This window comes from Molossus molossus, unplaced genomic scaffold (genome assembly GCF_014108415.1).
Source record: "Molossus molossus isolate mMolMol1 unplaced genomic scaffold, mMolMol1.p scaffold_m16_p_6, whole genome shotgun sequence".
In the NCBI taxonomy this organism is placed as follows: domain Eukaryota; kingdom Metazoa; phylum Chordata; class Mammalia; order Chiroptera; family Molossidae; genus Molossus; species Molossus molossus.
The window spans coordinates 56,016,098-56,160,276 of record NW_023425399.1 but is presented as its reverse complement, the minus strand read 5'-3'; positions in this window follow the sequence as shown (position 1 = coordinate 56,160,276).

Below are 144,179 nucleotides of genomic sequence, written 5' to 3'. Positions count from 1 at the left end.
TCTCTTGGCCATTTGTATGTCCTGTGTAGAGAGGTGTCTAGTTAGGTCCTCTGCCCATTTTATTATTGGATTCTTTGTCTTCATTTTGTCGAGTTATATGAGTACACTATATATTTTGGACATTAACCCCTTATCTGATATATCATTGGCAATTATGCTCTCCCATATAATGTGTTTCATTTCCATTTTAATGCTTATTTCTTTTGCCATACAGAAGCTTTTTAGTTTGATGTAGTACCATGTGTTAATTTTTTCTTTCTTTCTCTTGCTTTGGGCCTTGTATCAGTGAAAATTCTGCTGCGTGTGATGTCTGAAATTTTATTGTTGATATTTTCTTCTGGGAATTTTATAGATTCACAAGTCACATTTAAGTCTTTTATCCATTTTGAGTTTATTTTTGTGTATAGTTTAAGTTGGTGGTCTGGATTTATTTATTTATTTCATGTAGCTGTCCAATTTTTTCAACACCATTTATTAAAGAGGCTGTCTTTACTCCACTGTATGCTCTTGCCACCTTTGTCAAATATTAATTGGGCATAATGGTGGGTCAGTGTTTGGATTTTCTGTTCTGTTCCATTGATCTATATGCCTGTTCTTGGGCCAGTATCAGGCTGTTTTGTTTATGGTGGCTTTGAGGTGTAACTTGATATCGGGTATTTTGATCCCTCCTACTTTGTTCTTCTTTTTCATGATTGCTGTGGCTATTTGGGGTCTTTTTTGGTTCCATATAAACTTTTGGAGTATTTGTTCTAGTTCTGTGAAATATGTCATTGGCATTTTGATGGGGATTGCTTTGAATCTATAGCTTGCTTTGGGTAGTATGGACATTTTAATGATGTTAATTATTTTGATTCATGAACAAGGTATATGCTTTCATTTTTTATATCTTTCTCTATCTCTTCATAAAATGTCTTATAGTTTTCTGCAAACAGGTCCTTTACTTCTTTGGTTTAGTTGGTTAATTATTTTGCTGAAATGGTAAATGGGATTTTTTTTTTTTAGTTTTTCTTTCTGTGAATTTATCATTGGTGTATAAGAATGCTGTTGATTTCTTGCTGTTAATTTGGTATCCTGCTACTTTGCCAAATTTATTTATTAGCTGTAGTGGATTTTTGATGGAGTCTTTAGGGCTATTTACAGTGTCATGTTATCTGCAAATAATGACAGTTTCACTTCCTCTTCCCAACTTGAATCATGTTTAATTGCTGTGGTAAGACTTCCCGTACTACATTAAATTAAATGAGAGTGGTGAAAGTGGGCATCCCTTTAATAGGAACAAATTAAGAGTTGTTCCTATTCTTAAGGGAAATAGTTTTAGTTTTTTCCCATTGAGTATGATGTTGGCTGTAGGTTTTTCACATATGGCCTTTATTATGTCAAGATATGGTCCCTCTATTCCCACATTGCTGAGCGTTTTTATCAGAAATGGGTGCTGGTTTTTTTCAAATGCTTTCTGAGCAACTATTGATATGATCATATGTTTTTTTTATCTTTTATTTTGTTTATGTGGTATATCTCACTTATTGATTTGCAAATATTGTACCAATCTTGCATCCCTGGGATGAATTCCACTTAGTCATGATGAATAATTTTTTTGATGTATTGCTGAATCTGACTTGTTAATATTTCTCAGGATTGTGGCATGTATGTTCATCAGGGATATTGGCCTGGAGTCTTCATTCTTTGTAGTATCTTTATCTGGTTTTGAAATTAGAATTATGCTGGCCTCATAAAATGAGTTTGGAAGTCTCTTCCATCTTCTTTGATATTTTGGAATAGTTTGAGGAGAATGTGTATTAGCTCTTCTTTGAATGTTTGGTAAAACTCCCCCATGAAGCCGTGCGGGCCTGGGCTTTTATTTGCTGGGAGAGTCCTTAGCTGTTATTGGTCTGTTCAAGTTTTCTCTCTCTTCCTGGTTCAGTTTTGGCAGACTATGTGTTTCTAGAAATTTTTCCATTTTGCCCATATTGTCCAATTTGCTGACATATAATTTTTTGTAGTATGTTTTAGTGATTCTTTGTACTTCTGTGGTGTCAGTTGTTAGTTTTCCTTTTTTGTTTCTGATTTTGTTTATTTGGATCTACTCTTTTTGTTTGTTCATGATTCTGGCTAAAGGTCCATCAGTCTTATTTATCTTTTCAAAGTATAAGCTCTTTGTTTTATTGACTTTTGAATTGGTTTTTTAGTTTCTATGTCATTTATTTCTGCTGTGTCCTTTACTATTTTTTTCTTCTACTTGCTCTGTTTTTTTTTGTTGTTGTTGTTTTGTTGTTTATATTATAGTTCTTTAAGTTGTAGGGTTAGAAAATCAATTAGAAATTTTTATTGTTTCTTGATGTAGGACTGTAGTGCTATAAACTTCCCTCTCATGATGGCTTTTGCTGTGCCCCATAGATTTTGTGTTGTTGTGTGTTTATTTTCATTGGTTTTTTAGGCAGTTTTTAATTTCTTCCTTGATCTCCTTGGTAACCCATTCATTGATTAACAACATGCTATTTAGCATCCATGTGTTTGAATGTTTTTGTTGTAATTGATTTCTAGTTTCATGCCATTGTGATTTGAGAAGATGCTTGATATGATTTGAGTCTTCTTGAATTTGTAGAGACTTACTTTGTGTCCTAACATGTGGTCTGTTTTTGAGAATGCTCTTGTGCTCTTGAGAAGAATGTATATTCTGCAGCTTTTGGGTAAAATGTTATATAAATATCAATTAGGTCCAACTGATCTAGTTTGTCATTTAAGGACTCTGTGTCCTTGTTAATTTTTTGTCTAGAAGCTCTATCCAGTGGTGTCAGTGGGGTTTATAGTCACACACTATGACTGTATTACTACTGAGCTCTCTTTTGAAGTCCTCCAGAAGTTTTAAAATATATTTTGGTGCTCCTGTATTTGGTGTATATGTGTTTACTAGGATTATATCCTGTAGTTGGATTGATCCCTTTAATATTATTTAGTGACTTTCTTTGTCTCTTATTATGGCCCTCATTTTGAAGTCTATCTTATCAGATTTGAGTATTGCTATGCCAGGTTTTTTTAAAATTTCCATTTACCTGGAAATTTTTTTCCATCCCTTTCATCCTGTGTGAATGTTTTGTTGTGAGCTGGGTTGCTTATAGACAGCATATATATGGGTCATGTTTTTATGTCCAGTCAGCTACCCTATATTTTTTGATTGGAGCATTTTAGCCATTTACATTTAAGGTTATTATTGATATAGTTATTAGTTGCCATTTTAATTCTCTCTCTCTCTCTCTCTCTCTCTCTCTCTCTCTCTGACCTTTCTTCTTCTTCTTACAGCAGTCCCTTTAGCATTTCTTACAGTGCTGGTTTGGTGGTGTATAATTCCTTTGGGTTTTTCTTGTCTGTGAAACCCTTTATTTTACCTTCAATTTGAATGATAGCCTTGCTAGATAGAGTAGTCTTGGATTCAGACCCTTGTCTTTTATTAGTTTGTATACTTCATGCCACTCCTTTCTGGCCTGCAGTGTTTAATTGAGAAATCAGCTGACAGTGTAATGGGAGCTCCCTTGTAGGTAACTTTCTGTTTCTCTTTTGCTTCCTTTAAGAGTCTTTCTTGGTCTTTAATGTTTGCCATTTTAATTATGATGTGTCTAGCTGTGTGTCTTTTAGAGTTCATCTTGCTTGGGACTCTCTGTGTTTCATGGACTTGTGTGACTTTTTCCTTCACCATATTAGGGAAGTTTTCTGTCATTATTTCTTCAAGCAGGTTCTCTATTTTTTCTCTGATTCTTCTCCTTCTGGTAACCCTATGATGTGAATGTTGGTACGTTTTGTGTTGTCCTAAAGCTCCCTTAAACTCTCCTCTTGCTTTTTATTTTTTTCCCCATTTGCTACTCTATTTGGCTGTTTCATTTCTACCTTGTCTTCTAAGTTGCTGATTTGGTCTTCAATTTCTTCTTATCTACTATTGAATCCTTCTAAGGTATTTTTCATAAAAGCCATGTCATTCTTTATTTCCTCTTGATTTTTATTTATAACTTGTACATCTTTTTTCAAGCTGATGTAGTTCCCACTGAGCTCTTTATAATTCTCATTAAGTTGCTTGTAGTTCTCACTAAATTATTTGAGCACCCTTAAAATCATTGCTTTCAATTCTCTATCTGACAAATTGCTTTCTTGCATTTCATGTAGTTCCTTTTCTGGTGATTTCTCCTTTTATTTCCTTTGGGTATTGTTTCTTTTTCTCACCATTTAGCAGTCTCGTAGGTCTTGGCCCAGTGAAAGATGTTTGGATGTGTAGGCAGGTCAGTGTGTGTCCAATAAGAGTGCTATGCCTCCCAGACTATTTTGGTGTGTGGTGCCCCTTGCCTTCTGTGCATCCTGGGAGATTGACATCTGGCAACTGGTATTGTTCTGTTGTGGTAGGCAGTGCTGGGGTGTGTGGGTCCAGCTGGTGTGCTTCTGCCCGATCCTTGCTGCTGCTTGGGATGGGGCACTGCTCCTGATCACCCTTTGCTAATGCTGCTGGGTATGGGTCTCAGCTGCCCATCTGTGCTGCTGCTGCCTGGGGATGGATGTCAACTCTCCAGCCTCTGTTGCTAGGGATGTGTCTCAACTGCTGTTGGGGCTGGGGCTCCACTCCCTCCCAGTCATTACTAATGGGGGGGGGAGGTGCTGGGCTCCCAAGCTGGTGCTTCTGCTGCTGGCGGTTGTGCTCAGTTCTGATCAGGCTGCTGCTGTGGATGATGGTGCTCACCTCCTGGCTGGTTGCAGTTGCTGCTTCCTTGATCAGGTACCTTGACAGTGTTGCCACTGTGCATTGGTTCATGGTGACACAGTGGGGTCCACTGGTTCAACAGTTCAAGGTGCACTGGTAGATTCAGGTCACTCAGCCATAGCTGCTCCCAGCTTCCTCCTCCCAGAGAATACCAGGGATCTTCCAGAATGGCGGGACCTTCCAGCTAAGCAGGGAGAAGTGCCCTGAGAAGCTACTTACCATGGTAGGAACCCTCTGGCTCACATTTCTGCACTCCTTGAGGTTGCTTGTTCACTCACACTCTCTCTCATACTCACTCGTACACTCACACACCCACCCTTGCTCTCATACATATTATTGAGGTATAGCAGTAAATGCATGATTCTTATGTCAACAATTCCATGCATGTTTACATGGGTGTAATCACTACCTGGACCAATGTATAGATCGTTTCTTGCATCATAGAAGGTTCCTTTTAGTTCTGTACTCCTCAATGATAACCACTATTTTGACCTCTACCACCACATTTTGATTTACCTATTCTTGCACTTTGTGTATGTGGAAATGTTCAGTATGGTTTCCTTTTCTTTCCATCTTCTTCGGGTCTCCATTTTGTCTGTGAGATTTATTCTTGTATTGACCATTTTTTCTTTTTTATTGCTATGTAGAATTTTATTGTCTGAATATACCACCATTTATTGATCAAATATACATGGTGGACATTTAGGTTGTTTCTAGTTTTGGACTATTATGAATAAGGGTGTTATGAATATTTTTGTACATGTGTGTTTGTGTACATAAGTACTTGTTTCTGGTGAGTATTTACCCATAAATAAAATTGCTAAATGGCTTTCTCAAGTGGTTGTATCAATTTAGATTCCTTTAAATAGAGTATGAGAGTTCCAGTTACTCCACATCCTCACCATCATTTTATGCTGTCACTTGTTTAATTTTAAGTATTCTGGTAGAGATGCAGTGGATTTAATTCACACTTCCTTATGAACATTGAGGGTTGTACCTTTGCAAATGTTTATTGATCATATAGATATAGTCTTTTGTGAACTGTCAGTTCAATTCTTTTTTTTTTTTTTTTATTTGAAAAAGTTGGACTATCTTTTTTTTTTAATAATCAATTTGTAAGAGTTCTTTGCATATTTTGAACTGAGCCCCTTGTTGAAAATGTATAATACAATATACTTTCCCAGTCTGGGAACTTTCTCTTCACTCTCTTAATAATCTCTTTTGTTAAGTCCCATTTGTAAACTTTTTCTTGTACATTTAGTGCTTTTGGTTTTCTGTTGAGAATATCTTTGCCCATTCTGTGGTCGTAAAGATATTTTTCACTACCTACTACTTTCTTGTAGAACAATAATAATAAATAAAGCTTTACGTAGATATAATTTATACCATAAAATTCACACTTTTAAGGTGTACAGTCATCCTTTTCTTGATGATGTCCTTTGAAACACAAAAGTTTTAATTTTGATTAAGTTCAATTTGTCTATATTTTCCCTGGTTACTTGTATGTTTGGTGTCATATTGAAGAACTCATTGCCAAATTCAAAGTCACACCGTGGTTTAGCTTAAGAGTTTTCTTCTAAGAGTTTTTCAGTTTAGCTCTGAAATTTAGATTTTTGATCCATTTTGAGTTTGTTTTATATATGTTTGCAAAGTAGGAGTCCAACTTCTTTCTTATGTATATGTACGTACATCCACTTGTATCAGCACCATCTGTTGAAAAGACTGTTTTTTCCCCACTGTTTGGACTTGACAACCTTGTCAAAATCAATTGACTATAAATATAACAGTTTATTTCTGGGCTCTAAATTTTATTCCATTTCTTTATATGTCTATCCCTATATCAGTACCACAGTGTCTTTTTATAATTTTTTATTGAACTTATTGAGATGACATTGTTAATAAAATTATATAGATTTCAAGTGTACACTTCTATAATACATCATACACTGTCTTGATTACTGAGCTTTGTAGTAAGTTTTGAAATCAAGAAGTGTAAACCTCCAGTTTTGTTCTTTTTTCCTGACAGTTTGGGCTCCCTTGAGATTCTATATGATTTAAGTGCTGTATTTTTCTATTTCTGCAAAAGAAAAAAGGCAGCTGAGATTTCTATAGGGATTGCACTAATACTATATTTTAAGTTCTTGAGAAAAATCTTTCTCATTTAAGACTAGATCCATTGTGAATTAAATTTTGTATGAGGTATCACATAGCTATATCCATTTATTTAAAAAGATAATTATTTTCTCACTGAATTTCAGGAAGAATTTTGTCATTAAGCAGTTGACTATATAAGCAAAGGCTGTTTCTGAACTCTATTCAGTTCAGTTGATCTTTTGTTTCCTTGTGCCAATAACATTCTTTATTAATTATTATATCTTTAGAGTGGATATGATTATATTGTGTATTAGTTCTCCGGTTTTGTTCTGTTCAATATTATCTTGGCTCTCCTAGATTTTTTGCATCTCTCTATTAGTATTCAAATAAGTTGTCAGGTTAACATCTGTTTGGAGAGTACTGACATCAAAACATCTGTTAGTCTTCCAATCTAACTCCCTCTTCCTCTTTCTTCTCCCCATCTTTCTCTCTCTCTCTCTCTCTCTCTCTCTCTCTCTCTCTCTCTCTCTCTCTCTCTCACCAATGAAATGGTATTGCTTTTCATCATTTATTTATTTATTACTAGTATATAGAAATAAAATTAATTTTAATAAGTTGTGTAGTTCTCAGAAGAAAAAATGGCAGTGGAGTGGATGCAAGCTACACCGACCATCTCCCAGGACCAAACTGAAATTACAACTAAAATAAAGAAAAGTCATCTGAAATAACCAATTGAAGCCCAGCTGGAGAGAACCCTCATAACCAGGTATGGAAATAGAATCCCAAATCAAGTCTAGAAGGGATGTGGAGATGTGAGAGGGCTGATTGGCCTTTCACAGGGATCAGCAGAGAGCTATCTTAGCTGTGAAAAGTTCCCCATGAGAAGTCTGGGGTATAAACCCCAAGCTGAGCTCCCCAGCACAGAGTGGTGGAACAGGGAAATGTGCCCACATAACACTTGGCTGTGAAAAAAGAGCAGAGATTTTGACTGGCAGGGACAGGTGCTGGGGACACGAGCACCTGCCTGAAGGGCCACTTCACTAAATTTCAGCTACAGCCCCTCACCTTGGGCTCTGGCAGAGGAAGAGTTGACTGGCCTGGAGCTGTGTGAGGAGAGTCAGAGGTTCATGGTGCTTGGCAGAGAGCTGGGAAGGGACCCATCAGGGGCTCTATGCTGAGTCATTACCCCACTCTACAGAAACCATTTTTCTCTGGCAGACATTTTCCATTATAGTGGCTTTAGCCTGAAGGGGAAGCAATTGCCCCACGCATTGGAATTTTACCCTTCCTGCCAGAAGGAGCTTGTACCTAGCACAGAACTACAACCTAAGGCTCATTAACTGTCACACTACCAATCAGCCTGCAGTAAGAAACAGGTTTCTGAGTGCTTTGAGCATAGGGAATAGCTTGCAGTTGTTGGGTTTAATGATTCTGGGGACCAAGCTGTGAAGGTGGTTGCCTAGGTCTCTGTGCTGAATCATTAACCCACAGTGCAGAAACCATCTTTCTCAGGCAGAGTTTTCCTCTCAAAGCAGCTTTAACCCAGGAGAAGCAGTTGCCCCACCTACTAGAAATCCTTTCACCCTGCCCAGCAAGGGGAGCTTACATCCCGTTTCAGACTACAATCTGAGGCTCATTAAGTGATTGAGACTAACAGCTCAAAGTCAGACGCAGATTTCTGGAATATTTGAGTCTTTGCCTGGCCTGCGACTCTACCAGAAAAGTAAGACCAAGCATTGGTGTTCAGCTTGGTCCCTTCCATACATATCCAAACCCAGCAGAGGGAGCCACAATCTTTGGAACATTGATATTTTCAGAGAGATATTGGTAGGCTCCAAACCCTGCTGAGACAACCAAAATGTTGATACAAAGAAACAAGTCCCAAATGAAAGAACAAGAAAATTCTTCAGAAGAAGGGCTAAATTAAGTGGAGATAAGCAAGTTATTAGATATAGAGTTTAGAGTAATGATTATAAGAATGATCAACAACATGAGAAAAGATACAGAAACAATGAGAAAAAAAAACACAATCGGAAATCAAGAATGACATAGCAGAAATAAAGAACACATTGGAAGGAATACGTAGCAGATAAGAGGAAGCCAAGGATTGGATCAATGAATTAGAGACAGGGTAGAAAAAAAAATCACTCAATCAGAAAATCAAATTGAAAATAAAACAATTAAAAAACAGAAGGGCAGTTTAAGAGAGCTGTGGGACAACATGAAACATAACAGCATTCACATCATAGGAGTACCAGAAGAAGAAGAAAGTGAGCAAGAGTTAGAGAATCTGATTGAAGAAATAGTGGCAGAAAATTTCACCAACCTGGTGCAGGTAAAAGGCATACAAGTTCAGGAAGCACAGAGAGTCCCAAGCAAGAAGAACCCAAAGAGGCCCACACAAAGACACATCATCATTAAAATGCCAGAAATTAAAGACAAAGAGAAAATCTTAAAAACAGCAAGAGAAAAGCAACAGGTTATTTACAAAGGAGCTCCCATAAAGTTATCTGATTTCTCAACAGAAACAATACAAGCCAGAAGGGAATGGTATGAAGTATTCAAGGTAATGAAAAACAAGGATATGAATCCAAGACTACTCTATCCAGAGGGGCTATCATTCAAAATAGAAAGTGAAATAAAGAGTTTCCCAGATGAAAAAAATAAAGAAAGCTAAAAGAATATACATATTAACACCAAGCCAGCATTGAAAGAAATGATAAAAGGACTGTTGTAATAAGCAAAAGAAAGAGAGAGAAACATAGCTATAATAAAGAAAAGTGGCAATAAATAAATGCATATTAATAATAACCTTAAATGTAAATGGCTTAAATGCTCCAGAATCAGAGTAGCTGAATGCTAAGAAAGCATGACCCATATGTATGCTGTCTACCAGACACCCATCTCAGAACAAAAGACTCACACAGGATGAAAGTGAAGTGATGGAAAAAAATTTTCCAAACGAATGGAAACAGCAACAAAAAAAGCTGGGGTAGTAATACTCATATCTGATAAAATAGACTTCAAAGTGAAGGCCATAACAGTTGACAAAGAATGCCACTACCTAATATTAAAAGCATTGATTCGACAAGAAGATATAACCTTGGTAAACATATATACACTGAAAATAGTAGCAAAAACATATATTTTATAAACTACAAGAGGACTTCAAAGGAGAGATTGACAGCAATACAATCATAGTAGGAGACTTCAACACTCCACTAACATCACTGGAAAGACCCTCTAGACAAAAAATAGCAAGGAAACAGAGACCCTAAATGATTTACTAGATCAGACATATTTAATTGATATTTACAGAAAATTACAACCCCAAAACTACAGAATATACATTCTTCTCAAGTGCATATGGGACATTCTCAAAGATAGAGCACATGTTAGGACACAAACTAAGTCTCTACAAGTTCAAGAAGATTAAACCATATCAAGCATCTTCTCAAATCACAGTGGCATGAAACTAGAAATTAATTACAATGAAAACACTAAAAAACTTCAGATGGAGGCTAAATAGCATGTTATTAAACAATGAATGAGTTACCAAGGAAATCAAGGAAGAAATAAAAAATGTCATGGAAATTAATGAAAATGGACAAACAATAACACAAAATCTATGGGACACAATCTACAGTGAAAGCATCCTAAGAGGGAAGTTCATAGCATGATATGCCTACCTCAAGAAAAAAGAAACATTTCTAATAGACTATTTAACCCTACAACTTAAAGAACTAGAAAGTGAACAAAAAGAATAACCCAGAGTAAGTAGAAGGAAAGAAATAATAAAGGTCACAGCAGAAATAAATGACATAGGGAATATATATATATATATGATCAATGAAACCACGAGCTGGTTTTTTTAAAAGATAAACGAGATTGATGAACCATTAGCCAGACTCACCAAGAAACAAAGACAGAGGACCAACATAAACAAAATCAGAAACAAAAGAGGGGAAGTAAACAACTGACACCACAGAAATAAAAAGGACTGTAAGAAAACATTATGAATACATCATACAGCAGGTGCTGGTGAGGGTGTGGAGAAAAGGGAACTCTAGTACGCTGCTGGTGGGAATGCAGACTGGTGCAGCCACTATGGAAAACAACATGGTGTTTTCTCAGAAAATTAAAAATTGAACTGCCATTTGACCCAGTGATCCCATTTCTAGGAATATACCCTAAGAAACCTGAAACACCAATCAGAAAGAATATATGTACCTCCATGTTCATAGTGGCACTATTTACAATTGCTAAGCTCTGGAAACAGCCCAAGTGTCCATTAATAGATGGATGAATAAGAAGGCTGTGGTACATATAGACAATGGAATACTATGCAACTGTAAGAAAGAGAGATCTCATATCCTTTGAGATGACATGGAGGAACCTGGAGAGCATTATGCTAAGCAAAATAAGCCAATCAGAGAAAGACAAATACCACATGATCTCACTTATTTATGGAATATAATGAACAAAATAAGCTAATGAACAATATAAACCCAGAGACACAGAAAGGAGTTTGGTTTAGACTGACAGTCCTCAGGAGGGGGCTGGGGGAAAGGAATGAGATAAACCAAAGAACTTATATGCATGTATGTATAACCAATGGACATAGACAACAATGCTGCAAGGGTGAGGGGAGAGGGGATCAGGAGGAGGTGTCCAGTGGGGAAAAAGGAGAAAAAGGTGTAACAAAAATATATTAATAAAAATTGCAAAAAACAAGAAAATACTATGAACAGTTATACTCCAACATAATTGGATACCCTCAGTGAAATGGATAAATTCCTAGAATCGAGGAAAGAAAAATGGCGGCGGAGTGAATGGAGCTACACAGACCATCTCCCAGGACCAAATTGGATTCACAATGAAAATAAAGGCAAATCTTCAGGAAGGGGCAACCGAAAGACACCTTGGAGGACCACATAACCAGGGAAACCGACTCAATCCTGGTAGGCTTGCGAGGACGTGAGAGGGGGCTGGGAGCCCACGGTCCACAGCGGCTTGGGCGGGGACCAGGGGACTTAGCAGCGGGAAGTTGCTGCTAACGCCTCCGCTGCAACCCCGCCTGAGTCCTGTGAACTCTGCTGCCTGCCAAGCCCTCAGCTGGTGCTGCATGGACTCACTGGGACTAGGGGACTTGGTGGTGGGAAGTTGCTGCTTATGCTTCCGTTGCGACGCTGCCTGAGTCCTGCAAACTCTGCTGCCTACCAAGACCTCGGCTGGTGCCGCACGGACTTGCTGGGACCAGGGGACTCGGCAGCGGGAAGTTGCTGCTAACACCTTCGCTGCGACCCCGCCTGAGTCCTGCGAACTCTGCTGCCTGCCAAGCCCTCGGCTGGTGCCGCACAGACTCACGGGGACCAGGGGACTCTGCTGGAAGGTGCTGCCACCCCGGCAGTGTCCCGCTACCGTGGCTCAGTGCTGGGGCATCTGCTAAGTGCAAAACCCTCTGCTGGTGCCACAGCTGCGGCCGACCTAAGCTGGAAGCAGCGCTCTCAGGATAAAAGTCCCAGGTGGCTGCATGACGCAGAGTCTGGACAGAGGCTAAATTGGCAGCAGCCACTCACCTTGGGCTCCAGCAGAGGGAAGGCAGACTGGACTGGAACTATGTGGGGACACTCGGGTTTTGGAGGGTGCTAAGAGCTTTCACTGAGAGCAGCCACACAGGACTGTGGTCATTTTACTCCTTCCCAGGGCCAAGGGGAGAGGTGGAGGCCTCTCCCTCAGAGATTCAACCCCACCTGGTGGACATTGTAATGCTAATTGAGGCCCATTAACAACCAGCAACTGCCCCACCCTCAGGAAATCCTCTTACATGGAGCACCTGAGGGAGTTTTTCAGGCAACTCAGAAACCAAGGGTCTTCAGGTGACCTCTACTAATAGCCTCCAGGCAAAAAACAGAAAAAGCTAGAGGATAACAACCATTCCCTGGGCTAGCAACACTAACCAGAAAAGCTAAGACTTGAAGGTGGTGTTTAAAGTGGGTCCTCCCTGGCTCATCCAAACCCAGGAGAGGGAACCACAAGCAGCAGAACACCAACACCCACAGGGAAAATTTGGCAGACTCCAAAGCCCACTGTGGTAGCCAAAATGGTGAAAAACAGAAACGAAAGCCAAATGAAAGAACAAGAGACCTCTACGGAAGATGAGATGAATGAGGTGCAGTTAAGCAAGTTAACAGAACTAGAACTTAGAGCCATGATGTTGAGGAAGCTCAACAGCATGTGTAAGGATATGAGCACCATGAGTAAAGACATAAAAATGTTGGAAATCAATCAGTTGGAAATTAAAAACAAACAGGAAGAAATAAAGAATGACTTATCAGAAATGAAAAACACATTAGAAGGTCTAAAAAGCAGAGTAGGGGAAGCTGAGGACCAGATCAGTGAATTAGAAGACAGGCTTGAAAAAATCAACCAATCAGAAAACCAAAAGGAAAAAAACGATTAAAAAACAGGAAGACAGCTTAAGAGAACTGTGGGACAACTGGAAACGGAATAATATTCACATCATAAGAGTCCCTGAAGAAGAAGAAAACAGGCAAGGGTTAGAGAATATATTCAAAGAAATAGTGACATAAAACTTCCCTAATTTGGTGAAGGAAGGAGACATTCAAGTTCAAAAAGCACAGAGAGCCGCAAGTAAGAAGAACCCAAACAGGCCCACATCAAGACACTTAGTAATCAAACTGCCAAAAATGAAAGAAAAAGAGAGAATCCTAAAAGCAGCAAGAAATAAGCAACAGGTTACCTACAAAGGAAACCATATAAGGCTCACAGCTGACTTCTCATAAGAAACACTACAGGCCAGAAGGGAATGGCATGAAGTAATCAAGGTCATGAAAAATAAGGATCGGAATCCAAGACTACTCTACCCAGCAAGGCTATCATTCAAACTAGAAGGTCAAATAAAGAGTTTCCCAGAAAAAAAAAAAAGTCTAAGGGAATACATTAGCACGAAACCAGCACTGCAAGAACTGTTAAAAGGACTGCTGTAATTACCAGGAGAAATAGGAAGAAAAATAGAACCACACTAAACAAAAATGGCAATAAATAAGTACATATCAATAATCACCTTAAATGTAAATGGACTGAATGCTCCCATAAAAAGACACAGGGTAGCTGATTGGATAAGAAACCATGACTCATCTATAAGTTGTTTACAAGAGACCCACCTCACAATAAAAGACTCACATAGACTGAAAGTGAAGGGATGGAAAAAAATCTTCCAAGCAAACAAAAAACAAAAAAGCTGGGGTAGCAATACTCATATCTGATAAAATAGATTTCAGAATGAAGGTCATAATTAGAGACAAGGAAGGCCACTACATAATATTGAAAGGATCTATCCAACAGGAAGATATAACCTTGATAAACATATATGCACCCAATATAGGAGCACCAAAATATATAAAAAACACTTCTGGAGGACTTCAAAGGAGAAATAGATAGCAATAAAATTATAGCAGGGGACTTCAGTACCCCACTGAAATCGCTGGATAGATCCTCTAGACAATAAATTAGCAAGGAAAGAGACTCTAAATGAAGCACTAGACCAAATGGATTTAATAGATATCTACAGAAAACTACACCCCAAAACTACAGAATTCACATTCTTCTCAAGTGCACATGGGTCATTCTCAAAGGTAGACCACATGCTAGGGCACAAACTAAGTCTCTACAAGTTCAAGAAAACTGAAATTATATCAAGCATCTTCTCAGATCACAATGGCATGAAACTAGAAATCAATTGCAAGAAGAACATACAAAGACATTTGAACACATGGAAGCTAAATAGCATGCTATTAAACAGTGAATGGGTCACCAAGAAGATCAAGGAAGAAATAAAAAACCTCTTGGAAACCAATGAAAATGAAGACACAACAACACATAATCTATGGGATGCAGTGAAAGCAGTTCTGAGATGGAAGTTCATAGCACTACAGGCCTACCTCAAAAAAGAAAAAAAAATCTCTAATAGACTATCTAACCTCACAACTTAAAGAACTAGAGAGCATACAAAAAGAAAACCCCAGAGCAAGTAGAAGGAATGAAATAGTAAAGATCAGAGCAGAAATAAATGACATAGAGACCAAAAAAAAAAAATTTAAAGATCAATAAAACAAAGAGCTGGTTTTTCAAAAAGATAAATAAGATTGATGGACCCTCAGTGAGACTCACCAAGAAACAAAGGGAGAGAACCCAAATACACAAAATCAGAAATGAAAGAGGAGAGATAACAACTGACACCACAGAAATACAAAAGATCGTCAACAACTACTATGAACAATTATATGGCAACGAATTAGACAATCTAAGTGAAATGGACAAATTTCTAGAAACACAGTCTCCCAAAACTAGATCAGGAAGACATAGAAAACTTGAACAGACCAATAAACAGACGAAATTGAAGATGTAATCAAGAATCTCTCAGCAAACAAAAGCTCAGGCGTGGATGGCCTCATGGGGGAGTTGTACTGAACATTCAAAGAAGAACTAATACCCATTCTCCTCAAACTATTTCAAAAAATTCAAGAAGAAGGAAGACTTCCAAACTCGTTTTATGAAGCCAGCATAATTCTAATTGCAAAACCAGAAAAAGACACGACAAACAAAGAAACTACAGGCCAATATCCCTGATGAACATATATGCCAAAATCCTGAACAAAATACTAGCAAATTGGATCCAGCAGTACACCAAAAAAATTATCCACCATGACCAAGTGGGATTAATCCCAGGGATGCAAGGCTGGTACAATATTTGCAAATCCATAAATGTGATACACCACATAAATAAAATGAAGAATAAAAACCACATGATAATATCAATAGATGCTGAAAAAGCCTTCGATAAAATCCAGCATCCATTTCTGATAAAAACTCTCAGCAGTGTGGGAATAGAGGGATCATATCTAGACATAATAAAGGCCATATATGAAAGACCTACAGCCAACATAATACTCAATGGGCAAAACTAAAAGCATTTCCCTTAAGAACAGGAACAAGGCAAGGATGCCCACTTTCGCCACTCCTATTTAACATTGTACTGGAAGTCTTAGCCACAGCAATCAGACAGGAAGAAAAAATAAAAGGGATCCAAATTGGAAAGGAGGAAGTGAAATTGTCATTATTTGCAGATGACATGATACTGTACATAGAAAACCCCAAAGACTCCATCAAAAGTTTACTAAACTTAATAAATGAATTTGGCAAAGTAGCAGGATGCAAAATTAACGTCAAGAAATCCATGGCATTCTTATACACCACTGATGAATTCACAGAAAGTGAAACTAAGCCAACAATCCCATTTACCATTGCGGCAAAAGAATCAAGATACCTAGGAATAAACTTAACCAAAGTAATAAAGGACCTATTTGCAGAAAACTACAGGTCATTGAAAAAAGAAATAGAGGAAGATATAAAAAAGTGGAAGCACATACCCTGTTCATGGATTGGGAGAATTAACATAATTAAAATGTCCATATTACCCAAAGCAATCTATAGATTCAACGCAAGCCCCATTAAAATACCAACAGCATACTTCACAGATTTAGAACAATTATTTCAAAAGTTCATATGGAACCAAAAAAGGCCTTGAATAGCCACAGCAATTTTGAAAAGGAAGAACAAAGTTGGAAGGATCACAATACCAGATTCCAGGTTATACTACAAAGCTACTGTAATCACAACAGCCTGGTACTGGCACAAGAACAGGCATGTAGACCAGTGGAACAGAACAGAGAACCCAGAAGTGGACCCAAGGCAATATGCTCAATTAATATTTGACAAAGGTGGCAAGAGCATACAGTGGAGTAAGGACAGCCTCTTTAATAAATGGTGCTGGGAAAATTGGACAGCTACTTGCAGAAAAATGAAACTAGACCATCAACTTACACCCTACACGAGAATAAACTCAAAATGGATAAAAGACTTAAATGTAACTTATGAATCCATAAAAATGCTAGAAGAAATTGTAGGCAACAAAATTTCAGACCTCATACGCAGCAGAATTTTTACTGACACATCACCTAAGGCAATAGAAACAAAGGAGAAAATGAAGACATGGGACTACATCAAACTCAAAGGCTTCTGCACAGCGAAGATACAATCATCAAAATGGAATGGCTACCCACTGTATGGGAGAGCATAATTGCCAGTGATATATCAGATAAGGGGTTAATTTTCAATACATATAGAGTGATCATACAACTCCACAAAAGGACGACAAAGAATCAAATTTAAAAAATGGGCAGAGGAACTAAATAGATACCTCTCCAAACAGGACATACAAATGGCTAAGAGACATATGAAGAAATGCTCATCATCACTAATCATCAGAGAGATGCAAATTAAAACAACAATGAGGTATCACCTCACTCCTGTCAGAATGGCCGCCATCAACAAATCATCAAACAACAAGTGTTGGCGAGGATGTGGAGAAAAGGGGACTCTAGTGCACTGCTGGTGGGAATGCAGACTGGTACAGCCGCTATGGAAAACAATATGGTGTTACCTCAAAAAATTAAAAATTGGACTTCCATTTGACCCAGTGATCCCACTTCTAGGAATATACCCTAAGAAGCCTGAAACACCAATCAGAAAGAATATATGTACCCCCATGTTTGCAGCAGCACTATTTACAATTGCTAAGATCTGGAAACAGCCCAAGTGTATATCAGTAGACGAATGGATAAAGAAGCTGTGGTACATATACACAATGGAGTACTATGCAGTTGTAAGAAAGAAATATCTCTTATCCTTTGAGACTACATGGAGGGACCTGAAAAGTATCATCCTAAGTGATGCCAAGCCAAACAGAGAAAGACAAGTTTCATATGATCTCACTTATTTGTGGAATATAATGAACATAACAATCTGAGGAAGGGGTAGTCCCAGAGATGCGGAAGGGGAATACTGACTGACATTCCCTATATAGGGGGGTGGTGGGGGAGAGATATATGCATGTATGCATGAACAGTGGACATGGACAACAACCTGGGGAAAGAGCAGGGAGGGAGGGGCAGGGGGGAATCAGTTGGGGGAAAAGGAGAAACATCTGTAACAAAAAAAAAAATTTTCTAGAATCATACAGTCTTTAAAAACTCAACGAGGAAGAGTCAGAAAACCTCAACAGACCAATAACAACTAGGGATTTTGGCCTGTAATTTTCTTTCTTTTAGTGCCTTTATCTGGTTTTGGGATTAGGATTATGCTGGCCACATAAAAGAGCTTTGAAGTCTTCTTTCCTCTTGAAGTTTTTGGAATAGTTTGGGGAAAATAGGTGTGTGTTCTTCTTTGAATGTTCAGTAAAACCCCTGTACAGTCATCTGGACTTGGGCTTTTGTTTGCTGGGGGTTTATTGATTACTCTTCAATTTTCTTAGTTGTTATTGGTCTATTCAGGTTTTCTGACTCTTCCTGGTTGAAGTTTGGAAGACTGTATGAATCTAGGAATTTGTCCATTTTGCCTAGGTTGTTCATTTGTTGGCATATAATTGTTTATAGTATTTTTCCTCAAGTTTTTTCTTCCTTTTTTCTAAATATTGTTTGGTTATTTCAGTATCATGGAAATTTTACTTTTTCCTTTCCATTCAAAAATTGAATTAAAAACTTTTTTTTTTTTAATTTCTTGCCTTGTTGCACTGATTGGACCTCTAGTATAATTTAGAATAGAAATATTTATAGTAGATGCTCCTCTCTTAATTGTAGACGTAGAGGGAAATGATCAATACTTCACCATTAAATATGATGTTAGTTGTTTGTTTTTATAGATATTTTTTGTCAGATTTCTATGCCTAAATTGCTGAGTTTTTAACATGAGTATGTTTAGAATTTTGGCAAACATTTTTCTGAATCTATTGATGACCATGTGTTTATCACCTTTATTCATTACATTAATGTGGTGAATTGTAATTGTTTTTTGTAAGTCAAGATTATTGAGTTTTAATTTACAAATATTATAATTTCACCTTGTATTCAGTTCTGTGAGTGTGGGCAATTGCACACCATTATGTTACACTCTCCATGTGTATTATAAATTGCATTGTCATAATGGTGACATGAAGATGGCATCCTTATAACCTGAGATTATGTAGAAAAACTGAGACCCAAAGAGATAGCTTGTCATTTTTCCAGGGTTTTATATCTAGTTAATAAAAAGTGGAGACTCATAACCAAGTCTTCTGACTCCAAAACAGAGGTTTGTCACCACACTTGGTTGACAATAGTTGTATACCAGTTGAGACTCCTTCCAGGGCAAGGCCACAGACTCCACTCCTACCCTGGGGCCAATTTTTGCAAAAGAGCAGAGGAGATCCAGCCATTGAGTAGAATGGTAGGGGAAACTGAGAGTTCTTGGTGCTTCATGGGAAAGACACCTAGACTTGAGGAATCATGGAAGGCTTCCCAGAGGCAATGAGACCTGGGACTTAAAGAATAAGTAGGAGTTAGCAAGTAGAAGATGTTGGAAGGGGCAGAGGGAGAGAGGAACCAACCAGGAAAAGGAGACTGTGTGACTTTGTGCCAGGAGATGAGTGAATGAGAGGGACAAGCTGAGACTTGGGGGGGTAAGTGGGAACTATATCATTTAGGCATTGAAAGTAATTTTAAGGAGACTTGAACTTTATTCTGTGGACATTGTGAATGTATTGAAGGCTTTTATGCAGGGAAACATTGTGATCAGATTTGTGTTTTGGTAAGATGATTCTTGCTGCAGTATGAGGAATTTTGCAGAGTGAAGTAAGGCTGAAGGAAGGAAGAACAGATCCCAGCTGCTGTAGTAATCCAGGAGGTAGTTATTGTGACCTGAGCCAGAATGATGGATGGGAAATAAATAGGTATGGCTCTGGAAATATTTAGTAGTAAAAATCAGTAGCCTTTGTTGGGTGATTAGAAGGGGAATGAGAGGTAAAGACAAGAACCTTGAATGAAGATGGAGTTGCTATGGTTGAAATAGTGATGGAGGGCCCTCCTCACCACTTCTATGCTGTAGTAGCTCCTGGGGTACCTCCCAGAGAACATGATTTGAAAAACACCAACCTAAATTAGTAGCTTGTCAAGGGGGCTTCATCCTCTTGAACCCTTACTTGGTGCAAACATTGAGGACCCTTCTTCCCCCTAGCTTCTAAAATGCCTCTCATTGGGTTCTCTGCCACTCCTCTTCAGCCTCAACTTCCTCAGTTTCTTCTGCTAGGTCCTCTTCTCCTTCCCATCTTAAATGTTCAGCCCCCAGTCTTACATTCTCAGCCTCTTCTCTTTTCAGTCTTTGTGGTTTCCCATAAAAATGTTGTCTTCTCTCTGGGTTTCAGTTGTGCTTTCAAGCTCATAATGCCCTCACCTCTAGCCTGCATAACCTGTGGTCTACTTGATGTCTCCTCTGTAAGACTCATAGGTCTCTAAAATTCAGCAGTCAGTTTATTCTCTGCCATTCCATCCCCCTCCCCACTTTGCTGGAATTGAAAGCTTAGTCTTCCTTTACTGTCTAGGCTTGACTAATAGTTTTATTTATATATATATGTGTGTGTGTGTGTATACACATATATATACATATATATCATATATATATTTGTGTGTGTGCATAAATGTGTGTGTGTGTGTGTGTATTATTCATTTATTTTTCCTTGCTCAAAGCCCCTTTTTCCTAACTTTGCACCAACATAGTGATTGGCACAGAATAGGCCCAATAAAGTTTTGTTGAATTACTCTATCCTGTGGTTTCAGTGTTTAGCCCAGTACCTGACACTTCTGGGACCCTCAGGAAATGTTAATACTGATAATAACAATTTAACCTATTGAAGGTTTATTGTGTGCCTCTCACTATATTTGATGTCCCTTGGCTCAGAGATAGAGGAAAGAAAATGGCGCCTATGCAAAGAGTGTTTAGGGCTTTGCTCTAGAACCTGGGAATAGAGGAAGGGAACAGAGTCATTGAGCAACTGCTGCGTGCCAAGTGTCTGTCATCATCACTTCATTGAACCCCCACCCCACTGTTCTTTGTGTCTCCACTCACTTTTTCTTGATAGAGAAACATTCTTCTCATCCTGTAACCTCTGTTCATAAAAAAACAAACAAACAAACAAACAAAAAAAACTAATCATGGCCACTGTTTGCATTTGCATTTCTAGCTTCATCATCTCTTGTCTATTGGACTCATGGTCTTCTTACTCTCATGTCCCTCCCTTTTGCAGTCTACTTTTAACACTGCCACAAGACCGGCCTTAAAAGAGGCAATTTTGAGTATTAATGTCCCTCATTAAAACTCTTCAGCACCTCTCCATTACCTGGACCATTTTACTATAGCATTTGGGATCTTTGGGGCCTCGGTTGTGCCTGTCTCTTCTGACCCCATTCCCTCTGGGCTGCAGCTATGTGGCACCACTGCTGCTCACAGGATAGTTCTTTCACATGCCTGGCCCTGCTCATGTGCTATATGCTGTATACTTTACCAGCTTCTCTGCCACATGGGTTCTCAGTCTTGAGCTAAAAGAGTGTTACTTCCTCTGTGAAACTTCTGGACCCTTCTGGAGCAGAGTCAGAAGGCCTCTCCTCTGTAGATACTTCTGTGATAATATTTTAAGTGCTATGCTGCAGTTAGCTATTTGTTGGTTTCCCCATTTAAGTGGTAGACAGTAACCTTGTCTGGTTGATCTTAGTGCCCCTAACAACTCTTGCAGATCAAGGCCCAGGAGGACCCATTTCTGTCAACTGAGAACTCTCCAGGGCCATGCGCAGCCTGCCCTTGGACGGCCTCTAGTATGGTGGGAGATGTGCACGATTACTATTGCTTTGGCAGATGTGCTTTGTGTCCACGGAACTAAGAAGCTGATTCATGATTAGTAGGTAGACTTCAGACCCATGCTAAATCTCCATGAGAAAGGTAAGACTCTTACCTATCCTTAGGAAGTGAAAAATAAGCCAGCCCTAACCGGTTTGGCTCAGCAGTTAGAGCGCCAGCCTGTGGACCAGAGAGTTCCAAGTTCGGTTCCCACTAAGGGCACATACCTTGGTTGCAGTTAGTCCCCAGTTCTGGTTGGGGTCATGTGGGTGGCAACCAGTGGATGTGTTTCTCTCACGTCGATGTTCCTCTCTCTCTCTTCCTCCCTCTCTCCCTCCCACTTCATCTGAAGATAAATGCAAAAATGTCCTCGGGTGAGGATAAAGAAAAAAAGAAAAAATAAGCCATCTTTACTTCCTGACCCCTACCATTAACAAGGAGGAGAATGTGTGTGGTTTAACGTTCAGATAAGAAAATGCTGTTGATCTTATGTGAGTCTGTTACGTGCTTGCTGTAGGCTGTGAGAGACTCACTTTGTGGGTGTTGGAGTTGTCACTGTTTTAGGCTCTTCCTGCATAAAGGAATAAAAAGTATAATAAATTCTTTTCAAAGATATATAAAAACATGTAGCCAACAGGCATTAATTAAAGAAAAAAATAACATGATTATTGAGCTTTTATGATGTGCCAGGAGCTTTTCACATATGATTTTGTTAGTCTTCCCCATAGTACATAGAGAAACTGAGGCACTGAGGGGGGAGCTGACTTTCTCAGGGCCCTGTACATAGTCAAGTTCAGAGGTGGGATTCGAAAACAGGTATCTGGCTCAAAGTATCTAATGACACATTCAGTGTGTCTAATGGCTTATCATAGGCACTTGAGTAAACGTGTCTCTTCCTCTTGCTACCTTTTCTTGTTCTATGTTAGCCTTATCCGCCAACAGTGAGAGACCACACTTGAATGCCAGGGATTGTGTTGTTTGAGTAGTGGCAGAGACCCTTTGTGCAGGACCTCTACCCCGTCTCAACCATGTCCAAATTGAGCTAGTACTAATCATCTAGTAGCTGTTTTTGAATATTTGTGGAATGCACAATGAAAGCTGGCAGGACTCTTCCTGCAGTTTGTGCTGCCTCTTTCCTGCTGAAACATCCAAGACTCAGAGTTGTGAAGTCCTCAGTGCCTGCCTTAAAAGGAGGAGCTATAGTCTTTCTTGCCTTTGGCAAGATGAGGACACAAGATGCCTGGAGAGTCTTTGGCTTTTGGGATTGCTGCCATCCTCATATTCCAGCATGCTTCTTATTTTCTTTCTGCTGTGTGGCATCCTTAGGAACAGAATCCTGGTGGCCTGACCCAGTGAGGGAGGTGCTGGTGTAGGACCAGAATTGATCAGAGCCAGCTGAGTTAGGGCCACTACAATGCCTCTCAGAGGGGTGAGGGAACATGCAAGATGAGCCTTTACCCCAAGCAAGGTCTACTGATATTGGAGGGTGGCAGAGAATCTTTACATTAGCACCTTGCTCTCCTAGTCATCACTTTGAGTCCAACAGTTTATAGATCCAGCCTTCATATTGTGCTGGGAGCTCCTCCAATGGATTAAAAGTTTTGTGGAGCAAAGCACACAATGACACAGTTCCCATAGAGTGTACCAGGGTTTAATGGGAAGTAATTAATCCCCTCCATGTGTGCATTTACACATGCATGCATTCACACACATATGCACATGTGTTCTAGCTCTAAGCAGAGTCAAACTTCTGTGCTTACTCCTAGGACTTGCTAGTTAAGGAGCCACATGAGGGAAGTCAGTTTTCTCCTGGGGTTGGGGTAGACTCTCCACATTTTATGGCTGGGTCTGCCCCCTAGCAGGACAACTGGCCTCCTTCCTTGGCCCAGGTACAGAAACGTTCTAGCTCTTCCCAGAAATTTGATATCTTTCTGAAAGATGGAATATTTATCACTGTAAAAGATATTCATAAACATGTTAACTCTAAAAACTATTTGTAGACAATATTTTGAACAGCAGCAGATCTGGTAGAATAATTTACACAGTGCCTTGCCTATAGTATTTCTTTAATAAAGACCTATTGAGAAGCAGAGTGGGAAGGGAGTAAGAATGTGGGCTTCATAATAATGAAAACCTGTGTTCAAAGCCAAGCTCTACTGCCATCTAATAGCTGTGTGAGCTTGAGTTCAGGGTCCTCATCTGGCATCTACATCCAGCATGCCACTAATAGAGTCACAATAGTAACAATACATGTTTATTGGAGAATAAATATGTAACCTCCCCAAAAGATTCTTGAAGATTACAGCATTGTTATAGGTGGACTAATGGTAAGTACAAATTCACTTCAACATATATTTAAGTGTCTACCTACCACATACCATGCCAGACAAACAGAAGTGACTTGAGGTTTCTCTCATGAAGCTTCTATATTTGCAGTGGGATCAATAACGATAGATCAGTTAGTATAACAAAATAATTAAAAATATATATTTAAGTGCAATGGGAGTGCAGATGGGAGAAATAGTTCTGTTTAGATGGAGAGAGAAGGAAAAAATGTGTCAGTCAGGATTTTGATTGCAGCCATAGAAAACAGCCCTGGCTGTCATAAGCAAAGAAGGATTCACAGGAGGGATCTGGGGGGACTTGCTTGTGGATATGAGGCTGAAGGGCCAAATTTAAGGAATGGCCTGGAAGCAAGGGAGCTTCAGGGGGCCTAGGTTCTGAAGCCCTACCAGTTGAGTCCTCTTTGTACTGCTGTTCCTATTGCTATCTCTGTGGTCTCTGTCAGTCCCTCCATTCAGTGTCACTTACTCAGTATTTAAATTTATGGGACAGTGACTGTCAGGGCCCCAGCCAGGTGCCTTCCCCTTATGAGTCCAGGACAGAACAGATGCACACATCTGCCCCCATCTAGAAATAGTACAGCACCTCCCAATGCCCTCTAAGGCTCCAAGGTGGGATTTTAGAGGGTGCTAAAGAAAGGGTTGATTGGGGCCTGAACAAGTCAAAGCATGCTGGGGAACTCTTGAAGAATCTGTCAGGCTGCAGCCAGGGTATAGAAAAAGAGGTCTTTCTGGCAAAGAACAGTAGGAGTCAAAAGCGCATGCCATGGAAACTGGTATGTGAGGGAGAGTTGCAGTGTAGATGGGCAGTATTTTCTAGGTGGGTAAGTCTAGGTCTATGAAAAGTATACTTTCACGTATTCGTTATCCAAAGAGGCAGCACAGGTAGGCATTATATATGGACCCACAGAGTTGGACTAGACTTCTGAGTGGCTCCCAAGACCTCAAAAGCCATCAGAACGACTGCTGCCATATTCTGAAGGTCACCCTCTGGGAAGTACTGTGGGAGTTGACCTACAGCCCATTAATCCCATGCTGGCTCCAGGGCAGCGGTTCCATGTTCCTTTTTTGCCTTTTTTTTTTTTCTTTAATTAATTAATTTATTTTTGTTACAGTGTTTCTCCTTTTTCCTCCACTGATAACCCTCTTTCCCTCCTTCTCAACCCTGTCCCCAGCTTTGTTGTCCATGTCCATCGTTCATGCATGCATGCATATAAGTTCTGTGGTTTATCTCCCCCCCCATTCTGGGGATTGTCAGTCTGTATCCCACTTCCACGTCTCTGGGACTACCCCATTCCTCAGACTGTTATGTTCAGTATATTCCACAAATAAGTGAGATCATGTGATATTTGTCTTTCTCTGCTTGGCTTGTTTCGCTTAGGATAATACTCTCCAGGTCCCTCATGTCATCTCAAAGGATAAGGGATCTTTCTTTCTTACAGCTGCATAGTACTTCACTGTGTATACGTACCACAGCTTTTTTATCCATTTGTATACTGATGGACATTTGGGCTGTTCCCAGATCTTAGAGATTGTAAATAGTGCTGCTATGAACATGAGGGTACATAATTCTTTCTGACTGGTGTTTCAGGCTTCTTAGCGTATATTTCTAGAAATGGGATCACTGGGTCAAATGGCAGTTCAGTTTTTAATATTTTGAGGTGACACCATATTGTTTTCCATAGTAGCTGCACCAGTGTGGATTCCCACCAGCAGTGTATTAGACTCCCCTTTCTCCATACCCTCGCCAACACTTGTTGTTTGATGATTTGTTGATGGCAGCCATTCTGACAGGTGAGAGATGATACCTCATTATTGTTTTAATTTGCATCTCACTGGTGATTAGTGATGTTGAGCATTTCTTCATATGTCTCTTAGCCATTTGTATGTCCTGTTTGGAGAGGTGTCTATTTAGTTCCTCTGCCCATTTTTTAAAAATTTTTTTATTAATTAATATATTTTTCTTAGAGATGTTTCTCCTTTTACCCCACATATTCCTCCCTCCTCCTCCCTCCCCTCCCTGTTCCCAGCTTTGTTGTCTATGTCCATTGGTTATGCATACATGCATATACGTTTTGCAGTTTATCTCTCCCCCACCACCTCCTTTTCTGGGTATTGTCAGTCTGGACCCGACTTCTACGTCTTTGGTACCACCCATTCTTCAGACTGTTATGTTCATTATATTCCACAAATAAGTGAGATCATATGGTATTTGTCTTTTCCTACTTGGCTTGTTTCACTGAGGATAATATTTTCCAGGTCCCTCCATGTATGCTCTTGCCATCGTTGTCAAATATTAATTGAGCATATTGCCTTGGGTCCATTTCTGGGTTCTCAATTCTATTCCATTGGTCTATCTGCCTGTTCTTGTGCCAGTACCAGGCTGTTTTGATTACAGTGGCTTTGTAGTGTAACCTGATATTTGGAAATGTGACCCTCCAACTTTGTTCTTCTTTTTCAAGATTGCTGTGGCTATTTGGGGTCTTTTTTGATTCCATATGAACTTTTAAAGTATTTGTTCTAGTTCTGTGAAGTATGTTGTTGGTATTTTGATGGGGATGGCATTGAATCTATAGAGTGCTTTGGGTAGTATGGACTTTTTTATGATGTTAATTCTTCCAACCCATGAACAAGGTATGTTCTTACACTTTTTTATATCTTCCTCTATTTCTTTTTTCAATGACCTGTAGTTTCCAGCGAATAGGTCCTTTATTTGTTTGTTTGAATTTATTCCTAGGTATCTTAATTTTTTTGCCGCGATGGTAAATGGTATTATTTTTTAGTTTCTCTTTCTGTGAGTTCATCATCGGTGTATAAAAATGCGGTCAATTTATTTCCTTTAATTTTATATCCCGTGACTTTGCCAAGTTTATGTATTAAGTCTAGTAAATTTTTGATGGAATCCTTGGGGTTTTCTACATATTGTATCATATCATTGCAAATAATGACAGTTTCACTTCCTCCTTTCGAATTTGTATCCCTTTTATTTTTTCTTCCTGTCCGATTTCTGTGGCTAAGACTTCCAGTACTATGTTAAATAAGAGTGGCAAAAGTGGGCATCCTTGTCTTGTTCCTGTTCTTAAGGGAAATGCTTTTAGTTTTTGTCCATTGAGTATGATGTTGGCTGTAGGTCTTTCATTATGTCCAGATACTATCCCTCTATTCCCATATCGCAGAGCATTTTTATTCAGAAATGGGTGCTGGATTTTGTGGAATGCTTTTTCAGCATCTATTGATAAGATCATATGATTTTTATCTTTCATTTTGTTTATGTGGTGTATCACATTTATTGATTTGTGAATATTGTACCCGCCTTGGATCCCTGGGATGAACCCTACTTGGTCATGGTGAATAACTTTCTTGATGTATTGCTGGATTTGATTTGCTAGTATTTTGTTCAGAATTTTGGCATCTATGATCATCAGGAATATTGGTCTGTACTTTTCTTACGTTGTAGTGTTTTATTCTGGTTTTGGAATTGGAATTATGCTGGCCTCATAAAACAAGTTTGAAAATCTTCCTTCTTCTTGAATTTTTTGAAATAGTTTGAGGAGAATGTATATTAGTTCTTCGTTGAATGTTCAGTAACATTCCCCCGTAAAGCTGTCTGGGCCTGGGCTTTTGTTTGCTGAGAGAGTCTTGATTATATCTTCACTTTCTTTTGTTGTATTGATCTGTTTAAGTTTTCTATATTTTCCTGGTTCAGTTTAGGTAGACTATGTGTTTCTAGAAATTTGTCCATTTTGCTTAGATTGTCGAATTTGTTGCCATATAATTGTTCATAATATTTGTTCACAGTTCTTTGTATTTCTGTGGTGTCAGTTATTATTTTTTTCTCTTGCATTTCTGAATTTGTGTATTTTGGTTCTTTCTCATTGTTTCTGGGTGAGTCTAGCTAAGGGTCCATCAATCTTGCTTATCTTTTCAAAGAAGCAGCTCTTTGTTTCATTGATCCTTTGAATTGTTTTTTTTGGTCTCCATGTCATTTATTTCTGCTCTGATCTTTGCTATCTCCTTTCTTCTACTTGCTCTGGGGTTTTCTTTTTGTTTGCTCTCTAGTTCTTTAAGTTGTGAGGTTAGATAGTCTATTAGAAATTTTTTCTTGCTTCTTCAGATACACCTGTGGTGCTATGAACTACCCTTTCAGAACTGCTTTCACTGCATCCCATAGATTTTGTGTTGTTGTGTGTTCATTTTCATTGGTTTGCAGGAAGTTTTTAATTTCTTCCTTGATCTCCATGGTAACCCATTCATTGTTCAATAACATGCTATTTAGCCCTCATGTTTTCAAATGTCTTTGCATGTTCTTGTTGCAATTGATTTCTATTTTCATGCCATTGTGATCTGAGAAGATTCTTGATATGATTTCAGTTTTCTTGAACTTGTAGAGACTTAGTTTGTGCCCTAACATGTGGTCTATCTTTGAGAATGTCCCATGTGCACTTGAGAAGAATGTGAGTTCTGTTATTTTTGGGTGTAATTCTCTGTAGATATGTATTAAATCCATTTGGTCTAGTGCTTCATTTAGAGTCTGTGTTTCTTTGTTGATTTTTTTGTCTAGATGGTCCATCCAGTGATGTCAGCAGGGTATTGAAGTCCCCTGCTCTGATTGTATTGCTGTTGATTTCTCCTTTGAAGTCCTCCAGAATATTTTTAATATATGTTGGTGCTCTTGTATTGGGTGCATATATGTTTACCAAGGTTATATCTTCCCGTAGGATAGATCCTTTCAATATTATATAGTGGCCTTTTTTTGTCTCTAGTTATGGCCTTCATTTTGAAATCTACTTTATCAGATATGAGTATTGCTACCCCAGCTTTTTTTTTTTTTGCTTTCTGTTTGCTTGAGAGATTTTTTTTCATCCCATCACTTATAACCTATAGGAGTCTTTTGTTGTGAGTTGGGTTTCTGGTAAACAACATATATGTGAGTCATGCTTTCTTATCAAGTCAGCTACTCTGTTTTTTTTTTTTTTTTTTATTGGAGCATTCAAACCATTCACATTTAAGGTGACAATTGATATGTATTTATTTATTGCCATTTTTGTTTACTGTGGTTCTGTTTTTTTCTCTATTTCTTCTACTAATTACAGAAGTCCTTTTTGCATATCTTGCAGTGCTGGTTTGGTGTTAATATATTCCATTAGCCTTTTTTTTTTCATCTGGGAAGCTCTTTATTTGACCTTCTGTTTTGAATGATAGCCTTGCTGGATAAAGTAGTCTTGGATTCAGATCTTTGTTTTTCATGACCTTGATTACCTCATGCCAGTCCCTTCTGGCCTGTACTGTTTCTGTTGAGAAGTCAGCTGATAGCCTTATGGGGGTTCCTTTGTAAGTAACCTGTTGCTTATCTCTTGCTGCCTTTAGGATTCTCTCTTTGTCTTTAATTTTTGGCATTTTAATGACTATGTGTCTTGGTGTGCGCCTGTTTGGTTCTTCTTACTTTGGGCTCTCTGTGCTTCTTGAACTTGAATGCCTTCTTCCTTCACGAAGTTAGGAAAGTTTATTTTTTTCATTATTTCTTCAAATATATTTTCTAACCCTTGCCCGTTTTCTTTTTCTTCGGGGACTCCTACAATGTGAATGTTATTATGTTTCCTGTTGTCCCACAGTTCTCTTAACATGCGTTCCTGTTTTTTTCTTTTGGTTTTCTGATTGGTTTGTTTTTTCTACCCTGTCTTCTAATTCATTGATCTGGTCCCCAGCTTCCTCTTCTCTGCTGGTTAGTCCTTCCAATGCATTCTTTATTTCTGCTATGCCATTTTTTATTTCTACTTGGTTGGTTTTCAATGTTTCTCTATCTTTACTCATGGTGCTGATGTCCTTACTCATGCCGTTAAGCTTCCTCAAGATCATGGCTCTGAATTCCACCTCTGATAATTTGCTTAACTGCATGTCATTTATGCCATCTTTGAGAGAGTTCTCTTGTTGTTTATTGGGGGATTTGTTTTTTTTGTTTGTTTGTTTTACCATTTTGGCTATCTCAGTGGGGTTTGGAGCCTGCCAAATTTTTCCTGTGAATGTTGGTGTTCTGCTTTTTGTGGCTTTCTCTACTGGGTTCGGATGGGCCTGTGCAAGCCCATGTTAAACAACACTGTCAAGTCTTACTTTCCTGGGTAGATATGCAAGCCCAGGAAATGTTCAGTATTCTCTAGCTTTTTCCTGGAGGCTACTATTCTCAGTTACTCAGTGCCTTGGAATGTAGCCCTGGTGTTCTGCATAAGAGGATTCCCAGAGAGTGAGATAGATTCTGGTTGTTAATGAGCCTCAATTCATTTGTCTCACCTGGGAAAGACTGAATCTCCGGGTGAGGGGGGGGGGGTTTGTTGCTTTTCCCCACCACTCTGGGAAGGAGCACAGTGGATATCATTTTTTTGTGGCCGCAACTCAGCACAAACTCTGAGTGCCTTCCAAATCTCGGTTGTCCCCACAGAGTTCCAGCCCAGTCTGCCCTCCCTCTGCTGTAGCCCCCAGGTGAGTGGTTGTGGCTACTTTAGGATTCTGTCCAGGCTCTCTGGGCTGTGGAGCGGGTTTGGTCTTTATTCCCCAAGCGCGCTGCTCACAGCTAAGACTACTAATGTCCCTGGGCTCCCAGCCCGCCACCCTCTGGTGTCTCTGCAGATCATACCTGTTTCCCTGGTTATATGGTCCTGTCCTGCTGCCTTTCTGTTGCTTTTTTCCGAGGATTTTTCTCTATTTTAGTTGTAATTTCTGTTTGTTCCTGGGAGATTGTCCGCGTGGCTTCTATTCACTCCACCTTTATTTTCACATCCTCTATGCCTATCTTGTGCACAGCTGGGTTGCACATGCCTTTGTGGTGCCCCCGCACCCTTCAGGTCCTACAGGTAACTAGATTGCACAGTCCCTCTGGGGACCAGGCGCTATGCTAATGTTATAGGCTGCTAAGTCTCACAGGCCTCTCTGGTGCTTCAGCACCCCGCATGTTCTGTGGGTAACTAGATCGCACAGTCTCTGCTAGGTCGCACAAGCCTCTCTGGTGCCCCTGCACCCTGCAGGTCCCGCAGGTAACTGGATCGCATCAGTCTCTCTTGGGCTCTGGCTTCCCTCTCTTGTTGTGAGCTGCTGGACTGCACAGGCCTCTTTGGAGCCCCAGGTCTAGTTGCTGTTGGCTGGGGAGTGCTGCTGCTCCTTGGGACTCAACTCCTGCTCAGCTTTTGCTGTAGTTTATGGGGATGGGTCTCAGCTGCTGGCCTGTGCTTCTGTTGCCTGGGGATGGATATCTCCTCCCCAGCTTCTGTTGCTGGGGGTATATCTTGACTCTGTTCAGGCTGCTACTATGGGGGATGGTGCTGGACTCCGGGCTTTCTGCAGCTTCTGGGACTGGCACCTTGGGAGCTCCACTACTCTGCAGTGGTCTGTGTTGACACAGAATGTCTAGTGGTCTGATGGTGCTAGTTGTGCTGGTGGCTTAGGTTGCTGGGCCCTAGTTGCTCCCACTGCCTCCTCCCAGGGAAGACCCGGCATCTCCCAAAATGGTGGGACCACCTCACAGCACAAGGAGAAGCACCCTGAGGAGCCACTTACCGAGGTGGCCGCAGCTCCGGTCCACAACACAGGAACCTTCTGCTGCGCATCTCTGTACTGGTCGTCCACCTTCATGTCCACCTTCACATCCACTCACACTCTCTCACACACTAGCTCACTCTCTCACACACTCACCCTCTGCCTGATCCTGTCCACTGCTATGTTCCTGAAGAACATTATGTTTCATGTTCTTGATGTCATCATTTTAGCTCAGGTTGTAGATGCCAACTGTGGAGGTAAGGTAGTGCTGCATAGAGCCCATGATCTCTCTGATAGGTGTGAATCTTATCCATACTGCCTGCTGGCATAGCTACAGATTTAGGGTAGGACCTTGGCCCCAGGTCACCTGCTCCCTGTTAGTTGGGAGCTGCTTCTTTGACTCCTCTACCTCATGGCATTCTGTAACATGCCTTCTGACCCATTAGCACACTTGACCTTCAGGTTTGAGGTTCATATTAAGTCAGGCAAGGAAAATTCTGGAAGCCTTTGGGCTTATGAGAGCCCCATACTCACCCATGACTGGCTCTGTTCAGTTTATCTTTCCCTCTGACCTGGAGCTCGAGCTGTGGATCAACACTTGTTTTCTGCTGGGAGCCAAGTTCAGTCACATGTCATGTTTAAGCAGCATCTCTGAACTCAATATTTGTAGCCACAGTGAGAAGCAGTAGGCAGCTGAGTGGAGTCCTCGCTCCTTTCTCTCTCTCCCTCTGTCTTTTCAGTCTGCAGATTTCGATACATGGATAAGCTCGCTTTGCCCCACTCCTGCTTATTTTAAGTGGCATGTTGTTTCCCTGCCCCGAATCACTCACAGGCAGGGATTGTATTCTCCATCATTACATTTTAAAAGTTGTTCAGCTAGAAAATTGTATATTATTTCCTCTGTAAATTTTCTCCTTGCTGCCTTTGTATAGCATACAGCTGTCACAGCCACAGTTGATATTTTGTGTGCTTGCCCTTGCAAGTGCATGGTACAGGAAGATTGAGATAATCAGGCCATCCTCTTGGGTAGCAGCCTTTCAGTTCAGCTTTTACGAACTGGATTTAAAAAATAAATAAGTAAGAGCATATCACTTTCCTGCTTAAAACTCTCTGGTGGCTTCCCACTGCTCATAGAAGATAGTGTACACTCCTTGGCACCACCTGCCAGGTTCACATAGATGGCCTCTTGCTCCCTGCCTATCTGTTGTGTTGTTTATTCTGTTCTTGTGCCTTGAAATGTATCACATTTGTTTTCAGGTAAGGGCATTCACATTTGTGTTTCCTCTGCTGGGAGCCAGCTTCCCTGCATCTTTGTGGACCTTTCTTCTTGTCCTTTGGCGGTCAGCTGAGATGTGACTTCAGAGGGCCCTTGTTTGGTCATTTAGTCCTCATCCTACCTCTCTGGGCTGTCATTCTGTTCTCATAGTCCCTCATCCCTGTCCAACATCTTTATAGTTTGATTTCATCTATCTGTCCCCTCATTCATTGCAGTACCCCTTGCTCCAAGAATAGTCTGCTTACGTGAGCATCTAGGACATTTCTGTGACTAGCTTACCGAACAAGTGAAACAACAGCAGCAGAGACATTTTACAGGGAGAGGCAACAGCCATAGCAGGGATTGTACAGAGATGCTGAGAGGATGGAGGGCATCTGCAGGGAATACCCACTGAGACCATGCCAGGTATTCTGCTCCAGGAAGCCCCACCCTCCAACTGAGAACAGCGGTGGCAGGGCATGAACACTGGAGTCAACTTCCTCTCCACAGGTAGCAACTTTCATCTGCTCTTGACTAATGCCCCATTTTCCAGTTTTTCATATGGAAGTCAAAATGTTTTTTGTATAAAATTATGGTTTTGTAAATGCTAAGGACTGATTCAATTGAAAATAAAACAAAACCCAAAGCACCTAAAAGAGCAAACAAAATAGGATAATGTGGTTTATGGGCCATTAAGCTTGACTTTCCTTTCCTGACTAATTATTTTATCCATTCAGCAAATGCTTAGTGACCCTTCTCCCTGAGTTCAGAGTTTCATATATGGAGATGAAAGGGCATTCATGGTCCATGGGAGGCGTAAATACACAGTCCAGTACAATACTGAATGATAGGACTGTGACAGAGGAGGGTACCTAGCCAGCTTACTTTTGCAGAGATCAGGCTGTCACTTGGGTCTTTCACATGCAGAAAGTTCCATTTGATTTATTGTTGCACTATGCTAATCTGGGGTTCCTCCTGCCCAGCCCCTGTCTGTGACTCCACCTGAGTGGTATGTTTAATGTCCAACCCTCATCATTTGTGTGCCCTAGAACACAATTAGAAACAGCAGAGGTGATAACCTAGCTTCTTAAGATAGTCTTGCTTAGAAAATTACACCAGGTAAGACTTCATCACTCTGGGAGATGAGGTCCATTACTTTAAAGTTTTAACTGTACCATGTGTGACTCTGGGTGACTTAACTACTCGTTACCTCATTTTTCTTGCCTTTTAGTGGGTTTAATAATAGGTCTCTACCCCACCATGCTGTTGTGTAAATTAAAGGAGCACTTAGGTAATTATTCATTAACTGTTAATAAATGGTCACTGCTGAATTCTGGTCAAGATGGCAGCATAGATAAATGTGGTGCTCTCTTCCTCCCACAACCACATCAAAATTACAACTAAACTACAGAACAAACATCATTTACAACTACTAAATTAAGAAGCCACATGAGACTGATAGGAGGGGTGGAGGCACTGATGGGCTGGTCCCACACTCAAGTTTGGTGGATAAAAATCAGGAGGATACCTCGGTTGTGAATGTCCTCCCTGAGGAGTGAGGGGTCCCCATACCACACAGGTACCCAGCTCATGGTTCCAGTGCCAGAAAGAGAAGTCCCCATCACTTCTGGCTGTAAAAACCAGCAGGATTGAGGCTGAGGGAGGCTGAGGCTCTGGAGTCCCAGGCAGTTCCTCTTAAAGGGCCCATGCATGGACTTACTCGGACTTGCTCCCTCCAGGCTCCAGCTTGAAAGACACCAGAGACATAGGAAGAACTAAGTTATTTGGCATTGGGGCAAGAGCTGTAGGGCAGATTTCTCCCAGACAGAGGTGCTGGCAGAGGCTGCTGTTCCTTTGGTGAGTCCGTCCCTCATGCAGCTGGCAGACAGCTGCCATATCTGGGACTCCAGCAACCTGGCTCACACTGTTTGCCCACCCCAGTGATTCCCTGAGGCACTGCCCCACCCAGCTTTTGGGCCCACCCAAGCTGTTTCCAGTGGCTTTACCATAGGAATGGCCTGTCTTGGCTCCTGCTTCAGATTTTTCTAAATGCCTTCAAATTAGCAGCATCTGGCCTCAGCGAGCCCCATACATCTCACTAAGTGGCCCCAGGCCTGGCACTAGAAGCAGTCAGCCTTGGTTCACAACTTGGCTTTGCCTAGAAACCTCTAAGTCCAGCACAAGAAGCAGCCATTTTCAGATTGCTTTGTAGCTTATGCTTGGTGGCCCTGGGTAGAACACAAGCAGTGGCTGACCTTGCCCAGCAGCCAGCACACCCAGTGGACAGCTTCAGACCATGTCAAAGCACCACCACCCAACTACCTCCACAAGCAACATACTCAAGGAGGGGACTCAGTGGGTACCAGAACCCTGCTGAAGTAAGTCTTGCTAGGTGTGTTTGGCCCCTGCACAGATGATTATCCAAGGTAGTCAGAGGTCAGTTGTAAGTGGGCACAGCCAGTCCTTGCAGCTGATCAGCCTGAATAAATCTCTCCCATTGATTTGATGACATCAATCAAGACTCAATTATAAGAGAAGGATATACAGTTTACATGAGGAGTGCACCTTGAGGGTCCAGTTGGGGTGATGAGGGAGGCTGTGCCACTGGACCCTATAGGACACCTACTAGAATAGGTCACCCTAGGAAGCCTAGGAGACATAGAAACTCTACCTAATACATAGAAACAAACACAGGGAGGCAGCTAAAATGAGGAGGCAAAGAAACATGTCCCAAATGAAAGAACAGAACAAAACTCTAGGAAAATAACCAAACAAAATGGAGATAGGAATCTAACAGGTGCAGAGTTCAAAACACTGGTTATAAGGATGCTCAGTGAACTTAATGAGGACAACAAAGGCATATAAAAGCACCAGTCAGAAATGGAGGATGCACAGTTAGAAATGAAGGAGGCACTAATTGAAATTAAGAATAATTTACAGGGAATCAATAGTAGAGTAGGTAAAGCCAAAAAGCAAGCATCAATTTGGAATATAAGGAAGCTGCCAGGAACCAGCCTGAAGAGCAGAGTCCCTGAGTCGGAGCGGTAGGAATGAAGACAATGACACGGATATGAGATCAGGAGGACTGTCCTCAGCAGGATCAGCCTCAATATGCTTTATTACATGCCTTTTATACCTTACAGCAAAAGTTTAGTGATATAAGAAAATAGGATCTTCTTGATATAATACCCAGGGCTACAACAATGCTGTATTGAATTCGTTTGCCTTACGGATAACAGGAGCACCCAGAAACACTCAGACCCACCCAGGAACACCCAGTCTGTTATCTCAGGTATTTCAAGTGTGACATTGGGTCACACTTGAGATTGTGGGGGAGGTCAAGTCTCTGTCTCAAGACCTCCAAGGCTCCGTGACTCTGTCAGACACATAGCCAGCTCTCAATATCTCCCCTTTCTTTACTTTTTAAATGCAGTCAGTGGATTCCTATTTGCAGCTCGGAGATGTTCTGAATTCCTGCCTGGATGCAGATTGGGAAAAGACATAAGAATATTACCACAATGATAGCAAACATTACCCCCAAATATAAGTCAGATCAGCTACCAGTTTCTATGACTTCTTTGTATGTGACCTCGCTGGGTAACCAACATGCCTTCTATAAAACCCCCTGGAGTTTTCACTAGTTGATAAATTGATGTACCCTGGGGATTAGCCCTTGACCAGTCATATAGAACCTCTCCTATCCCTTCAATAGGGTGCTGTACAGCCAATCCATAGCGGCATTATCTCCATCCTGGGTAAGTTTTAAATACATGTGTAGCATTTCCACAAGGGGGAAGGCTAGGGGGAGTTATTACTTCTCCAAGCTTCTTTCCCCCAGAGGGAAATTCAGTCATGTAAATACTCCATTCCTTCTGTTGAAATGATCCAAAACTTTTTCCAGAAGTGTTAAGTAATCCATGAGTCATGTTATGGTCCTTACCCACTTTCACACACTCAGTAGTCTCTGTTTCAGAAAAACATAGGTGGCCGAAGAGATTTTTTTTTGTATAATTAAATCCTCCAACCCATTGGGGCATGAGATGGTCTACAGATGAGAGGCCTAGAATTTTTGTGTTTGATACAAAAACTGAGATCATGGGATCATCCCATTCCACAGCCCTAAGCAAAGGAGGATCAGGCACATAAGCCCAGTAAGTCTGTTCAGCACAAAGTTCCGTAACCTGGTTAGAGATTAGAGCCAGCATTATTAGGAACATAGAGGATGGATCAGTAGAGCCTCCTCTGGCAACCAGGTGATCCTTTGCTTCCTGTGTCAATCTCTTGATCTGACCTCAGGTCAGAATGGTAGCCTCCTATGTCCCGCTCAACCCGTGAGGATGAGTATGAGGGTATGGTTGTGGAGCACAAATGCTCAGGCAGTGCATCTTGTTGTTTAAATCAACCAGTTCTATCCTGTCAGATGAGTCGCTCTGGGACTCACCATGGATTTGGTTGATTCCTTTAGTTGCTAATTGCATCTTGAGTACTCAGGTCCATGTTCAGGCGCCACTTTGCCAGGAACCAGCCTGGAGAGCAGAGTCCCTGAGTTTGAGCAGTAAGAATGAAGACAGTGACACTGATATGGGATCAGGAGGACTGTCCTTAGCAGGATCAGCCTCAATACACTTAATTAACATGCTTTTTATAACTTACAGAAAAAGTTTAGTGATATAAGAAAATAGGATCTTCTTGATATAATGCCCAGGGCTAGAACAGTGCTGTATAGAATTTGTTTGTCTTGTGGATAACAGGAGCACCCAGGAACACCCAATCTGTTATCTCAGGTATTTCAAGGTACATTGGGTCACACTTAGCACCGAGCTGCACAAACACAATGTAAGCCTAATTCCTTGAGATTGTGGGGAGGTCAAGTCTCTGACTCAAGACTTCCAGGCTTCTTGGACACTGTCGGAAATGTAGCCAGCGCCCAACAGGAAGCAAAATTCACCCAATCAGAACAATGAAAAGAAAAAAAATCCAAAATAATGAGGATAGTGTAAGGAGCCTCTAGGGCAATTTCAAGCATAACAACATTCACATCATGGGGGTGCCAGAAAGAGAAAAGAGAGAGTGAGAAATTAAAAACCTATTTGAAAAAATAATGACAGAAAACTTCCTAACTTGGTGAAGGAAACAGGCATACAAGTCCAGGAATACAGAGAGTCCCAAATAAAATGAACCCAAGGAGGTCCACACTAAGACACATCATAATCAAAATGCCAAAGGTTGAAGACAAAGAGAGAATCTAAAAAGCAGAAAAAGAAAAGCAGTTAATTATCTACATGGGAATTCACTTAGGAGTCAGTCAGTTTCTCAAAAGAAACTTTGCAGGCCAGAAGGGAAGGGCAAGAATATTCAAAGTGATAAAAAGCAAGGACCTACAACCAAGATTACTCTATCCTGCAAAGATAACATTTATAATCAATGGATTTATAAAGAGTTTCCCAGACAAGAAAAAGCTAAAGGAGTTCATCACTACCAAATCAATATTATATGAAATGTTGAAGGGTCTTCTTGAAGAAAAACAAAATAAAAAATATGAAAAAGAAAATGGCAATAAATACATATCTATCAACAATTGAATCTACAAACAAAATGAACAGGCAGAATAGAGACAGATTCATAGATACATAGAGCTTTTTGTTAGTTGCTACATGGGAGGGGGTTTGGAGGATGGGAGAAGAAGGTGAAGGGATTAAGAAGTACAAATTGGTTGTTGGATTGACAAACATCAAAGGGAAAGGGGGATGGGAGCGGGAAGAGATAAACCAAAGAATTTATGTGAATATATGCATAACCAATGGACACAAACAATAGTGTAGGGAAGGCAGGAAGAGGGTGGGAGCAGGGAGGAGGACAGACAATAGTGGAAAAAGAAAGGACATCTGTAATACATTCAACAATAAAAATAAGTTTAAAAAGTAAATAGGAACAAAAAAATGGCGGCATAGTGAATGGAAGCTACACAGACCGTCTCCTAGCACAAAACTGGAATTACAACTAAAACACAGAAAAATCGACAGGAGAAAGCAATAGAAAAACAGCTCGCGGGGACCATGTAACCAAGGACACTGACACGATTATGGTAGGATTGTGAAGGTGTGAGAGGAGGGCTGGGAGCCCACAGACAACAGCAACCTTAGCTGTGAGCAGTGCCCTCGGGTTAAACTCCCAAGCGGCTCCACAGTGCAGAGCCAAGACAGAGGCTCAAATAGCCACAGACACTCCCCTTGGGCTCTGGCAGAGGGAGGGCAGACTGGACTGGAACTCTGTGGGGACACTTGGAATTTGGAGAGCACTCAGAGCTGTTGCTGAGTTGCAGCCATGCAGGACAGGGGTCATTTTGCTCCTTTCCTGGGCTCTGAGAAGCAGGAGCTGCTCCCTCAGAGATTCAACCCCACCCCGTGGGCCACTGAAATGCAAATTGCGGCTTACTAACAACCAGCATCTGCCCCAACCTCTAGAAATCCCCTTACCCTGAGCACCTTAGGGAGCTTTTCAATTAACTGACAACCCAAAGCTCTTCAAGTAACCTCAACTACTAGCCTCCAGGCAAAAAACTAGAGGATAACAGTACCATTCCTGGGCTAGCAAATCTAACCAGGAAAGTAAGACTTGACAGTGGTGTTTAACAGGGGTCCTCCCTCGATCACCTAAACCCAGGAGAGGGAACCACAAATAGCAGAACACCAACACCCACCAAGAAAACTTGGCAGGCTCGAAAGCCCACTGTGATAGCCAAAATGGTGAAACACAGAAATAAAAGCCAAAGAAAGAATAAAAGATCTGCACTGAAGATGAGATCAATGTGGAGCAGTTAGGCAAGGTAACAGAACTAGAATTCAGAGCCATGATCCTGAGGAAGCTCAACAGCATGAGTAAGGACATAGAGATGCTGAAAATCAACTAATTGAAAATTACAAACCACCAAAAAGAGATCAAGAATGACATATCAGAAATAAAGAACACATTGGAAGGACTAACCAGCAGAGTAGAGGAAGCTGAGAACCAGATCAATGAATTAGAAGATGGGGTAAAAAAAATCAACCAATCAGAAAACCAAAAGGAAAAAACAAGTAAAACGCAGGAAGAGAGCTTAAGAGAAATGTGGGGCAACTGGAAACGTAATAATATTCACATCATAGCAGTCCCCGAAGAAGAAGAAAATGAGCAAGTGTTAGAGAATATATTCAATGAAATAGTGACAGAAAACTTTCCTAACTTGGTGAAGGAAGAAGGCATTCAAGTTCAAGGAGCACAGAAAGCCCCAAGAAAGAAGAACCCAAACAGGCCCACACAAAGACACATAGTTATTAAAATGCCAAAAATTAAAGACAAAGACAAGATCCTAAAAGCAGCAAGAGAGAAGCAATAGGTTACTTACAAAGGAAACCTCATAAGGCTATCAGCTACTTCTCCCAAAAAACAGTACAGGCCAGAAGAGAATGACATGAAGTAATCAAGGTCATGAAAAACAAGGATCTGAATCTGAGACTACTCTACCCAGCAAGGCTGTCATTCAAAATCGAAGGTCAAATAAAAAGCTTTCCAGACAAAAAAAGGCTAAGGAAATACATTAACACCAAACCATCACTGCAAGAAATGTTAAAAGGACTGCTGTTATTAGCAGGAGAAATAGGAAGAAAAATAGAACCACACTAAACAGAAATGGCAATAAATAAGTACATATCAATAATCACCTTAAATGTAAATGGACTGAATGCTCCCATAAAAAGACACAGAGTAGTTGATTGGATAAGAAAACATGACTCATCTATCTGTTGTTTATAAGAGAGACTCAGCTCACAACAAAATACTCACATAGGTTGAAAGTGAAGGGATGGAAAAAAATCTTCCAAGCAAATAGAAAAGAAAAAAAAGCTGGGGTAGCAATACTCATATCTGATAAAATAGATTTCAAAAGCAAGGCCATAAGTAGAGATAAAGAAGGCCACTATATAATATTGAAAAAATCTATCCAACAGGAAGATGTAACCTTGATAAACATATATGCACCCAATATAGGAGCACCAAAATATATTGAAAATCTTCTGGAGGACTTCCAAGGAGAAATCAACAGCAATATGATCATAGCAGGGGACTTCAACACCCCGCTGACATCACTGGATAGATCCTCTAAACCAAAAATTAGCAAGGAAACAGAGACTCTAAATGAAGCACTCAACCAAATGGATTTAATAGATATCTACAAAAAATTACACCCCAAAATTACAGAATTCACATTCTCCTTAAGTGCACATGAGGCATTCTCAAGGATAGACCACATAATAGGACACAAACTAAATCTCTACAAGTTCAAGAAGATTGAAATCATATCATGCTTCTTCTCAGATCACAATGGCATGAAACTAGAAATCAATTGCAACAAAAAATGGAAAGGTATTTGAACACATGGAGGCTAAATAGCATGTTATTAAACAATGAATGGGTTACCAAAGAGATCAAGGAAGAAATTAAAAATGTCCTGGAAACTAATGAAAGTGAACACACAACAACACAAAATGTATGGGATGCAGCAAAAGCAGTTCTGAAAGGGAAGTTGATAGCACTACAGGCCTACCTCAAGAAATAAGAAAAATTTCTAATTGACTCTCTAACCTCACAACTTAAAGAAATACATAACAAACAAAATGAAAACCCCAGAGCAAGTAGAAGGAAGGAACTAGTAAAGATCAGAGCAGAAATAAATGACATAGAGACCAAAGAAACAATACAAAGCATCAATGAAACAAAGAGCTTTATTTCAAAAAGATAAACAAGATTGATAGACCCTTGGCTAGACTCACCAGGAAACAAAGAGAGAGAACCCAAATACACAAAATCAGAAATGAAATAGGAGAAGTAACAACTGACACCACAGAAATACAAGATTGTTAACAACTACTATGAACAATTATATGGCAACAAATTCAACAATCTAAGTATAATGGATAAATTGCTAGAAACACATAATCTCCCAAAACTGGACTGGGAAGAGATAGAAAACTTGAACAGACCAATAAGAAATTGAAGATGTAATCAAGACTCTCCCAGCAAACAAAAGCCCAGGCCCAGATGGCTTCACGAGGGAGTTTTACTGATTATTCAAAAAAGAATTAACACCCCTTTTCCTCAAACTGTTTCAAAAAATTTAAGAAAGAAGACTTCCAAATTTGTTTCATGAGGCCAGCATAATTCTAATTCCCAAACCAGAAAAAGACACTACAAAGAAAGGAAACTACAGGCCAATATCCCTGATGAACATAGACACCAAAATCCTGAAGAAAATACTAGCATATTGGATCCAGCAATACATCAAAAAAATTATTCACCATGACCAAGTGGGATTCATCCCAGTGATACAAGGCTGGTACAATATTTTCAAATCAATTAATGTGATACACTAAATAAAGAAAATAAAAGTTAAAAATCATATGATCATATCAATACATGCTGATAAAGCATTAGACAAAATCCAGCATTTATTTCTGATAAAAACACTCAGCAATATGGAAATAGAGGAATCATATCTTGACATAATAAAGGCCATATATGAAAAAGCTGCAGTCAACATCTTACTCAATGGGCAGACTACTAAAACCATTTCCCTTAGGAACAGGAACAAGACGAGGATGTCCACTTTCACCACTCTTATTTAACATAGTACTATAAGTCTTAACCAGAGCAATCAGACATGAAGAAAAAATAAAAGGGATCCAAATTGGAAAGAAGGAAGTGAAACTGTCATTATTTGCAGATGACATGATATTATACATAAAAACCCTAAAGACTCCATTAAATATCTACTAGATTTTATAAATGAATTTGGCAAAGTAGCAGGATACAAAATTAACATCAAGAAATCGATGGCATTCTTATACACCAATGATGAACTCACCGAAAGAGAAACTGAAAAAACAATCCCATTTACCATCGCGGCAAAAAAATTAAGATACCTAGGAATAAACTTAACAAAATAAGTAAAGAACCTATTTGCAGAAAACTACAGGACATTGAAAAAAGAAATAGAGAAAGATATAGAAAAGTGGAAGCACATACCTTGTTCATGTACTGGAAGAATTAACATCATTAAAATGTCCATATTACCCAAAGCAATTTATAGATTTTATGCAATCCCCATCAAAATACCAACAACATACTTTTCAGAACTAGAACAAATACTTCAAAATTCATATGGAACCAAAAAGACCCCGAAAAGCCACAGCAATTTTTTGAAAAGAAGGAGAAAGTAGATGGGATCACAATACCAGATATCAGGTTATACTACAAAGTGTCTGTAATCAAAACAGCCTGGTACTGGCACAAGAACAGGCATATAGACCAGTGGAACAACAGAAAACCCAGAAATGGACCCAAGGCAATATGCTCAATTAATATTTGACAAAGGTGACTAGAGCATACAGTGGAGTAAAGACAGCCTCTTTAATAAATGGTGTTGGGAAAATTGGACAGCTACGTGCAAAACAAATGAAACTAGAACACCAACTCACACCATACACAAGAATAAACTCAAAATGGATAAAACACTTGAATGTGAACAATAAATCCATAAAAATTCTAGAAGAAAATGTAGGCAACAAAATTTTGGACATCATATGCAGCAGAATTTTCACTGATACATCACCTAAGGCAACAGAAACAAAGGAATAAATGAACACATGGGACTACATCAAACTCAAAAGCTTCTGCACAGCAAAAGAAACAACCATCAAAATGGAAAGGCAACCCACTGTATGGGAGAAAATCATTGCCAAAGATACATCAGATAAGGGGTTAATTTAAAAAATATATAGAGTAATCATACAAGTCAACAAAAGGAAGACAAAGAACCCAATTTAAAAATGGCCCTGGACGGTTTGGCTCAGCGGTTGGAGCGTCAGCCTGCGGTAAAGAGAGACCCAGGTTCGGTTCCCGCTAAGGGCACGTACCTCGGTTGCAGTTTGTCCCCCGCCCTGGTGGATCGTGCGGGTGGCAGCCACTCAATGTATCCCTTCACGTCGGTTTTTCTCTCTTCCTCTCCCTCCCTCCCGCTCTATCTGAACAGAAAATGTAAAAATGTCCTCCGGTGAGGATAAAAAAAAAAATGAGCAGAGGATCTGAATAGACACCTCTCCAAACAGGACATACAAATGGCCAAGAGATGTATGAAGAAATGCTCAACATCACTAATCATCAGAGAGATGCAAATTAAAACAACAATGAGGTATCACCTTACACCTGTCAGAATGGCCATCATCAACAAATCATCAAACAAGTGTTGGTGAGGGTGTGGAGAAAATGGGACACTAGTACACTGCTGGTGGGAATGCAGACTGGTGCAGCCACTATGGAGAACAATATGGTGTTACCTCAAAAAATTAAAAATGAAACTGCCATTTGACCCACTGATCCCACTTCCAGGAATATACCCTAAGAAACACCAATCAGAAAGAATATATATACCCCCATGTTCATAGCAGCATTATTTATAATAGCTAAGATCTGGGAAAACCCCAAGTGTCCATCAGTAGGCAAATGGATAAAAAAGCAGTGGTACATATACACAATGGAGTACTATGCAGCTGTAAGAAAGAAAGATCTCGCCCTGGCCGGTTTGGCTCAGCAGTTAGAGCGTCCGCCTGCGGTCCGGAGAGGCCCGGTTCGGTTCCCGTTAAGGGCATGTACCTCGGTTGCAGTTTGTCCCCGGCCCTGGTTGGTCGTGCGGGTGGCAGCCACTCGATGTGTCCCTTTCACATCGATGTTTCCCTCTCTCTCTCTTCCTCTCTCTCCCTCCCACTCTGTCTGTACAAAAAATGGAAAAATGTCCTCGGATGAGGATTTAAAAAAAAAGAAAGAAAGAAAGAAAGATCTCTTATTTTTTGAGACGACATGGAGGGACCTGGAAGGTATTTTTTTTTTTGCCTTGTCTAATTTTATTTTTTATTATTTTATTTTTTTTTATGAATTTTTATTTATTTTTTTGTTACAGACATTTTACCTTTTTACCCCATTGGCACCCCTCACCCCACCCCCCCTCCACCCTGTCCCCTGCTTAGTTGTCCATGTCCATTGGTCATGCATACATGCATATAAGTTCTGTGGTTTATGTCTTCCCACCCCCCCAACCCCTTTTCTAAGTGAAACAATCCAAGCAGAAAACGACAAATTCCACATGATCTCACTTATTATATATGGAATATAATGACATATCAGTCTGAAGAATAGGGTAAACCCAGAAACATTGAAGTAGGGTACAGACTGACAACCCTCAGAGGAGGGGGTGGTGGCGGGTGGGAAGAGATCGACCACAGAACTATATGCATGTATGCATAACCAATGGACATGGACAATAAACCTAGGGATGGGGCAGGGGCGATGGGGAGGAGGGAGTTAATGAGGTAAAAAAGGACAAACATCTGTAACAAAAATAAATAAATGGTCAGTGATGCTTTTGTTGACTTGTTCCTGAATGTATCACGAGACTGTACTGATCCTTGTTTCTGTTATAACCAAGATAATACCTTGCTCAGTACCTAGGTGTTTCTAAGAGGAAAGAAGGCTGCAGAGAGCATAGTACTGATTGAATCAAATGTGTGAGTTAACCAGCATCGAGCATTTTCCATTGTCTCCTTCCTTATGGTCTTATTATTTTCTAATTGGGCTACATGGAGCAGTAGGCTTCAGTTGCCTCAGAGGCAACATGTCGTGTGATCCCTTGCACCCAAAGCCTACATTCTCTGGTCCTCTGGACATGGGTACTGCTCACACTATGGATAGGAGTCTCTGCACTGGGCCTGTGGGTGGAGACTGGGAAGGAAGCAGCATGAGCAGACACAAGCTTTCAGAATGAGACCATTTTTATGCAACTTATCCTGGTAATAAAAGGAAATTGGGGCTTCAGAGAGAGCTTACAATATTTCAGCAGATGCCTTGTAATAGAATGTTTTTTCAGAGTTTTCTGTGAGACATCAGTGACTTAGAAAATGTGCACTGAGTAATGAGGAACAAAAAAGTAACACATTGCTGAGTTGCCCTCTCTTTCCTGGAACAATAGCTGGTTTTCGAAAGTTAGGAAGGTAATTAAAGAGAAGTGGCCTCTCCTGATTTCTCCATGGACTGTAAGGTACTGGTACTTGGATCTGGGGTCAACAGTGCCCACACAGCTCTGACTCTCTTCACTCTTCTTCTGGATCTGACCTGCACAGGACCCATTTGATAGTCAATGAAAGACAGCAAACTCTTGTGGCAACCCTATGACGAAACCTAGGTTTAGAGAAAATAAGCATTCAGAGTCTTATGGCAAATAATTGTTAGAGCCAGAAACTGGACCAAACTCTTAAACATCACAGTGTACTATCTTCTTAAAATTAGCATCTCTTTCCCCCCCCAAATCAACTTCCCTATAACATCATGCATGTTATTCTTTGAGCAAATATTTCTTGTATGGTCCTGAGGATAAGATAGTAAACACAGCCATGTCCCTGCCCTCCAGGAACTTACAATCTAGAAGCGTACAGAGTGATAAACATCTTGTCATCTTGGAACGCCTCTCTGTATATACACAGGTTTATGGACAGTGCAAGGCTGACATCTGGCAATGCAATGCTCAGCAGTTTATGTAAGCACTACCATGTGCTAAGTACCACTTTTTTTTTAATTTTTAAAAAGTAATTAATTTATTTTTGTGACAGATGTTTCTCCTTTTCCCCCACTGATTTTCCCCTCCCCCTCCCTCCCCACCCTGTCCCCAGCTCTGTTGTCCATGACCTTTGTTCATGCATACATGTATATACATTCTGTTGTTTATCTCTCCCCCATGACCTCCTCTTCTGGGGATTGTCAGTCTGTACCCCACTTCCACATCTCTGGTACTACCCCGTTCTTCAGACTGTTATGTTCATTATATTCCACAAATAAGTGAGATCATATAATACTTGTCTTTCTCTGTTTGGCTAGTTTCGCTTAGGAGAATACTTTCCAGGTCCCTCATGTCATCTAAATAGATAAGAGATCTTTCTTTCTAACAGCTGCATAGTACTCCATTGTGCATATGTACCACAGCTTTTTTATCCATTTGTCAACTGATGGACATTTGGGCTGTTTTCAGATCTAAGCGATTGTAAATAGTGCTGCTATGAACATGGGGGTACATATATTCTTTCTGATTGGTGTTTCCGGCTTCTTAGGGTATATTCCTAGAAGTGGGATCAGAGGGTCAAATGGCAGTTTCATTTTTAATTTTTTGAGGTAACACCATATTGTTTTCCATAGTGGCTGCACCAGTGTGCATTCCCACCAGCAGTGTCCTGGAGTCCCCTTTTCTCCACACCCTTGCTAACATTTTTTGTTTGATGATTTGCCGATGGTGGCCATTCTGACAGGTGTGAGGTGATATCTTATTGTTGTTTTAATCTGCATCTCTCTGATAATTAGTGATGTTGAGCACTTCTTCGTATGTCTCTTAGCCTGTTTGGAGAGGTGCCTATTTAGTTCCTCTGCCCATTTTTAAATTGGGTTCTTTGTTTTTCTTTTCTTGAGTTCTGTAAGCACTCTCTATATATTTGAAATTAACTCTTTATCTGATATATCATTGGCAATTATGCTCTCCCATACAGTAGGTTGCCTTTCCATTTTAATGATTGCATCTTTTTCTGTGCAAAAGCTTCTGAGTTTGATGTAGTCCCATGTGTTCATTTTCTTCTTTGTTTCGGTTGCCTTAGGTGATATATCAGTCAAAATTCTGCTCCGTATGATGTCCGAAATTTCGTTGCCTACAGTTTCTTCTAGGATTTTTAAAGATTCATGAGTCAGATTTAAGTCTTTTATCCATTTTGAGTTTATTCTTGTGTGTGGTGTATGTTGATGGTGTAGTTTCATTTTTTTTGCATGTAGCTGTCCAGTTTTCCCAACATCATTTATTAAAGAGGCTGTCCTTACTCCACTGTATACTTTTGCCACCTTTGTCAAATATTAATTGAGCGTATTGCCTTGGGTCCATTTCTGGGTTCTCTCTTTTGTTTCACTGGTCTATATGCTGTTCTTGTGTCAGTACCAGGCTGTTTTGATTACAGTGGCTTTGTAGTATAACCTGAAATCTGGTAATATGATCCCTCCAACTTTGTTCTTTTTTCTTTTCTTTTTTTTTCTTCCAAGATTGCTGTGGCTATTCAAGGTCTATTTTGGTTTCATATTAACATTTGAAGTTTTTGTTCTAGTTCTGTGAATTATGTCATTGGTATTTTGATGGGGATGGCATTGAATCTATAGATTGCTTTGGGTAGTATGGACAGTTTGATGATGTTGATTCGTCCAATCCATGAACAAGGTATGTGCTTCCACTTATTTATATCTTCCTCTACTTCTTTTTTCACTGACATGTAGTTTTGAGCGAATAGGTCCTTTATCTTTGGTTAAGTTTATTCCTAGGCATCTTAATTTTTTTGCTGCAACAGTAAACAAGATTGTTTTTTACTTTCTCTTTCTGTGAGTTTATCCTTGGTGTATAAGAATGCCATCAATTTCTTGATGTTAAATTTGTATCCTACTACTTTTCCAAATTCATTTATTAAGTCTAGTAAATTTTTGATGGAGTCTTTGGGGTTTTCTACGTATAGTATCATGTCATCTGGAAACAATGACTTTCACTTCCTCCTTTCTCATTTGAGGCCTTTTATTTTTTCCCTCCTGTCTGATTGCTGTGGCTAAGACTTCCAGTACCAAGTTAAAAAAGAGTGGTGAAAGTGGGCATCCTTGCCTTGTTCCTGTTCTAAAGGGAAATGCTTTAATTTATACCCATTGAGTATGATGTTGGCTGTAGGTATTTTATATATGGCTTTTATTATGTCAAGATATGATCCTCTATTCCCAGATTGCAAAGCATTTTAATCAGAAATGGGTTCTGGATTTTGTCGAATGGTTTTTCAGCGTCTATTGATATGATCATATGATTTCTATTTTTCATTTTGTTTATTTGGTGTATCACATTTATTGACTTGTGAATACTGTACCAGCCTTGCATCCCTGGGATGAATCCCACTTGGTCATGGTGAATAATTTTTTGATGTATTGCTGGATTCGATTTGCTAGTATTTTGTTCAGGGTTCTGGCATCTATGTTCATCAGGGATATTGGTCCGTAGTCTTCTTTCTTTGTAGTGTCTTTTTCTGGTTTTGGAATTAGAAATATGCAGACTTCGTAATACAAGTTTAGAAGTCTTTTTTCTTCATGAATTTTTTGTAATAGTTTGAGGAGAATGGGTATTAGTTCTTCTTTGAATGTTCTGTAAAATTTTCTAATGAAGTCATCCAGGCCTGGGCTTTTGTTTACTGGGAGAGTCTTGATTACTTCTTCAATTTCTTCTGTTGTTTTTTTTTTTTTTTTTTTTTAATTTAAATTTTTTATTTATTTTTTTGTTACAGATAGTTCTCCATTTTTTACCCCATTGGCACCCCCCTCCCCACCCCAACCCCGCCCCGTCTCCAGCTTAGTTGTCCATGTCCGTTGGTCATGCATACATGCATGTAAGTTCTGTGGTTTATCGCTTCCCACCCCAACCCCACCCCCTCTTCTGAGGGATGTCAGTCTGTGCCCTACTTCCATGTTTCTGTGTCTACCGTATTCCTCAGACTCTTATGTTCATTATATTCCGTATATAAGTGAGATCATGTGGTGTTTGTTTTTTTCTGCTTGGCTTATTTCACTTAGGATAAAACTTTCCAGGTCCCTCCATGTCGTCTCAAAGGATAAGAGATCTTTCTTTCTTACCGCTGCATAGTATACCATTGTGTATATGTACCACTGCTTTTTTATCCATTCATCTACTGATGGACAGTTGGGCTCTTTCTACATCTTAGCTATTGTAAATAGTGCAGCTGTGAACATGGGGGTACATATATTCTTCCTGATTGGTGTTTCAGGCTTCTTAGCGTATATTCCTAGAAGCGGGATCACTGGGTCAAATGGCAATTCAATTTTTAATTTTTTGAGGTAACACCATATTGTTTTCCATAGTGGCTGCACCAGTCTGCATTACCACCAGCAGTGTATTAGAGTCCCCTTTTCTCCATACCCTCGCCAGCACTTGTTGTTTGATAATTTGTTGATGGCGGCCATTCTGACAGGTGTGAGGTGATACCTCATTGTTGTTTTAATTTGCATCTCTCTGATGATTAATGATGTTGAGCATTTCTTCATATGTCTCTTGGCCATTTGTATGTCCTGTTTGGAGAGATGTCTATTTAGTTCCTCTGCCCATTTTTAATTGGGTTCTTTGTCTTCCTTTTGTTGAGTAGTATGAGCACTCTATATATATTGGAAATTAACTCCTTATCTGATACATCATTGGCAATGATGTTCTCGCATACAGTGGGTTTACTTTCCATTTTGCTGATTGTTTCTTTTGCTGTGCAGAAGCTTTTTAGTTTGCTGTAGTCCCATGTGTTCATTTTTTCCTTTGTTTCTGTTGCCTTAGGTGATATATCAGTGAAAATTCTGCTCCGTATGATGTCCGAAATTTTGTTGCCTACATTTTCTTCTAGAATTTTTATGGATTCACAGGTCACATTTAAGTCTGTTATCCATTTTGAGTTTATTTTTGTGTATGGTGTATGTTGATGATCTAGTTTCATTTTTTTGCATGTAGCTGTCCAATTTTCTCAACACCATTTATTAAAGAGGCTGTCTTTACTCCACTGTATGCTCTTGCCACCTGTGTCAAATATTAATTGAGCCTATTGCCTTGGGTCCATTTCTGGGTTCTCTGTTCTGTTCCACTGGTCTATATGCCTGTTCTTGTGCCAGTACCAGGCTGTTTTGGTTACAGTCGCTTTGTAGTATAACCTGATATCTGGTATTGTGATCCCACCTACTTTGCCCTTGTTTTTCAAGATTGCTGTGGCTATTCGGGGTCTTTTTTGGTTCCATATGAACTTTTGAAGTATTTGTTCTACTTCTGTGAAATATGTCGTTGGTATTTTGATGGGGATTGCATTGAATCTATAGATTGCCTTGGGTAATGGACATTTTAATGATGTTAATTCTTCCAATCCATGAACAGGGTATGTGCTTCCATTTTTTTATGTCTTCCTCTATTTCTTTTTTCAGTGTCCTGTGGTTTTCTGCAAATAGGTCCTTTACTTCTTCTTATTTTTTTTTTTTTGGAAATTTTTTTTATTTATTTATTTTTTTGTTACAGATATTTTACCTTTTTACCCCATTGGCACCCCCCCCTCCACCCTGCCCCCGGCTTAGTTGTCCATGTCCATTGGTCATGCATACATGCATATAAGTTCTGTGGTTTATCTCTTCCCACCCCCGCACCCCCCATCCCCTCTTCTGAGGGATGTCAGTCTGTGCCCCACTTCCATGTGTCTGGGTCTACTGTATTCCTCAGACTGTTATGTTCATTATATTCCGTATATAAGTGAGATCATGTGGTATTTGTCCTTCTCTGCTTGGCTTCTTTCACTTAGGATAATACTTTCCAGGTCCCTCCATGTCGTCTCAAAGGATAAGAGATCTTTCTTTCTTACCGCTGCATAGTATTCCATTGTGTATATGTACCACAGCTTTTTGATCCATTCGTCTACTGGTGGACACTTGGGCTGTTTCCAGATCTTAGCTATTGTAAATAGTGCTGCTATGAACATAGGGGTACATATATTCTTCCTGATTGGTGTTTCAGGCTTCCTAGGGTATATTCCCAGCAGTGGGATCACTGAGTCAAATGGAAGGTCAATTTTTAATTTTTTGAGGTAGCACCATGTTGTTTGCCATAGCGGCTGCACCAGTCTGCATTCCCACCAGCAGTGTATTAGAGTCCCCTTTTCTCCACACCCTCGCCAACACTTGTTGTTTGATGATTTGTTGATGGCGGCCATTCTGACAGGTGTGAGGTGATACCTCATTGTTGTTTTAATTTGCATCTCTCTGATGATTAGTGATGTTGAGCGTTTCTTCATATGTCTCTTGGCCATTTGTATGTCCTGTTTGGAGAGGTGTCTATTCAGCTCCTCTGCCCATTTTTTAATTGGGTTCTTTGTCTTCCTTTTGTGGAGTTGTATGAGCACTCTGTATATATTGGAAATTAACCCCTTATCTGATACATCATTGGCAATGATGTTCTCCCATACAGTGGGTTGCCTTTCCATTTTGATGATTGTTTCTTTTGCTGTGCAGAAGCTTTTTAGTTTGATGTAGTCCCATGTGTTCATTTTCTCCTTTATTTCTGTTGCCTTAGGTGATATATCAGTGAAAATTCTGCTCCGTATGATGTCCGAAATTTTGTTGCCTACATTTTCTTCTAGAATTTTTATGGATTCACGGGTCACATTTAAGTCTTTTATCCATTTTGAGTTTATTTTTGTGTATGGTGTAAGTTGATGGTCTAGTTTCATTTTTTTGCATGTAGCTGTCCAATTTTCCCAACACCATTTATTAAAGAGGCTGTCTTTACTCCACTGTATGCTCTTGCCACCTTTGTCAAATATTAATTCAGCGTATTGCCTTGGGTCCATTTCTGGGTTTTCAGTTCTGTTCCACTGGTCTATATGCCTGTTCTTGTGCCAGTACCAGGCTGTTTTGGTTACAGTCGCTTTGTAGTATAACCTGATATCTGGTATTGTGATCCCTCCAACTTTGTTCTTCTTTTTCAAGATTGCTGTGGCTATTCGGGGTCTTTTTTGGTTCCATATGAACTTTTGAAGTATTTGTTCTAGTTCTATGAAATGTGTCGTTGGTATTTTGATGGGGATTGCATTGAATCTATAGATTGCTTTGGGTAGTATGGACATTTTAATTATGTTAATTCTTCCAATCCATGAACAGGGTATGTGCTTCCACTGTTTTATATCTTCTTCTATTTCTTTTTTCAATGACCTGTAGTTTTCTGCAAATAGGTCCTTTACTTCTTTGGTTAAGATTACTCCTAGGTATCGTAATTTTTTTGGAGCGATGGTAAATGGGATTGTTTTTTCAGTTTCTCTTTCTGTGAGTTCATCATTGATGTACAAGAATGCCGTCGATTTCTTGACGTTAATTTTGTATCCTGCTACTTTGCCAAATTCATTTATTAAGTCTAATAGATTTTTGATGGAGTCTTTAGGGTTTTCTATGTACAATATCATGTCATCTGCAAATAATGACAGTTTCACTTCCTCCTTTCCAATTTGGATCCCTTTTATTTTTTCTTCCTGTCTGATTGCTGTGGCTAAGACTTCCAGTACAATGTTAAATAAGAGTGGCGAAAGTGGACATCCCTGTCTTGGTCCTGTTCTTAATGGAAATGTTTTTAGTTTCTGTCCATTGAGTATGATGTTGGCTGTAGGTCTTTCATATATGGCCTTTATTATGTTGAGATATGATCCCTCTATTCCTACATTAATGAGCGTTTTTATCAGAAATGGATGCTGGATTTTGTCGAATGCTTTTTCAGCATCTATTGATATGATCATGTGGTTTTTATTTTTCATTTTGTTTATGTGGTGTATCACGTTTATTGATTTGCGAATATTGTACCAGCCTTGTATCCCTGGAATGAATCCCACTTGGTCGTGGTGAATAATTTTTTTGATGTATTTCTGGATCCGATTTGCTAGTATTTTGTTCAGGATTTTGGCGTCTATGTTCATCAGGGATATTGGCCTGTAGTTTTCTTTCTTCGTAGTGTCTTTTTCTGGTTTTGGAATTAGAATTATGCTGGCCTCATAGAATGTGGTTGGAAGTCTTCCTTCTTCTTGAATTTTTTGAAATAGTTTGAGGAGAATGGGTGTTAGTTCTTTTTTGAATGTTCGGTAAAACTCCCCTGTGAAGCCATCTGGGCCTGGGCTTTTGTTTGCTGGGAGAGTCTTGATTACCTCTTCAATTTCCTTAGTTGTTATTGGTCTGTTCAAGTTTTCTATCTCTTCCGGGAATAGTTTTGGGAGACTGTGTGTTTCCAGAAATTTGTCCATTTCGCTGAGATTGTCGAATTTGTTGCCATATAGTTGTTCATAGTAGTTGTTAACGATCTTTTGTATTTCCGTGGTGTTGGTTGTTACTTCTCCTCTTTCATTTCTGATTTTGTGTTTTTGGGTTCTCTCTCTTTGTTTCTTGGTGAGTCTAGCTAAGGGTCCATCTATCTTGTTTATCTTTTCGAAAAACCAGCTCTTTGTTTCATTGATCCTTTGAATTGTTTTTTTGGTCTCTATGTCATTTATTTCTGCTCTGATCTTTACTATTTACTTCCTTCTACTTGCTCTGGGGTTTTCTTTTTGTTTGCTTTCTAATTCTTTAAGCTGTGAGGTTAGACAGTCAATTAGAAATTTTTCTTGTTTTTTGAGGTGGCCTGTAGTGCTATGAACTTCCCTCTCAGAACTGCTTTCGCTGCATCCCATAGATTTTGTGTTGTTGTGTGTTCATTTTCATTGGTTTCCAGGAAGTTTTTAATTTCTTCCTTGATCTCCTCGGTGACCCATTCATTGTTTAATAACATGCTGTTTAGCCTCCATGTGTTGAAATGTCTTTGCATGTTCTTGTTGCAATTGATTTCTAGTTTCATGCCATTGTGATCTGAGAAGATGCTTGATATGATTTCAATCTTCTTGAACTTGTAGAGATTTAGTTTGTGTCCTATCATGTGGTCTATCTTTGAGAATGTTCCATGTGCACTTGAGAAGAATGTGTATTCTGTAGTTTTGGGGTGTAATTCTCTGTAGATATCTATTAAATCCATTTGGTCTAGTGCTTCATTTAGAGTCTCTGTTTCCTTGCTAATTTTTTGCCTAGAGGATCTATCCAGTGCTGTCAACGGGGTGTTGAAGTCCCCTGCTATGATTGTATTGTTGTCGATTTCTCCTTGGAAGTCCTCCAGAAGATTTTTAATATATTTTGGTGCTCCTATATTGGGTGCATATATGTTTATCAAGGTTATATCTTCCTGTTGGATAGATCCTTTCAATATTATGTAGTGGCCGTCTTTGTCTCTAGTTATGGTCTTCATTTTGAAATCTGTTTTATCAGATATGAGAATTGCTACCCCAGCTTTTTTTTGCTTTCCATTTGCTTGGAAAATTTTTTTCCATCCCTTCACTTTCAACCGATGTGAGTCTTTTGTTGAGAGGTGGGTCTCTTGTAAACAACATATAGATGAGTCATGCTTTCTTATCCAATCAGCTACTCTGTGTCTCTTTATGGGAGCATTCAATCCATTTACGTTTAAGGTGATTATTGATATGTACTTATTTATTGCCATTTTTGTTTAGTGTGGTTCTATTTTTCTTCCCATTTCTACTGCTAATTACAGCAGTCCTTTTAACATTTCTTGCAGTGCTGGTTTGGTGCTAATGTATTCCCTTAGCTTTTTTTTGTCTGGGAAGCTCTTTATTTGATCTTCTATTTTGAATGATAGCCTTGCTGGGTAGAGTAGTCTTGGATTCAGATTCTTGTTTTTCATGACTTTGATTACTTCATGCCATTCTCTTCTGGCCTGTAGGGTTTCTTGTGAGAAGTCAGCTGAGAGCATTATAGGGTTCCCTTTGTAGGTAACCTGTTGCTTATCTCTTGCTGCTTTTAGTATTCTCTCTTTGTCTTTAATTTGTGGCATTTTAATTACCATGTGTCTTGGTGTGGGCCTGTTTGGGTTCTTCTTACTTGGGCCTCTCTGTGCTTCTTGAACTTGAATGCCTTCTTCCTTCACCAAATTAGGGAAGTTTTCTCTCACTATTTTTTTGAATATATTCTCTATCCCTTGCTCCTTTTCTTCTTCTTTGGGGACTCCTATGATGCAAATATTATTACGTTTCCAGTTGTCCCATAGTTCTCTTAAGCTGTCTTCCTGTTTTTTAATAGTTTTTTCCTTTTGTTTTTCTGATTGGTTGATTTTTTCTACCCTGTCTTCTAATTCACTGATCCGGTCCTCAGCTTCCCCTACTCTGCTTTTTAAACCTTCCAATGTGTTTTTCATTTCGGATATGTCATTTTTTCATCTCTTCTTGTTGGTTTTTAATTTCCAATTGGCTTATTTTCAGTGTCTCTATGTCCTTACTCATGCTGTTCAGCTTCCTCAAGATCATGGCTCTGAATTCTAGCTCTGTTAACATGCCTAATTGCTCCACATTGTCTCATCTTCGGTGGAGGTGTCTTGCTCTTTCATTTGGCTTCTGTTTCTGTGTTTCTCCATTTTAGCTATCACTGTGGGCTTTGGAGCCTGTCAAGTTCTCCCTGTGGGTGTTGGTGTTCTGCTGTTTGTGGCTCCCTCTCCTGTGTTTAGATGAGCGAGGGAGGACCTGCGTTGAACACCACTGTCAAGTCTTACTTTCCTGGTTAAAGTTGCCGGCCCAGGAAACGTACTGTTATCCTCTAGCTTTTTGCCTGGAGGCTAGCAGTCTAGGTTAATTGATCAGTTTTGGGTTGTCAGTTGATTGAAAAACTCCCTCTGGTGCTCAGCCAAGGGGCTTTCAGGAGGGTGGGGCAGATGCTGGTTGTTAGTGAGCCTCAATTAGCACTTCAATGGCCCACAGGGTGGGGTTGGATCTCCGAGGGAGGGGCTGCTGCCTCTCCCCAGAGCCCTGGGAAGGAGCAATGTGGCCACCGTCCTGAGTGGCTGCACTCAGCCAAAGCTCTGAGCGCCCTCCAAACCCCTAGTGTCCCGACACAGTTCCTGTCCAGTCCGCCCTTCCTCCGCTGGAGCCCAAGGTAAGTGGCTGTGGCTGTTTCAGCATCTGTCCCGGCTGCGCTGCGGGGCCGCCTGGGAGTGTAACCCGCGGGCGCCGCTTATAGCTAAGGCCGCTGCCGAGCTGCCGACCGTGAGCTGCCAGCCCCGTCTCGCGCCTTCGCAAGCCTACCGGGATGGAGTCAGTGTCCCTCGTTGTATGGTCCTCGCAAGCTGCTTTTCTGTTGCTTTTTCCTGTCGATTTGTCTGTGTTATAGTTGTAATTCCAGTTTGGTTCTGGGAGACGGTCTGTGTAGCTCCGTTCACTCCGCCGCCATTTTTCGGTCCTCGGTCCTTTACTTCTTTGGTTAAGTTTATTCCTAGGTATCTTAATATTTTTGGCGAGATGATAAATGGGATTGTTTTTTCAGTTTCTCTTTCTGTGAGTTCATCATTGGTGTATAAGAATGCTGTCGATTTCTTGACATTAATTTCGTATCCTGCTACTTTGCCAAATTCATTTAGTAAGTCTAGTAGATTTTTGAAGGAGTCTTTAGCATTTTCTATGTATAATATCATGTCATCTGCAAATAATGACAGTTTCACTTCCTCCTTTCCAATTTGGATCCCTTTTATTTTTTCCTCCTGTTTGATTGCCATGGCTAAGACTTCCAGTACTATGTTAAACAAGAGTGGCGAAAGTGGACATCCCTGTCTTGTTCCTGTTCTTAATGGAAATGTTTTTAGTTTCTGTCCATTGAGTATGATGTTGGCTGTAGGTCTTTCATATATGGCTTTTATTATGTCTAGATATGATCCCTCTATTTCCACATTGCTGAGCGTTTTTATAAAAAATGGATGGTGGATGTTGTCGAATGCTTTTTCAGCATCTATTGATATGATCATGTGGTTTTTATTCTTCATTTTGTTTATGTGGTGTATCACATTTATTGATTTATGAATATTGTACCAGCCTTGCATCCCTGGAATCAATCCCACTTGGTCATGGTTAATAATTTTTTTGATGTATTGCTGGATCCGATTTGCTAATATTTTGTTCAGGATTTTGGCGTCTATGTTCATCAGGGATATTGGACTGTAGTTTTCTCTCTTTGTAGTGTCTTTTTCTGGTTTTGGAATTAGAATTATGCTGGCCTCATAGAACATGTTTGGAAGTCTTCCTTCTTCTTGAATTTTTTGAAATAGTTTGAGGAGAATGGGTGTTAGTTCTTTTTTGAATGTTCAGTAAAATTCCCCTGTGAAGCCATCTGGTCCTGGGCTTTTGTTTGCTGGGAGAGTCTTGATTACCTCTTCAGTTTCCTTAGGTGTTATTGTTCTGTTCAAGTTTTCTATCTCTTCCTGGTCCAGTTTTGGGAGACTGTGTTTTTCTAGAAATTTGTTCATTCTTCTGTTGTTCTTGGTCTGTTGATGTTTTCTATATCTTCCCAGTTTAGTTTTGGGCGACTATGTGTTTGTAGAAAGTTGTCCATTTTGCTTAGATTGTCGAATTTGTTGCTGTATAATCGTTCATAATATTTGTTCAAAATCCTTTTTATTTCTGTGGTGTCAGTTATTATTTCTCCTATTTCTGATTTTGTGTATTAGGATTCTCTATATTTTTTTTCCGGTGAGTCTAGCTAAGGGCCCATCAATCTGATTTATCTTTTGAAAGAACCGGCTCTTTGTTTCATTGATCCTCTTAATTGTTTTCTTTGTCTCCATGTCATTTATATCTGCTCTGATCTTTACTATTTTCTTCCTTCTACTTGCTCCAGGTTTTTGTTGTTGTTGTTTTCTTTCTAGTTCTTTAAGTTGCGAGGTTAGATAGTCTGTTAGAAAATTTTGTTGTTTCTTGAGGTAGGCCTGTAGTGCTTTGAACTTTTCTCTCAGAACTGCTTTTGCTGCAACCCACAGATTTTGTGTTGTTGTCTGTTTATTTTCATTGGTTTCCAGGAAGTTTTAAATTTCTACCTTGATATCCATGGTAACCCATTCATAGTTCAATAACATGTTATTTAGCCTCCATGTTTTCAAATGTGTTTGCATGTTCTTGTTGCAGTTGATTTCTAGTGGCATGGCATTGTGATCTGTGAAGATGCTTGATATGATTTCAATCTTCTTGAACTTGTAGAGACTTAGTTTGTATCCTAACATATGATCTGTCTTTGGGAATGTCTCATGTGCACTTGAGAAGAATGTGAATTATGCATTTTTGGGGTGTAATTCTCTGTAGATATCAATTAAATTTATTTGATCTAATGCTTCATTTAGAGACTGTGTTTCCTTGTTGATTTTTTGTCTAGATGATCTATCCACTGATGTCAGCGGGGTGTTGAAGTCCCCTGTTATGATAGTATTGGTGTCAATTTCTCTTTTGAAGTCCTCCAAAAGGTTTTTAGTATATGTTGGTGCTCTTATATTGGGTGCATATATGTTTACCAAGGTTATATCTTTCCATTGGATCAATCCTTTCAATATTATGTAATGGCCTTCTGTCCTTCTTTGTCTGTAATATGGCCTTCATTTGGAAATCTATTTTATTAGATATGAGTATTGCTACGCGAGCTTTTTTTTTTTTTTTTTTTTTTTGCTTTCTCTTTGCTTGAAGTGTTTTTTCCATCCCTTCACTATCAACCTATGTGACTGTTTTGTTGTGAGGTGGGTCTCTTGTAGATAACATATATTAGAGTCATGCTTTCTTATCTAGTCAGCTACTCTGTGTCTTTTAATCAGAGCATTCAAACCATTCACATTTAAGGTGATATTGGATATGTATTTATTTATTACCATTTTTGTTTTGTGTGGTTTTTCTTTTTTCCTATTTCTTCTACTTATTATAGCAGTCTTTTTAGCATATCTGCAGTGCTGGTTTGGTGTTAATATATTCCCTTAGCTTTTTTTTTTTGTCTGGGAAGCTCTTTACTTGACCTTTTATTTTGAATGATAGCCTTGCTGGACAGAGTAGTGTTGAATTGAGATCTTTGTTTTTCATGACATTCCCTTCTGGTCTGTAGTGTTTCTGTTGAGAAGTCAGCTGAGAGCCTTATGAGGTTTCCTTTGTCGGTAACTTGTTGCTTATCTCTTGCTGCATTTAGGATTCTCTCTTTGTCTTTAATTTTGGGAATTTTAATGACTATGTGTCTTAGTGTGGACCTGTTTGGGTTCTTCTTACTTGGTGCTCTATGTGTTTCTTGAACTTGAATGCCTTCTTTTTTCACGAACATAGGAAAGTTTTTGTTCATTATTTCTTTAAATATATTTTCTAACTCTTGCCTATTTTCTTCCTCTTTGAGGACTCCTATGATGCGAATGTTATTGTTTCCAGTTGTCCACAATTATCTTAAGCTATCTTCCTGTTTTTTAATTATTATTATTATTATTGATTTTCTACTTGGTTGATTTTTTCTACTTTGTCTTCTAATACAATGATTTGGTCCTCAGCTTCCTCTACTCTGCTGTTTAGTCCTTCCAATATGTTCTTAATTTCTGCTATGTCATTCTTCATTTCCACTTTGTTGGTTTTCTATATTTTTACTCATGGTGCTGATGTCCTTACTCATGCTGTTGAGCTTCCTCAAGATCATGGCTCTGAACTCTACCTCTGATAATTTGCATAGCTACATTTCATTGATCTCATCGTCAATAGAGTTCTCTTGTTCTTTCATTTGAGATTTGTATCTTTTTTTCACCATTTTTGCTATCTCAGTGGTTTTTGGAGCCTGCCAAATTTTCCCTGTGGGTGTTGGTGTTCTGTTTTTTAGCTCCCTCTACTGGGTTTGGATGAGCCTGGGTCGGCCCACATTAAACACCACTGTCAAGTATTACTTTCCTGGGTAGATTTGCAAGCCCAGGAAAGGTTCAGTTATCCTCTAGCTTTTTCCTGGTGGCTAGTAGTCTCAGTTACTCAGTGCCTTGTAATGTAGTCCTGGTGTTCTGCCTAAGAGGATTTCCAGAGGGTGGGATAGATGCTGGTTTTTAATGAGCTTCAATTTTTATTTTTTGCCTCACCTGGGAAAGGCTGAATCTTCAAGGTGTGAGGAGGGGCCTTTTGCTATTTTCCAAGCTCTGGGAAGGAGCACACTGGCCACCATCCTCTGTGGCCGCAACTCAGCAAAAACTTTTAGGACCCTCTAAAACCTAGGTGTCCCCACAGAGTTCCAGTCCAGTCTGCCCTCCCACTGCTGTAGCCTCCAGGTGAGTAGCTGTGGCTCTTTTAGCACTCTGTCCTGGCTCTCTGGGCTGTGCAGTGTTCTTGTTTTTTTTTCCCCATGGGCACTGCTCACAGCTAAGACTGCTGCTCTCCTTGGACTCCTAGCTGGCCTTCTTCTCGTGCCTCCGCAGATCCTACCAGTGTCCCTGGTTATATGGTCCTGTCCTGCCGCCTTTCTGTTTTTTTTTTTTTTTTTCTCGTGGATTTGTCTTTATTTTAGTTGTAATTCTTGTAATTCGTGGGAGATTGTCTGCGTGGGTTCTATTCATTCCGCCTCCTTTTTCACATCCTCTAAGCCTATCTTGTGCGCAGCTGGGTCGCACAGGCCTTTCTGGTGCCTTCAAACCCTGCAGGTCCCATGGGTAACTGGATCGCACAGTCCCTCTTGGGACCCAGCTCGGCTATATGCCTATGTGATGGGCTGCTGAGTCGCACAGGCCTCTTTGGTGCTTCAGCACCCCACAGGTCTCGTGGGTACCTGGATAGCACAGACCCTGCTGGTTCGTGCTGGCTTCTCTGGTGCTTCAGCATCCCACAGGCCTCATGGGTAACTCAATTGCACAGTTCCTGCTGGGTGGCACAGGCCTCTCTGGTGCTAAGCACCCCGCAGGTCCTAAGAGTAACTGCATGGCACAATCCCTGCTGGGCCTCACAGGTTTCTCTAGTGCTAAGCACCCCACACATCCCACATGTAATTAGATGGCACAGTCCCTGCTGGGTTCCAAGGGCCTCTCTGGTGTTTTAGCACCCAGCAGATCCTGTGGGTTATTGGATGGCACAGTCCCTGCTGGGTTTCACAGTCCTCTTTGGTCCTTCAGCACCCCACAGGTTTCGCAGGTAACTGGATCGCATAGTCCCTGCTGGGTCGTACAGGCCTCTCTGGTGCCCCTGCACCCTGCAGTTCCCGAGGGCGGACAGCTGGATCACACCAGTCTCTCTCGTGCTTGGGCTTCCCACTGCACTTGTGAGCTACTGGACTGCACAGGCCTCTGTGGAGCCCCAGGTCCCACTGCTGGTGGCTAGGGATTGCTGCTGCCTTGTGCGGCTCAACTGCTGCTGAGCTTTTGCTATAGATTTTGGGGATGGGTCTCATCTGCTGGTCTGTGCTTCTGTTATCTGGTGATGGATGTCTGCTCCCCAGGCTCTGTTACTGGGGGTATATCTGGACTCTGATTGGGCTGCTACTATGGGTGATGGTGCTGGGCTCCAGGCTGTCTGCGGCTTCTGCGACCAGAGACTTGGGACCTCCACTACTTGCACCAGTCTGTGTAGACACAGAGTGTCCACTGGTCTGATGGTGTCAGGTGTCGTGGTGGGCTCAAGTTGCTGGGCCCTAGCTGCTCCCATTGCCTCCTCCCAGGGAAGACCCCGGATCTTCTAAAATAATGGGACCTCCCCATGGCACAGGGAGAAGCACCCTGAATTGCCATTTACTGTGGTAGCTGGCTGCTCTTGTCCACAGCACAGGGACCTTCTGCTTCGCGTCTCTGTACTGCATGGGTTTGGTCATCCACCTTCACGTCCACTCACACTCTCACACACTCGCTCATTCTCTCACACACTCACGCTCCATCCAGTTCTTCCTGCTGCCATCTTCCCCACTAAGTACCATATTGACCGTGTGAATATATGTAGCTATGTATAGATGATACATAGTAAGTACAAGGTGCACTATTTCACTTGTCTTGATAATCTAGGTGGAGATAGTTTCCCATTTTCAGGCCAGCAACCTGTGTTTTCCTGCCTCCCTTCTTGTTTTAATCAGGCAGTCTTCTCCTATAGGACCCTCTTTCTCACCCCCTCTAGCCTCTGTTTAGGTCCTTGCTGTCTTCTGTAACCTATATTATTGCATAGGCCTTGTAACTAGTCTTCCAACCTGAAGTATTTTTTTCTTAATATTCTGATAACTTCATTTCAGAATAATTGGTTTCCTTTGTAATTCTATGTATTTTTAATGTATTTATGTATAATTCATATATCATAAAATCACCTATGTAAAGTATACAATTTAATGTTTTTTCTTTTACTTATGGTGTTGTGCAACTATCACCACAATCTAAGCTTAGAACTTTTTCATCACCCCAAAAAGAAACCCGGTACCATTAGTTAGTCCACATTCTACACCACAGTATCTCCAGCCCTTGGAACCACTAAGCTGCTTTTTAATCTCTATAGATGTGCTTATTCTGGATATTTTATATAAGTGGAATAATATAATATGTGACCTTTTGTGTCAGGCTTATTTCATTTAGTGTGATGTTTTCAAAGTTCATCCATGTTGTAGCATATATATTTTGTTGTGTGGATATGTCAATTTTTTTTAATCCAGATGGACATTTAGGGACTGGGTATACGGGAAAAGGGAGAATGACTGCTAATGGGCACAGAGCTTCTTTTTCAAGTGATAAAAATGTTCTGGAAATAGATAGTGGTGATAGTTGCACAACTTAGTGAATATACTAAAAACCACTGAATTGTAGGTTTTAAAAGGGTGTGTTTTATGGCATGTGAATTATATATAAATAGAAAAATCCAGTAACACTATAAAAAAGAAGATATCTATAACAGTTAGTGTACATAAACATATTAAGGGGGATATATATGTATAATGAGGGAAAGTAAACACTGATGTGTGCCCGCGTGAGAGAGAAGTTGACATGGAGCATCTCAGATCATCTCAGTATCAGTTTTAAGGACAGAGATTATCTTGGATCAACTCAAAGTTATATTTGTCTTTGAGATTTGCCTTTTTATATTAAAAACCTATCCATTATGGTTGTGGATAGGTATATTTTCTTTTCTGGTTCAGAGTTGAATAATAACACTTATTATCATAATAATCATTCTTGGCTGCTACTTATTTATTTTTTTAACTAGAGTGTACCAGATACTGCATTTAATGCTTTATGTGCGTAATCTTATTTAACTTCACTACAACTTTGTGAAATATAGGTGGTATTAATCTCCCAATTGTATAGATTAGGATATTGATACAGATAAATTCTGACTGGATCAAGATCACTAGGGTAGTGGCAGATCTAGTAATTAAATCTAGCTTTTTTTCTAAGTCTAAAGTCTGCTCTCTTATACCACTACTCTATCATCTTTTAAAATTAGAATACATTACTATTAATTTAAAGGAAGGGGTGTGTGAAACATAATTTAGACTCATAATGGAATTCTCAGGGTCTTTAAGATGTCATTGTAACCATCATTTATCTTTCTCTTGTTTTTTTTTTTTGTTTTTTTTTATCCTCACCCGAGGACATTTTTGCATTTTTTGTTCAGACAGAGTGGGAGGGAGAGAGAGGAAGAGAGAGAGAGAAAAACGTCGACATGAAGGGACACATCGAGTGGTTGCCACCCGCACGACCAACCAGGGCCAGGGGCAAACTGCAACCGAGGTACGTGCCCTTAGCGGGAACCGAACCCGGGTCTCTCTGTACCGCAGGCCGACGCTCTAACCGTGGAGCCAAACCGGCCAGGGCCATTTATCTTTCTATAGGCATAATTTAGTGTCTCGTTACTCAAAGTAACATTACCTTAGAGCTTGTTAGAATTGTATGCTTTGGGCCCTTCCCAAACCTATAATTCAGAGTCTGTACTTTATCAAAAGCTCAGCTGATTCAAATGTGTGTTAAACATTTGAGAAGCATTGTTATAATACATAATTTTGGAGGCATTCAGTTTGATGATCAGCCAGTGTATTTACATTATCAAAGCAATTCAGGATGAGATGCTATCGTCCCAAAGTGTTGTGAAAGTTGGTGAACTGGGAGCCAGGAAACTTGTGTTCATAGCCCTACATCTGTGTGACCTGGAGCAGGTCACTTAATCTGAGTCTTATTTTATACATACATTAAGTGAGGAATCTTTTTGTTTGTCTCAGTTCTTAAAAATAAAGCATTTAAGACCATTAACTTAATTCTCAGATACCTGATTAGCTGTGTATATATCTTTTTTCTTTCTTTTTTTAAGCTATTTGTGTTTTTATATTTCAAGTGTATTTTTTAATTCTTTTTTAATGTTTAGAGAGAGAGGAAGGGAGAGAGAGAGAGAAATATAAATGTGAGAGAGAAACATCAATCAGCCTCCTACATGCCCCCTATTGGAGATCAAGCCCACAACCCAGGCATGTGCCCTGCCTGGGAATTGAACCAGGACCTCTTCATTCATGGGATGACGTTCAATCCACAGAGCTACACCAGCATGGGCTATAATGTATTTCTTATCAATAACATAGAATTAGGGTTTTGCATTTTCATTGGGGGGTATGATAGGTAGAATAATGCCCCCTCCCTGCAAATGTCCACCTCCTAATCCCCAGAACCTGTGAATATGTTTTTTTATATGGTAAAATAGGACTTTGCAGATGTGACTAAGTTAAGGATATGTGATGAAGGTATTATCCAGGTGGGTCCAATGTAACTTCAAGGGTCATTATTAGAGAAACAGGGAGATGAGAATGTCAGAGAAGGAGAGACGATGACAATAGCAGAGGTCTAGGTGATATGGGGCCATGAGCCAAGAAATGCAGGCAGCCTCTAAAAGCTAGAAAAGCCAAGTAAGCAGATTCTTATCTAGAGCATCCTGAAGGATACAGCCCTGCCAACACCATGAGTTTAGCCAAATATGATCTATTTGAGACTTCTGACCTCTACAGCTATAAGAAAATAAATTTGTATTGTTTTAAGTAACTAAGTTTCTTGGTAATTTATTATAAAATAGGAAATTAATAGGGGTTATGTCTATTTAATGTCATTGATAAGACTGCATTTAAATCCACTATTTTGACATTTAATTTCTGTTTGTTCAGTCTGTTCTTTGTTCCTCTGTTGCTACTTTCCTGAAGGTTTTGTGGTGGGGAGGGGGGAGGTGAACCAACATATTTTAGAATTCCATTTTATTACCTTTAGTGACTTAATTTGTGCCCCTTTTTGTTACATTTTTATTGGTTGCTCTAAAAATTACATAAAAAAACTTATTATGGTCTATGTTCAAAAAATATTCTATTACTTCAGGAATTATTTAAGAACTTTATAAAAGCATCCTGCTTGGGATTTTTCTGAGCTTCTTAGATATGTTATTTGTTGTATTTAATTATTTTGGAAAATTATTGTCCTTTGTCTCTTCATTCTTTTGCCCCATTCTTCTTTTCTCCTAGGATGACCAGCACTTCTCACAAATACCAGAGAGATGTTATCGGACAGCCCTCTGAATCAAAGGAAGCGGGCTGTCCCCAACTTCGATCCTTGTCTCTCCTATAAATAAATTTATAGGAGAGACCTTGATTGCATTGTGAAGTATATTTATTAAAATATTAAAACGGGTGGATTTATTAAAAATTAAAGAATGCACATGTATTTATGAAACAAAGCAAGCAAACCTATACATTTGGCTAATGAAGCACAGATGGACCCTCAGCTAATCTGAAGAGCAAGTAGGGTAGAGTTGGGGGTTCTGCTTTATGTACCCTCCTGTCTGTAAATTTTATCAAAAAAATTACTGTGTTAATATCCTGGTACAGATTAACTCTGAAAGTCTCCCTTTTTCTTTGTTTTGGTTATCCCATAATTTATGGGAAGTACCTGGCTTTTTTGTTTATACTCCTTTTTTCTCTTCTTCCCTAGTGTTTTAACAACTTCAGGATGATTTGCACTAAATAATCTTTGATTCCTCTTCTCCTGTTCCCTACTCATCCCTCTCCTCTGCACTCTTCTGTGAGAAGGAGAGGTTTTAACCCTTTGTTCTCAAGATAAGACCCTGATATAAGCATCCTGCAAAAGTTTTTGGCTTTGTTTAACTTTCCTGCCTTAGTTTCTCTATTCCACATGTCCCAAAATTTTTCTAACTTTTCATTGTCCTACAACACTACTAGGATTACAATTTAGTGAATGCTATTTTATTTGATATTGTCATAGCTTGCGTGTGCTGTTCCATTCTATATTTCATGATATTAGTGTTTCAATTTGAGTAATTTTTTTTAATCAATAATTATTTTTATTTTATTTTTTAATTTTTTAAATTAATTAATTTATTTTTGTTACAGATGTTTCTCTCCCCCCCACAGATTCCCCCCTCCCCCCTCCCATCCCTGTCCCCATCATTGTTGTCCATGTCCATTGTTCATGCATACATGCATATAAGTTCTGTGGTTTATCTCTCCCCCACCACCCCCTCTTCTGGGGATTGTTTCTTGATTACATCTTCAATTTTTCTGTTGTTATTGGTCTGTTCAAGCTTTCTATCTCTTCCTGGTTTAATTTTGAGAAACTGTTTATTTCTAGAAATTTGTTTATTTTGCCTATGTTGTCCAGTTTGTTGATGTATAATTGTTCATAGTATGTTTTGATAATCCTTTGTATTCCTGCGGTATCAGTTGTTACTGCTACTCTTGTTTCTGATGTTGTTTATTTGGGTCCTCTCTATTTGCTTCTTTTTAAAATTAATTTATTTATTATTGTTACAGATGTTTCTGCTTTTTCCCCCACTATCTCCCCCCTCCCCCTCCCTCCCTACCCTGTCCCCAGCTTTGTTGTCCATGTCCATTGTTCATGCATGCATGCATATAAGTTCTGTGGTTTATCTCTCCCCCACCACCACCTCTTCTGGGGATTGTCAGTCTGTACCCCACTTCCACGTCTCTGGGACTACCCCATTCCTCAGACTGTTATGTTCATTATATTTCACAGAAAAGTGAGATCATGTGATACTTGTCTTTCTCTGTCTGGCTTGTTTCGCTTAGGATACTTTCCAGGTCCTTCCATGTAGTCTCAAGGGATAAGAGATCTTTCTTCCTTACAGCTGCACAGTACTCCATTGGGTATATGTACCACTGCTTTTTTATCCATTCATCTACTGATGGACACTTGGGCTGTTTTCAGATCTTAGCTATTGTAAATAGTGCTGCTATGAACATGGGGGTACATATATTCTTTCTGATTGGTGTTTTAGGCTTCTTAGGGTATATTCCTGGAAGTGGGATCACTGGGTCAAATGGAAGTTCAATTTTTAATTTTTTGAAGTGACACCATATTGTTTTCCATGGTGGCTGCACCAGTCTGCATTCCCACCAGCAGTGCACTAGAGTCCCCTTTTCTCCATACCCTCGCCAACACTTGTTGTTTGATGATTTTTTGATGGCGGCCATTCTGACAGGTGTGAGGTGATACCTCATTGTTGTTTTAATTTGCATCTCTCTCATGGTCAGTGATGTTGAGCATTTCTTCATATGTCTCTGAAGCATTTGTATGGCCTGTTTGGAGAGGTATCTATTTAGTTCCTCTGCTCATTTTTTAATTGGGTTCTTTGTCTTCCTTTTGTTGAGCTGTATGAGCACTCTATATATATTGGAAATTAACCACTTATCTGATATACCATTGGCAGTTATGCTCTCCCATACATTGGGTTGCCTTTCCATTGTGATGATTGTATCTTTTGCTGTGCAGAAGCTTTTGAGATTGATGTAGTCCCATGTGTTCATTATCTCCTTTGTTTCTATTGCCTTAGGTGATATATAAGTGAAAATCCTGAGGCATATGATGTCTGAAATATTGTTGCCTATAGTTTCTTATAGGATTATTATGGATTCATGAGTCACATTTAAGTCTTATATCCATTTTGAGTTTATTTTTGTGTAGGGTGTATGTTTATGGTCTATTTTCATTTTTTTGCATGTAGCTGTCCAATTTTCCCAACACCATTTATTAAAGAGGCTGTCCTTACTCCACTGTATGCTCTTGCCAACTTTGTCAAATATTAATTGAGCATATTGCCATGGGTCCATTTCTGGGTTTCATGTTCTGTTCCACTGGTTTATATACCTGTTCTAGTACCAGTACCAGGCTGTTTTGATTACAGTGGTTTTGTAGTGTAACCTGAAATTTGGTAATGTGATTCCTCCCACTTTCTTCTTGTTTTTCAAGATTGCTGTGGCTATTAGAGGTCTTTTTGATTCCATATGAACTTTTGAAATATTTGTTCTAATTCTGTGAAATATGTCGTCTGTATTTTTATGGGGATTGCATTGAATCTATAGATTGCTTTGGGTAGTATGAACATTTTAATGATGTTAATTCTTCAAACCATGAATAAGGTATGTGCTTCCACTTTTTTATATCTTCCTCTATTTCTTTTTTCAATGAGTTGTAGTTTTCAGTGAACAGGTTCTTTATGTCTTTGGTGAAGTTTATTCCCAGGTATCTTAATTTTTTTTGATGCATTGGTAAATGGGATTGTTTTCTTACTTTCTCTTTCTGTGAGTTCATCATTGGTGTATAACAATGCCATCGATTTCTTGTCATTAATTTTGTATCCTGCTACTTGGCCAAATTCATTTTTTAAGTCTAGTAAATTTATGATGGAGTCTTTGGGGTTTTCTACGTATAGTATCATGTCATCTGCGAATAATGAGAGTTTCACTTCCTCCTTTCCAATTTGGATCCCTTTTTTTCTTCCTGACTGATTGCTGTGGCTAAGACTTCCAGTATTATGTAAATAAGAGTGGCAAAAGTGGGCATCCCAGTCTTGTATCTGTTCTTAAGGGAAATGCTTTAATTTATACCCATTGAGTATGATGTTGGCTGTAGGTCTTTGATATATGGCCTTTATTGTGTCGAGATATGATCCCTATATTCCCACATTGCCGAGCGTTTTTATAAGAAATGGATGCTGGATTTTGTCGAAGGCTTCTTCGGCATCAATTGATATGATCGTGTGGTGTTTATTCTTCATTTTATTTATGTGGTGTATCACGTTTATTGATTTGCGAATATTGTACCAATCTTGCAACCCTGGGATGAATCTCACTTTGTCATGGTGGATAATTTTTTTGATGTATTGCTGGATCCGATTTGCTAGTATGTTGTTCAGGGTTTTGGCATCTATGTTCATCAGGGATATTGGCCTGTAGTTTCTTTCTTTGTTGTGTCTTTTTCTGGTTTTGGAATTAGAATTATGCTGGCTTCATAAAACAAGTTTGGAAGTCTTCCTTCTTGTTGAATTTTTTGAAATAGTTTGAGGAAAATGGGCTTTAGTTTTTTTTTGAATGTTCGGTAAAACTCCCCCATGAAGCCATCTGGGACTGGGCTTTGTTTGCTGGGAAAGTCTTGATTACATCTTCAATTACTTCAGTTGTTATTGGTGTGTTCAAGTTTTCTATCTCTTCCCGGTCCAGTTTTGGGAGACTATGTGTTTGCAGAAATTTGTCCATTTGCGGTAGATTGTCGAATTTAATGCCATATAATTGTTCATAGTAGTTGTTAACTATCTTTTGTATTTCTGTGGTGTCAGTTGTTACTTCTCCTCTTTCATTTCTGATTTTGTGTATTTGGGTTCTCTCTCTTTGTTTTTTGGTGAGTCTAGCTAAGGGTCCATCAATCTTGTTTATCTTTTCGAAAAACCAGCTCTCTGTTTCATTGATCCTTTGAATTGTTTTTTTGGACTCTATGTCATTTATGTGTGCTCTGATCTTTACTAGTTCCTTCCTTCTACTTGCTCTGGGGTTTTCTTTTTGTTTGCTCTCTAGTTCTTTAAGTTGTGAGGTTAGATAATCTATTAGAGATTTTTCTTCTTTTTTTGAGGTGGGCCTGTAGTGCTCTGAACTTCCCTCTCAGAACTGCTATCGGTCCATCCCATAGATATTGTGTTCTTGTGTCTTCATTTTCATTGGTTTCCAGGAAGTTTTTGATTTCTTCTTTGATCTGCTCGGTGACCCATTCATTGTTTAATAACATGCTATTTAGCTTCCATGTGTTCAAATGTCTTTGTACGTTCTTCTTGCAATTGATTTCTAGTTTCATGCCATTGTGATCTGAGAAGATTCTTGATATGATTTCAATCTTCTTGAACTTGTAGAGACTTAGTTGGTGCCCTAACATGTGGTCTATCTTTGAGAATGTCCCATGTGCACTTGAGAAGAATGTGAATTCTGTAGTTTTGGGGTGTAGTTCTCTGTAGATATCTATTAAATCCATTTGGTCTAGTGCTTCATTTAGAGTCTCTGTTTCCTTTCTATTTTTGTCTAGAGGATCTATCCAGTGATCTCAGCGGGGTGTTGAAGTCCCCTGCTATGATTGTATTGCTATCGATTTCCCCTTTGAAGTCCTCCAGAAATTTTTTAATATATTTTGGTGCTCCTATATTGGGTGCATATATGTTTATCAAGGTTACATCTTCATGTTGGATAGATCCTTTTAATATTATGTAGTGGCCTTATTTGTCTCTAATTATGACCTTCATTCTGAAATCTATTTTATCAGATATGAGTATTGCTACCCCAGCTTTTTTTTCTTTTCTGTTTGTTTGGAAGATTTTTTTCCATCCCTTCACTTTCAATCTATATGAGTCTTTTGTTGTGAGATGGGTCTCTTGTAAACAACATATAGATGAGTCATGCTTTCTTATCCAATCAGCTACTCTATGTCTTTTTATGGGAGCATTCAGTCCATTTACATTTAAGGTGATTATTGATATGTACTTATTTATTGTCATTTTTGTTTAGTGTGGTTCTATTTTTCTTCCTATTTCTCCTGCTAATAACAACAGTCCTTTTAACATTTCTTGCAGTGCTGGTTTGGTGCTAATATATTCCCTTAGCCTTTTTCTGTCTGGGAAGCTCTTTATTGGACCTTCCATTGTGAATGATAGCCCTGCTGGGTAGAGAAGTCTTTGATTCAGATCCTTGTTTTTCATGACCTTGATTACTTCATGCCATTCCCTTCTGGCATGTACTCTTTCTTGTGAGAGGTCAGCTGAGAGCCTTATGGGTTTTCTTTGTAGGTAACCTGTTGCTTCTCCCTTGGTGCTTTACGGATTCTCTCTTTGTCTTTAATTTTTGGCAGTTTGATTACTATGTGTCTTGGTGTGGGCCTGTTTGGGTTCTTCTTACTTGGGGCTCTCTGTGCTTCTGAACTTGAATGCCTCCTTCCCTCACCAAATTAGGGAAGTTTTCTGTCCCTATTTCTTCAAATATATTCTCTAACCCTTGCTCATTTTCTTCTTCTTCGGGGATTCCTATGAAGCAAATATTATTACGTTTTTAGTTGTCCCACAGTTCTCTTAACCTGTCTTCCTCTTTTTTTTTTTTTTTTTTTTTATCCTCACCCGAGGATATTTTTCCATTTTTTGTACAGATAGAGTGGGAGGGAGAGAGAGGACGGGAGAGAGAGTGAGAAACATCGACGTGAAGGGACACATCGAGTGGCTGCCATCCGCACGACCAACCAGGGCCGGGGACAAACTGCAACCGAAGTACGTGCCCTTAGCGGGAACTGAACCCGGGTCTCTCCGGACTGCAGGACGACGCTCTAACCGCTGAGCCAAACTGGCCAGGGCTGTCTTCCTCTTTTTTAATCGTTTTTTCCTTTTGGTTTTTTGATTGGTTGATTTTTTTCTACCTTGTCTTCTAATTCACTGATCCGTTCCTCAGCTTCCTCTACTCTGCTTTTTAAACCTTGCAATGTGTTTTTCATTTTTGATATGTCGTTTTTAATTTCCAACTGTTTGATTTTCAACATTTCTATGTCTTTACTCATGGTGCTCATGTCCTTACACATGCTGTTGGGCTTCCTCAAGATCATGGCTCTGAATTCTAGTTCTGGTAATTTGCTTAACTGCACGTCATTTATCTCAACTTCGGTAGAGGTCTCTTGTTCTTTCATTTGGCTTTTGTTTCTGTTTTTCACCATTTTGGCTATCACAGTGGGCTTTGGAGGATGCCAAATTTTCCCTTGGGTGTTGGTGTTCTGCTATTTGTGGCTCCCTCTCCTGGGTTTGGATGAGCCAGGGAGGACCCACTTTAACCACCACTGTTAAGTCTTAAGTTTCCTCTAGCTTTTTTTTTTTTTGCCTGGAGACTATTCCTAGAGGTCACCTGAAGAATCTTCTTTTCTGAGATTAATGAAAAACTCCCTCAGGTGCTCAGTGTATGAGGATTTCCCAAGGGTGGGGCAGCTGCTGGATGGTAATGGGCCTCAATTAGCATTCCAATGCCACCACTTGGGGTTGAATCTCTGGGGGAGGGGCTGCCACCTCTCCCCAAGTCCCTTGGAAAGAGTAAGATGACCACAGTCCTGTGTGTCTGCACTCAGCTATAGATCTTAGCACCCTCCAAATCCTGAGTGTCCCCACACAGTTCCAGGCCAGTCTGCCTTCCCTCTGCCAGAGCCCAAGGTGAGTGGCTGCCACCAATTTAGCCTCTGTCCAGACTCTGCGTCGTGGAGCCGCCTGGGACTTTTAACCCAAGGGTGCTGCTTCCAGCTAAGGGTGGCCGACTCTGCGGCACCAGCTGAGGGTGTAGCTCTGAGCCAAGTTCCCAGGACTTAGCAACTGTTGCAGTTGAGGCGGCAGCAGCTTCCCACCGAGCAGTGGTCTCGGCACCAGCCGAGGGCTTTGTGGGCAGTCCAGGTGGCAGCAGCTTCCCCGCTGAGCCCCCTGTTCGAAGCTGAGTTCGCTGGACCCAGCCCCCTCTCGCATCCTGGAAAGCCTACCAGGATTGAGTCAGTGTCCCTGGTTACGTGGTCCTCCAGGCTGCCTCACTCTGCCCATTTTATTTATTCATTTATTTTTTTCTGTAGTATTCTTTTTATTTATTATTAATTAATTTTTGTTACAGATGTTTCTCTTTTTTCCCCACTGATTTCCCCCGTCCCCCTCCCTCCCTGCCCTTTCCCCAGTTTGTTGTCCATGTCCACTATTCATGCATACATGCATATAAGTTCTGTGGATTATCTCTCCCCCACCACCACTCTGCCCATTTTAAAATTGGGTTATTTGTCTTCCTTTTCTTGAGTTGTATGAGCACTCTATATATTTTGAAAATTAACCCCTTATCGGATCTATCATTGGCAATTATGCTCTCCCATACAGTGGGTTCTCTTTCCATTTTGATGGTTGTTTCTTTTGCTGTGCAGAAGCTTTTAGTTTGATATAGTCCCATGTGTTCCTTTTTTTCCTTTGTTTATGTTGCCTTAGGTGATGTATCAGTAAAAATTCTACTACTTATGATGTCTGAAATTTTGTTGCCTACATTTACTTCTAGGATTTTTATGAATTCATTGGTCACATTTAAGTGTTTTATCCATTTTGAGTTTATTCTTGTGTATGATGTAAGTTGATGGTCTAGTTTGATATTTTTTCATGTAGATGTCCAATTTTCCCACCTCCATTTATTAAAGAAGCTATCTTTACGCCATTGTATGCTCCTGCCACCTTTGTCAAATATTAATTGAGCATAATGTCTTGGGTCCATTTCTGGGTTCTCTTTTCTGTTACACTGATCGATATGTCTGTTGTTGTGCCAGTACCAGGCTGTTTTTATTACAAAAGCTTTGTAGTATAACCTGATATTTGGTATTGTTATCCCACCTACTTTGTCCTTCTTTTTATTTATTTTATTTTTTTTAATCCTCACCCGAGGACATTTTTCCATTTTTTGTTCAGGTAGAGTGGGAGGGAGAGAGAGGAACAGAGAGAGAGAAACATCGATGTGAAGGGACACATCGAGTGGTTGCCACCCGCACAACCGACCAGGGCCGGGGACAAACTGCAACCGAGGTACGTGCCCTTAGTGGGAACCGAACCCGGGTCTCTCAGGACTGCAGGCCGACGCTCTAACTGCTGAGCCAAACCGGCCAGGGCATTGTCCTTCTTTTTAAAGATTGCTGTGGCTATCCGAGGTCTTTTATGGTTCCATATAAACCTTTGGAGTATTTGTTCTAGTTCTGTAAAATATGTCAGTATTTTGATGGGGTTGCATTAAATCTATATATTTCTTTGGGTAGTGTGGACATTTAATTATGTTAGTTCTTCCAGTCCATGAATAAGGCATGTGCTTCTACTTTTTTATATCTTCCTCTATTTCTTTTTTCAATTTTCTATAGTTTTCTGCAAATAGGTCCTTTATTTCTTTGGTTGAGTTTATTCCTAGGTATCTTCATTTTATTGCTGCGATGGTAAATGGGATTTTTTTTTTTTTTAGTTTCTCTTTCTGTGAATTCATCATTGGTGTATAAGAATGCTATCAATTTCTTGACATTAATTTTGTATCTTGTCACCTTGCCACATTCTTTTATTAAGTCTAGTAGATTTTTGATGGAGTCTTTAGGGTTTTCTATGTACCATATTATGTCATCTGTAAATAATGACAGTTTCACTTCCTCCTTTCCAATTTGGAACCCTTTATTTTTTCTTATGTCTGATTACTGTAGCTAAGATTTTCAGTGCTATGTTAAATAAGAGTGGCAAAAGTGGGCATCCCTATCTTGTCCCTGTTCTTAAGGGAAATGCCTTTAATTTTTACCCATTGAGTATGATGTTGGCTGTAGTTCTTTCATATATGGACTTTATTAGGTCGAGATATGATCCCTGTATTCCCACATTGCTGAGCGTTTTTATCAGAAATGGGTGCTGGATTTTGTCGAAGGCTTTTTTAGCATGTATTGATATGATTATGTGTTTTTTATCTTTCATTTTATTTATGTGGTGTATCACATTTATTGATTTGCAAATATTGTACCAGCCTTGCATTCCTGGGATGAATCCCACTTGATCGTGGTGAATAACTTTGTTGATGTATTGCTGGGTTCAATTTGCTAGTATTTTATTCAAGATTTTGGCATGTAGTTTTCTTTTCTTTGTAGTGTCCTTTTCTGGTTTTAAAATTAGACTTATCCTGGCCTCATAAAACGAGTTTGGAAGCCTTATTTCTTCTTGAATTTTTTGAAATAGTTTGAAGAGAATGGGTGTTAGTTCCTCTTTGAATGCTCGGTAAAACTGCCACGTGAAGCCATCCGGGTGCTTGTTTGCTGGGAGACACTTGATTACAGCTTCAATTTTCTTAGTTGTTATTGGTCTGTTCAAGTTTTCTTTCTCTTCCCAGTTAAGTTTTGGGAGACTATGTGTTTCTAGAAATTTGTCCATTTTGCTTAGATTGTCCAATGTGTTGCCATATAATTGTTCATAGTGTTTGTTAATAATCCTTTGTATTTCTGTTGTGTCAGTTGTTATTTCTTCTCTTTCATTTCTGATTTTGCATATTTGGATTCTATCTCATTGTTTTTTGGTGAGTCTAGCTAAGGGTCTATCAGTCTTGTTTATCTTCTCAAAAAAACACAGCTCTTTGTTTCATTGATTTCTTTGAATTGCTTTTTTTTTGGTCTCTATGTTGTTGTTTTCTGCTTTGATTTTTACTATTTCCTTTCTTCTACTTGCTCTGGGGTTTTCTTTTGGTTTGCTCTCTAGTTCTTTAAGTTGTGAGGTTAGATAGTCTGTTAGAAATATTTCTTGCTTCCTGAGGCAGGCCTGTAGTGCTATGAACTTTCCTCTCAGAACTGCTTTTGCTGCATCCCATAGATTTTGTGTTGTTGTGTGATCATTTTTATTGGTTTCAAGAAAGTTTTTAATTTCTTTCTTGATATTCTTAGTAACCCATTCATTGTTTAATAACATGCTATTTAGCCTCCATGTGTTCAAATGTCTTTGAATGTTCTTGTTGCAGTTTATTTCTAGTTTCATATGAGAAGATGCTTGATATCATTTCAGTCTTCTGTGATTTGTACAGACTTGTTTTGTGTCCTATCATGTGTTCTACCTTTGAGAATGTCCCATGTGCACTTGAGAAAAATGTGAATTCTGCAGTTTTGGGGTGTAAATCTTTGTAGATATCTATTAAATCAATTTGCTCTAGTGCTTCATTTAGAGTCTCTGTTTCCTTGTTAATTTTTTGTCTAGAGGATTTATCCAGTGTTGTCAGTGGAGTGTTGAAGTCCCCTGCTATGATTGTTTTTCTGTCAATTTCTCCTTTGACGTCCTCCAGAAGATTTTAAATATATGTTGGTGCTCCTATATTGGGTGCATATATGTTTACCAAGGTTATATTTTCCTGTTGGATAGATCCTTTCAATAATATGTAGTGGCCTTCTTTGTCTCTAGTTATGGCCTTCATTTTGAAATCCATTTGATCAGATATGAGTATTGCTACCCCACGTTTTTGTTTTTTTTTTCTTTTTGATTGGTTGTAAGATTTTTTTCCATCCCTTCACTTTCAACCTATGTGAGTTTTTTGTTGTGAGGTGGGTCTCTTGTAAACAGCATATATGTGAGTCATGCTTTCTTATCCAATCAGCTACTCTGTTTTTTTATTCAAGCATTCAATCTTTTTACATTTAAGGTGATTATTGATATATATTTATTTATTGCCATTTTTGTTTAATATGGTTATATTTTTCTTCCTATGTCTTCTACTAATTACAGCAGTCCTTTTAACATTTCTTGCAGTGCTGGTTTCGTGCTGTTGTATTTTCTTAGCCTTTTTTTTTTTTTGTCTGGGAACCTGTTTATTTGACCTTCTATTTTGAATGATAGCCTTGCTGGATAGAGTAGTCTTGGATTCAGATCTTTGTTTTTCATGACCTTGATTACCTCATACCAGTCCCTTCTGGTCTGTAGTGTTTCTGTTGAGAAGTCAGCTGATAGCCTTATGGGCGGTTCCTTTGTAGGTTGCTTATCTCTTGCTGCCTTTAGAATTCTCTCTTTGTCTTAATTTTTGGCATTATAATTACTATGCATCTTGGTGTGGACCTGTTTTGGTTCTTTTTACTTGGGCGTCTCTGTGCTTTTTGAACTTGAATGACTTCTTCCTTCACCAAATTAGGGAAGTTGTCTGTCACTATTTCTTCATATATATTCTCTAACCCTTGCTCATTTTCTTCTTCTTCAGGGACTCCTATGATGTAATTATTATTACGTTTCCAGTTGTCCCACGGATCTCATAAACTGTCTTTCTGGTTTTTTAATCGTTTTTTCTTTGTTTTTTTTGATTGGTTGATTTTTTTCTGCCATTTTTTCCAATTTACTGGTCTAGTCCTCAGCTTCCTCTACTCAGCTGTTTAGTCCTATCAATGTGTTCTTTATTTCTGCTACGTCATTCTTCATTTCTTCTTGGTGGTTTTTCACTTTCAATTGATTGATTTTTAATGTTTTTATATCTTTACTCATAGTGTTGATGTCCTTACTAATGTTTTTGAGCTTTCTCAAGATCATGGCTGTGAACTCTGCTTCTGATAACTTGCTTAACTGCATTTCATGTATCTCATCTTCGGTAGAGGTCTCTTGTTCTTTTATTTGTGATTTGTTTCTGTTTCACCATTTTGGTGGGGTTTGGAGGCTACCAAATTTTCACTGTGGGTGTTGGTGTTCTGCTATTTGTGGCTCCCTCTACTGGGTTTGGATGAGTGTGCGAGGACACACGTTAAACACCACTGTCAAGTCTTACTTTCCTGGGTAGAGTTGCAAGCCAAGGAAAGGTTCAGTTATTCTCTAGCTTTTTGCCTGTAGTCTATTAGTCTCAGTTACTTGAAGAACCTTGGGTTATCAGTTGAATGGAAAACCCTCTCAGGTGTTCAGTGTAAGAGGATTTCTTGAGGGTGGGGCAGATGCTGGTTGTTATTGAGAGTCAATTTGAATTTTTTGGGCCCAGCTGGGTTGATTTTTATCCTCAATGGTGGGGCTGCTGCTTCTCCTCAGAACTCTGGGAAGGACCAAGATGGTCACCGTCCTGCATGGCCTCAGCTCAGCAAAATCTCTGAGTGCCTTTCAATCCTGAGTGTCCTCACACAGTTCCAGTCCAGTCCACCCTGCCTCTGCTGGAGCCCAAGGTGAGTTTCTGTAGCTAATTTAGTGCTCTGTCCCATCCCTCTGTGCTGTGGAGCTGGCTTGGGATTTTTACCCCAAGGGCGCTGCTCACAGCTAAGACTGCTGCTGTTTGTGGCCTCCCAGCCCCCTCTTGTGCCTCCACAGACTATGAGGCTCAATTCAATGTTTCTGGTTATATGGTCCTTTCAAGCTGCTTTTCTGTTGCTTTTACCTGATGAGTTGTCTTTATTTTAGTTGTAATTCCAGTTTGGTCCTGAGAGATCATCTGTGTATCTTCCATTCACTCTGCCACCATTTTGGAATACCTACCTACCTTTTAGAGATTTGTAAGGATCAAATGAAAGAATCTATGGGAAGTACTTTGTCTAGTACTTGGAACATATGCTAGTAAGCATTCAGTAAATGTTAGTGCTTGTTATCTGAGAAATGGCCCTAGCCATGACCTACCTTTAAGTTTTGTGGTGAAAATGAAACACGAGATTGGTAAGTGATCTAGCATAACATAGGTTTCAGTTCATTATCGCTGTTCTTCTCTTTAATGTCACTGTGAGCAGAAATTATTGTGGATGTCTCTTTGCAGACCCAGCCCAGTTGCTTCTGGTTAACATGGACTTTGTTTTCTTCCAACTAGACCAGGGAGCTGGAGAATCAAGAGGCAGAGCTGAGATGCCACAACACCTTCTATAAGGAGCAACTGGAACATGTTGAGAGGAAGGTAAGATGGGCTTGGCTGCCTTTTTAGGGGCCAAGTACTAATGGCCCTGTCGGGGAGAGAGGAACCCATAGTCCTCAGTACCCATTTGCCTCAACAGCCAGTAACCCTGTGGACTTGCCCTCTTGCACACCACAACGGAGCACCAGACCCCCAAACTTTTAATAAGTGGCAGTCACACAGATCTTTTTGTTAAATGTGGCTCGCTCCTCATAGTTCAATTTTAGAAAAAAAAATCATTGCATCACAGGGCAGTGCTGAGACCCAATATGCCTTTCTCACTTTAGTTAAGCCACATTGGATAAAATAAATAATAATGTGAAGTCTTGCTATACAAATATATTAACTTGTATTATTGATTTTCTCCTGGGAGTCGGGGAGATCAAAGTGCACCACAGCTACACTACTTTTCTAAGGATTAAGCCTTTGAAATGAATGAAATTCAAAGACATGTCATCTTTCCTTTTTTAAAAGCCTACAATTCTTGAAAATTAATTTGGTAACTTGCTTACTTTACGGTGGGGGGAAAGATCATTTGTTGATCATGACAGATTATTTTTCAAAGAAATGGTTTAAAAGGTGGGAGGGGATGGTTGGGAGGGTAAAAAAAAAAAAATGTTCTCTTTCCTGCCTGAGACAGCATGCCAAGCAAACCGAGTCATCAGCTTATTGTAGGCCAATCTTTGAGAATCATTTGTCACAGTTTGGAGCTTTGAAATCGACAGTTTGCTTTGAGGAGCTTGATTTTCATAGGGATTTTCTCCTGTGGCATGCCACACTGAAGCCTGACAGAAACATGGATTTCTGAATTTCTAGGCAGTGAGGACATGAGGGTGTTTTCTCCCTGCTCCATGGACACCCCCATCTGTCCACCTTCTTTGGGGTGTTTAGGGGACTACCAGAATTGTGATGTGAACATAATATGCTGATGGTTACAGCTTGTAGGTCCAAGGGTTGGCAGGGCACCTTGAACTGTCTACAGAGGTGGGTCTTGACAAGCACATATTTCCTGCCCAGGCTTGACTATAGCTGTAATGACAAGATTGTGATTTGAGATCCTAGAAAAGGGTAAAAAAATTTCACCAGCCATAGCTCTAACTATCACAGTTGCTCATATGTTCATAAGCATAGATTTTGTGTTTGTATGTTATGTGTGCAACTTCACTTTCTCTTGCTGTGCTCCTGCATTTTCCTCTCTGGGTTTGCATGTGTCTGTTTGAGGTGGAAGGCAAGTGGCCTAACAGCATATTTTCTCCCTAAAATCTGTGTTCCCCTCATCACCCTCTCTCTTCTCTTTTATAGTTCTCCTCCTTAAAACAAGTTCTCTGCTTTACTAAAGGAAAGGAAATTCTCCTGGACGAGCTCTTCTTTTTCATCTGGTCTTCTCACTCATCATAAAGTCAAGTCCAAACTCTTTATGTATGCAGATGTAGGCTTTTCTTTTTTAAATGAGGTTTTCCTCCAGTATTGTGAACAGTTATTGAATGTGTCCAGAAGGAAGTGAAAAAACATGATCTCCTTTCTGACTCTTAAACACGAGCATTTTGCTGGTGGTAATATGGAGAAGGAAGGAGCCTCTAATCATCTCAGGAACTGGAGATTGGTGAGTGAGCTGGGGAACGGGGGGGGCTAGAGAAAGGGGATCAAGGAAGCACATTCAAAAGCTTAATTGTATCAGTTTTGAAAAAAAGTTTTCCATTTTTCTCTGTGGATAATTTTGTTCCTGTAATGGTTTGGGAGGATGGAAACACAGCATTTGACAATCTCTTTTATTAACTGTTGCTTTTATATAATTCTGTTTTCATTTGTTGAATACTTTCAGACCTTGACATTTCAGTTTCTGTACACATAGCTTCAGGGCCTTCCAATCTTTTTTTTTTTTTTTTTTTAATTAATTCCTTTTAAGTTTAGAAATTGATGGTGGAAACCTGTTCAGGGGGGAACTTGGAACAGTTGTTGAACCATCCTCAACCACCCCAAATTGTTGGCTGTTTGTTCACAGGTGAGAAAAGGTTAGGATGGGGGAGGTAGAAGCCTAGGCCTCTTGGCTGGACCCCTGCTGTAGGATACCACCCTGGAGTGCTGGCCCATTGTGCTTGGCATGTAGGAAAAGGCTGCACAGAATCCTGACTCATTTTCAAGGAGGAGACCTCCTGACCCCTTTGTACTGCAGTATTTATTCCCTAGATGATTATTCTTAAGTGCAGAAATCCTATTTTGTAGGGTTCCTATGCCTTATAATTTTTCTGAATAATTGTTCCTCATACCCACACTGCAAGATCTAAGTGAGAAATGTTGTCCGTTTCACCAAAGAGAGCAATGAGCTGCTGGAGGTGTCTTGTGAGAGTCTTGTGGCATCTGGAAGCACACCCCAGACACAGTGCTCACACACAAGCTGTGCAGCAGAGGGCAGCGCTGGTTAACAAAGGACCTGGGCCCGCATGCATCTTTGTACTCATACTTTGCAACCACTGCCCCTTCTCACATCTCAGTTTCTTCATCTGTAAAATGGAGATTCTAATGCTTTCTTTCAGGGAGTTGGTGGGGGCATTAGACAAGGTAACAGCTGCAAAACTTTTGGCATATGCTATGGCTTCACCCATACCACATCTGGATTCAGCTCTCACAGGGCTAAGCGTGACTTGTGCTGAGTGACTCTGAACTAGCTGTTGAGCTGAACACTATTCTGCCCTCCACCATGGGGCCAAGTAGGGTGCGGATAGGAGCCAACTTTGGAATCCAGCAGACGTCAGCCTTAGTTCTGCCTCAATAATTTAACAACCTTGACTCTGAGCAAGTTGTTTAAATTCCATAGCTTCAGTTTCCTTAACTTTAAAATGGGAATTTTGAGACTAGCCTGAAAATTGTTTGGGGATGAGTAGTCATTTCTGTAAAAGTACATGAGGTATAAGTATTCAGTTCTTTTTCATATTATTTCCACCCTCTTTCCCCCTATTTAATAAATGCATAGCCATGCATTAATTCCACATGTATTTAATTATGCTAAATGCCCAGAGATAGTTCGGACAGTTGTGGTTCCTGTCTCATGAAATTCAAAATCCAGTTTGTAAGGTGAGGAGGGGGTATTGAAGATTAGGACCCCAGATGGGAGGGTGCCAGAGAGCCAGCTGCATATAACCAGAGGAACTTCCAGCTGTATAAAAATAGTCTCATCTTTTCCAAACTCAGCACCTGCATAGTGGAGAGAGTTCAAAGACTGAGGCAGGAGAAAGATATAAACTCGGAAATATGTGTTCTTTCTAGATTTGGGCTCTTTCCCCCAGAATGTAGATCTTGCTTCCTTCCTGCCGGTGCACATGCCATCCCAGCCCTTCCTCCTGTTTTTGTCTTTGCTTCTACTCTGGCTTTATTTTTTTAAGGAATGACTGTCATATGATTCTGTCAATTCTCAGTGACAGCACTAAACAGCTCCCTTCCTGGTGTCTCTGGGGGTGTCAGTTAAAGCCTGTCAGAAAAACAGGAGCTGTTCTAGGATTCAGAGAAGAGTAGTTTAATACAGGAGTTCCACTCCACAAGAGAAGATGACCCACGGGTTGGAAACGTGAAAACTGCCCAGCCTCACAGACATTGTGGAAATGTAGTCACAGCCACAAGGCTGTAAACACTCAGTAGAATGGCTGACATGGGAACAATGGATACCACCAAGTGCTGGTGAGACTGTGGTTTAACCCAAGTTCTCAGACACTGTTGATGCAGTGTAAATTGGCAAAGCCACTTTGGAAAACTGTTATCCAGTGTCTATTGACATATCCCATGACCTAACAATGGTGTACTCAACAGAAGTGTGCCCCTAGGTTCACCAAAAGAAATGCTGTAAGATGGTCATCACTGCATCATTCATTATACCCCAAACTGTCAACAGTAGGACAGATACATTATAGTCATCATCACAATGGAGGTTCATACAGGTAAGAACTATTATCATCCCCACTTTACAGCTAAAGAAACAGACTCTGAAATAGGCAGTTGTTGTCACGTGAATGATTTTGGGATCATAGGAAGCAGGAGCAGTCAGAGTGTGTTGCCCATATGCCTTGCCAGGCTAATTCAGGGGATCATTTGTTCATCAGCTATTCAGAGTATTGTTTGAATCTGTATTAAAATGATCTACAATGGGATTTACTTTAAGTAGAATAGGAAAATAGGAAAATGAATCTCTGTTCTTATCCCCGAAATTCAACAATTTTACCACATTTTCTCTTATCTATTCCCCTTTTTCCTTTGCTAAAGTACTTTACAGCAAATCCCAGTGACCATGACTTTTCCCCTACATATGTATCTCTAAAAAGTATAGACATTTTCTTACATAACTACAATATTATTTTTTGCCTCTGATAATTAACATTGATTTCCAAAAACTTTTTTTCCAGGGTTTTTTGTTTTGTTTTGTCTTTTTGTTTATTTCTGGTATAAGTCAAGATCACCAGAGTCACCACATTGCCACTGGTTCTTAAGTTATTAAGTCTCTCATCACCTTGAACAGACCCTCTCCTCTCCTCTCCTCTCCTCTCCTCTCCTCTCCTCTCCTCTCCTCTCCTCTCCTCTCCTCTCCTCTCCTCTCCTCTCCTCTCCTCTCCTCTCCCTCCCTCCCCTCCCCTCCCCTCCCCTCCCCTCCCCTCCCCTCCCCTCCCCTCCCCTCCCCTCCCCTCCCCTCCCCTCCCCTCCCCTCCCCTCCCCTCCCCTCCCCTCCCCTCCCCTCCCCTCCCCTCTCCTTTCCTCTTCTTTTCTCCTCACCCAAGGACATTTTTCCATTTTTTGTTCAAACAGTGGGAGGGAGGGAGAGAGAGAGAAACATCCACGTGAAAGGGACACATCGAGTGGCTGCCACCAACACAATCCAACCAGGGCCGTGGACAAACTGCAACTGAGATACATGCCCTTAGTGGGAACCAAACCTGGGTCTCTCAGGACTGCAGGCCGATGCTCTAACCGCTGAGCCAAACTGGCCAGGGTGACCCTATCCTTTTTTTTAGACCAACAACTTATTGCAGAACTCTATAGGTTCTTACTGCCTTTTTTTTTTTTTTCTCAATTGCATTGAACCCAGTCCAGAAATTTAGATAAATGCTGTGGGGAAAGCCAACTGTATCCTGTGTTAAGAGGGGAAATTTTTATGCAAGGCCAGAGCCAAATCACAGTGGTAAGGTAGCTGTTCAAGGCTGCTGATTTATCATTCCCTCTGTTATTGGTGCTAGGGTCCTTTTAAGCACAGTCTCAATTACTATCTCTTCTTGAAGTGGTCTCTGCACCACTTCTGGTAGCAGTGACATTAACATGCAGCAATTCCTGCCCCAGGGTCATTGTCTGTTGGTTTTCTAGCACATTAAATCGCCTAAATAGGTACGTACAGGTTAAAGAGCCAGAAGTGTCTCTCTGCCATGTATGCAGTTTACCACCTATTCCTACTGGAAAAGACCCAGTTAAAAAAATAATTTTAATTAAATGGGTATTCCATAGTCTTTCCCTTTCCTTTCCTTTTCACTTTTTTCCTTTGTAGCCTCCATCAGCTCAATTTTTAACCAGCAAATTCCCATGGGCTTTTCCTTCACCCACTTGGCCACCAATGGTGGTGAGAAGCTGAGAAAGGAATCCAAAATTACCCTTTGGCCTCTCTCTACTGGTGCTCTACCACTACTGCACTGGTGACCAAATCCTGTCCAGGTGATTGAGCTTAAGGCTCCTGATCTTCCTTTGTCCTCCCTCCACAATGGTGGCACCTTGCTAATTTCTATCATGAATGGTAACTATTCCCTCCCTACTGTTGTTCTTTTGACCAGACCCTCAACCTATGATCTGGCATCCACGTGTTGCAGGAGGACTCTTTCTAAAGCTGACCAGTAACTTCCTGCCGCATTCAGGAGAAAGCTGGGATTCCTCAGCCTGGCCTTGCCTGTGTTTTCTGCCCATCCCCAGTTACACCTGGCATGCTGTCCAGCGTAAAGCCCTCTCTACGGATATTAGAATCACCCTGGAGTTCTTCTCTGACCACTTCCTTCTTCCCCCTCTGCACATCATTGCCACATATCCTAACTCACTGTTTTGTCCCCAGAGTGAGTTTGGTACCTGGTGGACACCTGACACAGTGGCTCAGCAGTGAGGATAGATGACAACATAGCACTACTAGCAGCAGAATGGGGCTGTGGTACATGCAAGTAGATGGAGGGGATTCTCTGCATGTTACTTGGTGCTAGCCCAAGGGCATCAGGACTCCTCTACCCTGAAAATTCTGTCTTGGTGATGGGCATTGTGAGAATTACCCAGAAGTCTGCTTGGAGCTTAACCAGCCATGGGGCAGCATTGTCTTCTTAAAAATTGCTTATACTTATTTCTTAAGTAACACATGTTCACAGTAGGAAAAAAAAAAATTGCAGATAAGCCCAAAAAATAAAATGAACTTTGCCAAATCAGTCCCTTACCTAGAGAGGTAACCATTGTTAACATCTTGGAGGACACTGCCCACCCTGTTTCTGTTCTGGTGATATTGGTCATGGTATATATAATATTTGCAAAATGGACTATAACCATCCATGTCGTTTGGTTACCTTTTAAAATCTCAATCCATTATGGACCTTTTCTCTACATCAAATCTATTTCTACACTTAATTAGTCATATACTATTCCTTCGTATGACAGTGTCATAACATACTCTACCAGTTCTCTCTCTTTGTACAGTTGAGTTGCTTTAGGCTTTTCCTTAAAGAAGGGGGTGGGAGTTCCTTTGAGTACTTTACTACTGCCTGAACTCAATTATTAGGACAAATATTTAGAATTGCAATTACTGTGCCATAGATTGTGTCCAAACTTCAGGCTTGTCACACCTTGCTAATTGTCATTCAGTAAGTTTGACAATTCATACTTCTGCCAGTAGTATATGATGGAGCCACGTTCCCTACTTTCATCAACATTGGCTATTTTCTTATTCACTTTTAAAATTAATTATGAGTGTAATGTGTATTTGCAAGAAACTGAAGCACTGTGAAAGTACATGAAGTGTACCCTGATACTCCAGAAGGAACATTGATAGGTGTGCTTTCAGTCATCTCCTGCAAATACCAGCCTTAGTTCTATGAAGAACAGAAGTGCTTTCTTTTTTACAAATGGAGGTTATAGTTTATATTTACTAACTTGCTTCCCATATCTAACAGTATATCTTGGATAACAATGCATATCAGTTGTGCTGTGTTCCTTTTTTATGACTGTATGGTGGGCATTGCCATTATTTAACCATTTTCCTGTTACTGGACATTTAGGGGTATTTTCATTCTTTCACAATTACTTTTAATAGATACCTCCAAATTTCTTTCAGAAATATGTAACAAAAAGGGTTAGTGAGTTCCCCTTCCACATCTGTATCACTAAGCCTTTTACCAGCCTTAACATTTTTGCATTTTTTAAACTATTAATATCACTGAGCATCTTTTCATAAGTTTATTGGCATCTTGTATTTCCTCTTTTGAGAATTGTCTCTTCCTATTATTTACCTATTTTCCTAGTAGGCAGTTGCTCTCTTTTTAAAAAAATGATTTATAGGACCTCTTCATGTAATATGGGTATTAAGTGCTAATGATTATATTTATGGTAAATGTCTTTTCCTGTTCTTCTTGTTTTAAATTTTTAAATGTAGTTTTTAGAATATTGATGTTTAAAATTTGTATTTTATGATAAACTTAAAAGCTCCCCCATTTTTATTTATTTATTTATTTTTAATTTATTTATTTTTGTTACAGATGTTTCTCCTTTTTCCCCCAATGATACCCCCGGCCCGCCCACCCCCCACCCCCCCATCTCCAGCTTTGTTGTTCATGTCCATTGTTCATGCACACATGCATATAAGTTCTGTGGTTTATCTCTCCGCAACCACCCCCTCTTCTAGGGATTGTCAGTCTGAACCCCACTTCCACGTCTCTGGGACAACCCCATTCCTCAGACTGTTATGTTCATTATGTTCCACAAATAAATGAGATTATATGATACTTTTCCTTCTGTGTTTGGCTTCTTTCACATAGGATGATATTTTTCAGGTCCTTCCATGTCTCAAAGGATAAGGGATCTATCTTTCTTATAGCTGCATAGTACTCCATTGTGTATATGTACCGAAGCTCTTTTATCCACTCACCTACTGATGGACATTTGGGCTGTTTCCAGATCTTAGCTATTGTGAATAGTGCTGCTACAAACATGGGGGTACATATATTCTTTCTGATTGGTGTTTCAGGCTTCTTTGGGTATATTCCTAGAAGTGGGATCACTGGGTCAAATGGAAGTTCAATTTTTAATTTTTTTTTGAGGTAACATCATATTGTTTTCCATATTGGCTGCACCAGTCTGCATTCCCACCAGCGGTGTACTAGAGTCCCCTTTTCTCCACACCCTGGCCAACACTTTTTGTTGGATGATTTGTTGATGGCGGCCATTCTGACAGGTGTGAGGTGATACCTCATTGTTGTTTTATTTTGCATCTCTCTAATGATTAGTGATGTTGAGCATTTCTTCATATGTCTCTTAGACATTTGTAAGTCCTGTTTGTCTATTTAGTTCTTCCGCCCATTTTTTAATTGGGTTCTTTGTCTTTCTTTTTTTATATGAATTTTTATTTATTTTTTTGTTACAGATATTTTAGCTTTTTACCCCATTGGAACCCCCCACCCTACCCCCCCTCCACCCTGTCCCCGGCTTAGTTGTCCATGTCCATTGGTCATACATACATGCATATAAGTTCTGTGGTTTACCTCTTCCCACCCCCCCACCCCCCATCCCCTCTTCTGAGGGATGTCAGTCTGTGCCCTACTTCCATGTGTCTGGGTCTACTGTATTCCTCAGACTGTTATGTTCATTATATTCCGTATATAAGTGAGATCATGTGGTATTTGTCTTTTTCTGCTTGGCTTCTTTCACTTAGGATAATACTTTCCAGGTCCCTCCATGTCGTCTCAAAGGATAAGAGATCTTTCTTTCTTACCGCTGCATAGTACTCCATTGTGTATATGTACCACACCTTTTTGATCCATTCATCTACTGGTGGACACTTGGGCTGTTTCCAGATCTTAGCTATTGTAAATAGTGCTGCTATGAACATGGGGGTACATATATTCTTCCTGATTGGTGTTTCAGGCTTCTTAGGGTATATTCCCAGCAGTGGGATCACTGGGTCAAATGGAAGGTCAATTTTTAATTTTTTGAGGTAGCACCATATTGTTTGCCATAGCGGCTGCACCAGTCTGCATTCCCACCAGCAGTGTATTAGAGTCCCCTTTTCTCCACACCCTCGCCAACACTTGTTGTTTGATGATTTGTTGATGGCGGCCATTTGACAGGTGTGAGGTGATACCTCATTGTTGTTTTAATTTGCATCTCTCTGATGATTAGTGATGTTGAGCATTTCTTCATATGTCTCTTGGCCATTTGTATGTCCTGTTTGGAGAGGTGTCTATTCAGCTCCTCTGCCCATTTTCTAATTGGGTTCTTTGTCTTCCTTTTGTGGAGTTGTATGAGCACTCTATATATATTGGAAATTAACCCCTTATCTGATACATCATTGGCAATGATGTTCTCCCATACAGTGGGTTGCCTTTCCATTTTGATGATTGTTTCTTTTGTTGTGCAGAAGCTTTTTAGTTTGATGTAGTCCCATGTGTTCATTTTCTCCTTTATTTCTGTTGCCTTAGGGAATGTATCAGTGAAAATTCTGCTCCGTATGATGTCCGAAATTTTGTTGCCTACATTTACTTCTAGAATTTTTATGGATTCACGGGTCACATTTAAGTCTTTTATCCATTTTGAGTTTATTTTTGTGTATGGTGTAAGTTGATGGTCTAGTCATTTTTTTGCATGTAGCTGTCCAATTTTCCCAACACCATTTATTAAAGAGGCTGTCTTTACTCCACTGTATGCTCTTGCCACCTTTGTCAAATATTAATTGAGCGTATTGCCTTGGGTCCATTTCTGGGTTTTCAGTTCTGTTCCACTGGTCTATATGCCTGTTCTTGTGCCAGTACCAGGCTGTTTTGGTTACAGTCGCTTTGTAGTATAACCTGATACCTGATATTGTGATCCCACCTACTTTGTTCTTCTTTTTCAAGATTGCTGTGGCTATTCGGGTTCTTTTTTGGTTCCATATGAACTTTTGAATTATTTGTTCTAGATCTATGAAATATGTCGTTGGTATTTTGTTGGGGATTGCGTTGAATCTATAGATTGCTTTGGGTAGTGTGGACATTTTAATGATATTAATTCTTCCAATCCATGAACAGGGTATGTGCTTCCACTTTTTTATATCTTCCTCTATTTCTTTTTTCAGTGACCTGTAGTTTTCTGCAAATAGGTCCTTTACTTCTTTGGCTAAGTTTATTCCTAGGTATCGTAATTTTTTTGGCGCAATGGTAAATGGGATTGTTTTTTCAGTTTCTCTTTCTGTAAGTTCATCATTGATGTACAAGAATGCCGTCGATTTCTTGACATTAATTTTGCATCCTGCTACTTTGCCAAATTCATTTATTAAGTCTAATAGATTTTTGATGGAGTCTTTAGGGTTTTCTATGTACAATATCATGTCATCTGCAAATAATGACAGTTTCACTTCCTCCTTTCCAATTTGGATCCCTTTTATTTTTTCTTCATGTCTGATTGCTGTGGCTAAGACTTTCAGTACAATGTTAAATAAGAGTGGCGAAAGTGGACATCCCTGTCTTGTTCCTGTTCTTCATGGAAATGTTTTTAGTTTCTGTCCATTGAGTATGATGTTGGCTGTAGGTCTTTCATATATGGCCTTTATTATGTTGAGATATGATCCCTCTATTCCTACATTGCTGAGCGTTTTTATCAGAAATGGATGCTGGATTTTGTCGAATGCTTTTTCAGCATCTATTGATATGATCATGTTGTTTTTATTCTTCATTTTGTTGATGTGGTGTATCACGTTTATTGATTTGCGAATATTGTACCAGCCTTGCATCCCTGGAATGAATCCCACTTGGTCATGGTGAATAATTATTTTGATGTATTGCTGGATCCGATTTGCTAATATTTTGTTCAGGATTTTGGCATCTATGTTCATCAGGGATATTGGCCTGTAGTTTTCTTTCTTCGTAGTGTCTTTTTCTGGTTTTGGAATTAGAATTATGCTGGCCTCATAGAACGTGTTTGGAAGTCTTCCTTCTTCTTGAACTTTTGAAATAGTTTGAGGAGAATGGATGTTAGTTTTTTTTTGAATGTTCGGTAAAACTCCCCCGTGAAACCATCTGGGCCTGGGCTGTTGTTTGCTGGGAGAGTCTTGATTACCTCTTCAATTTCCTTAGTTGTTATTGGTCTGTTCAAGTTTTCTATCTCTTCTGGGAATAGTTTTGGGAGACTGTGTGTTTCTAGAAATTTGTCCATTTCGCTTAGATTGTCAAATTTGTTGCCATATAGTTGTTCATAGTAGTTGTTAACGATCTTTTGTATTTCCGTGGTGTTGGTTGTTACTTCTCCTCTTTCATTTCTGATTTTGTGTATTTGGGTTCTCTCTCTTTGTTTTGGTGAGTCTAGCTAAGGGTCCATCAATCTTGTTTATCTTTTCGAAAAACCAGCTCTTTGTTTCATTGATCCTTTGAATTGTTTTTTTGGTCTCTATGTCATTTATTTCTGCTCTGATCTTTACTATTTCCTTCCTTCTACTTGCTCTGGGGATTTCTTTTTGTTTGCTTTCTAATTCTTTAAGTTGTGAGGTTAGACAGTCAATTAGAAATTTTTCTTGTTTTTTGAGGTAGGCCTGTAGTGCTATGAAGTTCCCTCTCAGAACTGCTTTCGCTGCATCCCATAGATTTTGTGTTGTTGTGTGTTCATTTTCATTGGTTTCCAGGAAGTTTTTAATTTCTTCCTTGATCTCCTCGGTGACCCATTCATTGTTTAATAACATGCTATTTAGCCTCCATGTGTTGAAATGTCTTTGCATGTTCTTGTTGCAATTGATTTCTAGTTTCATGCCATTGTGATCTGAGAAGATGCTTGATATGATTTCAATCATCTTGAACTTGTAGAGATTTAGTTTGTGTCCTATCATGTGGTCTATCTTTGAGAATGTCCCATGTGCACTTGAGAAGAATGTGTATTCTGTACTTTTGGGGTGTAATTCTCTGTAGATATCTATTAAATCCATTTGGTCTAGTGCTTCATTTAGAGTCTCTGTTTCCTTGCTAATTGTTTGCCTAGAGGATCTATCCAGTGCTGTCAACGGGGTGTTGAAGTCCTCTGCTATGATTGTATTGTTGTCGATTTCTCCTTGGAAGTCCTCCAGAAGATTTTTAATATATTTTGGTGCTCCTATATTGGGTGCATATATATTTATCAAGGTTATATCTTCCTGTTGGATAGATCCTTTCAATATTATGTAGTGGCCATCTTTGTCTCTAGTTATGGTCTTCATTTTGAAATCTATTTTATCAGATATGAGAATTGCTACCCCAGCTTTTTTGCTTTCCATTTGCTTGGAAAATTTTTTTCCATCCCTTCACTTTCAACCGATGTGAGTCTTTTGTTGAGAGGTGGGTCTCTTGTAGACAACATATAGATGAGTCATGCTTTCTTATCCAATCAGCTACTCTGTGTCTCTTTATGGGAGCATTCAATCCATTAACGTTTAAGGTGATTATTGATATGTACTTATTTATTGCCATTTTTGTTTTGAGTGGTTCTATTTTTCTTCCCATTCCTCTGCTAATTACAGCAGTCCTTTTAAAATTTCTTGCAGTGCTGGTTTGGTGCTAATGTATTCCCTTAGCCTTTTTTTGTCTGGGAAGCTCTTTATTTGATCTTCTATTTTGAATGATAGCCTTGCTGGGTAGAGTAGTCTTGGATTCAGATTCTTGTTTTTCATTACTTTGATTACTTCATGCCATTTTCTTCTGGCCTGTAGTGTTTCTTGTGAGAAGTCAGCTGAGAGCCTTATGGGGTTCCCTTTGTAGGTAACCTGTTGCTTATCTCTTGCTGCTTTTAGGATTCTCTCTTTGTCTTTAATTTGTGGCATTTTAATTACTATGTGTCCTGGTGTGGGCCTGTTTGGGTTCTTCTTACTTGGAACTCTCTGTGCTTCTTGAACTTGAATGCCTTCTTCCTTCACCAAATTAGGGAAGTTTTCTCTCACTATTTTTTTGAATATATTCTCTATCCCTTGCTCATTTTCTTCTTCTTCGGGGACTCCTATGATGCAAATATTATTACGTTTCCAGTTGTCCCATAGTTCTCTTAAGCTGTCTTCCTGTTTTTTAATAGTTTTTTCCTTTTGTTTTTCTGGTTGGTTGATTTTTTCTACCCTGTCTTCTAATTCACTGATCCGGTCCTCAGCTTCCCCTACTCTGCTTTTTAAACCTTCCAATGTGTTTTTCATTTCTGATATGTCGTTTTTTATCTCTTCTTGTTGGTTTTTAATTTCCAATTGGCTTATTTTCAGTGTCTCTATGTCCTTACTCATGATGTTCAGCTTCCTCAAGATCATGGCTCTATATTCTAGCTCTGTTAACATGCCTAATTGCTCCGCATTGATCTCATCTTCGGTGGAGGTGTCTTGCTCTTTTATTTGGCTTCTGTTTCTGTGTTTCACCATTTTGGCTATAACTGTGGGCTTTGGAGCCTGTCAAGTTCTCCCTGTGGGTGTTGGTGTTCTGCTGTGTGTGGCTCCCTCTCCTGTGTTTAGATGAGAGAGGGAGGACCTGCGTTGAACACCACTGTCAAGTCTTACTTTCCTGGTTAAAGTTGCCGGCCCAGGAAACGTACTGTTATCCTCTAGCTTTTTGCCTGGAGGCTAGCAGTCTAGGTTAATTGATGAGTTTTGGGTTGTCAGTTGATTGAAAAACTCCCTCTGGTGCTCAGCCAAGGGGCTTTCACGAGGGTGGGGCAGATGCTGGTTGTTAGTGAGCCTCAATTAGCACTTCAAAGGCCCACAGGGTGGGGTTGGATCTCCAAGGGAGGGTCTGCTGCCTCTCCTCAGAGCCCTGGGAAGGAGCAATGTGGCCACGGTCCTGAGTGGCTGCAGTCAGCCAAAGCTCTGAGAGCCCTCCAAACCCCAAGTGTCCCGACTCAGTTCCAGTCCAGTCCGCCCTCCCTCTGCCAGAGCCCAAGGTGAGTGGCTGTGGCTGTTTCAGCCTCTGTCCCGGCTCTGCGCTGTGGAGCCGCCTGGGAGTGTAACCCGAGGGTGCCGCTTACAGCTAAGGCCGCTGCCGAGCTGCCGACCGTGGGCTCCCAGCCCCCTCTCGAACCTTCGCAAGCCTACCGGGATCGAGTCGGTGTCCCTCGTTGTATTGTCCTCGCAAGCTGCTTTTCTGTTGGTTTTTCCCGTCGATTTGTCTGTGTTATAGTTGTAATTCCAGTTTGGTTCTGGGAGACGGTCTCTGTAGCTCCGTTCACTCCGCCGCCATTTTTCAGTTCTCTTTGTCTTTCTTTTGTTGAGTTGTATGAGTACAATATATATAGTGGAAATTAACCCCTTTCTGATATATCTTTGGCAATGATGTTATCCCATACAGAGGGAGAGCCTTTCCATTTTTATGATTGTTTATTTTGCTGTGCAGAAGCTTTTGAGTTTGATGTGGTCCCATGTGCTCATTTTCTCCTTTGTTTCTGTTGCATTAGGTGATGTATTAGTGAAAAATCTGCTGCATATGATGTCTGAAATTTTGCTGCCTACAGTGTCTTCTAGGATTTTTATGGATTCATAAGTCACATTTAAGTCTTTTATCCATTTTGTGTTTCTTCTTGTGTATGGTGTAAGTTGATGGTTTAGTTTAATTTTTTTTGCATATAGCTGTTCAATTTTCCCAGCACCATTTATTAAAGAGGCTGTCTTTACTCTACTGTATGCTCTTGCCACCTTTGTCAAATATTAACTGTACATATTGCCTTCAGTCCATATCTGGGATCTCTGTTCTGTTCTATTGGTTTGTATGCCTGTTTTTGTGCCAGTGACAGACAGTTTTGATTACAGTAGCTTTGTAGTATAACCTGATCACTGGTATTGTGATCTCACCCACTTTGTCCTTCTTTTTCAAGATTGTTGTGGCTATTCGGAATCTTCTTGGTTCCATATGACCTTTTAAAGTATGTGATCTAGTTATGTAAAATATTATTTTTTCTAGTTATATAAAATATCATTGGTGTTTTGATGGGAATTGCATTGAATCTATAGATTGCTTTGGGTAGTATGGACATTTTAATGATGTTAATTCTTCCAATACATGAACAAGGTATGGGCTTCCTTCCACTTTTTTATATCTTCCTCTATTTTTTTTTTTTATTTCATTTTCAATGACCTGTAGTTTTCTGGAAATAGGTCCATTATTTCTTTGGTTAAGTTTATTCCTATGATTCTTAATTTTTTCCCCCACATTGCTAAATGGGATTGTTTCCTTAGTTTCTCTTTCTGTGAGTTCATCATTGGTGTATAAGAATGCCATCGATTTTTTGACGTTAATTTTGTATCCTGCTACTTGGCCAAATTCATTTATTAAGTCTAGTAAATTTTTGATGGAGTCTTTGGGGTTTTCTATGTATAGTATCATGTCATCTGTAAATAATGACAGTTTCACTTCCTCCTTTCCAATTTGAATCCCTTTTATTTTTTCTTCATGTCTGATTGCTGTGGCTAAGACTTCCAGTACTATGTAAATAAGAGTGCAAAAGTGGGCATCCCTGTCTTGTTCCTGTTCTTAAGGGAAATGCTTTAATTTACACCCATTGAGTATGATGTTGGCTGTGGGTCTTACAAATATGGCCTTTATTATGGCAAGATATGATCCCTGTATTCCCACATTGCTGAGCGTTTTTATCAGAAATAGATACTAGATTTTGTCAAAGGCTTTTTTGGCATCTATTGATATGATCATGTGGTGTTTATTCTTCATTTTATATATGTGGTGTATCACGTTTATTGATTGGTGAATATTGTACCAGCCTGCATCCCTGAGATGAATCCCACTTTGTAATGGTGAATAATTTTTTTGCTGTATTGCTGGATTCGATTTGCTCGTATTTTGTTCAAGATTTTGGCATCAATGTTCATCGGGGATATTGGCCTGTAGTTATCTTTCTTTGTCGTGTCTTTTTCTGGTTTTGGAATTAGAATTATGCTGGCTTCATAAAACGAGTTTGGAAGTCTTCCTTCTTGTTGAATTTTTTGAAATAGTTAGAGGAGAATGGGTGTTAGTTCTTCTTTGAATGTTCGGTATAACTCCTCCATGAAGCCATCAGGGCCTGAGCTTTTATTTGCTGGGAAAGTCTTGATTACATCTTCAGTTTCTTTAGTTGTTATTGGTCTGTTCAAGTTTTCTATCTCTTCCCGGTCCACGTATGGGAGACTATGTGTTTCTAGAAATTTGTCAATTTTGGTTAGATTGTCGAATTTTTGCCATATAATTGTTCATAGTAGCTGTTAATGATCTTTGGTATTTCTGTGGTGTCAGTTGTTACTTCTCCTCTTCCATTTCTGATTTTGTGTATTTTGGTTCTCTCTCTTTTTTTTTTGGTGAGTCTAGCTAAGGGTCCATCAATCTTGTTTATCTTTTCGAAAAACAAGCTCTTTGTTTCATTGATTCTTTGAATTTTTTTTTTTTTTTTTTACTCTATGTCATTTATGTGTGCTCTGATCTTTACTGGTTCCTTCCTTCTACTTGTACTGGGGTTTTCATTTTGTTTGTTCTATAGTTCTTTAAGTTGTGAGGTTAGATAGTCTATTAGAGAATTTTTTTTTTTTTTTTTTTTTTTTTTTTGTGGTAGGCCAGTAGTGCTATGAACTTCCCTCTCAGAACTGCTTTTGCTGCATCTTATAAATTTTGTGTTGTTGTGTGTTCATTTTCATTGGTTTCCAAGAAGTTATTAATTTCTTCCTTGATCCCATTCATTGTTTAGTAACATGCTATTTAGCCTCCATGTGTTCAAATGTCTTTGCATGTTCTTGTTGCAATTGTTTTCTAGTTTCATGCCATTGTGATCTGAGAAGATTCTTGATATGATTTCAATCTTCTTAAATTTGTAGAGACTTAGTTTGTGTCCTAACATGTGGTCTATCTTTGAGAATGTCCCATGTTCATTTGAGAGGAATGTGAATTCTATAGTTTCGAGGTGTAATTCTCTGTAGATATCTATGAAATCCATTTGGTTGAGTGCTTCAGAGTCTCTGTTTCCTTGCTAATTTTTTGTCTAGAGGATCTATCCTGTGATGTCAGCCGGGTGTTGAAGTCCCCTGCTATGATTGTATTGCTGTCGATTTTTCCTTTGAAGTCCTGCAGATGATTTTGAATATATTTTGGTGCTCCTATATTGGGTGCATATATGTTTATCAAGGTTATATCTTCCTGTTGGATAGATCCTTTTAATATTATGTAGAGGCCTGTTTTTTCTATAGTTATGGCCTTCATTTGAAATCTATATTATCAAATATGAGTATTGCTACCTCATCTTTTCTTTTCTTTCCATGTGCTTGGAAGATTTTTGCCATTTCTTCACTTTCAACCTATGTGAGTCTTATGTTGTGAGGTGGATCTCTTGTAAACAACATATAGATGAGTCATGCTTTCTCATCCAATCAGCTCTTCTGTGTCTTTTTATCAGAGCATTTAGTCCATTTACATTTAAAGTGATTATTAATATGTACTTATTTATTGCCATTTTTGTTTAGTATGGTTCTATTTTTCTTCCTATTTCTTCTGCTAATTACAGCAGTCCTTATAACATTTCTTGCAGTGATGGTTTGGTGCTAATGTATTCCCTTAGCCGTTTTTTTGTCTGGGAAGCTCTATATTTGACCTTCTAGTTTGAATAATAGCCTTGCTGGATAGAGTAGTCTTGGATTCAGATTCTTGTTTTTCATGACCTTGATTACCTCATGCCATTCCTTTCTGGCCTGTAATGTTTCTGTTGAAAATCAGCTGAAAGCCTTATGGTGTTTCCTTTGTAGGTAACCAAGTGCTTATCTCTTGCTGCCTTTAGGATTCTCACTTTGTCTTTAATATTTGGCATTTTAATGACTATGTGTCTTGGTGTGGGCCTGTTTGGATTCTTCTTACTTGGGCCTCTCTGTGCTTCTTGAACTTGAATGCCTTCTTCCTTCACCAAATTAGGGAAGTTTTCTGTCACTATTTCTTTTTTTTTTTTTTTTTAATTTTTTTTTTTTATTCTCACCCCAGGACATTTTTGCATTTTTTGTTCAGACAGAGCGGGAGGGAGAGAGAGGAAGAGAGAGAGAGAGAAACATCGATGTGAAGGGACACAACGAGTGGCTGCCACCCACACGACCAACCAGGGCCGGGGACAAACTGCAACCGAAGTACGTGCCCTTAGCGGGAACCGAACCCGGGTCTCTCTGTACCACAGGCCGACGCTCTAACTGCTGAGCCAAACCGGCCAGGGCTCTGTCACTATTTCTTTAAATATATTCTTTAACCCTTGCTCATTTTCTTCTTCTTCGCACCCTATGATACAAATATTATTATGTTTCCAGTTGTTTCACTGTTATTTTAAGCTGTCATCCTGTTTTTTTAATTGTTTTTTTTTCTTTTTGGTTTTCTGATTGCTTGATTTTTTTTTTTTTTTTTTTTACCCTGTCTTCTAATTTACTGATCCGGTCCTTTGCTTCCTCTACTCTGCTATTTAGACTTTCCAATGTGTTTTTTATTTTTATGTCATTCTTCATTTTTTCTTGGTGGTTTTTAATTTCCAACTGGTTGATTTTCAACATTTCTATGTCTTTACTCATTGTGCTCATGTTCTTACACATGCTGTTGAGCTTCCTCAAGATCATGGCTCTGAATTTTAGTTCTGTTAACTTGCTTAACTGCACCTCATATATGTCATCTTTGGTAGAGGTCTCTTGTTCTTTCATTTGGCTTTTGTATCTGTGTTTCACCATTTTGACTATCACATTGGGCTTTGGAGCCTGCCAAATTTTTCCTGTGTGTGATGATGTTGTGCTGTTTGTGGCTTTCTCTCCTGGGTTTGGATGAGCCAGAGAGGACCCACATTAAACACCACTTTCAGGTCTTACTTTCCTGGTTACAGTTGCTAGCCCAGGAATGGTACAGTTATCCTCTAGCTTTTTGCCTGGATCCTATGAGTAGAGGTTACTTGAAGAGCCTTGGCTTCTCAGTTGAATGAGAAACTCCTTCAGGTGTTCAGCATATGGGGATTTTCCCAGGGTGGGGCAGATATTGGTTTTTAGTGGGCCTCAATTTGCATTTTAATGGCCACCAGGTGGGGTTGATTCTTCAAGGAAGGGGCCACTACCTCTCCCCAGAGCCCTGGGAAGGAGTAAGAAAACCACAGTTCTGCGTGGCCGAAACTCAGCAAAAGCTCTGAGCGCCCTCCCAATCCCGAGTGTCTCCACACAGTTCTAGTTTAGTCTGCCCTTCCTCTGCCGGAGCCCAAAGTGAGTGGCTCTGGCTATTTTAGCGTCTGTCCTGGCTCTGTGCTATGGAGCCGCTTCAGAGTTTAACCCGAGGGCACTGCTCACAGCTAAGGCCGCTACTTTGTGTGGGCTCCCAGCCCCCCTCTCGTGCCTCCACAAGCCTACCAGGATCAATAGGTGTCCCTGGTTATATGGTCCTCCAAGCTGCTCTTCTGTTTCTTTTTCCCGACAATTTGTCTTTGTTTTTGTTGTAATTACAGTTTGGTTCTGGGAGATAGTCTGTGTAGCTTCCATTCACTCTGCCGCCATTTTGGAATCTCATCTCTACTTTTATTTATTTTTAAGTTTGTTCATTTGATAGGCCAAAAAATGGGGAATTTGTACTTGTTTTTATTACTAATTTAGTGGTTGTATTCATTGTTTCTGAAACCATGTTTATCCACTCTAATCACTGTCAGTAGCTTTTATCTTAGGGACTCTGACCTGCTGCAGGTGTTGTCTTATTGTCTTCCCAGCTGGTGATTCTTCACTGATTTCCCCACAGGTTGGACAAGCATGGGATTTGAATCCATACCTTAATCAGCCTCCTTACTTAAGTTATGGCTAACAGTATTACCTTAGTGAAATTTGTTAACCTTTCTGAGCCTAGATTCTGTGGTCTTTAGGGAATAATATCAGCGACCTCATTGGACTAATAAAGACTGAATGATGTAACATGTCAACATGCTTGTCATCATGGGTATAGATGTATAGTCGTGTTCCTTCCTCCTGAGGTAGCCCATTCCTGCAATGGACAACTGCAGTGATTTTCTCTCTCTCTCTCTCTCTCTCTCTCTCTCTCTCTCTCTCTCTCTCCCTCTCCCTCTCTCTTATTGTAAGTATTACAGATGTCCCCCTTTTTCCCCCATTGACCCCTCCTTCCCACTCCCACCCCTCTCCTGCTTTCCCCAACCTAAACTCTGTGTTGATTGGTTGTGCATATATGCATGTAAGTTCTTTGGTTTATCTCTTCCCACCCCTTTCCCCCATCCCTCTGAGGTCTGTTAGTCTGTTCCCTACTTCCATGATTCTGGATCTCTTTTGGTCAATGTCTTATTTTGTTCATTATGTTCCACAAATAAATGAGATCATATGGTATGTGTCTTTCTCTGACTGGCTTATTTCACTTAGCATAGTATTCTTCAGGTCCCTCCATGTCGTCTCAAAGGGTAAGAGAACTCTCTTTCTTACAGCGGTATAATGTTCCACTGTGTAAATGTACCACAGCTTTTTTATCTACTCATCTACTGTTGGGCACTTGGGTTGTTTCCAGATCTTAGCTATTGTAAATAGTGCTGCTATGAACAGAGAGGTGCACATATTCTTCCTGATTGGTATTTCAGGCTTCTTAGGATAAATTACTGCAACTGGGATCACTGGGTCAAATGGCAGTTCCATTTTTAATTTTTTGAAGAAAAAACATATTGTATTCCATAGTGGCTATACCAGTCTGTGTTCCCATCAGCAGTATGCTAGAGTACCCTTTTCTCCATATCCTCACTGGCACTTCTTTTTTGGTGATTTGTTGATGGCCACCATTTTGGCAGGGGTGAAGTGATGCCTCATAGTCATTTCATTTTGCATCTCTCTGATGATTAGAGATGTTGAACATTTTTTTATATGACTCTTGGCCATCTGAATATTCTGTTTGGAGAGGTGTCTATTCAGGTTCTCTGCCCATTCTTTTTTCCTCACCTGAGGATATTTTTACATTTCTCATCAGATAGAGTGGGAAGGAGGGAGGGAGAGAGAGGGAAAGAGAGAAACATCAGTGTAAGAGACACATGGACTGGTTGCCTTTTGCACAAACCAACTAGGGCTGGGGATAAACCACAAATGAGGCATGTGCCCTTAACTGGAATCAAATCCATGATGTTTTGGTCCATGGACTGATGCTCTAACTGTTGATCCAAACTGGCCAGGGCTGCCCATTTTTAATTGGATTTTTTTCTTTCTTTTGTTGAGTGTATGAGTACTCTATATATTTTGGATATTAACCCTTTATCCCTTGTATCATTGTCAAATATGTACTCCCAGAGGGTGAGTTCTCTTTTCATTTTGATGCTGGGTTCCTTTGCCATGCAGAAGCTTTTTAGGTTGATGTAGTTTCATTTGTCAATTTTTTTCCCTTTATTTCTCTTGCCCTAGGCAATGCATCAGTGAAAATTCTGCTATGTATGACATCTGAGATTTTTCTGCCTACATTTTCTTCTATATGTAACTATTTTTATCGTTTCACGGGTTACATTTAAGTCTTTTATCTATTTTGAGTTCATTCTTCTGTATGGTGTAAATTGCTTGTCTAGTTTCTTTTTATTTCTTTATGGATTTTTAGAGAGATAGAAACATCGATGAGAGAGAACATTGAATTTCCACCTCCTGCATGGCCCCCACCAGGGATCGGGTCCACAACTTGGGCCTGTGCCCTGACCAGGAATTGAACTGGTGACCTCTTAATGCATGAGTCAATGCTCAATCAATGAGCCACAGTGGTCAGGCTAATTTCATTTTATTGCATGTATCTGTCCAATTTTCCCAACACCATTTATTAAAGAGGCTGTGTTTTCTCCACTGTACACTCTTGCCTCCTTTGTTGAATATTAATTGCACATACTGTCTTGGGTCAATATCTTGGTTCTCTGTTCTGTTCTATTGATCTATATGCCTATTCTTGTGCCAGTACCAGGCTGATTTGATTACAATGGCTTTGTAGTGTAACTAGATATCTGGTACTATGATCCCTCCCACTTTGTTCTTCTTTTTCAAGATCATTGTGGCTATTTGGGGGTCTTTCATGGTTCTACATAAACTTTTGGAATACTTGTTCTAGATCTGTGAAATATGCTGTTGGTACTTTAATAGGGATTGCATTGAATCTGTAGGTTGCTTTGGGTAATAGGGACATTTTAATGATGTTGTTTTTCCAATCTATTAATATGGTATATGTTTCCACATTTTTATATGTCCCTCTATTTCTTTGTTCAATGTTCTGTAGTTTTCTGAGAGCATGTCTTTTACCTCCTTGGTTAAGTTTATTCCTAGGTATTTTATTTAATTTTATTTTTTGTTGCAATGGTAAATGGGATTTTTCTGAGTGTTCATTATTGTATAGAAGAATGCTATCAATTTCTGGATGTTAATTATGTATGCTGCTACTTAGTCAAATTCAAAAAATTTAGTAGATTTTTGGTGGAGTATTTAGGGTTTTCTATATACAATATCATGTCATCTGGGAATAATGACAGTTTTACTTCCTCCTTTTTTGTTTGGATCCCTTTTATTTTTTCTTCATGTCTAATTGCTGTGGCAAAGACTTCCAGTATTATGTTAAATAAGAGTGTGAAAGTGGGCATCCCTGTTTTGTTCTTAAAGGAAATGCTTTCAATTTTTTCCCATTGAATATGGTGTTGGCTATGAGGTTTTCATATATGGCCTTCATTATGTTGAAATATGATCCCTCTATTCCCACTTTGCTGAGCGTTTTTATGAAAAGTGGGTGATGGATTTTGTCAAATGCTTTCTCAGTGTCTATTGATATGATCATATGTTTTTTATCTTTCATTTTGTTTATGTGGTGTATCACATTTATTGATTTGCAAATATTATAACAGCCTTGCATCCATGGGATGAATCCCACTTGATCATGGTGAATAATTTTTAAAAATTTATTCCTGGATATGATTTGCTAATATTTTGTTAAGGATTTTGGCATCTATATTTATCAGGGATATTGGCCTGTAGTTTTCTTTTTTTGTAGCATCTCTATCTGGTTTTGGAATTAGGATTATCCTGGCCTCATAAAAAAAAGTTTGGAAGTCTTCTTCTTCTTGAATTTTTGGGAATAGTGTGAGGAGAATGGGTCTTAGTTCTTCTTTGAATGCTCAGTAAAAGTTCCCTGTAAAGCCATCTGGGCCTGGGCTTTTGTTTGCTGGAAGTTTATTGATTACCTCTTCAATTTCCTTAGTTGTTATTGGTTTGTTCAAGTTTTGTGTCTCTTCCTAATTCAGTTTTAGAAGGCTGTGTGATTCTGGAAATTTGTCCCTTTCACCTAGATTGTCCAAATTGTTGGCGTATAATTGTTCATAGTATTTTTTAACAATCCTTTGTATTTGTGTGGTGTCAGTTGTTACGTCTCTTTTGTTACTGATTCTGTTTATTTTGGTCCTCTCTCTTTGTATCTTGGTGAGTCTGGCTAAATGTCAATCTCTTTTATCTTTTCAAAGAACCAGCTCTTTGTTTTATTGATATCTTGAATTGATTTTTTAGTCTGAATGTTGTTCATTTCCACTGTGACCTTTACTATTTCCTTCCTTCTACTTGCTCTGGGTTTTTCTTTTTGTTTACTTTTTAGTTCTTTAAGTTGTAGGGTTACATAATCTGTTAGAAATGTTTCTTGCTTCTTGAGATAGGCCTGTATTGATAAGAACTTACCCCTCAGGACTGCTTTTGCTGCATTCCATAGATTTTGTGTTCTTGTGTGTTCATTTTCATTGACTTCCAAGAAGTGTATTTATTTTTTCCTTGATCTCCTTGGTAACCCATTTATTGTTTAATAACATCCTATTGAGCCTCCATGTATGAATGTTTTTGAGTGTTTTTATTTTAATTAATTTCTAGTTTCATGCCATTGTGATCTGAAAGGATGCTTGATATGATTTCAGCCTTCTTGAACTTGTAAAGACTTAGTTTCTGTCCTAACATATAGTCTATCTTTGAGAATGTCCCATGTGCACTTGAGAAGAATGTGAATTCTGTAGTTTTGCAGTGTAATTCTTTTTTGTTTTTGTTTTTTAATTTTTACCCGAGGACATTTTTGCATTTATCTTCAGATAGAGCAGGAGGGAGAGAGGGGGGAAGAGAGAGAGAGAGAGAGAGAGAGAGAGAGACATCAATCTGAGAGGGACACACCAAGTGGTCACCACCCACCCCAACCAGGGCCGGGACAAACTGCAACTGAGATATGTGCTGCAATGGGAACTGAACCTGGGGCTCTCTGGTCTGCAGGCCAACGCTCTAATTGCTGAGCCAAACAATTTAGTGGTGCAGTGTAATTCTCTGTAAATATTTATTAAATCCATTTGATCTAGTGTATCATTTAGGGCAGCAGTTCTCAACCTGTGGGTTGCGACCCCTTTGGGGGTCGAACGACCCATTTACAGGGGTCATCTAAGACATAACAGTAGCAAAATTAGTTATAAAATAGCAACAAAAATATTTTTATGGTTGGGGTCACCACAACATGAGGAAGTGTATTAAACGATCGCAGCATTAGGAAGGTTGAGAACCATTGATTTAGAGTTTCTGTTTCTTTGTTAGTTTTTTGTTCTAGAGGATCTAACCAGTGATGTTAGTAGGGTGTTGAAGTCTTTTGGTATGATTGTATTGCTGTTGATTTCTCCTTTGAAATCCTCCAGAAAATTTTTAATATATGTTGGTGCTCCATTATATTGGGTGCATATATGTTTACCAAGGTTATATCTTCCTGTTAGATAGATTCTTTCAATATTATGTAGTGGCCTTCTTTGTCTCTCTCTCTTTTTTCTTTATTGATTTTAGAGGAAGAGAGAAACAGAGAGAGATAGAAACATTGATGAGAGAGAACATTGATAGGCTGCCTCCTGCATGTCCCCCACCTGGGATTGGGCCCACAACATGGGCATGTGCCCTGACTGGGAATCAAACTGGTGACCTTTTGGTACATGGGTTGATGCTCAACCAGTAAGCCATACTGGCTGGGCCTTCTTTGTCTCTTTTTATGGCCATTTTGAAGTCTATTTGATCAGATATGAGGATTGCTACCACAGCTTCTTTTTTCTCTACATTTGCTTGGAAAATTTTTTCCATCTCTTCACTTTCAACCTGTGTGAGTCTTTTTTTGTGACATGAGTCTCTTTCAAACAACATATATATGAGTGCCTCATTAATCCATTTGCATTTAAGGTTATTGTTGATATGTACTTATTTATTGCCATCGTTATTTATTATGGATGTGTTTCTTCATTTCTTCTGCTTATTAAAGCAGTCCTTATAACATTTCTTGCATTTCTGGTTTGGTGCTACTATATTTCCTTAGCCTTTTCTTGTCCGGGAAGCTCTTTATTTCACCTTCTACTTCGAATGATAGCCATGCTGGGTAGAGTAGTCTTGGATTCAGATCCTTGTTTTTCATGACCTTAAATACTTCATGCCATTCTCTTCAGTCCTGTAGTGTTTCTGTTGAGAAATCAGCTGATAGCCTTTTAGGGGCTCCTTTGCTTTTCTCTTGCAGCCTTTAAGATTCTCTCTTTATCTTAATTTTTGGCATTTAATTATGCTGTATCTTGGTGTGGGTCTCTTTGGCTTCTTCTTACTTGGGGGGGGGGGGGGTTTCTCTGTGACTCCTGAAATTGTATGCCTTTTTTCTTCACCAAGTTAGGGAAGTTTTCTACCATTATTTCTTCAAATATATTCTCTAACCCTTGCTCATTTTCTCCTTCTTATGGAACTCTTATGATGTGGATATTGTTATTTTTTATTTTGTTCCACAGTTCTCTTAAACTTTTCTCCTATTTTCTCTTTTTTTTTTCTTTTTGGTTCTCTGATTGAGTGATTTATTTTCTACCTTGTTTTCTAATTTGCTGTTTTGATTCTTGGTTCCTCTTAATCTGCTGGTTATTCCTTCCAATGTATTCTTCATTTTTGCTTGGTGGTTTTTCATTTCCAGTTGGTTGATTTTCATTGTTTCTATATCTGTACTCATGCTATTGCGCTGCCTCATCATTACTATGAACTCTACCTCTGATACCTTGCTTCATTCTATTTCCTTTGTCCCTTCTTCTATAGATTTTTCTTGGTCTTGCATTTGGATTTTGTTTCTTTGTTTCACCATTTTGGCTGTGTTAGCAGGTTTTGGTGCCTGCCAAATTTTTCCTGTGAGTTTTGTTGTTGTGCTGATTGTGGCTCCCTCTCCTGAGTTTGGATAACTATGGAAGGGACCTCATTAAACACCAATGTCCAGTCTTACATTCTTTGGTAGGGTCACAGGCCAAGCAAAGACTCATTTATCCCAGAGCTTTTGCCTGCAGGCTATTAGTATTAGTTACCTAATGAGCCTCAGGTTGTAGCCCTGGGCTGAATGAAAAATTCCTCAGTTGGACAGGGTAAAAGCATTTACAGCAGGTGGGGAAATTTCTTTCCCCTGGGTTAAAGTTGCTTTGATTAGAAAGTTGTTTCTGAAGTCGGAGCAGGGATCTAGGCCTCAGCCTAAAAAGCTCATTCCCCAGAGCCAGGACCCCAACACTGAGGGTCAGGCCCAAAGGTCAAAGCCTTTAGAATCTTGTCTCTCCCTACTGGCTTGCTGGTAGTCTTGGCTGTTTATGATCCTTAGGTTGAACTTCTGTGGCAAGGTGATGTTAAATTCCCAAGGGAGGGACAATTGCTTCTCCCCCAGGGTAAAGCTGCTCTGATTGGGCTACTTGACAGAGATGGCTACTGAAGCATGGGGGAGTGATTCAGCATAGGAACTCAGGTCTCAGCCTTTACAGCTGAGTCTGGGGAGTTACTATTCCCAACACTGAGAGCCAGGTCCAAAGCTCAAGATTTTCAGAGGCCTTTCTCTGCCTGTTGGCTGGCAGGTACTCTCTAGCTGTTAATGAGCCTCAGGTTGAACTTTTTAGGCCAGGTGGTATTAAATTCCTGAGGGAGGGGCAGTTGCTTCTCCTCAAGGCTACAGCCACTCTGGGAAGGGGGTCTTTGAGGAAAATGGCTACTGTCCTTTGGTGTGTAACTCAGCACAAAGCTCCTCCTCAGTTCTCTCCCCAGTGCCACAAACCCCTGACTCTCCTAACACACTCTAGTCCAGTCTGCCCTCCCTCTTCTGGAGCTCAAGTGAGTGGCTGTAGCTGTAATTTAGTGCACTGGCTCTTCAAGGAAGTGCCAGTGTTTCCTGCGTCTCTCCCTGCCAGACAAAACCTCTGCTCTGGTGATTTTCTCATCCAAGTCTTATGTGGGTAACTTTCCCTGTTCTGCCACTCTATGCTGGGGAGCCAGCTCAGGGTTTTAACCCCTGACTTCTCAGAACAAACTGCTGACAGCTAAGACATCTCTCAGCTGCCTTCTCGTATCTCCACAGCTCCTACCAGTCTTGATTGGGGGTCCTCTTTATGTCCCTTGGTATAAGGGTTGTCTCCACCTGCTCTTCAGTTGGGTTTCCCAGATGACTTGTCTTTATTTTAGTTGTAATTACAGTTTGGTCCTGGGAGACAGTCTGTGTAGCTTCCACTCACTTCAGAGCAATTTTCATATGTTCTTCAGTTGTTTTTTGTATCAAGGTCAGCTCAGACATTCTGCATGTAACTATGACTTGCTGGTTCAACTTTTACTGTCCACCATAACAACTTTTACAGAGCCCCGCAGGACCAACCCCTGTGGTGCTCCAGAGAGGTGAAAACTACCTCTTCCCCTTCCCACCCTTCCCCTTCCCACTGCCCATTCCAGTTAAACTTTATCTCCAGTTGTCCCAGGCATTCCTCATAGTAAGTATTCTGATAATTATTTTGATAGATTTTAGTTTGTCCCTATCCCCTCAGTGCCCTGGAACTGAAGCCAGCAGACAAGTTTTATTGAATGGGGCAGGATAGGGCTGTGCTGTCACCCTTACTGGTCCTTCTTTGGGGATATTTCTCCCTGGCAGGGCTGCTAAGGTACCTTTGGCCTTGTTTAGGACCCTTGGTTGCCTCTGTGTACACTGCTGTGAAGCCACATTTTCTCTATTCATCATGCATATAGCCAGAGATTTTGGACCCAAGCACACAGGACCTTAATTAGGTCCCTGTTAATTGAAATGGACAGGGCTGCTCAGCCCTTCGAGTTAGGTTTGGATTCTGATTCTGTTATCCATCCAGTGTATTTGATCTCCCTCTGAGCTTTATGTCACATACACCTTTGATCACATGCTGCCTCTCTCTTCCAGTCATTAGCAATGATGCTGAGAAGGGAGTAAGAAGCCATATTCTATGGGCAAGCCATATAGTCTTCACTCTAATGAGCCTTCCAAGAATGGGATTACCACTCCAGCCCCCTTCTGGTATTGGTCCACCCAGACAGACTCTCACTATGCAGTGTCTCCATCACTCTAGGCGGTGTCCCCCCATCACCTTGTGACAGGAGTGGGGAGGTGGGTCGGCCTGACTTTTCTGTTTGCCTGGGCTGGCTTTTAAGTGGCTGGCACTTTGGTTTCTAAGTATTTAGACTGTGGAATTCTGTCAGACATCTGAGTCTGGGTTACGAACTGTAGTTTGCAAAAATACCTTTTCTCTCTTGCTAAATTGGACATTGTCTTGTCTTGGACATCTTCCCACTTTCTTTGCATTCATGAGATTGCCAGCAATGAGAAAGTTTTTTCTGTAAGTAAATTCAGAGCTGAGATGTGATTCATCTGCATCAGAAGATTTGAATTCATTTAGTGTGACTGAATGTTCTCTCACAATCTCTCCCCCAACTTGTGTTTCAATTCCCTCATATCAGTGTTTGATTCACCCTTTTCAGTCTGAAGATTGTTCTCCTTGATAGAAAATTGGAGTTTAGTAGTTCTTTTTCTCCATCATCTGTTAACTGAACACCTTTCACCCCAATATAGGCCTAATCCCTTCTTGTTCCTATCCTTCCTAATCCAATTTTAAAGCCCCAATTTTGTCCTTAGTATTTTCCAAATAGCTCAGCTTGCCTGGACCACCCCCCAACCCCCCTGCTTCTTTCTTTTACAGGCCTAGGCCACTCCTTAGTATTCCTGACTGGTTCTGCACCCTCTTGCCCTCTGTTAGATGTGCTTCTATGAGAGCTCCCTCCACTGCCCCCAGAGACCCTCTAGGACAGGAACTCTCAGGAGTTTCACTCTGGAAAGCATAGGGCAGGAATCACCTCTGCATCTTCGAATCATAGCTTTCCTTCTCAGAAGATTTGACATGCACCTGGAGGAACAAGCAGAGGGCCCATCATGTTTTTCAGGTGCATTGGGGCTAAGAACAGCTTGCCATCCTTTTCCCCTTATTAATATCCTTCATGACTATATTACTCAGAAATGTGTTCTTAAAAGACTATTATTGTTCTTAAGCTGTCCTCTCACCACAGAATGGTGGTTCTTGACAAGGGGCGATTTTGCCCTCCAAAGGACATTTGGTGGTGTCTGGAGACATACTGGTTGCCCTGATTGGGGGAAGGTACTATTGGTATCTTGTGCATAGAGTTCTGGAATGCTGTTAAGCATTCTGTCATGCCCAGGACAGCCCCACAACAAGGAAAAAAGTGTTAATAATGCCACTAATTGTGGTCATCATTGTCACCAAGGTACCTGTTCATAAGTGCATATTTCCTCTGGAGAATCCTGTTCCAGGTAGGGCCCAGATAAGCATTTTAACCAGCACACACAGATGATTCTAACCATTTGAAAAATACTGTTTTAGAATCTTGGGTAAGAGCCTGGAATTCCTTGGACCCTTTGACCCCTGTGAGAGCCCCAGGTGCTCCTGCATTTAGACCCACCCTCCCCTGAGCTGCCAGAAACTCTGAGGTCAAGTGGGCTTTTTTCTTTGGGCCTCCTTAAGTCCAGCGCCTTGTTCTCTGGACAGCCCAGATTTTCATCCCTACTTTCTTAAATGTTAGAGCCGAGTAAGAGAGACATTTTTCAGGTGGATGATAAGTAGGATGCTGCCCTGTCACCACTGCCCCATCCCTATCATAATCTGCTTGAGGAGGAGGGACACTGCTTACTTCCCACTCAGACCTAACCTTGCTCCCTCTTTCTTTCGGCCTAAAGCCAGGTGGGTTTTAGCATGTTTGAGCTCTCAGGTTTGGCATGTATTTTTTTTATAGGGGGTTACTATGTCTCTACCTTCTAGTCAGGACTGTGGGAGCAGTGCATAATCCTGGAGCAGCTTTTATTGCTGCTTACTCAGACACAGCTGGTCATAAGTAGCCACAGTCATTTGAATACTTTTGTATATCTCCACTGGCTGTTTCCCATCTTACACATTGAACATCAGGCATTACAAAGCATTTTAGGATATTCAGAGACTAAAGTAGAAGCTACACAGCTCTGTCATCTTCTCTAGAAGAGAAATTGTGCTGGACCTGGTCTAGGACCACAGTATTGCTTGCTCTTCCTATGTAACCTGAAGGAGATCTGGTGATTGCTCAAGTGCGTTATATACAAGGTCTGTCTTTCCCCTGCCCTTCTTCTGAAGCCTTCTCACTGCCTTGCTTCATTTTTTTGTTCTTTCAAGTCTATCATTCACTGCATACTTCACTGATATCAACAGTGGTATTGGCAGAGTGAAAGCTGAGGAGGGAAGACTTCTTTGTCAGCTCAAGAGAGATCTCGAGCACATTCAGTCCCTGTCCTTCCCTAGTGCTATTGATTCAGGATGCAAGATGCCAGTTCAGCTGAGGGCTGGTTCAGGTTGATCAATCAAAGGAACTAATCCACAGAGCCAGGTCTGACTGGAGCTCCATGATAAGAACTTCTGGTTATCCACATCCCTTTACTGGCCTCTCCTGTCCCTGGCAGCCACCAACACTGAACAGAGAGTTGTGGCCTTACACCAGCTTTTAGGTGACCACCCATACCTTCCATTTGTCAGATGCCTAAGAACCAGGCACTTCCCCTTAGGCTTTATCTGCCATCACACAGGTTTTATGAGGTAGATGCAGTTATTCCCATTGGACAGATGAGGACTTGAGACCTCAGGAATGACAAGAAGCTTGTGCAAGACCACCAGCCTCATAAGTGGTAGAGGGGGATTTATTTACACTTGGGACTGGCCAATTTAAGAATCATTAGTCTGGCCTCCAATGTTCAAGCTATAACATGTTTATTTTTATAAAGGTCAGGCTGTATGCATCAGAAATGGAAATGGTCATAGCCCTGCAGAAGCAGCCATGTTGTGTTGCTTATTCTGCATCCAGACTGTGTCCTCTCTAGATTGTCTTATGCCACATCCTGTACTTGTGAAGTACTTGTCTGGGGAGCTTCTAGCTGCTCTGGCAGCCTATGTTTTGCATAAATACTTGTATAGGGCTTCAGTATTTACCTACAGTTTTGTTCATGCTCTTTGGATTACCGGAAGTGTTCACAGTAATGTCTAACCCAAAAGAATCCTAAGGAAAAAGAGTGGGTCATTTGACTTAGGAGGAAACGTCAGAATCAAGGGTCAGGGGACTCCTGATTATGTCAATGTGCCTGGCCAGCAGCAGGGGCGCCAAGAATTGTGCAAGGACACACATGGAGGCAATTCCATGTGGAGGGCTCACCATTACCCCAGCCCACCATCTTCCCCTTTAAATGTGCAGTGCATGGCCCCACTTGTCCTCCACATTGGAAAACTCAAGGTTGGCTGGTTTCTTTTATCTCCTTGTCCCTGTATTTCCTACATTCAGTTCATTACCACACTTCCAAAATAGTTAAAATCTGTCTCTTTCCCCATCCTCAGTGCCTCATTATCTGTTACCCAGAGGAGAACAGTCATCCCTAATGGTCTCCTTGAGTTTAGTGGCAGTACCTATAGTCCAGATTCCTTATGACCACAAACTAAAAATGCTGGTTCTATGCTAAAAAAAAAAAAAAAAAAAAAAAATGGTCCTCATCCTTATCTGAACTTCACAGTCCCAGGCACTCAGCCACTGCCTACCATCTGCTCACAATTTCCACAACTCCACCTTATACTCTCCCACCAGTAGAATACCTGCTTATGCTTTGGTGTATACTCAGTGCTCCTTTTTTTGGGCCCTGACTGAATGTGCCATCCTGTACTATACTTTACCTGGCCTGTTTCTGCATTAGTTTTAAGACTCAGCTGAGCCCATTATTACTCCAGGAAGCCTCTCTAGGTCCTTCTTTGCAGAGCTCAGTGTTTTGTAGGCCCCACATTGGCCACTGCATCTTGACATTGGTCAGTCTTTTGCCCTAATTTAGCTCCAGTTCAGGAAGTGGATTCTTATTCCCATCATAGCACCAGAAATCCAGAATTTAGATTAGAAAAAAAAGAGGGAGGAGAAGGGTACTCTGTGGAATGGTAGCCCCCATAGTACAGGTCCTGGGAAAGCCTGAATGCCTTGTTTGCCTACCCCACAAGTTGGGCAGTGCCCACTGGTATGTTCAGAGAGAAAGGCTTCCTACCTATTCAGTAGCAGCATCTCAGAACTGTCACTGGACACTGGAAGACTGTAGGGGGACAGGGTGCAGGCACATGGCTCATACTGCATTTAAAATCCATGTCAAGTCTTCTGGAAAAGATGGCAGGATAAATAAATGCAGTAGATGCATTCTCCCACAACCACATCATAATTACAACTAAACTACAGAACAACCACCATTCAGAACCACCAGAAATCTACCTGAACAGGAGTCCTACAACTAAGGATATAAAGAAAAAAAAACACATTGAGACTGGTAGGAGGAATGGAGATGGGGAACAGGCTAGTCCTACACCCATGTGTGGCAGATAAAAATTGAGAGAAATATTGCTGCAGCAGAGATGCCCCCTGAGGAGCGAAGGGTCTCAGGTCCCCCAGCCAAGGGTTCCAGAACCAGGAAGAGAAGTCTCCATAACTTCTGGCTGTAAAAACCAGCACGGATTGTGACTAAGTAAGATGCAGGGCTTCTGAAGTCCCAGGAAGTTCCTCTTAAAGCAGCAGTTCTCAACCTGTGGGTCGCGACCTTTTGGGGGGTTGAACGACCTTTCACAGGGGTCAGCTAAGACCATCAGAAAACACACAATTCCAATGGTCTTAGGAACCAAGACACCACTCCTCTATTCATCTCCAAATGGATCCACCCACATGCAGATATGCCCATATGCAACATGAGGAATTGTATTAAAGGGTCGCAGCATTAGGAAGGTTGAGAACTACCGTGTTAAAGGGACTGCATATGGACTTATTTGGGATCATTCCCTCTGAGCTCCAGTACTGGGACAGCAGCTCAAAAGTCACCAGAGAGGGACTTCTGGTCAAGATGGTGACGTAGGTAAACGTGGCATTTGCCTCTTCCCACAACCACATCAAAATTAAAACTAAACTACAAAACAACCATCAATCAGAACTGCCTAAAATCGAGCTGAATGGAAGTCCTACAACTATGGAATTAAAGAAGCCACATTGAGACTGGTAGGAGGGGTGGATGCCCAGACTGGCTGGTCCCACACTCGAGTGGTGGATAAAAATCAGGAGGGACACCTCGACTGTGAAGGTTCTCTCTGAAGAGTGAGGGGTGCCCATCCCACACCAGGCTCCCAGCTCGGGGTTCCAGTGCAGGAAGAGAAGTCCCCATAATTTCTGGCTGTAAAAACAAGTAGGTACTGAGGCTGAGGGAGGCTGAGACCTCTGGAGTCCCAGGCAGTTCCTCTTAAAGAGCCCGAGTATGGACTTACTTGGACCCTCTCCCTCTGAACTCCAGTGTAGGGGAGGCAGCTTGAAAGGCACCACAGTCATACAGTGAAGAACTGAGTTGTTTGGCATTGGAGCGAGAGCTGGAGAGGCAGCTTTCTTCCAGACAGATGTGCTGGCAGAGACCTTTGTTACTCTGGTGAGCCCTTCCCCCATGGGCGCCATATCTGGGACTCCAGCAACCTGGCTCACTATTTGCCTTGCCCTGGTCATTCCCTGAGGCCCTGCCCCACCCAACTTTCAGGCCCAGCTAACCTATTTCCAGTTGCTTTACCATAGGATTGGCCTATCTTGGATCCTGCTTCAGATTTTCCTAAAATCTCTCAAACAAGCATCTGGTCTCAGCGAGCCCCATGCTGGCCATTCAGTGCTCCAGGCCTGGCACTAGAAGCAACCAGCCTTGAGTCACAACTTGCTTTTCCTGAGTCCCTCCAAATCTAGCACAGGAAGCAGCCATCTGCAGATCACTTTGTAGCTTATGCTGGGCAGCCCCAGGTGGAACACAGGCAGTGGCTGACCTTGCACCAGAGCCAGCACACCCAGTGGACAGCTTCAGACCACATCGAAACACCATCACCCAACCACCGCCAGAAGTGACAGGCTCAATGAGTGGACTTAGTGGGTACCAGAACCATGCTGAAGTAAGTTTTGCTCTGTGTGGTGGGCCCCGACACAGCTGATCTGCCAAGGTAGTCAGAAGTTAGTGGGCAGTGGGCACAGCCTGTGCTTGCAGCTTATCAGCCTGAGTAAATCCCTCCCACTGATGTGCCTATAGCAACAAAGACTCAATTATAACAAAAGGGTAAACAGTCCACACAAAGGGGTGCACCTTTGAGGGCCCAGCTGAAGTGATCAGGGAGGCTATGCCACTGGATTCTACATAACTCCTACAACAATAGGCCACCCTTCGAAGCTTAGGAGACATAGCAACTCTACCTAATTCATAGAAACAATCACAGGGAAGCAGCCAAAATGAGGAGACAATGAAACATGTCCCAAATGAAAGATAAAAACAAAACTCCAGGAAAAGAATTAAATAAAATGGAGAATTCAAAATACTGATTATAAAGATGCTCAAGGAACTTAGTGAGAAATTCAAGGAACTTAAGGAGAACTCCAAGGAACTTAGTGAGAACATCAACAACATAAAAAAGGACCAGTCAGAAATGAAGTGTGCACTAACTAAATAAAGAATAGTTTACAGAGAATCAGTAGTAGAATAGGTAAAGCTAAGAAGCAAACCATCAATTTGGAATATAAGGAAGCAAAAAACAGCCAATAAGAACAGCAAAAAGAAAAAAGAATCCCAAATGAGGATAGTGTAAGGAGCCTCTGGGACAACTTCAAGCATGCCAATATTCGCATTATGAGGGTGCCAGAGGAAAAGAGAGAGAGCAAGAAATTGAAAACCTATTTGAAAAAATAATGACAGAAAACTTTCCTAACTTGGTGAGGGAAACAGACATATAAGTCCAGGAAGCACAGGGAGTCCCAAACAGGAGAAACCAAAAGATGTCCACACCAAGATACATCATCATCAAAATGCCAAAAGTTAAAGACAGAGAGAATCTTAAAAGCAGCAAGAGAAAAGCAGTTTGTTACCTACAAAAGAGCTCCCATGAGACTGTTGGCTGATTTCTCAAAAGAAACTTTGAAGGCCAGAAAGGAGTGGCAAGAGATCCTCAAGGTGATGAAAAGCAATGACCTACAACCAAGATTACTCTATCCTGCAAAGCTGTCATTTGGAATCAATGGCCATATCAAGAGTTTCCCAGACAAGAAAAAGCTAAATGACTTTATCACCACCAAACCAATATTATAGGAAATGTTGAAGGGTCTTCTTGAAGGAGAAGAACAAAAATATGAACAATAAAATGGCAATTAATACATATCTATCAACAATTGAATCTACAAACAAAATGAGCAAGCAGAACAGAAACAGACTCATAGATACAGAGAACTTTTTGTTGCTTGCCAGATGGGAGGGGGTTGGGGACCTGGTGAAAAAGATGAAGGAATTAAGAAGTACAAATTGGTTGTTAGACTGATGAACCTCAAAGGGAAGGGGGAGGGGTGGGGGGATGAGATAAACCAAAAAACTTCTATGTATATATGCATAACTAATGGACACAGACAATAGTGTGGGGAAGGCAGGAGGAGGCAGGATTGGGGAGGAGGGGTCAATGGGGGAAGAAAGGGGGAGACATCTGTAATAGTCAACAATAAAGATAAGTTAAAAAATAAATAAGTTCTTGTTACTCAAAAAAAAAAAAGGCACCAGAGACATACAGGGAGGAACTTAATTGTTTGGCATCAGGGCAAAAGTAGGAGGGGCAGCTATCTCTCAGAGAGAAATGCTGGCAGAGGCCATTGTTCCTTTTCTGAGCCCTTCCTGCACAGAGTCCACAGGCAGGCACCATATCTGAGTTTCTAGCAACCTGGCTCATACTGTTAGACCTGCCCTGGTGATTCCCTGAGATTACCCCTCACCCATATTTTGAGCACCACCCCCCCCCCAAGCTGTTTCCAGTGGCTTTTCCATACAAATGGCCTGTCTTAGCTCATGCTTCAGACTTTCCTAAAATCTATCAAACAAGCAGCATCTGGCCTTAGCATGCCTAGTGCAGCCCGCCTTAGTTTGCAGTTTGGCCTCTCCTGGGCACCATCTGCAGATTACTTTGTAGTTCATTCTGGGAGTTCCAGGGCAGAACACAGGTGGCAACTGACCTTGGCCTGTACCTGCCAGGAAGCCCCAGAGCCAGTGAACCCAGTTGGCGGCTTCAGACCATGTTGAAACACTACCCAACCACCTCCAAAAGTTATACACTCAAGGGTCAGACTCAGCTGACATCAGAGCTCTGTTGAAGTAAGTCCTGCTCTGTAGGTTGGGCCTCTGCATAGTGGTCTCAGCCAGGTCTCATAGTCAAACCGCCTGGGGGTAAATCCCTCCCATTGAGGTGCCAACAGCATTCAAGGCTCAACTACAACAGGAGGGTGTACACACAGCCCACATGGTGGGAGAATGTACCTGGAGTGCCTAGCTTGGGTGAATGGGGAGGCTGTGCCACTGGACCCTACAGAATACCTACTACATTAGGCTACTCTACCAAGCCCAGGAGACACATAAGCTCTACCTAATAGGTAGAAACAAACACAGGGAGGCTGTCAAAATGAGGAGACCAAAAAAAAAAAAAATGGGTCTCAAATGAAAGAACAGAACAAAATTTCAGAAAAAGAACTAAAAATGGAGACAATCTACTAGATGCAGAGTTCGAAACATTGGTTATAAGGATGCTCAATGAACTTAGTGAGAACTTCAACACCATGAAAAATTGAACATCTATTTGAAAAAATAATAACTGAAAACTTCCCAAACCTGGTGAAGGAAATAGACATACAAATCCAGGAAGTGCAGAGAGTCCCAAACAAGATGAACCCAAAGAGGCCCACACCAAGACACATTATAATTAAAATGCCAAAGGTAACAGACAAAGAAAGAATCTTAAAAGCAGCATGAGAAAATCAGTTACCCACAGGGAGCTCACATAAGACTGTCATCTGATTTCTCAACAGAGAATTTGCAGACTACAAGGGAGCGGCAAGAAATATTCAAAGTGATAAAAAAAAAACAAAAAAAAAAACACAACAACAACAAGGACCATAACCACAATTATCTAGCAAAGCTATCATTTAGACTCAAAGGACAGATAAAGAGCTTCTCAGAGAAGAAACGGCTAAAGGAATTTACTACCAAACTAGTACTACATGAAATGTTAAAGGGTCTTTTTTAAGAAGAAGAAAAAAGATTTAAATAAAGCGGCAATAAATACATATATATCAATTGACTCTAAAAAAAAAAAAACAAATAAATGAACAAGCAGACCAGAAAAATACTCATAGATACAGAGAACAATTTGATGGTTGCCAGATGAGGGGTGTGGGAATGAGTGAAAAAAGGTGAAGTGATTAAAAAGTACAAATTGGTAGTTACAGAATGGTCATGGGAATCCGGCCAGTGTGGCTCAGTGGCTGAGCATTGACCAATGCACCAAGAGGTCGTCGGTTTGATTCCCATTCTGGACATATGACCAGGGTGTGGGCCCAGTTCCCAGTGAGGGGCATGCAGAAGGTGGCCAATCAATGTTCTTCTCATCAATGTTTCTCTGTCTCTCTCCCTCTCACTTCCTCTCTCTCTCAAATCAATAATAATAATAATAATAATAATAATAATAATAATAAAAGAATGGTCACGGGGATGTAATCTACAGCATTGGGAATATATAGTCAATAATATTCTAATAACTGTGTATGGTATTGAATGGGCATGAGATTTATCAGAATGATCATTTAGTGAGTTATATAATGTCTAATCACTGGCTTATACACCTGAAACTAATATAATATTGTATGCGAACTGTAATTGAAAAATCAAAAAATGATTAAATAGAAAAGAAAAAGAATTTACCTCAGTGCTTTCCCTCAGACATTCAGGACACCAGCGATGATACAGGGTAAGTATTGTGAATGATGTGGATTCTGGTTTTATAAGTATTTAATTAAAGACCTCCAAGACTTCTGGTGAGGGCTCTTGATGGCATACTTTATGCAGTTTTAAATAAGCCAAAATCAGTGTAGAGGTGTTTCAGTTTTCATAGAATCCTGCAGTCCCAGATTTTAAAGGCAAGCACAGAGAGGGTTGGTTATTTACCCAAGTAAAATGGCTCATGAAAGGGCTTCTAAAAATCAGTGCTCCATATTTTTTTGAAATGCTTTGGAATATAAGGAATTCATGCATAGTTACTGATTCTCTCTAAGGCAGTGGTTCTCAACCTTCCTAATGCTGTGACCCTTTAAATACAGTTTCTCATGTTGTGGTGACCCCCAACCATAAAATTATTTTTGTTGCTACTTCATAACTGTAATTTTGCTACTGTTATGTCTTAGGCTACTCCTGTGAAAGGGTCGTTTGACCCTCAAAGGGGTCACAACCCACAGATTGAGAACTGCCGCTAAGGAATGTCACCATGAAAACCTATAGGATCTCATACTTTCTGTTAGTCTCCCAGGAGAAATATAGGTCATTCCATTGTTTCTTATTAAAATGATCAGACTTGCCAAATATTTTGAATGGCATCTGATGAGAACACTGGCGATCAGGAAAATAAATAGAATATATAGCAGAATCTGCTCATTTGTTCCTGGTTGCTGTTTATTAGCTGGTGACTTTGCCTAATCTAGAATAATGGTACTCACAGGATACTTGCTTTGTGCCAGTCCCTGTGTGGCTCATATAGCCTGCTACTTTATAAATACTCAATAAATACTTATTGAGTGACTCATGACCACATGAAAAAGGACTCTCAGCCAATTTGGAGGGAAAGCAGCTTTCTAATCAGATTTTCACCAACCCTAGTACCCAGTAGCAGACAGAACCTGGGGAGGGGTGCTAGGAAAGGGGCCTGGTGAATTCAAATGATACAAAAGCAGCAGCAAGGTATTTGGGAGAAAAGTGAGTGTGAAGTTTTCTGAGCCTTGTGAGAAGAAACTGAACTAAATTGCCAAGACTCCAGGGGTGTTTGCCTGCACACGGGAACTGTGTATGAAGCAAATTTGGCACATTAACCTGCTAGAATTGTGACAGTGTTGTATTGTCATTTTAGGTATTTGTATTTTGTGACATTTTAAAAAGTGTGGTGAAGTATAATGGTTAACATTATACTTTTCTGTTTGGTCAGCAGTGTTTATTGCAGATATCTCACTTCCCTAATGAATGTGATTTTAAAAACTTAGGCATCACTTTTTTGTTTTAATTGTATCCTATGACTCCCCTGCTCCTCCCCCCCAAGGGTACTGGAATGTACTTCATTGAAAAATGAATTTTGCTTCATAGAAATTCATTTTAAATCAAACTCTAACAGAATACATTTATTCCATTAAGGTAAACATTATTTTGTCTTATGTTTATGATTGGAGGAATAAAAATTATGAGGAAAGTCAGTGAAAGAACTGGATCAATAAAATTTAAAGAAGGAAAGCAAATGGATGACTCAACAGACTGAGGAATATGAGTAGAATTGAAGGAATAGGGTTTTGTTTTGTTTTGTTTTGTTTTGTTTTTATCACAACATAAGGTTTTATTTATACTTGGAAGCTGAAGTCATTATCTGTAGTTAATTCATAAGGAAAATGTCTATCTTTTCATTCAAGTACATGTTTATAATTAGTGTGTTACGCCTTTCTTTTACCTTTTATTATACTTTTTATGACCTTGATTTTTATTAAAACAGCAAGTAAAAAAGACTTAAATCTCTTTTACTTATCCTCTGTCACTACATAATCAGGCCCAAATGATGGGATCAGAGAGGCCTCAAAGGGGCTTTGATAGAGAAACATCCTGAGTATGAAGATTTTTAAGTTGCTGGTCAATGAATTATCAACAGCTGACTGCTACCCTGAGGCCAAAATTGTGCCTCTGCTGAAATAAGGAAAAAAGAGAAATGTGTGAATCTCCTGAAACTCAGGAAGGGTAAACCAGAACCAATGAGATTGTTACCTATAGGGGATGCATAAAAATGGGTTGGGAAAACAGGGAATGAAATGGGGCATCTCTGAGTGTACTTTTTATATATAGTTTGACTTTTGAACATGTTAATATTTTGCTTATTCAAAAATTAAATCAACAAAGATAGGGTTAAAAATTAATACAAATAGAAATAAATGAGCCTCGCTACATATCAAATAGATACCACCCCACACAGAAGGAACAGCAATATTAATTTAAATGGACTTTTAGTTTGGGCAAAATGGCCAGACTCAGCTCTTCCTGCTTATTTCTACTAAGTACAACTATGAACCCTGGAAATAAGTTGGAGGCAACCATAGGAGAACTCTTAAAGTTGGAAGAAGGAAGGAGACCGGCTAGGGACCCTGCAACTGGAAGAATAACAGCCTGGTGCCTCATGAGTTCCCACCCAATGACTGAGAGCAACCCAGTGCCATTATCTCTGGCCCCCAACCATAGTGGCAAACAAGTACCCAGAAAGGCTTATTTCTCTACCAGATTGAGAGGGAATCCCAGCAACAATATTGGGTAGTTCTAGTGGCACCAGAAAGAGGCATCAAGTGGGAACCCCTCTAACAAGTTTTTCCAAGAACCACTCTTTATCCTTCCAGGCCATAGGCTCATTTTCTTCACCCAGAGACCCTCAAGAGGCTCAACAGCACCAACAGGTTCATGCCACAACAAGGAGTCCAAAATAGGAGCACTCTTTATCCAGTCAGTCAAAGACTCCCCTCCCTACCTAGAAATACCAGGTGGCTAGGAAGCACTGGCCTTGGATGTTCTTTGTCCTGTGGACCAGAGACCATTCTCTCACCTAGATACAACAGCAGAGGACATTCTGCTCCAAGTTGTTATGGCAGTGCTCTCTTCCCTCACCTGGAGACTCTAGAAGGGCTGACTCTGGCAGGAGAAATTTTCCCACAAGTGGCTGGCAAGGAAGCATTCTTTGTCCCCATAGCCTAGGGAAGCACTTTCTGTCCCCATAGGTAACCCCAGCAGAGATTAGCAAGAGCTGGAGACCTCAGATGAACCAGGCAGATAAAAATAGTGCAATAAATGCTCTGATTGAGCAAATCCTAAAGAAGATGAATCTAAAGAAATCCACATCTAGACTATAATAATGAAACTTCTGAAAACCAAATACAAAAAAAAAAAAAAAAAAAAATCTTGAAAGCATCAGAGACAATTAACATATTAGTTATAAGGTAACACCAATTTGAATGATAGTGGAATCTCATTTCAAACCATGGTGGCAAAAAGGAAATGACATATTTTTCAGGTGCTATAAGAAAATATCTATTAGTCATGATTCTATACCCAGCAAAACTATCCTTTAGGAATGAAGAGGAAATAAGATATTCTCAGATTACAGAAAACTAAGAGAATTTGTTGCTAGCCAATGTAACTTAAAGAATGGCTAGAGTAAGTTCTTCAAACAAAAAGCAAATTATATAAGAAACAATCATGGCACATGAAAAAAGCAAAAAATGTGGATAAATAGATTACTCTTATGAGCTTTTAAAGTTATATTTGATGATTGAAACAAAAAATATAACACTCTGATGTGAGGCCAATGTTTAAAAGATGCTCAAAGCAAAAGTTTTAAAAAGCAAAGAGAAGAAGAAAAGATAAATAGACAAAGGGTTTCTATACTTTAAGCAGTAAAACAATGATACCAGTAGACTGTGGTAAGTTGCATATGTATACTGTAATATTTAATTCAACCACTGAGGAAAATTATGAGGCAACAGATTTAAAAAACTCTTATTAATAAATCAACATGGAATCCTATGATATGTTTAAATAACCCACCGGAAGGCAAGAAAAGGGAATTGGAGAATGAGAAACAGAGGTAACAAAAAGAAAATGTATAATAAAATGGTAGACTTAAGCTCTAACATATCAATAGTTAACTTAAAGGTAGATGGTCAAATTTTCTAATTAAAAGGTAGAGATTGTTTTCTGGCTGATGTGGCTCAGTGGACTGAGCATCATGCCATGGACTGAGAGATCGCCTTCAGTTCTTGGTCAGGATACTTGCCCAGTAGGGGGGTTCAGGAGATAACTGATATATATTTCTATATCTCTCTCCCTCTCTCTCTAAAATGTCAATAAAAACATATTTAAAAAATAAAAAAATAAAAGGCAGAGATTGCCAGCGTATATTAAACACACAAATACACAACTATGCTATCTATAATAAACTCAGTTCAAATACAGTGACATAGGTTGAAAGTAAAAGGGTAAAAAAATAAAAGATATATCATGTCAACATTTATCCAAAAAAAGGGAAAAAATATGAGTGACTATGTTAATATCAGATAAAGTATTTCAGAGCAAAGAAAATTATCAAAGGATATCATAAGATGATAAAAGGATCAATCTATCAGTAAGACATAACAATCCCAAATATGTATGCATCAAATAATAGCATCTTAAAATACATGAAGCAAAATCTGATAGGGCTAAATACACAAATCTAAATAATAGTTGAGGGATATCAACACCCCCTTCTCAACAACTGATAGGAGTACGAGTTGGAAAGTCATCAAAGATATAAAAGATGTAAATGATACAACCAAGCAACAAGATCTAATTAACATGTAAGGTATACTCCAACAACAGCAGAATACATATTTTTGCAAGCACTTCTGGAGCAAAGATATACTGTATCTTGGGCCATAAAACAAACCTTAAAACATTTATAACAATTGAAATCAAAATATCAAAATAAGTGGGATACAGCTCAAGCAGAGCTGAAAGGGAAATTTGTTGCAGTAAATGCTTACATGAGAAAAGAGAAAAAGTTTTGAATTTAAGTTTCTACCTCAAGAAATCAGAAAAAAATGAGAGCTAAATTAACCCAAAGCAAGTAGAAGGAAGGAAATAATAAGGATAATAAAAATCAATGTAATTGAAACAGGAAAATAATAGAATTAATAAAACAAAAAGCTGGTTCTTGGAAAAAAATTTAATAAAATTATTAAACCTCTAGCAAGACTGACAACTCTAAGAAGAGGGGAGACATAAATGATCAATATCAGCCATAAAACTGATTATATTCCTAAAGAAGTCACAGCTTATAAAGGAAAATAGGGTGATATTGAGGACAACTTTATGCTCATAACTATGACAATATAGAATAAATGGACCAATTTCTTGAAAACCACAAACTACCAACATTCAATTAAGATGAAATTAATAACCTGAATTGTCCTAAAACCACCAAAGAAATTAATTTCATCATTTTATATATATATATTTTTTAATCCTCACTGGAGGACATTTTTCCATTTTTTGTTCAGGTAGAGTGGGAGGGAGAGAGAGGAACAGACGGAGAGAGAGAAACATCGATGTGAAAGGAACACATCGAGTGGCTGCCACCCGCACGACCGACCAGGGCCGGGGACAAACTGCAACCGAGGTACGCGCCCTTAGCGGGAACCGAACCCGGGTCTCTCAGGACCGCAGGCCGACGCTCTAACCGCTGAGCCAAACCGGCCGGGGCTAATTTCATCATTTTAAAACTCCAGAAATATGAATTCCAGTCCCAAATGGTTTCTCTGGAGATTTCTTCTAAACAGAAAAGAATTAAAACAATTTTTTACACAATTTCTTACAGAAAAGAGAAGATCAGGTTAAACTTTTCAAATCATTTTATGAAGCCAAGATCACCTTGACAGACAAACAGTATTACCAAACCAGACAAAGACAAATGGGAGCTACAGACCAATATCTCTCATTAACTTAGACACACACATCCTCAACAAAATATTTGCAAACCAATTCCAGCAATGTATAAAAAGAATTAGGCATTATGTATATATACCATGTATACGTAACGTGGGGTGTATTCCAGGTATGCAAGGTGGGGTATTGATTGATTAATTAATGAAATCCATATCAACATGCTAGGGGGGAAAATATGATCATGTTAACACATAAAAGCATTTGACAAATATTTATGATAAAACCTCTTAGAAAATTAGGAACAGAGGGAACTACCTAAACATTTTAAAGAGCATGTACCAAAAAACATATGGCTAACATCATATGTAATGATGAAATAATTCTGAGTACTTTCTTCTAAGATCAGGAACAAGGCAAGGATATTTGCTCTTGTTACTTTTACTTAACATTGTGCTGGAGTTAAGCCATGAGTAAAATACTAGCCACTGCAGTAAGACAAGAAAAAGAAATTAAAAACATATGAATTAGAAAGGAAGAAATAAAACTGTCCCTATTTGCATATGTCATGGTCATCTACATAGAAAATTCCAAGGAATTCTAAAAAAAAAATAAAAAATAAAAAACCCTCCTAATCTCCTAGTACTAGTAAAATAATAAGGGAAATGATCCCTGGTTGCTGATAGATGTGGAGGATGCCAGTGTAGTTGTAACATACTGAGAATTCCTAAGGAAACCCCAGAACAAATGGACACAGCAATAATCAAAGATATCCTAGAAAGAAATCTATCTGGACCAGAAAGATACCTAAATTTACAGCACACATATTTGCACACTTTGACCTGTGTGAGAGGGTATAGTCTATGGCTGCAAATAGCCTTTTCATCAATAGTAAGTTGATGGCAATTAAACCTGTGCATGGAGCCTGCCCACTCTGGGCCTATTTGCACTTTCCAGCTGTTCTGGCAGGTCTTCCAGGCTCATTCTACACAGATGGGCTTGAGTCTGTAATGACCCAGGCAAGAATCATCTCCTGACGCCCCACCCCCAACAACCCCCTGGATCCTGACCCAGCTCCCTGCCTCTCTTGGTATCTTCATGTTACCCTACATTCTGAGTGGTTTGTCTCTTTCCTTACCCTCAGGACCCTGTACTGGTCACTGTTGAGTGCAGCTTCTCTCAGCTGCCCACTCCCAGCCCTGCATCAGGCTGGGCCCGATATACACCGACAGGCCTGAATGAAACAGGGTCTTCGAGGGTGTGCATTTGTGCATCCTGCCTCCACCATAGTACATTTTTTAACTTATCTTCTTTCTTGTCTTATTCTTCCAAAGAGCAAAAGGCCCCAAATAAGTGTTTATTGAGTAAGAAAAGAAGAGGATATGGACTTTGGCCACAGACAGAAGGGTATGAGTACATTTGTCTCTGTGGTTAGCGGAATAGTGCCCCCCCCCACAAAGATGTCTATTTTGCAATTCGTCAAATCTGTGACTATATTGTTTTACGTGGCAAAGGGGAATTAAATTTGCAGATGGAATTATCCTGGATTATCTAAGTGGGCCCAGTCCTGAAAATAGAAGAGAAGAACAGAAAGGAAGTTTGGAGTGATGCAATGTAAGAAGGACTCACTTGTCACTGTGGGCTTTGAAGATGGAGGAAGATGGTCATGGGCCCAGGATTGCAGGCAGCCTCTGATGTATAAAGCCAGCAAGTTTGGAGTGATTTGTTGCAGTAGCAGTAGAAAACTAATATAGCCTATAAGGAAGAGCACAGCAGGATGGTGAGGAGGAAAGGAACCAAGGGTTGGGAAGCCCATATGCATGGGTCTGACTCCCATCACATTGTTACTGAGAACACTTCCGCCCCACTGTCACAGATGTGATAGTGGGGAGAAGACATATAGACTGCCCAGCTGGAAGTACAAACTCCAGGCCCAGAGAGCAGACACCTGCCCAAATAGTGGGGTTGGGATTAGTGGGAGCCTGCCTGGGAGAGTCCTGAATGACAGCTAGAGGATTTTGACCAAGTCAGACAGACAAAACCAAGCAATAAAAGTAAACATATGGCTTTGGGACTACATTCAGGAAATGTTTTTAACTGATGAGCCTTACTGCTGTTATCATGAGCGGGATGACTTGTTCCAGCACAGGGCACTGCCTAGAGGGGTGGCCAACAAGTGACATGGCTGCTTCAGCCTGGGAGAGATGGGGCAGGTGAGCCCAGGCCAGCTTGGTTGAGAAACGGATTCCCCTTTGAAATGGGCATTGTGAGTCAAGAGTTGGGTGGCTCTGAACTCCAGGCCATCTCTTCTGGCAGGTACAAGTTGGCCAATATCTGGGGGACCAGAGGGACCATCTAACTGCCAGTGTCCCTGTTGTATCAGGCACAGTGCTAGATCTATAGTTTATGCCTAACAAGCACTTGTTTGGTCAAAATAATAACAAAGAGAAGCTTGGGGCAGGGTGACTTCAGGATAGACATGGGAATCTGTGGAAGTTGAGGCAGCCAGGATGAAAGAGGCAGGAAGACCTGGGAAAGTCCTGACATGTGAGGGATGAAGTGGGAAGTAGGCTTAGTGGTCAGGCCTCTTCTCTGCTCAAGAGAGGCAAACATGCCATGCCAAGGGAGAGATGCTTAGGACAGACTCCCAACCCCTTCTGCTGGTCCTTTCTCAGAGCTAGGAGTGGGGGCAAGAGAGCCCTTTCCCTTTGCTAAGCCGATGAGGTCTCAGAGGCTCAGGAGCCTATTTAGTAGCTTGGGCCAACCTTTCACGGGGCAGTGCTGTGCCCTGCCAAAGCACCCCACCCCACCCCATAAAAAGCCTGCCCTTTAAATCCCCCCTCAGGGTTACTCTACTGATAGGGGAGAATTTTGCACCTGGGACAACTTTAGATGCCTCTTGCAGAGAGCTAGGTGTTATAAGGTCTGGGGACAGATGTGCTGGGTGAAGGTTGTACTCTGCTCCCAGACCTCCCTGCCCACTCCTGCTGGATGAGCAGAAACCTCAGTAAGGATGCATCAACTGAGGCCCTTGGGCTCTGGCACAGTCAGGCTTGTATATCTGCTACCTCAACACCTGAATTGGCCATGCTGTTGGGCCCCTAGGAACTCACAGAGCTGAGGAAAGCCTGGCTATTTTTGGCCTTGGCGGAAGTACTTCCACCTCCAGCCAGAAAGCCAGTGTCCCAGTTCATGACAAAAGTAACTCGCATGAGGTAGCAGGGTGCTTGAGAAGGTGCTAAGTGGCCTGGCCAGGGCTCACCCAAGGCAAAGCTGTGTGTTGGTCATGCTAGGATTTTTTTTTTTCCTTTTATCCATCCCATCTACTCTCCCTCTTATTATATGTCATGCTGTATGCTGAGGGCTGCAATCACAATGTTGAATTAGACTGAGACCTTGCCTGCACTGATTTGGCCACTCAGAGTCTGATGGGGATCTGGACATATCACTCAGTGAAACAGCAAGGTTGAAAAGTGCTCTGAGAGGAGTCCAGGGACAGAGGCACCAAACAGCCTGGGGCAACCCAGGAAGTCCTCCTGTAGGAAACCCTTGACTTGAGAGTTAACTCATATCTGCCAATCTGTGTATTTCACACCTCTCTCTCTCTCTCTCTCTCTCTCTCTCTCTCTCTCTCTCTGTGTGTGTGTGTGTGTGTGAAATTCAACTACCTTTATTTCTTTTTCTTTATTGATTTTAGAGAAAGAGAGTAAAGGATAGGGAGATAGAAACATCGATGAGAAACACTGATTGGCCGCCTCCTGCATGCCCCCTACTGGGGATTTGGCCCACAACCTGGGCATGTGCCCTGACCAGAAATCAAACTGGTGACCTCTTGGTGCATGAGTGAATGCTCAGCCACTCAGCCACACCAGCTGGGCTCAACCACCTTTATAGTAGCAGATGTTTTATTCATAGACATTTTTCCTTGACAGTGTATAATGATGTATCTTATTTTTTAAAAATCTGCGTAGTATTTTATTCTTTGGTTATACTATAATTTATTATTTAACTACTCCCCTACTAATAATTACTAGTTTTTTACTATTATAAACAACGATGTAGTAAAATCTTTTAATATACATCTCTTTACGCTTACCTATTTCCTTATAACAAGAGATGCTCTTTAAAAATGCTTATATACAGTCTGAGGAAGGGGGTAGTCCCAGAGACGCGGAAGTGGGATACAGACTGACAATCCCCTAAATAGGGGGGTGGTGGGGAAGAGATAAACCACAGAACTTATATGCATGTATGCATGAACAGTGGACATGGACAACAAACTGGGGAAAGGGCAGGGAGGGAGGGGGAGGGGGAAATCAGTGGGGGGGGGGAGGAGAAACATCTGTAACAAAAATTAATTAATAAAATAATAATAATAATAATAATAAAAATGCTTATATAGCCCTGCCGGTTAGGCTTAGCAATTAGAGTGTTGGCTTGTGGACCAAAGAGTCGTAGTTTCGATTCCTGTGAAGGGCATGTGCCTCGGTTGTGGTTCAGTCCCCAACCCTGGTCAGGGTCATGCGGGAGGCAACCAGTCAATGCGTCTCTCTCACATCGATGTTTTTCTCTCTCTCTCCCTCCCATTCTATCTGAGGATAAATGAAAAAATATCCTCAAGTGAGGATTAAAAAAACAATGCTGATACACATTGCCAAATTGCCCTCTAGACAGATTCCATAGAATCCAACCCTCCCCAGCAATGTGTGAAAGGTCCTGCATAGCAGTGCTTCTATTTTTGCCAGTTCAATAGACAGAATGTATCTTGTATCCTATTTGTATGTTTTGATTTAATATTGAGGCTGAGAGTCTGTTTCTGAGTTTATTGGTCATTTGTATGTGAAGTGGGTTGTAAAGGCTGCAAAGCTGGATTTGGGAAGCCTGGTGGCAGGAGTGAGGAACAGCCCGTGCAGAGGTGGAGAGGTGTAGATGGCATGGCATCTGGAAGGGAGGCCTTGATTATGACTAACTGTGGAATGCCTGAGGGAAGTGGTGAACATAAGGATAAATCGAAGGACCCTGAGTCTGACTTAGGAGTTGGGACTTTAATCCTGGGTGGTGTGGAGAGCTATTGGCAGATTCAGAAGCACTCTGTGTTTCTCCTGCCTCTTATGTCCCCAGGTGCCACTCTTACGTTCAGTTAGGCTGCTTGCCCTCTCTTCAGCCTCTCTGAGCTCTAAGTTTAGGTGTGGAGATACCTGCTACACAGAGCTGTTGTAAGGATGGAATCAGAACATCCTGCAAAAGGGCTTTGGCAAGACTGAAGTGCTGTGGAGATTCTGGTTGTGGAGCTAACAGATAGTCTTGGCCCTCCATCTCGGACATCCCTCCAACATGAACTCTGACCCTGCATCAAATCTTTAATTAATTGTTTCAGTACTTATAAATTCATTTCTTTAAAAAATCAATTGTTAGTAATAGTAATTATCATGATAGCTGCAATTCCTTTAACACCTATTGTTGCCATGTACACATGTCAGAAATTGTGTTTTATCATCACAGAAATCTGTAAGGAAGTGATTTTCCCTCTATTTTATATAAGAGCAGTTGAATCTTTCTAAGGTAACATTACATGCCTAGGGTTTCTGGCAGAGCCAGGACTGGATCTAATCATACTGGCCACTGTCTCCTAGGAGATGGCTTCCTGACTCCCAAAGGCTTCTGCAATGCACTATGCTAGTATGTGCTTTCATGGGGACAGAAGAGCTTTTAAATACTTTAAAATTAATTTTATTTATTTATTTTAACTGTTGACCTTCTAAGTTACTCTTAGGATCTTTCAGCCCAGTGTGCTACCCATGGCCATCACCCACTATCCTTGTGCTCTTGGCTCCTTTCTTCTTTGACCAGGTGGATACTGTGTCCCAGCCCAGCACCGCCTGTGGGCTGTGGATTTCTAAGTCTGGGCCTTTTTCATTTATGTGATATTGCTTATTAGCTATCTGTACATATGCTGAGCTGGCTCTATTTATAGATATGAAAATAGAACCTTTTTAAAAATACCTTTTTGAAGGCCCCAAATATTAAGGTTATGTTGAAACCTGTGCAACTTTCCTCAGTATTTGTGACATTTCCTGTTTGCATTTGCACCACTTGGCGAGCAAATATACACTGATGGTTACAGATTAATTTTGTCTTCTGCTCTCATGTATGGAGTTCATGTCTTAGCTCATCTAGGTACTTGTTCTTTTAGAGGAAAAAAATACTTATTTCCATCTGTTGCTTTTTTTTGTATCTAGTTTTCGTTTTCTTTTTAAATGTATCTTTATTGTTAAGAGTATTACAGAAGTCTCCTCCTTTGTCCCCCATTGACCCTTTCCTTCTAATCAGCTCCCATGCCACCCCAAGCCTTCACTGCCCTGTTGTCTGTGTCCATGGGTTATGTATAAATGCATATAAGTTTTCAAAATCATTCTTTGATGGAGAAGAGCAGGCTTAGCCAAGACACAATTGGATTTCAGGCCTAGCTCACTCACATTCTAGTTTCCAGCTTCAGGGTCTTTGTCTGTGGAATGGTGTGAACTATATAAAAGCACTTTAGGGCTGGCCTTAGTACATACTCATTACAGGAAAATTCCCTCTACTATAGATTAGTTAGCATCCTGCAAAAAAGTAAATATAGTCAGACCTTGGTTCTCAAATGTCTCCCATCTTGAACAATTTGGTTCTCAGCCAAATTTTTCATGAAAAAAAAAAAAAGTCTCAGTTGTTAAACAAGCTTCAGGTTTTGACCTGACAACCCTTTCAAGATGATATATCAGCATGATAAAAAGCATCTCTCAGGCCACAAAGGAGAGAATGTACCATTGTGAATCAGTATACTAACATCTCAGGAAGTTGTGCTGTAAATATTTTTTATGTATTTTTGCTTTGTTGATGGGGAAATGGATGATTAGCACAATATTAAAACATAAAGGGGCTGGGAGAAGATGGCAGCCAAGTAGGCAGAACTTTCTTGTACCTCTTCCCAGGGCCAGACTAGAAATAAAACTAAATTGGGGAACATTCATCTAGAATGACCAATTGAGGTCCAGTTGAGGAGGAGACTTATAACAGGGAAGGACAGAAACCACCTGCAGAGAGCACCTGCACAACCAGTCCATGATCAGGGCAGAGCCTCAGTCACTCATCTTGAGAGGAGATCCCATCCATGAACTGGACAACAACATTCAAGACCCAATTACAAGAGGAGAGCCCAAATAACTCACAGAAGAGACATTCCTAGAGCAGTGTGCACCTAAGAGAGCACACCACTGCATTCCACAAAACAATACATAAGGCAACCCCACAAAGACTGGGAGGCATAGCAGTTTGATCTAATGCATAGAAACAAACACAAAGGGACAGCAAAAATGAGGAGGAAAAGAAACAACCCACAAATGAACTTAGGTTGCTTGGCCCTAGCCTCTCTCGGCAGCAGATTTGGAGTAAAGCCCCTCCCTCAACAGCAGCATAGTCCCAGGAGCTGAGCATCCTCAGTCCCCAACAGCAGCAGAGGATTGGGATCTGAGAGCACTCCCTGGCAACAGAAACAGCAGTAGCAACACAAACCAGGAGCTGACACTCACTCCCAGCAGCATAAGCAGCGACTGATCAGGAGCTGAGCCCCACCAGACAGCAGTGCACACCAGCAGTGCACAGATGGACCCACACACCACAACAGCACCTACCACGACAGACCAATATCATCTGCCGGTTGTCAATCCTCCAGGACCCACAGCATGCAAGAGGTGCCATGCACCAAAACAGTCTTGGAGGCACAGCAGCCTTATTGGATACACACTGACCTGCCTACACATCCTAGCATCCCTCACCAGGCCTGGAACTATCAGATTGCTAAAATGGTGAGACAAAAAAACAACACCCAAATGAAACAAAAAGTGGAATCACCAGGGAAAGGAACTACATGAAATGGAATAAAGCAACTTGTCAGATAAAAAATTCAAAGCAATGATTTGAAGCGTGCTCAAACAATTTAGTGAGAACTAAAAGCAACTTAAGGAGAATTATAAAGAGCTCAGTGGGAGCTACATCAGCTTAAAAAAAGATGTAGAAGCTATGAATAAAAATCAAATGGAAATAAAGAATGACAAAGCTGATAAGCAAATAACTTAGAAGGACTCAATAGTAGGTTAGAAGAAGCTGAAGACAGAATCAGTGAGTTAGAAGACAAGGAAGAACAAAATGTCCAAATAGAGCAGTAAATGGAATAAAAAGAAAAAAAGAAAAAGAAAAAGAAAAGCAGGAGAGTTTAAGGGATCTTGAGGACAAGACAAAATGTAACAACATTTGCATCATAGGGGTACCAGAACGAGGAGAATCAGAGAAAGGAATAGAGAACCTGTTTGAAGAAATAATGACAAAAAACTTTTCTAAACTGGTGAAGGAAAAAAGTCACACAAGTCCATGAAACACAGAAAATCCCAAGCAAGATGAACCCTAAAAGACCCACAGCTAGACACATCATAATTAATATGGCAAACATTAAAGACAAAGAAAGAATCTTAAAGGAAACAAGAGAGAGACAGAAACGTACCTACAGTGGAGCTCCCATGAGACTGTCAGGTGATTTCTCAATAGAAACATTACAGGCCAGAAGGGAGTGGCATGAAGTACACAATATAATGAAATGCAAAGGTCTGAATGCAAGACTACCCTATCCAGCAAGGCTATCATTTAAAACTGAAGGTAAAATAAAGACCTTCAGAGACCAAAAAAAGCTAAAGGAATGTACTGCCATCAAACCAGCACTGCAAGAAATGCTAAAGGGACTGTTGTAAGAAGAAGAAACAGAGCGAGAGGGACACAGACATAAAATTAAAATGGCAACTAATAAGTATCTATCAATAATAACCTTAAATGTAAATGGCTTAAATGCTCCAATAAAGAGACATAGGGTAGCTGATTGTATAAGAAAACATGACCCATATATATGCTGTCTACAGGAGACCCACCTCACAACAAAAGACTCACATAGGATGAAAGTGAAGGGATGGGCCCTGGCCGGTTTGGCTCAGCGGTTGGAGCATCCACCTGCGGTCCGGAGAGACCCGGGTTCGGTTCCCGCTGGGGGCGCGTACCTCGGTTGCAGTTTGTCCCCGGCCCTGGTTGGTCGTGCGGGTGGCAGCCACTCGATGTGTCCCTTTCACATCGATGTTTCCCTCTCTCTCTCTTCCTCTCTCTCCCTCCCACTCTGTACAAAAAAAGATGGAAAAATGTCCTCGGTTGAGGATTAAAAAAAAAAAAAAAAAAAAAAGAAAGTGAAGGGATGGAAAAAAATTGGCAGGCAAATGGAAATAAAAATAAATAAAAAAAGCTAGTGTAGCAATACTCATATGTGACAAGATAGACTTTCAAATAAGAGCCTTAATAAGAGACAAAAAAGGTTACTACATAATATTAAAATGATCTATCCAAAAAGAGGATATAACCCTGGTAAACATATATGCACTGAATATAGGAGCACCAAAATATATTTAAACTTCTGGAGGAGTTCAAGAGAGAATCAAGAGCAACACAATCGTGCCCTGGCCGGTTTGGCTCAGCGATTAGAGCGTTGGCGTGCAGACCAGAGAGTCCTGGGTTTGGTTCTCACTAAGGGCACGTACCTCAGTTGCAGTTTGTCCCCAGCCCCAGTTGGGGTTGTGTGGCTGGTAGCCACTCGATGTGTCTCTCTCACATAGATATTTTTTTCTCCCTCTCTCTTCCTCCCTCTCTCCTTCCTACACTATCTGAAGATAAATGCAAAAATATCCTCCAGTGAGGATAAAATACTAAAACAAAAACTAGCAACATAATTATAGTGGGTGACTTTAACACTCCACTGACACTACTGGATAGAACTTTTAGACAAAAACAATTAACAAGGAAACAGAGACCTTAAATGGTGAACTAGATCATTTGGATATAATTGATATTTACAGAACATTTTACCCCAAAGCTGCAGAATGTACATTCTTCTCAAGTGCACATGGGACATTCTCCTCACCCAAGGACATTTTTCAATATTTTTTCTTCAGATAGAGTGGAAGGGAGAGAGAGAGAGAGAGAGAAACATCGATATGAAAGGGACACATTAAGTGGTTGCCACCCACACAACCCAATCAGGGCCAGGGACCAACTGCAGGAACCCTTAGCGGGAACCAAACCCGGGTCTCTCCAGACTGCAGGCCAATGCTCTAACCACTAAGCAAAACTGGTCAGGGCCACATGGGATATTCTCAAAGATAGACCACATGTAAGGACACAAAGTAAGTCTCTAAAAATTCAAGAAGATTGAAATCATATCAAGCATCTACTCAGATCACAATGGCATGAAACTAGAAATCAATTGCAATAAAAACACTCAAAAATATTCAAACACATGGAGGCTAAAAAGCATGTTATTAAATAATGAATGGGTTGCCAATAACATCAAGAAAGAAATAAAAAATTTCCCGGAAACTAATGAAAATGAGCATACAACAATACTAAATCTATGGGACACAGCAAAAGCAGTCCTAGAGGGAAGTTCATAGCAATAAAGGCCTATCTTCACAACAACAACAAAAGATAAATTTCTAATAAACTAACACAACAACTTAAAGAGAATAAAAAGAAAAACCCAGCCCTGGCCGGTTTGGCTCAGCTGTTAGAGCGTCAGCCTGCAGTCCAGAGAGACCCGGGTCTGGTTCCCGCTAAGGGCATGTACCTCGGTTGCAGTTTGTCCCTGACCCTGGTTGGGTTGTGCAGGTGGTGACCATTCGATGTGCCCCTTTCACATCGATGCTTCTCTCTCTCTCTCCCTTCCACTCTATTTGAACAAAAAACTAAAAAGTGTCCTTGGGTGAGGATTAAAAAAAAAGAAAAAGAAAAACCCAGAGTCAGTGGAAGGAAAGAAATAATAAAAATCAGAGCAGAAATGAATTGCATAGACACTAAAAATATATATATATATATATATATATATATATATATACACACACACACACACACACACACACAAAAGATCACTGAAACCAAAAGCTGGTTTTTTGAAAAGATAAACAAGATCAATGAGCCTTTAACCAGACTCACAAAGAAACAAAGAGAGAAAATTCAAATTAATAAAATTGGAAATGAAAGGGGTGAAGTAACAATGGATACCACAGAAATACAAACGATTGTAAGAAAATACTATGAACAATTATATGCCAACAAATTCTACAACCTAGGCAAAATAAACAAATTCTTAGTATCATTCTATTTCAAAACTCAACTGGGAGGAGTCAGAAAACCTAAACAGACCAATAAAAATTAACAAAATAAAAGAACTAATCAATAAAATTCCAGCAAACAAAAGCCCTGGTCTGGACGGCTACACTGGGGTGTTTTACCAAACATTCAAAGAGGAACTATCACCTATTCTCCTCAAACTATTCCAAAAAATTCAAGAGGAAGGAAGATTTCCAAGTTGTTGTTATGAGGCCAGCATAATTCTGATCCCAAACCCAGATAAAGACACTACAAAGAAAGAACATTACAGGCCAATATCTCTGATAAAATAGATGCCAAAATCCTCAGCAAAATCTTAGGAAATCGAATCCCGCAATATATTGCAAAAATTATAAACCACGACCAAGTGGGATTTATCCCAGGTATGAAAGTCTGTATATATATATATATATATATATATATATATATATATATATATATATATATTAATTCTCATCCGAGGACATTTTTTCGTATTTTGTTCAGATAGAGTGGGAGGGAGAGAGAGAGAGATATTTTGACATGAAAGGAATACATTGAGTGGTTGCCACCTGCACAACCCAACAAGGGCCAGGGACAAACTGCAACCAAGGTATGTCCCCTTAGTGGGAACCGAACCTGGGTCTCTCTGGACCTCAGGCCAATGCTCTAACCACTGAGAAAAATGGGCCAGGGCATGTTACAATATTTTTAAATCAGTAAATGTGATACACTACATAAACAAAAAGATAAACATCATGTGATCATATCAATGGACATTAAAAAGGCAATTAACAAAACCCAGTATTCATTTTTGATAAAAACTCTCAGCAAAGTGGGAATAGAAGTATCATATCTCAACATAATGAAGGCCATTTATGACAAACCTACAGCCAATATCATAATCAATGGGCAAAAACTAAAAGCTTTTTTTCTTAAGAACAGGAAAAAGACAGGGATGTCCACTTTCACCACTCATATTTAACATATTACTGGAAGTCTTAGCCACAGCAATGAGATAGGAAGAAAAAATAAAAAGTGTACAAATTGGGGATTCCAAAATGGCAGTGGAGTGAATGGAACCTACACAGACCGTCTCCCAGGACCAAACTGGAATTATAACTAAAACACAAAACACAGAAAAATCGACGGAAAAAAAGCAACAGAAAAGCAGCTTACAAGGACCATATAACCAGAAACACAGACTGGATCCTAGTACGATTGCGAAGGTGCGAGACAGGGGCTGGGAGCCCATGGTCTGCAGCATGGCAGCAGCCTTAGCTGTGAGCAGCAGCCTCAGGTAAAACTCCCATGCAGCTCCACAGCACAGAGCCGGGACAGAGACTAAAATAGCCACAGCCACTCACCTTGGGCTCTGGTACAGGGAGGGCAGACTGGACTGGAATGGTGTGGGGACACTTGGGATATGGAGGGTGCTCAGAGCTTTTGCTGAGTTGCAGCCATGCAGGACCCAGGGCTCTGGGGAGAGGCAGCAGCCCCTCCCTCGGAGATTCAATGCCACCAAGTAACGATTGAAATGCAACTTGAGCCTTACTAAAAACCAGCATCTGCCCCTCCGCCGGGAAATCCCCTTATGCTGAACACCAAAGGGAGTTTTTCAATTAACTAACAACCAAAAACTCCTCAAGTAACCAGGACTGCTAGACTCCAGTCAAAAAGCTAGAGGATAACTGTAAAATTCCTGAGCTAGAAATTCTAACAAGAAAATAATTGACAGTGGTGTTTAACGGGGGTCCTCCCTCGCTCATCTAAACCCAGGAGAGGGAGCCACAAACAGCAGAACTCGAATACCCACAGAGAAAACTTGGCATGCTCCAAATCCCACTGTGATAGCCAAAACGGTGAAACAAAGAAACAAAAGCCAAATGAAAGAACAAGAGACCTCCACCAAAGATGAAATTAATGTGGAGCAGTTAGGCAAGTTAACAGAGCTAGAATTCAGAGCCATGATCTTGAGGAAGCTCAAAAGCATTAGTAAGGATATAGAGATGCTGAAAATAAAACAACTGGAAATTAAAAACCACCAAGAAGAGATCAAGAGTGGCATATCAAAAATACGGAATACATTGGAAGGTCTAAATAGCAGAGCAGAGGAAGCTGAGGACCGGATCAGTGAATTAAAAGACAGGGTAGAAAAAAATCAAACAATCAGAAAACCAAAAGGAAAACACAATTAAAAAACAGGAAGACAGATTAGGAGAACTGTGGGACAACTAGAAAGGTAATAATATTCGCATGATAGGAATACCCGAAGAAGAAGAAAATGAGCAAGGGTTAGAGAATATATTCAAAGAAATAGTGACAGAAAACTTCCCTAATTTGGTAAAGGAAGAAGGCATTCACGTTCAAGAAGCACAGAGAGCCCCAAGTAAGTAGAACCCAAACAGGCCCACACCAAGACACATAGTAATCAAAATGCCAAAAATTGGAGACAAAGAGAGAATCGTAAAAGCAGCAAGAGAGAAGCAACAGTTTACCTACAAAGGAAACCCCATGAAGCTCTCAGTTGACTTCTTAACAGAAACACTGCAGGCCAAAGGGAATGGCAGGAAGTAATCAAGGTCATTAAGAACAAGGATCTGAATCCAAGACTACTCTACCCAGCAGGCTATTATTCAAAATAGAAGGTAAAATAAAGATCTTTCCAGACAAAAAAAAAAAAAAACTAAAGGAATACATTAACACCAAACCAGCACTGCAAGAAATGTTAAAAGGACTGATGTAATTAGTAGAAGAAATAGGAAGAAATATATAACTAAACTAAACAGAAATGGCAATAAATAGGTACATATCAATAATCACCTTAAATGTGAATAGACTGAATGCTCCAATAAAAAGACAGAGTAGCTGATTGGATAAGAAAGCATGACTCATCTATATGTTGCTTAAAAGAGACCCACCTCACAACAAAAGACTCATATAGGTTGAAAGTGAAGGGATGGGAAAAATTTTTCAAGCAAACAGAAAGCAAAAAAAAGCTGGGTAGCAATACTCATATCTGATAAAATAGATTTCAAAATGAAGACCATAACTAGAGACAAAGAACGCCACTACATAATATTGAAAGGATCTGTCCAACAGGAAGATATAACCTTGATAAACATATATGCACCCAATCTAGGAGCACCAAAATATATTAAAAATCTTATGGAGGACTTCAAAAGAGAATTCGACAGCAATACAATCATACCAAAAGACTTCAACACCACATTGACACCATTAAATAGATCCTCTAGACAGAAAATTAGCAAGGGAACAGAGACTCTAAATGAAGCACTAAACCAAATGAATTTAATAGATATCTACAGAGAACTACACCCCAAAACTACACAATTCACATTCTTCTCAAGTGCACATGGGACATTCTCAAAGATAGACCACATGATAGGACACAAAGTAAATCTCTACAAGTTCAAGAAGATTTAAATCATATCAAGCTTTGTCTCAGATCACAAGGGCATGAAACTAGAAATCAATTGCAACAAAAACATGCAAAGTCATTTGAACACATGAAGGCTAAATAGCATGTTATTAAACAATAAACGGGTTACCGAGGTGATCAAGGAAGAAATTAAAAACTTCCTGGAAACCAATGAAAATGAACACACAACAACACACAATCTATGGGATGCAGCAAAGGCAGTTCTGAGAGGGAAGTTCATAGCACTACAGGCCTACCTCAAAAAACAAGAAACATCTTTAATTGACAGTCTAACTCACAACATAAAGAATTAGAAAGCAAACAAAAAGAAAATCCCAGAGCAAGTGGAAGAAAGGAAATAGTAAATATCAGAGCAGACATAAATGACATAGAATCCAAAAATACAATTCAAGGGATCAATGAAACAAAGAGCTGGTTTTTCGAAAAGATAAACAAGATTGATGGACCCTTAGGTAGACTCACCAAGAAACAAAGAAAGAGAACCCAAATGCAGAAAATCAGAAATGAAAGAGAAGAAGTAACACCTGACATCACAGAAATACAAAAGATCGTTAACAGCTGCTATGAACAATTATATGGCAACAAATTCGACAATCTAACCAAAATGGACAAATTTCTAGAAATACACAGTCTCCCAAAACTGGACCGGGAAGAGATAGAAACTTAAACAGTACAATAAAAACTAAGGAAATTGAAGATGTAAAAAGACTCTCCCAGCAAACAAAAGCCCAGGCCCAGATGGCTTCACGGGGGAGTTTTACCAAACATACAAAAAGGAACTGACACCCACTCTCCTCAAATTATTTCAAAAAATTCAAGAAGACGGAAGACTTGCAAAATTGTTTTATGAGGCCAGCATGATTCTAATTCCAAAACCAGAAAAAGACACTACAAAGAAAGAAAACTACAGGCCAATATCCCTGATGAACAAAGATGCCAAAATCCTGAATAAAATACTAGCAAATAGGATCCAGCAATACATCAAAAAAATTATTCACCATGACCAAGTGGGATTTATTCCAGGGATGCAAACTTTGTACAATATTTGCAAATGAATAAATGTGATACACCACACAAAATGAAGAAGAAAAACCACATGATCATAACAATTGATGCTAAAAAAGCATTCGACATAATCCAGCATTCATTTCTGATAAAAATGCTCAGCAATGTGGGAATAGAGGGGTCATATCTCCACACAATAAAGGCCATACATGAAAGACCTACAGCCAACCTCATACTCAATGGGCATAAACTAAAAACATTTTCCTTAAGAACAGGAACAAGACAGGAATGTCCACTTTTGCCACTCTTATTTAACATAGTACCGGATGTCTTAGCCACAGAAATCACACAGAAAGAAAAAATAATAAGGATCCAAATTGGAAAGGAGGAAGTGAGACTGTCATTATTTGGAGACGACATGATATTATACATACATAACCCTAAAGACTCCATCAAAAATCTACTAGACTTAATAAATGAATTTGGCAAAGTAGCAGAATACAAAATTAGCATCAAGAAATTGATGGCATTCTTATATGTCAATGATGAACTCACAGAAAGAGAAACAAAAAACAATCCCATTTACCATCGTGGCAAAAAAAATTAAGATATCTGGGAATAAACAACCAAAGAAGTAAAGGACCTATTTGCAGAAAAATACAGGACATTGAAAAAAGAAATAGAGGAAGATATATAAAGTGGAAGCACATACCTTGTTCATGGATTGGAAGAATTAACATCATTAAAATGTCCATACTACCCAAAGCAATCTATAGATTCAATACAATCCCCATCAAAATACCAACGACATATCTCACAGAACTAGAACAAATACTTCAAAAGCTCATATGTAACCAATAAAGACCTTGAATAGCCACAGCAATTTTGAAAAACGACAAAGTAGGTGGAATCACAATACCAGATATCAGGTTATACTACAAAGTGACTGTAATCAAAACAGCCTGGTACTGGCACACAAACAGGCATATAGACCAGAGGAACAGAATAGAGAACCCAGAAATGGACCCAAGGCAATATGCTCAATTACTATTTGACAAAGGTGGCAAGAGCATACAGTGGAGTAAGGACAGCCTCTTTAATAAATGGTGTTGGGAAAATTGGACAGCTACATGCAAAAAAATTAAACTAGACCATCAACTTCCACTATATACAAAGATAAACTCAAAATGGATAAAAGACTTAAATGTGACCCATGAATCCATAAAAATTGTAGAAGAAAATGTAGGGACCAAAATTTTGGACATCATATGCAGCAGAATTTTCACCGATACATCACTTAAGGCAAGAGAAACAGAGGAAAAAATGAACACATGGGACTACATAAAACTAAAAAGCTTCTGCACAGGAAAAGAAACAACCACCAAAATGGAAAGGCAACCCACTCTATGGTAGAACATCATTACCAATGATATATCAGATAAGTGGTTAATTTCCAAAATATATAGAGTACTCATACAACTCAACAAAAGGACAACAAAGAACCCAATTATAAAATGGGCAGAGGAGCTGAGTAGACACCTCTCCAAACAGCATATACAAATGGCCAAGAGATATATGAAGAATTGCTCAACATCACTAATCATCAGAGAGGTGCAAATTAAAACAATAATGAGGTATCACCTTACATCTGTCAGAATAGCCACCATAAACAAATCATCAAAAAGTATTTGCACCCTGGCCGGTTTGGCTCAGCGGTTAGAGCGTCCGCTTGCGGTCCGGAGAGACCTGGGTTCGGTTCCCACTAAGGGAACGTACCTCAGTTGCAGTTTGTCCCCGGCCCTGGTTGGTCGTGCGGGTGGCAGCCACTCGATGTGTCCCTTTCACATCGATGTTTTCCTCTCTCTCTCTTTCTCTCTCTCCCTCCCACTCTGTCTGTGCAAAGGATGGAAAAATGTCCTCGGATGAAGATAAAAAAAAAAAAAAAGTGTTTGCAAGGGTGTGGAGAAAAGGTGACTCTAGTGCACTGTTGGTTGGAATGCAGACTATTGTAGCCACTCTGAAAAACACTATGGTGTTACCTCAAAACATTAAAAATTGAACTTCCATTTGACCCAGTGATCCCACTTCTAGGAATATACCCTAAGAAGCCTGAAACATCAATCAGAAAGAATATGTGTACCCCCGTGTTCATAGCAGCACTATTTACAATAGCTAATATCTGGAATCAGCCCAAGTGTCCATCAGTAGATGAATGTATAAAAAAGCAGGGGTACTTATACATAATGGAGTACTATGCAGCTGTAAGAAAGAAAGATCTCTTATCTTTTGAGACGACATGGAGGGACCTGAAAAGTATTATCCTAAGTGAAACAAGCCAAGCAGAAAAAGACAAATAGCACATGATCTCACTTATATATGGAATATATGTCTATAACAGCTGAGGAATAGGGTAGACCCAGAAACACGGAAGTAGGATACAGACTGACAACCCTCAGAAGAGGGTGTGGTGAGGGGTGGGAAGAGATAAAGCACAGAACTTATATGCATGTATGCATAAGCAATGGACATAGACAACAAAGCTGGGTGTGGGGCAGGGGATTGGGGAGGAGGGTGTCAATGCGGTAAAAAAGGAGAAACATCTGTTAACTTAACAAAAATAATATATTTTAAAAAAAGGATAGAATTTTGAAAGGAAGAAATGAAACTGTCATTTTTTGTAGATAACTTGATATTGTACATAGAATGCCCTAAATACTCCATAAAAAAACTACTAGATTTAATAAGTGAATTCAGCAGAGTAGCAGAATACAAAATCAATATCAGAAATCATTAATGAACACATACAAAGAGAAACTAAAAAAACAAAGAAACAAACAAAAAACAATCCATTTACTGTTGCAACAATAAAAATAAGATACCTAGGAACAAACTTTACCAAAGAAGTAAAGGACCTATTTGCAGAAAAGTACATGACATTGAAAAAGAAATAGAGGACAATAGTAAAGAGTGGAAGCATATACCTTGTTCCTGGATTAAAAGAATTAAATGTCCATAGTACCCAAAGCAATCTAGAGATTCAATGCAATCCCCATCAAAATACCGACTACTTACTTCACAGAAGTAGAACAAATATTTTAAAAGTTCATATGGAACCAAAAAAGACCCCAAATAGCCACAGAAATCTTGCAAAGAACAGCTCGGCCAGTGTGGCTCAGTGGTTGAACATGGACCCATGCACCAAGAGATCACCAGTTTGATTCCCAGTCATGGCAATGCCCAGGCTGTGGACCAAATCCCCAATTGGGGTTATGCAAGAGGTGACCAATTAATGTTCTCTCTCATTGATGTTTCTATGTTTTTTTCCCTCTTCTTTTCTCTCTCTCTAAAAAAAAAAAAAATAAAGTAGGAAGGATCACAATACCGGATATCAGGTTATACTATAAAGCCATCATAATCCAAACAACCTGTTACTGGCACAATATGTAGATCAATGGAAAGAAACAAAGAACCAAAACTTGACCCAAGACATTATGCTCAATTAATATTTGACAAAAATGGCAAGAGCGCACAATGGAATAAAAACAGCCTCTTTAATCAATAGTGTTGGGAAAAATTGGACAGTTTCATGCAAGAAAGGAAGGAAGGAAGGAAGGAAGGAAGGAAGGAAGGAAGGAAGGAAGGAAGGAAGGAAGGAAGGAAGGAAAGAAAGAAAGAAAGAAAGAAAGAAAGAAAGAAAGAAAGAAAGAAAGAAAGAGAGAGAAATTTGACCATCAACTTACACCATACACAGGAATAAACTCAAAATGGATGAGACTTAAATGTGACCTGTGAATCCATAAAAATCCTAGAAGAAAATGTAGGCAACAAAATTTCAGACATCATGCACAGCAGAATTTTCAGATACAACACTTAAAGCAAAAGAAACAAAGGAAAAAATGAATACATGTAACTATATCAAAGTAACAAACTTCTGCACAGCAAAGGAAACAAACATTCAAATGGAAAGGGAACCCACTGTATAGGAGAGCATAATTGCCAACAATAGGTCAGATAAAGAGTTAATTTCCAAAATATAGAGAGTACACATGCAGCTCAACAAAAGGAAGACAAGGAACCCCATTAGAAAATGGGCAGAGGACCTAAATAGACACCTCTCCAAAAAGGACATACAAATGGCCAAGAGACATATGAAAAAAATGCTCAACATCACTAATTATCAGAGAGTTGCAAATTAAAATGACTAGGAAGTATCACCGCACACCTTCCAGAATGGCTGCCATTAACAAATCATCAAACAACAAGTGCTGAGGAGGTTGTGGAGAAAAAGGGACTCTAGTACACTGCTGGTGAGAATGCAGACTGGTGCAGCCACTATGAAAAACAATATGGTATTTCCTCAAAAAATTAAAAATTGAACTGCCATGTGACCCAGTGATCCGACTTCTGAGAATATATCCTAAGAAGCCTGAAACACCATTTAGAAAGAATATATGCAACCCTATGTTTATAGCAGCATTGCTTACAATTGCTAATATCTGGAAACAGCCCAAGTGTCCATCAACAGATGAGTGGATAATAAAGCTGTGGTACATATGTACCATGGACTACTATGCAGCTGTGAAAAAGAAAGATCTCTTATTCTTTGAGATGACATAGAGGGACCTGGAGAGTATTATGCTAAGCAAAATAAGGCAGTCAGAGAAAGATAAGTATCATGTGCTATCTTTTTTGTGGAATGTAATGAGTAAAATAGGCTGATAAACAAATCAGACACAGAGACATCCATGTAGGATTCAGAATGACAAACCTCAGAGGAGGAGGCAGGGGAGGAGGGAAGAGATATACCAAAGAACTTAAGCATATAAGCATAACCAATATACATAAACAACAATGCTGGGGGTGGAGGGCAGGAACAGAAGGATGCCAATGGAGGAAAAGGAGAAACATCTGTAACAAAAATAAATTTAAAAATATATTATTTTAGAGTTCTGAAGATGGCAGCATAGGTAAACGCAGTATTGCGTCCTCCCACAACCACATCAAAATTACAACAAAACTACAACACAACCATCATTCAGAACCACCTGAAGTCAAGCAGAATAAAAGTCCTACAACTACGAAAGTAAGAAGCCAACACATGAAGACTGGTAGAAGGGGCGGAAGTAGATGGGCTGGTCCCACACCCATGTGTGCTGGATAAAAATGAGGAGGGACACCTCAGCTGGGAAGATTCTCCTGAAGAGTGAAGGGTCCCTGTTCCACACTAGGTGCCCAGCTCAGTGTCCCAGTGCCAGGAAGAAAAATCCCCATAACTTCTGGCTATAAAACGCAAAGAAACAGGTAGAGGGAGGCTGCGGCTGCAGAAGCCTCAGCAATTCCTTTTAACGGCCCTTGCACAGACTTATTCAGACCTGCTTCCTCTGAGCTCTGATGGGAGACAGCTTGAGGGGCACCAGAGAACAGGGAAGAACTGGGCTGTTTGGCCTCTGGACGAAGAATGGAGGGGCAG